Source organism: Balaenoptera borealis (genome assembly GCF_965194805.1).
Source record: "Balaenoptera borealis genome assembly, chromosome: 10".
Lineage (NCBI taxonomy): Eukaryota > Metazoa > Chordata > Mammalia > Artiodactyla > Balaenopteridae > Balaenoptera > Balaenoptera borealis.
The window spans coordinates 49,263,258-49,407,436 of NC_138874.1; positions in this window are offsets into that span (position 1 = coordinate 49,263,258).

Sequence of the window (144,179 nt, forward strand, 5' to 3'; positions counted from 1 at the left end):
AGAACCTGTGAAAGCCTTTGATTGCATGTTAAAGATGAAGCTCTGATTTCGGGGAGAATTTTCTTACCTGACTGAATGTCACCCTTCTGTGGGGATGAGATTCTGTGCTTTTCGTCTGTTGATGACCACTGACTGCAGATCATTAGAGGATCATGTCTAGAAAACATTCTTTATTTAATTTCTTAAAGAAGAAAGCATAGAAAGCATTTTTATCCACTTTCAAATTGAGGATCAAGGGGAATGACATCAGTGAAAATGTCAGAGTAGGGAGCTCTGGCTTGTGTCCATCCCCAGAAACACTGACATACGTGGTAAAACCTGTCAAAATGACCCTATCAACACCTGTAAGTTTTCTTTTCTTTTCACGCTGTAGATTTATCTTTCATTGAAACTTGACTTACTACAGGATGTGGAGAATAAACAGGGAAGTAGAAACTGTATTTCCTGATGAGAGAATCACTAAGTCACATTAGCTGTTCTGAACTCTGCCTTACTCACCGTGACTCTAATTAAAACAAACAAACAAACAAAACACTTTTTTTTTGGTAAGTCAGTTCTGACATTTCCTCGTTAAAGACAAGGTAACAGATACAGACTTAGATCTACCAGAATTGAGCAAACTTTTGATTGTACCTGTGTTGAACATATGAGCATGACCTGCTACAAATCTTCATTATACTTATTGCCACAACGGACAAATTCCCTTTTTCCACTCCTGATATGTTGCATGTAAGGAATGCATAGGTCACTAACCCCAGCTGGTCACAGGTAAACTCTGCCCTGCCACATGGATTACTGCATGTTTTCCTGCTGGAAGACCACACATTCTCGAGGATCATGCCTGCAGAGTATCTGGGCTCTTCTTTTTTTCTGGATAAAGGTTAGATAATCACCTAATTTTATGAGAAATATATAAATTGTATTTGCATATTCTTCAGGTTTTTATTTATCCATTCTCTTTCAAGTCCTAAGTGCAAATATTAAAGTGATTTCCAAGAGGGTGGTATATAAGACAGCTCCAAAATTAGCAATAAATCATAATACAATTGTGAATGCATTAATGTGTGATTAATATGTAGATACTTATGTAAATGCAAGTTTAGTAATGCTTTGTGGAGAGCTTCAGAATCTAGGTATTAAAAAAAAAAAAAAGAAGGAGTTCTTGAAACTCTCAGGGAATTATAGAGAAGTCTTTGTGTCTATAAATATCATTCTGAAATAATGCATATTCTCAGAAATAAACTAGGCATAACATTGTAGGAAAAAACTTCATGAAATGAAAGAGCATGTGAGATGGCCATACAAGAAAAAGAATATTCTCAGAGAATAATGAACGGTGTGGAGTTCAGCAGAGGGGTCATACACATTCAGAGAGCAAAACTTTGGAGAGCCTAATTGTGAGTTCCTCATATTTCATCTTTGGAGACACGGTAGTCATTTGAAATATGATGCTATAAGATGACGTTAACATACTTAAATACTTTCGTTTAGAAATGACCACTTAGAACCAGAGTAAATGAAAGAGAACACAACATTATGTTTATGTTGATTTTTAAAGACCTCAGGTGAGTGCTGATTATTTAAAAATGCATGATGTCTTTCACTGCAAAGTAAATGAGCTGTTACAGTGGAGGATTACTGGACTGAATGTCAATATTATGACATAGTATGAGTGTGTTTCGTGTTTGGTAATTGCAACCATTGTTGCTTTTGTTGTGGTCATCCATTTACAGTGCTTGGTGTCAGTTGATTTATCTCTTGTAAAAATAAAATACAGTCTGTGTGCGTGTGAAAAAAAAACATACATGATGTCTTGACTAAAGTTGTATGGAATTTGAGATCTGGAAAAAAGCATTTCTTTTCTGTAATGCTAGGATGATAATTGGACATTTTTGCAAGAAAGAGATTTCAGGATGCAAATCTCGTGTCTCTAAGGTGGGAAGTCAGTTCATGGTGGAACATTCTATTAAACTTGTGTGAGTGGAGAAATATTTCTTTGGAAGGAAGAGGTCACGAATCCCTTTTTAATAGTTAATGGTTTATAGCATACCGAATGAGCAAAATGGCTATTTCTGAACTTTAGAAAAAAATAATATAGTTTTTCTGCATTTATAACATGAGGCTGATGTAAAATATCAAAAATTCTTTATTTTGAAAAGCAATGTAATCAATTTGACATAATTCATATATATTGAACCTGTGGTACACACACACACAGTAAAACTTACATTCAGAAAATTGTTTGCACTTAAGAAATATTTTCAAGTGTAGTTGATTTACAATGTTGTGGGTTTTTTTAAATACATGTTTATTGGAGTATACTTACTTTATAACACTGTATTAGTTTCTGCTTTACAACAAAGTGAATCAGCTATATGTATACATATATTCCCCATATCCCCCCCCCCTTGAGCCTCCCTCCCACACTCCCTATCCCACCCCTCTGGGAGACATAAAGCACCGAGCTGATCTCCCTGTGCTATGCGGCAGCTTACCACTAGCTATTTTACATTTGGTAGTGTATATATGTCAGTGCTACTCTCTCACTACGTCCCTGTCTCCCCTTGCCCCTTGTGTCCTTAAGTCCGTTCTCTACATCTGTGTCTTTATTCCTGCCCTGTCACTAGGTTCGTCAGTACCATTTTTCTAGATTCCATATATATGTGTTAGCGTACGGTATTTGTTTTTTCTCTTTCTGACTTACTTCACTCTGTATGACAGACTCTAGGTCCAACCACCTCACTGCAAATAACTCAATTTTGTTCCTTTTTATGGCTGAGTAATACTCCATTGTATAGATGTGCCACATCTTCTTTATATATTCATCTGTCGATGGACATTTAGGTTGCTTCTATGTCCTGGCTATTGTAAATAGTGCTACAGTGAACATTGTGGTACATGTATCTTTTTGAATTATGGTTTTCTCCGGGTATATGCCCAGTAGTGGGATTGCTGGGTCGTATGGTAGTTCTATTTTTTAGCTTTTAAGGAATCTCCATACTGTTCTCCATAGTGGCTCTATCAGTTTACATTCCCACCAACAGTTCAGGAGGGTTCCCTTTTCTCCACACCCTCTGCAGCCTTTACACATTGTTGTATTAATTTCTGCTGTGCAGCAAAGTGATTCAGTTTTATATATATCTATCTATATATCTATCTATATCTATGTATCTATATCTATATATCTATATATATTCTTTTCCATTATGGTTTATCACAGGGTATTGAATATAGTTTCCTGTGCTCTACAGTAGGTCTTGGTGGGTTGTCCATCCTATGTAGAATAGTTTGCTTCTGCTATTCCAAAACTCCCAATCTTTCCTTCACTCTCTCCTTGGCAACCACAACTCTCTTTTCTATATCTGTGTGTTTGTTTCTGTTTCGCTGACATGCTCATTTGTGTCCTGTTTTCGATTCCACATGTAGGTGATATTATATGGTATTTGTCTTTCTCTCTCTGACTTACTTCACTTAGTATCATTATCTCTAGGTCCATCCATGTTGCTGCAAATGGCATTATTTCATTCTTTTTTATGTCTGAGTAATATCTTTTGTATACGTATACCACACCTTCTTTATACACTCATTTTTCAATGAACATTTAGGTTGTTTCCATGTCTTGGCTGTTATAAATAGTGCTGCTATGAACATAGGGTTTCATGTATCTTTTTGAATTATAGTTTTGTCTAGATATATGTCCACAAGTGGGATTGCTAGATCATATGGCAACTCTCTTTATAGTTTTTTTGAGGAACCTCCATACTGTTTTCCATAGTGGCTGCACCAACTTACATGGCCACCGACAGTGTAGAAGGGTTCCCTTTTCCCCATACCCCCTCCAGCATTTGTTAATTGTAGATTTTCTTTTTAATGATGGCCATTCTGATCAGTGTGAAGTGATACCTCATTGTAATTTGGATTTGCATTTATCTAATAATTAGTGATGATGAGCACCTTTTCATGTGCCTATTGGCTCTCTGTATGTCTTCTTTGGAGAAATGTTTATTTAGGTCTTCTACCCATTTTTCCATTGAGTTATTTGTTATTTTGTTATTGAGTTGTATGAGCTGTTTGTATGGTTTGGAAATTAAGCCCTTGTCAGTCTCATCATTTGCTAATATTTTCTCCCAGTCCATAGGTTGTATTTTCATTTTGATTATGGTTTCCTTTGCTGTGCAAAAGCTTATAAGTTTGATTAGTTCCTGTTTCTTTTTTGCTTTTACAGTAAGTCCCCTACATATGAACAAGTTCTGTTCCAAGAGTGCGTTTGTAAGTTCAATTTGTTTGTAAGTCCAACAAAGTTCGCCTAGGTACCCAACTTACACAGTCGGCTGTATGGTATTGTACCGTAATAGGTTTATAATACTTTTCACGCAAACAATACATAAAAAACAAGCACAAAAACAAAGAAAGCATTTTTAATCTTACAGTACAGTAACTTGAAAAGTACAGTAATACAGTACAACAGCTAGGATACTCGGGCTGGCATCGAAGGAACAGGCGAGCAGAGTTACTGATTGGAGGAGGGAGGGGAGGTGGGAGATGGTAGGGGTGAAGGATTATCAACAGTAGGAGACAGAGGGCAAGCTGCAATTTCACTCATACCTGCCGTTGATGGCAAAGGTTCTGGTTCCTTGCTGGATTTAATTCTATCTACCCTCTTGAAAGAATGATCCATTGATGTCTGGGTAGTAGCTCTTTTTTTCTCATCATAGATGACAAGGTAACACTGGATTGCAATCTGAATGGCTGCTGCCACCTTTGGGTCCCATTCTAGGTTCGGGTCCTGTGCCTCAAAAACTAACAGTGCTTCCTCAAATAACGAAGATTCCCTTGCCATTTTCTGTGTCGTGAATCTCTTCAGTTCTTCAGTTACTTTTTCTTCCTCCTGTCCCTCTTCATCCTTTCTCTGGGCCTCCAATTCCATCAGTAAGCTCCTCATGTTGCACAGCAAGGAGTTCAGCGAAATCGTCCTCTTGCAGATCTAGCTCCAGCTTCTCGCTGAGGGTCACTACGTTGCTGAAGACCTCTTCGGACTTCTGATCTACCTTCTCAAATCCACAAAAATCATGAACAAACTGTGGGCAAAGGTTCTTCCAAACCCCATTCATCGTGACCGCCATACCCTCACACCATGCAAAGTCAATGTTTTTTATGGTCTTGTAGATGTTATAGTCCTCCCAAAGCTGTCCCTAGGTTGTTCCTGATTTGTCACTTACCTTTACTGCCTGACAAAAAGTGTGACATAAATAATATTTCTTGAAAGTCGCTATAACGCCCTGGTCCATAGGTTGGATGAGCAATGTAGTATTTGGTGACAGATGCAGTACTTTGACGTTGGGATGAAAGTCATCCATGAATGGGGGGTGGCCCAGAGCATAGTCGAGCAGCAAAAGAATGTTTTGCTGGAACGTCCTTCTCCAAGCAATATTTCTCTACATCTGGGATAAAGTGGTGGCAAAACCAGTCCTGGAACGTGGCCTGTGTAATCCGGGATTTGGGGTTACGCTTCCACACAACAGGAAGAGAGCCCTTGGCTATGTTTTTAAGGGTTCTTGGGTTCTGTGAATGATAAACTAAGAGAGGTTTCAGCTTCAATTCACCGGAAGCATTGCCACCAAACAACAGTTAGCCTATCCTTTGCTGCTTTACAGCCCAGCATCAACTTTTCCTCCTTACTGACGTAACTTCGGTCTGGCATCCTCTTCCAGTACAGTTGTGTCTCATCCACATTAAAAACCTGGTTGGGTAAATACACACCATCATCAATAATTTCTCAAAGTGTTTCTGGAAGTTCCTGGACAGCTATCCTATCTGCACTTGCTGTCTCTCCACTTACTTTTACATTGTGAAGGCTGGCTCTAGCCTTGAACCGATGAAACCAGCCATGGCTGGCATTAAAAGATGTGCCCTCTGATTCTTTGCCATGTTTCTTCTTCAAGTCTTCATAAAGGCTTTTAGCTTTCTCTTGAATCAGCATTAAGTTGAGAAGGACTCAGCGCTGATGTTGATCCTGCATCCGCACACTGAGAAGTTTCTCCATCTCCTCCATCACTTTTCCATGCTTCTTGGATATTGTGTCAACATCGTCGGCACAGCAGACTTCACATGTTCCATGATCTTGTCCTTGTTCTTTAGATTCGTGCCAATGATTGAATGATTCATATTATAAGAATGAGCGATGTCTAACATCTTTTTGCCTCGCTCCACTCTCTCAATTACTTTCACTTTTGTTTCCGTCATTATCGCTTGGCGCTTCTTAACAGTACCAGCTACATCACCTCTGCTTTTACGCTTGCTTCCAGACATCTTGGGCTTGAAATAAAGGTACTGTACTACTGTACTCTATACAGTACTGCAAAGTACACAAAAGCACAACCACATATAGAGGAAGCACGCACGTGACAATGTATGCCAGACACGTGAACTAACTTACATGATTGGACACGCGAATGGACGTTTGCATCTTTGAAAGTTTGCAACTTGAAGGTTCGTATGTAGGTGACTTACTGTATTTGTACTGCCTAGGGAGAACTACCTAGGAAAATTTTGGTATGACTTATGTCAGAGAATGTTTTGCTTATGTTCTCTTCTAGGAGTTATATGGTGTCCTATCTTATATTTAAGCATATAAGCCGTTTTGAGTTTATTTTTGTGTATGGTGTGAGGGTATGTTCTGACTTCACTGATTTGCATACGGCTCTCCAACTTTCAAAACACCACTTGCTGAAGAGACTGTCTTTTCCCCATTGTATATTCTTGCCTCCTTTGTCAAAGATTAATTGACCATAGGTGTGAGGGTTTATTTCTTAGCTCTCTATTCTATTCCATTGATCCAGGTATCTCTTTCTGTGCCAATACAATGTGGCTTTGATTACTGTAACTTTGTAGTATTTTCTGAAGTTTAGGAGGGTTATGCCTCCTGCTTTGTTCTTTTTCCTGGGGATTGTGTTCACATTTCTGACTTTTTATGGTTCCAGATACATTTTAGGATTATTTGTTCTAGTTCTGGGGAAAATGTCATGGGTAATTTGATAGGGATCACATTAAATCTGTAGATTGCTTTGGGTAGTATAGCCATTTTAACAGTATGAATTCCTCCCATCCAAGAGCGTGGGATGTCTTTCCATTTCTTTGAATCATCTTCAGCTTCCTTTACTAATGTTTTGTAGTTCTCAGTATATAAGTCTTTCACCTCCTTGGTGAGGTTTATTCCTAAGCATTTTATTTTTTTGATGCCATTAATAAAAGGATTGCTTGTTTACATTTCCTTTCTGATATTTCATTGTTAGTGTAAAGAAATGCAACCAGGGACTTCCCTGGTGGCTCCGTGGTTGAGAATCCGCCTGCCAATACAGGGGACACGGGTTTGAGCCCTGATGCAGGAAGATCTCACATGCCGTGGAGCCACTAAACCTGTGTGCCACAACTACTTAGCCTGCACTCTAGAGCCAGTGAGCCACAAATACTGAGCCCATGTGCCACAACTACTTAAGCCTGCATGCCTAGAGCCCGTGCTCCACAATAAGAGAAGCCACTGCAATGAGAAGCCTGCACACCACAAGAAAGTCTAGTCCCCACTGGCCACAACTAGAGAAAGCCCGTGCACAGCAATGAAGACCCAATGCAGCCAAAATAAATTTAAAAAAAAAAGAAAGAAAAACCAGGAAATGCAACCAATTTATATATGTTAATCTTGTATCCTGCTACTTTGCTGAATTTGTTTATCAGTTCTAGTAGTGTTTGTGTGGGATTTTTAGGGTTTCCTTTATATATATTATCATGTCATCTGCATATAATGACAACTTTACCTCTTCCCTTCCAATTTGGTTAGATTTTATTTCTTTTTCTTGTCTGATTGTTGTGGTTAGGGCTTCCAATACTATGTTGAAGAGAAGACGTGGGAGTGGGCATCCTTGTCTTGTTCCAGATTTTAGCGGGAAGGCTTTCAGCTTATGAACGTTGAGTATTATATTGGCTGTGGGTTTGTCATAAATAGCTTTTATTATGTTGAGATATGTTTCCTCTGTACCCACGTTGGTAAGTGTTTTTACCATGAATGGATGTTGAAGCTTTTCAAATGCTTTTTCGCCATCTACTGAGATGGTCGTTTGTTTCTTGTTTTTCCTTTGTCGATGGGGTGTATCATGTTGATTGATTTGCATATGTTGAAACAGCTTTGTGAAACTGGGGTGAATCAAATTTGGTCATGGTGTATGATCCTCTTATGTGTTGTCGGATTCGGTTTTCTAATATTCAGTTGAGAATTTTTGCATCTATATTTATCAACGATATTGGCCTGCAGTTTTCTTTTTTGGTAGTGTCTTTCTCTGTGTTTTTTTTTAAAGTCTTTATTGAATTTGTTCCAATATTGCTTCTGTTTTATGTTTTGGTTTCTTGTTTGTGAGGCATGTGGGATCTTAGCTCCAAAACCAGGGATCGAACAGGCACCCCCTGCACTGGAAGGCGAAATCTTAACTGCTGGACCACCAGAAAAGTCCCCATCTGTTTTATTTGTTTTTTTTTTTTTTAAGTAAATTTCTTTCTTTCTTTATTTTTGGATGCATTGGGCATTCGTTGCTGTGCTCGGGCTCTCTCTAGTTGTGGTGAGCGGGGACTACTCTTCGTTGTGGTGTGCAGGCTGTTCATTGTGGTGGCTTCTTTTGTTGCAGATCATGGGCTCTAGGTGCGTGGGCTTCAGCAGTTGTGGCTATCAGGCTCAGTAGTTGTGGCTCGTGGGCTGTAGAGCGCAGGCTCAGTAGTTGTGGCACACAGGCTTAGTTGCTCCATGGCATGTGGGATCTTTCCAGACCAGGTCTCGAACCTATGTCCCCTGCAGTGGCAGACAGATTCTTAACCACTGTGCCACCAGGGAAGTCCCCCCTCCCCATCTGTTTTTGATATCAGCGTGATAGTGGCTTCATAGAATGTCTTTGGAAGTATTCCTTACTCTTCAATCTTTTCGAAGAGTTTGAGAAGAATCAGTGTAAGTTCTGCTTTTTATATTTGGTAGAATTTGCCTGTGAAACCATCTGATCCTGGACTTCTGTTGGTAGGGAGTTTTTTTAAATTACAGATTCTATTTTTTTAAAAATTCTATTTATTTATTTATTTATTTTGGCTGTGTTGGGTCTTCGTTTCTGTGCAAGGGCTTTCTCTAGTTGCAGCGAGCGGGGGCCACTCTTCATCACGGTGCGTGGGCCTCTCACTATCGTGACCTCTCTTGTTGTGGAGCACGGGCTCCAGACGCTCAGGCTCAGTAGTTGTGGCTCACGGGCCCAGTTGCTCCGCGGCATGTGGTATCTTCCTAGACCAGGGCTCGAACCCGTGTCCCCTGCATTGGCAGGCAGATTCTCAACCGCCGCGCCACCAGGGAAGCCCTCTATTTTGCTTTTAGTGATCAGTATGTTCAAGTTATCTATTTCTTCTTGATTCAGTTTTGTTCGGCTGTAAAAGAACAAAATATATTTTTAAGTTATGTTAGCAGCTAAATACTTACCATGTATTAGACCACAAAAGAGAGAAGAAAAAATATTAAAATATTTTTTCAAATACAACAAGTATTGAAATGTTTTAAAGAAATTGGTATAATAATACTAATTACAATAATGACAAATTGTTCTGAACTTAAAGACTACTTATATCTAAGATGCATATTATATGCTTATTGTTTTATTGTTTTTAAATACATGGAATGTTTTCTCCTTTCTAATGTAATTCTTTTATTTTACCTGTATATTGTGAAAAAAATTTAGTTGCACATAATATAAAAAATTACACTTTAATAGGAGATATTAATCCATTTACATTTACTATAGTACTGAAAATACTTAGGTTTAGCGTTCCATGTCATTGAGTGCTCTTTTTTATTTATTTATTTTTAAAAAAAGATTTAATTTGGGGGGGGGCATAAATTATTCATTTATTTATTTAATTTTAACATCTTTATTGGACTATAATTGCTTTACAATGGTGTGTTAGTCTCTGCTTTAGAACAAAGTGAATCAGCTATACATATCCATATATCCCCATATCTCCTCCCTGTTGCGTCTCCCTCCCGCCCTCCCTATCCCACCCCTCTAAGTGGTCATAAAGCACTGAGCTGATCTCCCTCTTCTATGCAGCTGTTTCCTACTAGCTAGCTATTTTACATTTGGTAGTATATATAAGTCCATGCCACTCTCTCACTTCGTCCCAGCTTACCCTTCCCCCTCCCCATGTCCTCAAGTCCATTCTCTATGTCTGCGTCTTTATTCCTGTCCTGTCCCTAGGTTCCTCCCAACCGTTTCTTTTCCTTTTCTTTTTAGATTCCACATATATGTGTTAGCATACAGTATTCGTTTTTCTCTTTCTGACTTACTTCACTCTGTATGACAGACTCTAGGTCCATCCATCTCACTACAAATAACTCAATTTCATTTCTTTTTATGGCTGAGTAATATTCCATTTTATATTGAAGATGTGCAACATCTTTTTTACCCATTCATCAGTTGATGGACACTTAGGTTGCTTCCATGTCCTGGCTATTGCAAATAGAGCTGCAATGAACATTGTGGAACATGACTCTTTTTGAATTATGGTTTTCTCCAGGTATATGCCCAGTAGTGGGATTGCTGTGTCATATGGTAGTTCTATTTTTAGTTTTTTAAGGAACCTCGATACCGTTCTCGATAGTGGCTCTATCAATTTACACTCCCACCAACGGTGCAAGAGGGTTCCCTTTTTTCCACACCTCTGCAGCATTTATTGTTTGTAGATTTTTTTGATGATGGCCATTCTTACCTGTGTGTGGTGATACCTCATTGTAATTTCGAGTTGCATTTCTCTAATGATCAGTGATGTTGAGCATTCTTTCATGTGTTTGTTGGCAATCTGTATATCTTCTTTGGAGAAATGTCTATTTAGGTCTTCTGCCCATTTATGGATTGGGTTGTTTGTTTGTTTGTTTGTTTTTGATATTGAGCTGCATGGGCTGCTTGTAAAGTTTGGAGATTAATCCATGGTCAGCTGCTTCGTTGGCAAATATTTTCTCCCATTCTGAGGGTGGCCTTTTCGTCTTGTTTACGTTTTCCTTTGCTGTGCAAAAGCTTTTAAGTCTCCTTAGGTCTCATTTGTTTATGTTTCTTTTTAATTTCCGTTTTCTAGGAGGTGGGTCAAAAAGGATCTTGCTGTGATTGATGTCATAGAGTGTTCTGCCTATGTTTTCCTCTAAGAGTTTGATAGTGTCTGGCCTTACATTGAGGTCTTTAATCCATTTTGAGTTTATTTTTGTGTATGGTGTTAGGGAGTCTTCTGATTTCATCCTTTTACCGGTAGCTGTCCAGTTTTCCCAGCACCACTTATTGAAGAGGCTGTGATTTCTCCATTGTATATTCTTGCCTCCTTTATCAAAAATAAGGTGACCATATGTGTATGGGTTTATGTCTGGGCTTTCTCTCCTGTTCCATTGCTCTATATTTCTGTTTTTGTGCCAGTACCATACTGTCTTGACTACTGTAGCTTTGTAGTATTGTCTGAAGTCAGGGAGCCTGATTCCTCCAGCTCTGTTTTTCTTCTCAAGATTGCTTTGGCTGTTCGGGGTCTTTTGTGTTTCCATACAAATTGTGAAATATTTTTGTTCTAGTTCTCTGAAAACTTCCATTGGTAGTTTGATAGGGATTGCATTGAATCTGTAGATTGCGTTGGGTAGTAGAGTCATTTTCACAATGTTGATTCTTCCAATCCAAGAACATGGTATATCTCTGTATCTGTTTGTGTCATCTTTGATTTCTTTCATCTGTGTCTTATAGTTTGTTGAGTAAACGTCTTTTGTCTCCTTAGGTAGGTTTATTCCTAGGTATTTTATTCTTTGTGTTGCAGTGGTAAATGGGAGTGTTTCCCTAATTTTTCTTTCAGAATTTTCATCTTTAGTGTATAGGAATGAAAGAGATATCTGTACATTAATTTTGTATCCTGCACCCTTACCAGTTCATTGATTAACTCTAGTAGGTTTCTGGTAGCATCTTTAGGATTCTCTATGTATAGTATCATGTCATCTGCAAACAGTGAGAGCTTAACTTCTTCTTTTCCGATTTGGATTCCTTTTATTTCTTTTTCTTCTCTGATTGCCGTAGCTAAAAATTCCAAAAGTGTGTGGAATAATAGTGGTGAGAGTGGGCAACCTTGTCTTGTTCCTGATCTTGGTGGAAATGTTTTCACTTTTTCACCATTGAGAACGATGCTGGCTGTGGGTTTGTCATATATGGCCTTTATTATGTTGAGGAAAGTTCCCTCTATGCCTACTTTCTGGAGGGTTTTTATGATAAATGGGTGTTTAATATTGTCGAAAGCATTTTCTGCATCTATTGAGACGACCATATGGTTTTTATCCTTCAGTTTTTTAATATGGTGTATCACATTGATTTGCATGTACTGAAGAATCCTTGCATCCCTGAGATAAACCCCACTTGATCATGGTGTATGATCCTTTTAAGGCGCTGTTGCATTCTGTTGGCTAGTATTGTGCAGTGGATTTTTGCAGCTATGTTCATCAGTGATATTGACCTGTAGTTTTCTTTCTTTGTGACATCTTTGTCTGGTTTTGGTGTCAGGGAGATGGTGGTCTCATAGAATAAGTTTGGGAGAGTTCCTCCCTCTGCTATATTTTGGAAGAGTTTGAGAAGGATAGGTGTTAACTCTTCTCTAAATGTTTGATAGAATTTGCCTGTGAAGCCATCTGGTCCTGGGCTTTTGTTTGTTGGAAGATTTTTAATCACAGTCTCAAGTTCAGTGCTTGGGATTGGTTTGTTTGTAGTTTCTATTTCTTCCTGGTTCAGTCTTGGAAGGTTGTGCTTTTCTAAGAATTTGTCCATTTCTTCCAGGTTGTCCATTTTATTGGCATATAGTTGCTTGCAGTAATCTCTCATGATCCTTTGTATGTCTGCAGTGTCAGTTGTTACTTCTCCTTTTTCATTTGTAATTCTGTTGATTTGAGTCGTCTCCCTTTTTTTCTTGATGAGTCTGGCTAATGGTTTATCAATTTTGTTTATCTTCTCAAAGAACCAGCTTTTAGTTTTTTTGATCTTTGCTGTTGTTTCCTTCATTTCTTTTTCATTTATTTCTGGTCTGATCTTTATGATGTCTTTCCTCTGCTGACTTTGTTTTTTTTTTTTCTTTCTTTCTCTAATTGCTTTAGGTGTAAGGTTAACTTGCTTATTTGAGATAGTTCTTGTTTCTTGAGGTAGGATTGTATTGCTATAAACTTCTCTCTTAGAACTGTTCTTGCTGCATCCCATAGGTTTTGGGTCTTCATGTGTTCATTGTCATTTGTTTCTAGGTATTTTTTAATTTCCTCTTTGATTTCTTCAGTGGTGTCTTGGTTATTAAGTAGTGTATTGTTGAGCGTCCATGTGTTTCTATTTTTTACAGATTTTTTTCCTGTAATTGATATCTAGTCTGATAGCATTGTGGTCGGAAAAGATACTTGATACGATTTCAATTTTCTTATATTTACCAAGGCTTGATTTGTGACCCAAGATATGATCTATCCTGGAGAATGTTCCAGGAGCACTTGAGAAAAAGTGTATTCTGTTGTTTTTGGATGGAATGTCCTATAAATATCAATTAAGTCCATCTTGTTTAATGTATCATTTAAAGCTTGTGTTTCCTTATTTATTTTCATTGTGGATGATCTGTTCATTGGTGAAAGAGGGGTGCTAAAGTCCCCTACTATGATTGTGTTACTGTCGATTTCCCCTTTTATGGCTGTTAGCATTTGCCTTATGTATTGAGGTGCTCCTATGTTGGGTGCCTAAATATATGCAATTGTTATATCTTCTTCTTGGATTGATCCCTTGATCATTATGTAGTGTCCTTCTTTGTCTCCTGTAATAGTCTTTATTTTAAAGTCTTTTTTGTCTGATATGAGAATTGCTACTCTAGCTTTCTTTTGATTTCCATTTGCATGGGATATCTTATTCCATCCCCTCACTTTCCATCTGTATGTGTCCCTATGTCTGAAGTGGGTCTCTTGTAGACCACATACATACCGGTCGTGTTTTCGGATCCATTCAGCCAGTCTATGTCTTTCGGTTGGAGCATTTAATCCATTTACATTTAAGGTAATTATTGATATGTATGTTCTTATTACCATTTTCTTAATTGTTTTGGGTTTCTTAGTGTAGGTCTTTTCCTTCTCTTGTGTTTCCTGCCTAGAGAAGTTCCTTTAGCATTTGTTGTAAAGCGGGTTTGGTGGTGCTGAATTCTCTTAGCTTTTGCTTGTCTGTAAAGGTTTTAATTTCTCTGTCGAATCTGAACGAGATCCTTGGTGGGTCGAGTAATCTTGGTTGTAGCTGTTCCCCTTTCATTACTTTAAATATGTCCTGCCAGTCCCTTCTGGCTTGCAGAGTTTCTGCTGAAAGTTCAGCTGTTAACCTTATGGGGATTCCCTTGTATGTTATTTGTTGTTTTTCCCTTGCTGCTTTTAATATTTTTTCTTTGTATTTAATTTTTGATAGTTTGACTAATATATGTTTTGGCATGTTTCTCCTTGGGTTTATCTTGTATGGGACTCCCTGCGCTTCCTGGACTTGATTAACGATTTCCTTTCCCATATTAGGGAAGTTTTCAACTATAATCTCTTTAAATATTTCCTCAGTGTCTTTCTTTTTCTCTTCTACTTCTGGGACCCCTATATTCGAATGTTGGTGCGTTTAATGTTTTCCCAGAGATGTCTCAGATTGTCCTCAATTCTTTTCATTCTTTTTTCTTTATTTTGCTTTGCAGTAGTTATTTCCACTATTTTATCTTCCAGGTCATTTATCCATTCTTCTGCCTCAGTTATTCTGCTATTGCTTCCTTCTAGAGAATTTTTAATTCCATTTATTGTGTTGTTCATCATTGTTTGTTTGCTCTTTAGTTCTTCTAGGTCCTTGTTAAAGGTTTCTTGTCTATTCTCCATTCCAGTTCCAAGATTTGGGATCATCTTTACTATCATTACTCTGAATTCTTTTTCAGGTAGACTGCCTATTTCCTCCACATTTGTTTGGTCTGGTGGGTTTTTACCTTGCTCCTTCATCTGCTGTGTGTTTCTGTGTCTTCTCATTTGGCTTTGGGGACTGTGTTTGGGGTCTCCTTTTCAGAGGCTGCAGATTCGTAGTTCCCGTTGTATTTGGTGTCTGCCCCCAGTGGCTAAGGTTGGTTCAGTGGGTTGTGTAGGCTTTCTGATGGAGGGGACTGGTGCCTGTGTTCTGGTGGGTGTGTCTGGATCTTGTCTTTCTGGTGGACAGATCCGCATCTGGTGGTGTGTTTTGGGGTGTCTGTGACCTTATTGTGATTTTCGGCAGCCTCTCTGCTAATGGGTGGGCCTGCATTCCTGTCTTGCTAGTTGTTTGGCATGGGATGTCCAGCACTGGATCTTGCTGGTCTCTGAGTGGAGCTGGGTCTTAGCGTTGAGACGGATATCTCTGGGAGAGCTTTCGCCATTTGATATTACAAGGTGCCAGAGGTCTCTGGTAGACCAATGTCCTGAACTCGGCTCTCCCACCTCAGAGGCACAGGCTTGACACCCGGCTGGAGCACCAAGACCCTGTCAGCCACACAGCTGGGGGTGAGAGCAAGAGGTAGCTTTGGTACATCTCAAAGACCACCAATGAGGTTCACTGACCATTTTCTCTCCAGAAGTGAAGAAAACAAAATTCAGACTTTGGCTAGTCAGCCACTTTGGTAGCCAGCCTCCAAGATGGACCTAATTATCCCCTAATTATCTCCCAGTCTCCATGTACCAGTGTGGCTCCTCGCACTTGAAAAGGGTTGACTGTTTAACTAATAAGAAATTGCAGAAATGACAAAGTGCAGCTTCCAAAGTTATAAAAGACATTGCAGCTTCTGCTTTGGTTTCTGCTAGATCACTCATCCTGGGGTAAGCCAGCTGCCATGTCATGAGGACACTCAAGCAGCCCTAAGGAGAGATCCATGTGGCAAGGAACTGAGGCCTCTTACCTACAGCCACGTGAGTGAGTCATCTCAGAAGTCAAAAGATTTAATTTTTTAAATTTTTGGTTGTGTTGGGTCTTCGTTGCTGCACAGGGTTTCTCCAGTTGTTACTAGAGAAGCAGGGGTTACTCATCGTTGTGGTGCACGGGCTTCTCCTTGCGGTGGTTTCTCTTGTTGTGGAGTATGGGTTCTAGGTGCATGGGCTTCAGTAGTTGTGTCATGCAGGCTCAATAGTTGTTGCTTGCAGGCTCTAGAGCACAGGCTCAGTACTTGTGGCACACGGGCTTAGTTGCTCTGCGGCATGTGGGATCTTCCCAGACCAGGGATGGAACCCCTGTTCCCTGCATTGGCAGGCAAATTCTTACCCACTGTGCCACCAGGGAAGTCCAGTGTGCTCTTTTTTAAACCTAGTCTGTTTTCATTATTTTCTATCTTAACGATTCTGTATTAAAGAAAAAAAAATAATACTCCTTTCTACCCCTCCTCTTTGAGGATTATATATGAAGAAGTATGTCTTATTTATTAACCTCAAATTTTCACCTTACTTTTAAGAAGTAATCACAATGTCAAGTATTTAATACTTTTCACTTCCACCTTGAAAAGCATGGATATTAAAGTGCTAATACAATTACCTTCCCTGGTCTATCTTTTTTAGTTTTTGTTATGTATAAAAAACAACGAAAAACATGCATGGTTTGTAAGGAAATGACAAATTTCAGAAAATTCAGCATCTGAATACACTCTAAACATAGCTTCTAGATAAAGACACAGAAAATTGCCAGATACTCAGAGGTCCCCTGGTCCCATTCTAGTGACTCCCCTTAAGGTTTAATATTGTTCTGGTACCTAACAAAAAGATAACTTTACCTGTATTTTGTATTTGATATAAATGTTATGGCACAGTAAAATCACTTTTGGATTGGGCTTTTTTATTTTATGTTGTTTGTGAATATGCCTATATGGTTGTCTGTTGCTGTGATCATGCATTGCCACTGTTGCATAGGATTCCATAATGTAAATATTTAACTATTAATTAATTTATTCCAATATGTATTACAATATGAGTGATTTTCAGTTTGTGTCTATTGAGAACAGCACTGGTATATAAATTCTAGAACTTGAGCTTTGGTGATGTGTGTATAAATTATTGTTCAGTATACACGTAGTAGTAAAATGTTCGAGTCATAGCTTTCTTGTGTTTATCTTTTTAGATATTTCTAAATATTTTCAAAACATTTGTATGATTTTTCATCTTCAGCAGCAGTGAATGAGATTCAAGGATTATACACATTCTTGTCAAACTTGATAATACCTGTCATTTTCATTTGAACTTTCTGGTTGGTGAGTGATAATTCCAGGTATCACGCTTTTGCATTTAATTGACTACTAAGAAGCCAAGCATCTATTGATATGTTTACTTAACATTCTGTACTCTCTTTTTTGAAATATCTTTTGGTATATTTCCCCCATTTTGCTATTCCATTATCTTCTTATTGAAGACTTCCTTTTTTTTTTTTTTTTAACATCTGAAGACTTCTTATTTAGGAGTTTTTAATACATGCTTGAGATGAGTTCTTCTCTCTTTCTGTCTCTCCTTCTCTTTCATTAGATGAGTGTCAGTTTTCAATGTTAATAACATCTAATTTGTTATTTTCCTCTTTATTTATTTAGTCTTATTTCTATTGATTTATGTAGTCTTCTTACCTGTAGCAGAGCACATTATTTATTCTAAACCACAAATATGTTTTCATTTCTTCAATAAATGTAATTATTAAGCTTTAAATTTAAGTTAACTTTCTAAAGTAAATATGTTGTATCATAGTGAGTATTAATTTTTCTATGACAGCTGAAAGGTTACATTTATTCAGAAAATGTTGTATCAGCTTTCTTTTCCTTTGCTCCTACTTCTCATTGATTCACAGTGGTAAACATCACTTCATCCATGGATCTGACTTTTCTCTGATTTCTCATGGTCATTCTCACTAACTCGTCTTGCCTCCTGAAATCTTTAGCAATCCCATTATTCCACAGAAGCAAAAACCTTCCTTGGTCCTTTTTCCTCAGAAGATTGATTATTCCCACATTTTAAATGGGAGATTGCAATAAGTTAGGAGAAAATGCCACAAGAGGGTCTCTCATTTTTTTTTCACATCCTGTATCAGCCTCTGCTTGCACTCTCTGTTCAAAGATATTTGTGCAACACATTGATGGAAGATGCCACTTGTTTCTCTCCTTGGGGAAAAGACAGATTAATTACCTAACAAATAAAATAAAGAGAGTGTCTTGCTCTTTTCAAATGTTGGACAGGATTGCTTGCATCCTAATTTAAATGTTTCAGGTGACTGAAGCTTAAGATTCCTAAGCTTTAATCCATACTTGCACCATGCACAGCACCCAACAGGAGAGCTTTACATAACCCCATGAGACACTTGTGTGCAAGTGGAACAGATAAAAATATAAAACTATTGCTGTCTTTTTGTGTCATAAAAATGATTTTTTGTCTCATTTAAAATATTTTTTTCTAAAATCCAAAAACGTGTCAGGCTAAAATATTGTTATTTCAAATATGGTAAAATCGAAGACCCTTCAAATTTCTTTCCAGTTTTGTTGATGATGGGATGCCGTCAGAGATATGACTTCATTAAACACAATAGGTAAGATTCCTTCATAGGCCTGATTGGGGAATATGAAAATAAACCCCCCAAAATCTGGACATTTTCTAGTTCTCAAATATTGGTTAAGATGGTAGAAAGGGCCCTTCCTTGTCCTATATGTTAATGCAGATCAATTGTGAGAGGTGGGGATAAAACAAGCAGCCTAAATATCCTTTATGTTTGTTGTACTACTAGTAGAAAGAGGAAGGGTCAACATGTCACCATGGTTGATATAGCAAATAAGCTGCTTGAAACTACACAGAAATGTACCTGCTTGTATTTTCTGTGCAGTTACCCTCTCTTTTGGTGTGCCCTGATACCTCCCTCAACTTATGTACCAACTCCAGCAGCATTAAGCAGAAATCCAAAGAAATCTATTCTTTGGAATTATGAGGAAGGGAAGAGTCAAACATTTTATAACATGCTCTATACAAGGATACACGTCACCATCCTTATCTATGTCATGCCATGCATGGAGGGTCAGTAGGTTCAGGGGATTCTGGAAGCACCAAGTTCTGTGGGGTTAATCACAGTTGCATTCATGGGCAGTAAAAGAGAAGGGCCTTATCTTGGTCACTTTCTCAATGCTAGTAGCTACAAAAAGAAGAGGATAGCAGACATCTTAGGGAGAAGAACCAACATTAAATGAAATGTCCGAATTACTCTAGGCAACCTCTCATGGTGGCCTCCCATAGCTCCTCAAATCCCTACATACTTGCACAAGGGATAGTGTAATATTACTGGAGTGTCTGACTGCAGATTAACATTATTTTTGTTGAAAAAAATAAAAATAGGTTCAAGTGATAGGGTTTGAAAAGGGTTCACAGTGTGAGGGAAACTATTGTAACAATGTGGACAGAACCCTTTGGATGGATTCATCATGTTTTTTTTTTTTTTTTTTTTTTTTTTTTTGCTGCTTCAGAATCTGTAGTAGCGATTGGTGTGTTCCATGATACATCCCCGCTTCTTATAAGTTTTAGATGGAATACCCCATTAGGAAGAAGTGCACGTAAGGAAGATTAGTGAGTCAAACTCCTCTGCCCTCTGTCAGCAGTGGGTGCAAAGGGATTTAGACCAAGTGCTTTCATCCTTTGATTTGCAAAGTTTTCACTATATGAATGATGTTTTGTTTGTTTGCAGGTCAGGAGCCTTGGTCTCAATATCCCTGTTTAAAAAGTGTTATCACGTGTCTGCCAGAATGAATTGCTGATGATACTGGGAAAAATTGAGAGTTATCCTTAACAATTAAGGGTTTTGTAGCAACATGGATGGACCTAGAGATTGTTATACTGAGTGAAGCAAGTCAGACACAGAAAGACAGATATCATATGATATTGCTTATATGAGGAATCTAAAAAAGAAAAAAAAAAGGTACAAATGAACTTATTTACACAACAGAAATAGAATCATGGATATAGAAAACAAACTTATGGTTACCAGGGGATAAGTGGGGAAGGGATAAATTGGGAGATTGGGACTGACTTATACACACTACTATATATAAAATAGATAAAGACCTGCTTTATAGCACAGGGAACTCTACTCAGTGGTCTGTACTGGCGTATACGGAAAAAGAATCTTATAAAAAAAAACAAGGGTTTTGGGATTATATAATAAATATAAATGTGCAAACCTTTAACATGAAAGGAAAAATCAGTTAACTCTGTGGTCCCTGTTATGGTGTAAATACTTTGTACCTCTAATTTAAAAATTTTGAAACCCAGCTCCCATGTTGATGGTATTAGGAGGTGGGGTTTTTGGGAGGTGATTAGGTTATGAGGCCAGAGACCTCAAACATGGGATTAGTGACCTAATAAATGTAGCACACAGAAGATCTTATGACCATTCCATGATTTCATTGCCGAGCGAGAAGACCCACATTATGAACCAGAAATTGGTCCCTCGCCAGACACTAAGTCAGCTGGCAACTTGTTCTTTTTTTAAAAAAAATTAATTAGATAATTAATTAATTAATTTTTTGGCTGTGTTGGGTCTTTGGTGCGGTGCGCGGGCTTCTCATTGAGTGGCTTCTCTTGTTGCGGAGCACGGGCTCTAGGCGTGTGGGTTTCAGTAGTTGTGGCTCACAGGCTCAGTAGTTGTGGCCTGTGGACTCTAGAGCACAGGCTCAGTATTTGTGGTGCACGGGCTTAGTTGTTCCATGGCATGTGGGCTCTTCCTGGACCAGGGCTCGAACCCTTGTCCCCTTTATTGATAGGCAGATTCTTAACCACTGCACCTCCAGGGAAGCCCCTGGTTACTTGCTCTTGAACCTTTCAGCCTCAGCAATTATGAGAAAACAAAAATATTCTGCTGTTTATAAAATACCAAGTCTCTCGTATTTTGTTCTAGCAGTCAAAGAGCTGGCTGAGGAGAAATATCTGTGAGCTTGAAGACATATCAGGAGAAACCTTTAAATCTCAAAAGAAAAGAGAAAATGGGCAGGAAAGAAATCAACAGAACAGAGTAATCAATAATTGTGGAACAATGAAAAATGCTGTGACCTATACATAATGGGTATAGCAGGAGGAGAATAAAGATAATAAAGAACAGAAAATATTTTTTAAAAATGACTGAGAATCTCCCCAAATGAATGTCTGACACTAAATCCACAACATCCAAACTTAGAAGAACATATGCATAGTAAAGAAAACTGACCAGTATCTCTCAGGAACATCAATGCAAAAATCCTCAACAAAATATTACCAAATCGAATCCAACAATATTTTGAGAGAATTTTATATCATGAATGAGAGGAAATAATCCCAGGTATGAAAGGCTGGTTCAACATTCTAGAATCAAATAATTATATCCATCATATCAACACCTTAAAGACAATCATTAGCATATCAATAGATTCAGAAGACCTTTGAAAAAATCTAACACCCATTCTTCATAAAAACTCTCAGTTAAAGAAGTAGACTGGAGCTTTCTCAAGTTGATAACAAAGATTTACAGGAAACTTTTATCTTACATCATGATTAATGGTCAAAACCATGAAGCTTTTCCACTAAGTTCAGGTAAAAGTAAGGATGTCCCCTTTCATGACTCCTTTTCCATATTTTACTCCAAGTCCTTGTTAATGCAATAAGGCACGAAAATAAATAAAACAAATACAGATTGGGTAGAAAAAAATGAAAGCAACCTAAATAAAATGTGGACCAATATACTTTATGGACACCTCACCAAAGAAAATAGACACTATGCATATAAGTATACAGAAGAATAATCCAGATTACATGCTGCCATGAAAAAGCAAATTAAAAATACAATTACATACCACTATGTAACACTTAGAATGGCTAAAATGTGAACAATGACAAGAACAAATTCTGTAGGAGATGTGGAACAATAGGAAATGTCATTTGTCATTGGTGGAAATGAAAAATAATACAGCTACTTTGGTAGTCTGATTGACACTTGCTAGAATATTGAGCATTCCCTTACTGTACAATCCGTCAAGTGTTCTCATGGATACTTATTGAAAGTAGTTTAAAACATACTTCCAGAGGAAAACCTGCATATGGATATTTATAGCACCTAATTCAATATTGTCAAAATGTGAATGAAACTAAGGTGTCCTCCAATAGGTGAATGAAATGATATAGTATTAATATATTCTGGGAATGGGATAATATTGAGCACTATAAAAGTAAGCTATCAAGCCATATAAAGAGATGGGAATTCTTTTTTTTTTCTTTTGAAATATAGGTGATTTTCTTTATTTTGAAATTTAAATTTTATTGGAGTATAGTTGATTTACAATGTTGTGCTCATTTCAGCTGCACAGCAAGTGATTCAGTTACACATATGCATATATTCATTCTTTTTCAGATTCTTTTCTGATAACGGTATTCCCAGAATACTGAGTAGAGCTCCCTGTGCTATACAGTAGGTCCTTGTTGCTTATCTGTTATATATAGTAGTATTCGTATGTTTACCCCAAGCTCCTGATTTATCCCTACCCCCCACCTCTCCCCTTTGGTAACCATAAGTTTGTTTTCCAAGTCTGTGAGTCTGCCTCTCTTTTGTAAGTTAGTTCATTTGTATCAATTTTTAGCTTCCACCTAGAAGTGATATCATCCAATACTTGTCTTACTCTGTCTGACTTACTTCACTTAGTACAATCATCTCTAGGTCCATCCATGTTACTGCAACTGGCATTATTTTCTTCTATTTTATGGCTGAGTCATATTCCATTATATGTATGTATCACATATTCTTTACCTATATTCATATGTTGATGGACATTTTGGTTGCTTCCATGTCTTCGCTATTGTAAAGCGTGTTGCAGTGAACATTGGGGAAGATGTGTCTTTTCGATTTATGCTTTCCTCCAGATATGCACACAGGAGTGAACTTGCTGGATCATCTGGTAGCTCTATTTTATTTTATTTTACTTCATTTCATTTCAATTTCATTTTTTTTGGAATAGAGTTGATTTACAATGTTGTGTTACTTTCTGCTGCACAGCACATTGAAGCAGTTATACATATATCCAATCCTTTTTGGATTCCTTTCCCATACAGGTCATTACAGAGTATTGAGTAGAGTTCCCTGTGCTATACAGTAAGCCCTTATTTGTTATCTCTTTTATATATAGTGGTGTGTATATGTCAATCCCAATTTCCAATTTATCCCTCCCACCTCCCCTTACTCTGGTAACCTCCATTCTGTGCTCCATAGTGGCTGTTACCAATTGGCATTGCCACCGATAGCATAGAATTGGTGGCGCAGTGGTTAAGAATCTGCCTGCCAGTTCAGGGGACACAGGTTCGAGCCCTGGCCCGGGAAGATCTCACATGCCACAGAACAAGTAAGCCCGTGCACCACAACTACTCAGTCTGCGCTCTAGAGCCCACGAGCCACAACTACTGAAGCCTGTGTGCCTACAGCTTGTGCTCCACAACAAGAGAAGCCACCACAAAGAGAAGGCTTCGTACCACAACGATGAGTAGCCCCCGCTTGCTGCAACTATAGAAAAGCCGCGGGCAGCAACGAAGAGCCAAAGCAGATTAAAAAAAAAATAAGTAGTAGGTTTCTCTTTTTTCCACACCCTCTGAAGCATTTCTTGTTTGTAGACATTGTGATGATGGCTATTCTGAGTGGTTCCAGGTGATACTTCTTTGTACATCTGATTTGCATTTGTCTAACATAAAGCAATGGTGAGTATCTTCAGATGTGCTTTTTTTTTTTTGAACAGTGTCAGTAAGATTTATCCCTTGAAAAAGGGTTATTGAAAGGTTGCCTTGTTTTGAAGTCTACTTCGATTACCTACCCCAAGACATTTTTTGAGGGCTGTTGTCATTTACAGCTCCCCAGGCATTGTGAATATGAAGTGCGTATAAGGTCCAGTTTTAGAATTGTTGTTATGGGAAACAGAAGGCGGCAGGATTTCTACTGTCCCTCTCTGGTTACTGACACAACCTTAGATGTAGGGCAAGTCCTGTTCTTGGGTATTAAATTAGAGTGGAATGTGCCTGACCAAACATGTAAGGGCTTCTGTCCCATTCCTTCTTCCCCCTTACCCTTCATCCCCCGAACAAGTATAAACCCCTGCAAAATCACCTGTTGAGGGTGCTGTCTTGTAGAGTGGGATGACCCTTACGAAGGAGTCAGGAGGTCGGAACCCAAACACCAGGATATGTTGAGAGCAGGTGATTTTCCAAATGTCATCCAGCCCAGAGAGTCCACCATCCTTTGGGTGTCAGAGGGTTGGTTTAGTAGTATGAGGGCACACTTAGATCTGGAGATAGTGATCCCATGCAGAGGGGACCAGGTACTACATGTTCAAGGGGGGCGAATTAGCTGGCATATCCTCCCGAGGTCCTCAGGCCCACAACAGTCCAGCCTTGGGACCAAATTGTGTCTGTGTCCAGGGATGTGACACTAGTACGTTCACTGCGACTAAACAAATTTAGTGATCATTTTTCTTTTCTTTAATTTAATTTTAAATTTATAATGGAGTATATAGTTGATTTATCATGTTGTGTTCATTTTTGTCATACACCAACATGATTCATTTATACAGAGATAACTATATATTCTTTTTAGAATTATTTTCCCATTGAGGTTACTAAAGGGTGTTGAGAAGAGCTCCAAGTGCTCTACAGCAGGTCCATGTTGATTACAAGTTTTCTCTCTGTAAATATGTATATACTAACTCCAACCTCATGATTTATGCCTCCAACACACCTTTCCAGTTTGGTAACCATAAGTTTGTGTTCTAAGTCTGGGACTCTGTTTCTGTGTTGTAAGATAGTACCTTTCTATCAATTTTTAGATTCCACCGATAAGTAATATCATATGATATTTTTCATTGCCTGATTTATGACACTTAGTATGAATGTATGTAGGTCCTTCTGAGTGGCCCTAAATGGCCTTATTTCATTCACTTCATGGCTGAGTAATATTCCATTGTACATATCTACCATAATTTCTTTATCCATTCTTCCTTCCAAGGACTTTTAGGTAGCTTCCGAGTAGAGGCTCTTGTAAACAGGGCTGCATACATTTTAGAGTGCCTGGGTCCTGTCAATTTACGTTTTTTCCAAGATACAGGCCCAGGAGTGGAAGCGCCATATGCTCTGAAGCTCTGGTTTTTAGATTTTTAAGGAATCACCACCCACTTCTCCAGAGTGGCTGTTAGCAATTTACATTCCCACCATCAGCTTGTCAGGGTTCCCTTTTCTCCACGCCCTGTCCTGCATTTCAGGTTTTACAGTTTGTGAGGTTGGCCATTCTGACTGGTGCGAAGTGATATCTCTTTGTAATATTAATTTACATTGCCCGCCTGTTTTGTTGGCCAAAAATGGAGTAAGGGTTTTTCCTGAATAGATTAAGGAATAACGCATACGGCCTTTTTGGCAAACTGCATCATTGGCGATGTTCAGCAGCTTTGCATGTGCTTTAATGACGAGTGCAAACTACCCCTTGAAATCCCTTTCCTGCAATTCTGCCTTGCTTACAAGGCCTTTACGAATACTTGGCTCAAGAAATGACTCCATTAGAGGTGTCAATTACAACCCTGCATGTTTGTGAATCGCAGTGCCCCTGAGCACCGGTTTTCAACTTGTTTAGGGAAGCAGACACAAAGGGGCAGGATTTCTACAGACCCATTCCAGTTACTGGGGCACCTGAAGGATAGGGAAATTCTTCTTCCAGGTAGGAAACTAGAGTAGCATATGCCTGTCCAAACATCTAAGGCTTGTGTCTCATTCCATCCCGCCATTCCCCTTCTTCACCGGAAAATTCCAAGCCGTGTAAAACCGGCTGTTGAGTGTGCTGCCTTCCCAAAGTGGGGAGACTCTAAGGAAAGGAGCTGGGGAACCCGAATACCAGGAGACGTGGAGATGAGGTGACTTTTCCAAACTCTTCCCGATCAGACGGTGTACCATCCTCTGGATGTGCCATGCATGTTTTAGCTGTAGGAAGGGTCCCCTGCACCTGGAGGTATGGGACCCATGGAATGGGGCCAGGCAGTATTACTCTAAAAGTGATGCATTTGCTGTCCCATCCTCACGAAACCTCTCAGACCAACGAGTGTAGAGCCTTAGATCCCATCCAGCTCTGTGTCTACATATGGTCAGTCCAGGTTGCATCACAGCCCTTGAACAAATTTTGTAAGAATTTCTCTCTCTCTCACTGTCTTTATTTTGTTCTTGTTATTTAATTTTATAATGGGGTATAGCTGATTTTCAATACTGTGTTTCTTCCTGCTCTACATCTATCCACTTGATTCACTTAAAGAGAGACATCAATAAATTCTTTTACAGATTCTTACCGGTCTTATATATCCTTTTCTGGTGACAACAGGGTGCTGAGTCCAGCTCTTTGAGCTATAGAGTAGGTCCTGTCGAATACCTATTTTGTTTATGGAACCGTATCTGTGCTAATTTCAACCTCCTGGTTTATGCATCACCCCGCCCCACCTTTCTCCTTTAGCAGCCATAAGTGTGTTTTCTAAATGTGCGACTCCGTTTCTGTTTTGTAATTGCGTTCATGTGAAGGCATTTTTAGATACTATCTATAAGTGATACCTTATGATAAGTCTCTTTTTATGTCTGACTTATGTCACTTAGAATGATCGTACCTCACTCTCCACGAGTTGCTGCCACTGGCCTTATTTCATTGATTTAAATGCTGAGTAATATTCCATTGTACATAAGTACCACATCTTCTTTATCCACTTTTTCCTTCCAAAGACATGTAAGTTGTACCCAAATCGAGGCATTTCTAAACAGAGCAGCCCTAAACTTTGGGGTGCCTGTGTCTTGTCGATTTTTTGGTTTTCCCAAGATATACGCCCATGAGAGGAAGTGCTGTATGCTCTGTAGCTCTCTTTTTTAGAAGTTTTAAGATACAGCATACACTTCTCAAGAGTGGCCGGTGGAAATTGACATCCCGCCGATCAGCATAACAAGGCTCCCTTTTCTCCATGGCCTGTCCTGCATTTCTGGGTTTTACACTTTGTCAGCAGGGGCCTTTTGACCAATGCGAAGTGAGACATTTTTGTAATGCTGATTTGCGTTGCCCGCTTGTTTAGTTGGCCAAAAAGAGCATCTGCGTTTTTTCCAATATTTATTCAGGAAAGAACGCAGACGCCCTTTTTGGCCAAGGGCATCATTGTCGAGGTTTTGCCGCTTTTCCTGTGCTTTAAAGGCGATTCGAATCTACCTCCTGAAATCTGTTTCCTGCAATTCTGCCTTGCTTTCAAATCCTCTTCGTTGCCTTCCCTCCATATAATTGTGGACGAGAGTTATCATTTCTAACTCTGCAGGTGTGTGAATTGCAGTGCCCCTGAGCTCCATTTTTCAACTCGGTTTCTTGGGAGCTGGCCGCAAAAGCGCAGGATTGCCTCAGGCCCTATTCTGGCTCCGGGCGGCAGGCTGAGCCTGTGGTTAATTCTTCTTCCTGATGGGAAAATAGAGTGACCTGTGCCTGTCCCAACACCTAGAGCTAGTCTCTCATTGGTTCCCCCTCTTCCCGTTCATCCTCAGGACAAATTGCAACCTGTACGGAACAGGAGGTTAAAGGTACTGATTCTCCAAGGAGGGAGATTGCTAGAAAAGCGGCTGGAATGGCGAACCGGAGCACAAGGAGATGAGAAATGAGGTGCGTTTTAGAAACCTTTCCCGATCACACGGAGTGCCATCTTCTGGGTTTCTTATGCATGTTTTCGATGTAGGAAGATGCCCTTGAACCTGGAGATTTGGGACCCATGGGATGGGTACCACGCCATATTAATTTAAAGGGTCTGCGTTTGCTCACCCAACCTCACCAAACCTCTCAGCCCCACGAGTGTCCACCCTTATGTCTCAATCAGCTGTGTGTCTAGATATGGTCAATCCAGGTGGGATCACAGCCCCTGAACGAATTTTGTAAGAATTTCTCTCTCTTTCACTGTCTTTGTTTCACGGATTTTTAAAAGTAATTGATTTTTATAATGGGGTTTAGCTGCTTTTCACTGCTGTGTTTATGCCGCTTTACACCCACTAGACTCACTTACAGAGAGATAGCAATACATAGGTTTTAAGATTCTTACTAGTCAGATATATTCTTGGGCGGTGAATAGGGGGTGTTGAGTCCAGTTCACTGAGCAAGGAGTAGGTCTTGTCTATTACATATTGGGTTTATGGAACGGAATCTGAGCTAATTTGAAACCCTTGTTTTTTGCATCACCCCACCTCACCTTTCCCGTTAAGCAGCCATAGTGTGTTTTCTAAACGTGTGACTCTGTTCTGTTTTGTAATTCAGTTCAAGGGTAGCGGTTTTTACATTCCCTCTATAAGTGATATCTTATGATAAGTGTCTTTTTCTGTGTGACTTATTTCACTTAGAATCGTCGTACCTAAATCCACTCATCATGCTGCTACTAGCCTTATGACGTTGATTTCATGGCTGAGTGATATTCCATTGTACATAAGAACCACAACTTCTTTATCCATTCTTCTCGTTCCTGGGATATTTAAGGTGTAACGAAGTGGAGGTTCTTGTCAACAGAGCAGCCCTAAGTTTTGGGGTGCCTGTGTCTTGCTGATTTATAGTTTTCTCAATTTATACGCCCATGAGTGGATGTGCCCTATGCTCTCTAAGCTGAGTTTTTTAGATGTTTCAGGACACACCGTACACTTCTCCAGAGTGGCTGTTGGCAATTTATATCCCGCCCATCAGCGTAGCAAGTCTCCCATTTCTCCATGGCCTGTCCTGCATTTCTGGTTTTGACACTTTATTCAGCATGGCCCTTTTGACCGATGGGAAGCGAGGCTTCTTTGTAGCGCTGATTTGCCTTTCCAGGTTGCTTGGTTGGCCAAAAAGGGCGTATGCGTTTTTTCCTGAATATATTCAGGAAAAATCGCATACGCCCTTTTTGGCCAAGGGCATCATTGTCGAGGTTTTGCCGCTTCTCCTGTGCTTTAAAGGCGATTCGAATCTACCTCCTGAAATCTGTTTCCTGCAATTCTGCCTTGCTTTCACATCCTCTTCGTTGCCTTCCCTCAATATATTTGTGGACGAGAGTTATCATTTCTTACTCTGCGGGTTTGTGAATTGCAGTGCCCCTGAGCTCCATTTTTCAACTCGCTTTCTTGGGAGCTGGCCGCAAAAGTGCAGGATTGCTTCAGGCCCTATTCTGGCTCTGGGCGGCAGGCTGAGCCTGTGGTTAATTCTTCTTCCTGATGGGAAAATAGAGTGACCTGTGCCTGTCCCAACACCTAGAGCTAGTCTCTCATTGGCTCCCCCTCTTCCCGTTCATCCTCAGGAGAAATTGCAACCTGTACGGAACAGGAGGTTAAAGGTGCTGATTCTCCAAGGAGGGAGATTGCTAGTAAAGCGGCTGGAATGGCGAACCGGAGTACAAGGAGATGAGAAATGAGGTGTGTTTTAGAAACCTTTCCCGATCACACGGTGTACCATCTTCTGGGTTTCTTATGCTTGTTTTCGATGTAGGAAGATGCCCTTGAACCTGGAGATTTGTGACCCATGGGATGGGTACCACGCCGTATTACTTTAAAGGGTCTGCGTTAGCTCACCCCACCTCCCCAAACCTCTTAGCCCCAAGAGTGTCCACCCTTATGTCTCAATCAGCTGTGGGTCTAGATATGGTCAATCCAGGTGGCATCACAGCCCCTGAACGAATTTTGTAAGCATTTCTCTCTCTTTCACTGTCTTTGTTTCACGGATTTTTAAAAGTAATTGATTTTTATAATGGGATTTAGCTGCTTTTCACTGCTGTGTTTATGCCGCTTTACACCCACTAGACTCACTTACAGAGAGATAGCAATACATAGGTTTTAAGATTCTTACTAGTCAGATATATTCTTGGGCGGTGAATAGGGGGTGTTGAGTCCAGTTCACTGAGCAAGGAGTAGGTCTTGTCTATTACATATTGGGTTTATGGAACGGTATCTGAGCTAATTTGAAACCCTTGTTTTTTGCATCACCCCACCTCACCTTTCCCGTTAAGCAGCCATAGTGTGTTTTCTAAACGTGTGACTCTGTTCTGTTTCGTAATTCAGTTCAAGGGTAGCGGTTTTTACATTCCCTCTATAAGTGATATCTTATGATAAGTGTCTTTTTCTGTGTGACTTATTTCACTTAGAATCGTCGTACCTAAATCCACTCATCATGCTGCTACTAGCCTTATGACGTTGATTTCATGGCTGAGTGATATTCCATTGTACATAAGGACCACAACTTCTTTATCCATTCTTCTCTTTCCTGGGATATTTAAGGTGTAACGAAGTGGAGGTTCTTGTCAACAGAGCAGCCCTAAGTTTTGGGGTGCCTGTGTCTTGCTGATTTTTAGTTTTCTCAATTTATACGCCCATGAGTGGAAGTGCCCTATGCTCTCTAAGCTGAGTTTTTTAGATGTTTCAGGACACACCGTACACTTCTCCAGAGTGGCTGTTGGCAATTTACAGCCCGCCCATCAGCGTAGCAAGTCTCCCATTTCTCCATGGCCTGTCCTGCATTTCTGGTTTTGACACTTTATTCAGCATGGCCCTTTTTGACCGATGGGAAGCGAGGCTTCTTTGTAGCGCTGATTTGCCTTTCCAGGTTGCTTGGTTGGCCAAAAACGGCGTATGCCTTTTTTCCTGAATATATTCAGGAAAAAAGGCATACGCCCTTTTTGGCCAAGGGCATCATTGTCGAGGTTTTGCCGCTTCTCCTGTGCTTTAAAGGCGATTCGAATCTACCTCCTGAAATCTGTTTCCTGCAATTCTGCCTTGCTTTCACATCCTCTTCGTTGCCTTCCCTCAATATATTTGTGGACGAGAGTTATCATTTCTTACTCTGCGGGTTTGTGAATTGCAGTGCCCCTGAGCTCCATTTTTCAACTCGCTTTCTTGGGAGCTGGCCGTAAAAGCGCAGGATTGCTTCAGGCCCTATTCTGGCTCTGGGCGGCAGGCTGAGCCTGTGGTTAATTCTTCTTCCTGATGGGAAAATAGAGTGACCTGTGCCTGTCCCAACACCTAGAGCTAGTCTCTCATTGGCTCCCCCTCTTCCCGTTCATCCTCAGGACAAATTGCAACCTGTATGGAACAGGAGGTTAAAGGTGCTGATTCTCCAAGGAGGGAGATTGCTAGTAAGGCGGCTGGAATGGCGAACAGGAGTACAAGGAGATGAGAAATGAGATGTGTTTTAGAAACCTTTCCCGATCACACGGTGTACCATGTTCTGGGTTGCTCGTGCATGTTTTCGACGTAGGAAGATGCCCTTGAACCTGGAGATTTGGGACCCATGGGATGGGTACCACGCCGTATTACTTTAAAGGGTCTGCGTTAGCTCACCCAACCTCACCAAACCTCTCAGCCCCAAGAGTGTCCACCCTTATGTCTCAATCAGCTGTGGGTCTAGATATGGTCAATCCAGGTGGCATCGCAGCCCCTGAACGAATTTTGTAAGAATTTATCTCTCTTTCACTGTCTTTGTTTGACGGGTTTTTAAAAGTAATTGATTTTTATAATGGGGTTTAGCTGCTTTGCACTGCTGTGTTTATGCCGCTTTACACCCACTTGACTCACTTACAGAGAGATATCAATACATAGGTTTTAAGATTCTTACTAGTCAGATATATTCTTGGGCGGTGAATAGGGGGCGTTGAGTCCAGTTCACTGAGCAAGGAGTAGGTCTTGTCTATTACATATTGGGTTTATGGAACAGTATCTGAGCTAATTTGAAACCCTTGTTTTATGCATCACCCCACCTCACCTTTCCCGTTAAGCAGCCATAGTGTGTTTTCTAAACGTGCGACTCTGTTCTGTTTTGTAATTCAGTTCAAGGGTAGCGGTTTTTACATTCTCTCTGTAAGTGATATCTTATGATAAGTGTCTTTTTCTGTGTGACTTATTTCACTTAGAATCGTCGTACCTAAATCCACTCATCATGCTGCTCCTAGCCTTATGACGTTGATTTCATGGCTGAGTGATATTCCATTGTACATAAGGACCACAACTTCTTTATCCATTCTTCTCTTTCCTGGGATGTTTAAGGTGTAACGAAGTGGAGGTTCTTGTCAACAGAGCAGCCCTAAACTTTGGGGTGCCTGTGTCTTGCTGGTTTTTAGTTTTCCCAATTTATACGCCCATGAGTGGAAGTGCCCTATGCTCTCTAAGCTGAGTTTTTTAGATGTTTCAGGACACACCGTACACTTCTCCAGAGTGGCTGTTGGCAATTTACAGCCCGCCCATCAGCGTAGCAAGGCTCCCATTTCTCCATGGCCTGTCCTGCATTTCTGGTTTTGACACTTTATTCAGCATGGCCCTTTTGACCGATGGGAAGCGAGACTTCTTTGTAGCGCTGATTTGCCTTTCCAGGTTGCTTGGTTGGCCAAAAAGGGCGTAGGCGTTTTTTCCTGAATATATTCAGGAAAAAAACGCCTACGCCCTTTTTGGCCAAGGGCATCATTGTCGAGGTTTTGCCGCTTTTCCTGTGCTTTAAAGGCGATTCGAATCTACCTCCTGAAATCTGTTTCCTGCAATTCTGCCTTGCTTTCAAATCCTCATCGTTGCCTTCCTTCCATATATTTGGGGACGAGAGTTATCATTTCTACCTCTGCAGGTTTGTGAATTGCAGTGCCCCTGAGCTCCATTTTTTAACTCGCTTTCTTGGGAGCTGGCCGCAAAAGCGCAGGATTGCTTCAGGCCCTATTCTGGCTCCGGGCGGCAGGCTGAGCCTGTGGTTAATTCTTCTTCCTGATGGGAAAATAGAGTGACTTGTGCCTGTCCCAACACCTAGAGCTAGTCTCTCATTGGTTCCCCCTCTTCCCGTTCATCCTCAGGACAAATTGCAACGTGTACGGAACAGGAGGATAAAGGTGCTGATTCTCCCAGGAGGGAGATTGCTAGTAAAGCGGCTGGAATGGCGAACCGGAGCACAAGGAGATGAGAAATGAGGTGCGTTTTAGAAACCTTTCCCGGTCACACGGTGTACCATCTTCTGGGTTTCTCGTGCATGTTTTCGATGTAGGAAGATGCCCTTGACCCTGGAGATTTGGGACCCATGGGATGGGTACCACGCCGTATTACTTTAAAGGGTCTGCGTTTGCTCACCCAACCTCACCAAACCTCTCAGCCCCAAGAGTGTCCACCCTTATGTCTCAGTCATCTGTGGGTCTAGATATGGTCAATCCAGGTGGCATCGCAGCCCCTGAACGAATTTTGTAAGAATTTCTCTCTCTTTCACTGTCTTTGTTTCACGGGTTTTTAAAAGTAATTGATTTTTATAATGGGGTTTAGCTGCTTTGCACTGCTGTGTTTATGCCGCTTTACACCTACTTGACTCACTTACAGAGAGGTATCAATACATAGGTTTTAAGATTCTTACTAGTCAGATATATTCTTGGGCGGTGAATAGGGGTTGTTGAGTCCAGTTCACTGAGCAAGGAGTAGGTCTTGTCTATTACATATTGGGTTTATGGAACGGTATCTGAGCTAATTTGAAACCCTTGGTTTATGCATCACCCCACCTCACCTTTCCCGTTAAGCAGCCATAGTGTGTTTTCTAAACGTGCGACTCTGTTCTGTTTTGTAATTCAGTTCAAGGGTAGCGGTTTTTACATTCCCTCTGTAAGTGATATCTTATGATAAGTGTCTTTTTCTGTGTGACTTATTTCACTTAGAATCGTCGTACCTAAATCCACTCATCATGCTGCTCCTAGCCTTATGACGTTGATTTCATGGCTGAGTGATATTCCATTGTACATAAGGACCACAACTTCTTTATCCATTCTTCTCTTTCCTGGGATGTTTAAGGTGTAACGAAGTGGAGGTTCTTGTCAACAGAGCAGCCCTAAACTTTGGGGTGCCTGTGTCTTGCTGGTTTTTAGTTTTCCCAATTTATACGCCCATGAGTGGAAGTGCCCTATGCTCTCTAAGCTGAGTTTTTTAGATGTTTCAGGACACACCGTACACTTCTCCAGAGTGGCTGTTGGCAATTTACAGCCCGCCCATCAGCGTAGCAAGGCTCCCATTTCTCCATGGCCTGTCCTGCATTTCTGGTTTTGACACTTTATTCAGCATGGCCCTTTTGACCGATGGGAAGCGAGACTTCTTTGTAGCGCTGATTTGCCTTTCCAGGTTGCTTGGTTGGCCAAAAAGGGCGTATGCGTTTTTTCCTGAATATATTCAGGAAAAAACGCATACGCCCTTTTTGGCCAAGGGCACCATTGTCAAGGTTTTGCCGCTTTTCCTGTGCTTTAAAGGCGATTCGAATCTACCTCCTGAAATCGGTTTCCTGCAATTCTGCCTTGCTTTCAAATCCTCTTCGTAGCCTTCCCTCCATATATTTGTGGACGAGAGTTATCATTTCTAACTCTGCAGGTTTGTGAATTGCAGTGCCCCTGAGCTCCATTTTTCAACTCGCTTTCTTGGGAGCTGGCCGCAAAAGCGCAGGATTGCTTCAGGCCCTATTCTGGCTCCGGGCGGCAGGCTGAGCCTGTGGTTAATTCTGCTACCTGATGGGAAAATAGAGTGACCTGTGCCTGTCCCAACACCTACAGCTAGTCTCTCATTGGTTCCCCCTCTTCCCGTTCATCCTCAGGACAAATTGCAACGTGTACGGAACAGGAGGTTAAAGGCGCTGATTCTCCAAAGAGGGAGATTGCTAGTAAAGCGGCTGGAATGGCGAACCGGAGCACAAGGAGATGAGAAATGAGGTGCGATTTAGAAACCTTTCCCGGTCACACGGTGTACCATCTTCTGGGTTTCTCGTGCATGTTTTCGATGTAGGAAGATGCCCTTGAACCTGGAGATTTGGGACCCATGGGATGGGTACCACGCCGTATTACTTCAAAGGGTCTGCGTTTGCTCACCCAACCTCACCAAACCTCTCAGCCCCAAGAGTGTCCACCCTTATGTCTCAGTCATCTGTGGGTCTAGATATGGTCAATCCAGGTGGCATCGCAGCCCCTGAACGAATTTTGTAAGAATTTCTCTCTCTTTCACTGTCTTTGTTTCACGGGTTTTTAAAAGTAATTGATTTTTATAATGGGGTTTAGCTGCTTTGCACTGCTGTGTTTATGCAGCTTTACACCTACTTGACTCACTTACAGAGAGATATCAATACATAGGTTTTAAGATTCTTACTAGTCAGATATATTCTTGGGCGGTGAATAGGGGTTGTTGAGTCCAGTTCACTGAGCAAGGAGTAGGTCTTGTCTATTACATATTGGGTTTATGGAACGGTATCTGAGCTAATTTGAAACCCTTGTTTTATGCATCACCCCACCTCACCTTTCCCGTTAAGCAGCCATAGTGTGTTTTCTAAACGTGTGACTCTGTTCTGTTTCGTAATTCAGTTCAAGGGTAGCGGTTTTTACATTCCCTCTATAAGTGATATCTTATGATAAGTGTCTTTTTCTGTGTGACTTATTTCACTTAGAATCGTCGTACCTAAATCCACTCATCATGCTGCTACTAGCCTTATGACGTTGATTTCATGGCTGAGTGATATTCCATTGTACATAAGAACCACAACTTCTTTATCCATTCTTCTCTTTCCTGGGATATTTAAGGTGTAACGAAGTGGAGGTTCTTGTCAACAGAGCAGCCCTAAGTTTTGGGGTGCCTGTGTCTTGCTGATTTTTAGTTTTCTCAATTTATACGCCCATGAGTGGAAGTGCCCTATGCTCTCTAAGCTGAGTTTTTTAGATGTTTCAGGACACACCGTACACTTCTCCAGAGTGGCTGTTGGCAATTTACAGCCCGCCCATCAGCGTAGCAAGTCTCCCATTTCTCCATGGCCTGTCCTGCATTTCTGGTTTTGACACTTTATTCAGCATGGCCCTTTTTGACCGATGGGAAGCGAGGCTTCTTTGTAGCGCTGATTTGCCTTTCCAGGTTGCTTGGTTGGCCAAAAACGGCGTATGCCTTTTTTCCTGAATATATTCAGGAAAAAAGGCATACGCCCTTTTTGGCCAAGGGCATCATTGTCGAGGTTTTGCCGCTTCTCCTGTGCTTTAAAGGCGATTCGAATCTACCTCCTGAAATCTGTTTCCTGCAATTCTGCCTTGCTTTCAAATCCTCTTCGTTGCCTTCCCTCAATATATTTGTGGACGAGAGTTATCATTTCTTACTCTGCGGGTTTGTGAATTGCAGTGCCCCTGAGCTCCATTTTTCAACTCGCTTTCTTGGGAGCTGGCCGTAAAAGCGCAGGATTGCTTCAGGCCCTATTCTGGCTCTGGGCGGCAGGCTGAGCCTGTGGTTAATTCTTCTTCCTGATGGGAAAATAGAGTGACCTGTGCCTGTCCCAACACCTAGAGCTAGTCTCTCATTGGCTCCCCCTCTTCCCGTTCATCCTCAGGACAAATTGCAACCTGTACGGAACAGGAGGTTAAAGGTGCTGATTCTCCAAGGAGGGAGATTGCTAGTAAGGCGGCTGGAATGGCGAACAGGAGTACAAGGAGATGAGAAATGAGATGTGTTTTAGAAACCTTTTCCGATCACACGGTGTACCATGTTCTGGGTTGCTCGTGCATGTTTTCGACGTAGGAAGATGCCCTTGAACCTGGAGATTTGGGACCCATGGGATGGGTACCACGCCGTATTACTTTAAAGGGTCTGCGTTAGCTCACCCAACCTCACCAAACCTCTCAGCCCCAAGAGTGTCCACCCTTATGTCTCAATCAGCTGTGGTTCTAGATATGGTCAATCCAGGTGGCATCGCAGCCCCTGAACGAATTTTGTAAGAATTTATCTCTCTTTCACTGTCTTTGTTTGACAGGTTTTTAAAAGTAACTGATTTTTATAATGGGGTTTAGCTGCTTTGCACTGCTGTGTTTATGCCGCTTTACACCCACTTGACTCACTTACAGAGAGATATCAATACATAGGTTTTAAGATTCTTACTAGTCAGATATATTCTTGGGCGGTGAATAGGGGGCGTTGAGTCCAGTTCACTGAGCAAGGAGTAGGTCTTGTCTATTACATATTGGGTTTATGGAACAGTATCTGAGCTAATTTGAAACCCTTGTTTTATGCATCACCCCACCTCACCTTTCCCGTTAAGCAGCCATAGTGTGTTTTCTAAACGTGCGACTCTGTTCTGTTTTGTAATTCAGTTCAAGGGTAGCGGTTTTTACATTCTCTCTGTAAGTGATATCTTATGATAAGTGTCTTTTTCTGTGTGACTTATTTCACTTAGAATCGTCGTACCTAAATCCACTCATCATGCTGCTCCTAGCCTTATGACGTTGATTTCATGGCTGAGTGATATTCCATTGTACATAAGGACCACAACTTCTTTATCCATTCTTCTCTTTCCTGGGATGTTTAAGGTGTAACGAAGTGGAGGTTCTTGTCAACAGAGCAGCCCTAAACTTTGGGGTGCCTGTGTCTTGCTGGTTTTTAGTTTTCCCAATTTATACGCCCATGAGTGGAAGTGCCCTATGCTCTCTAAGCTGAGTTTTTTAGATGTTTCAGGACACACCGTACACTTCTCCAGAGTGGCTGTTGGCAATTTACAGCCCGCCCATCAGCGTAGCAAGGCTCCCATTTCTCCATGGCCTGTCCTGCATTTCTGGTTTTGACACTTTATTCAGCATGGCCCTTTTGACCGATGGGAAGCGAGACTTCTTTGTAGCGCTGATTTGCCTTTCCAGGTTGCTTGGTTGGCCAAAAAGGGCGTAGGCGTTTTTTCCTGAATATATTCAGGAAAAAACGCCTACGCCCTTTTTGGCCAAGGGCATCATTGTCGAGGTTTTGCCGCTTTTCCTGTGCTTTAAAGGCGATTCGAATCTACCTCCTGAAATCTGTTTCCTGCAATTCTGCCTTGCTTTCAAATCCTCATCGTTGCCTTCCTTCCATATATTTGTGGACGAGAGTTATCATTTCTACCTCTGCAGGTTTGTGAATTGCAGTGCCCCTGAGCTCCATTTTTTAACTCGCTTTCTTGGGAGCTGGCCGCAAAAGCGCAGGATTGCTTCAGGCCCTATTCTGGCACCGGGCGGCAGGCTGAGCCTGTCGTTAATTCTTCTTCCTGATGGGAAAATAGAGTGACTTGTGCCTGTCCCAACACCTAGAGCTAGTCTCTCATTGGTTCCCCCTCTTCCCGTTCATCCTCAGGACAAATTGCAACGTGTACGGAACAGGAGGTTAAAGGTGCTGATTCTCCCAGGAGGGAGATTGCTAGTAAAGTGGCTGGAATGGCGAACCGGAGCACAAGGAGATGAGAAATGAGGTGCGATTTAGAAACCTTTCCCGGTCACACGGTGTACCATCTTCTGGGTTTCTCGTGCATGTTTTCGATGTAGGAAGATGCCCTTGAACCTGGAGATTTGGGACCCATGGGATGGGTACCACGCCGTATTACTTCAAAGGGTCTGCGTTTGCTCACCCAACCTCACCAAACCTCTCAGCCCCAAGAGTGTCCACCCTTATGTCTCAGTCATCTGTGGGTCTAGATATGGTCAATCCAGGTGGCATCGCAGCCCCTGAACGAATTTTGTAAGAATTTCTCTCTCTTTCACTGTCTTTGTTTCACGGGTTTTTAAAAGTAATTGATTTTTATAATGGGGTTTAGCTGCTTTGCACTGCTGTGTTTATGCAGCTTTACACCTACTTGACTCACTTACAGAGAGATATCAATACATAGGTTTTAAGATTCTTACTAGTCAGATATATTCTTGGGCGGTGAATAGGGGTTGTTGAGTCCAGTTCACTGAGCAAGGAGTAGGTCTTGTCTATTACATATTGGGTTTATGGAACGGTATCTGAGCTAATTTGAAACCCTTGTTTTATGCATCACCCCACCTCACCTTTCCCGTTAAGCAGCCATAGTGTGTTTTCTAAACGTGCGACTCTGTTCTGTTTTGTAATTCAGTTCAAGGGTAGCGGTTTTTACATTCCCTCTATAAGTGATATCTTATGATAAGTGTCTTTTTCTGTGTGACTTATTTCACCTAGAATCGTCGTACCTAAATCCACTCATCATGCTGCTACTAGCCTTATGACGTTGATTTCATGGCTGAGTGATATTCCATTGTACATAAGAACCACAACTTCTTTATCCATTCTTCTCTTTCCTGGGATATTTAAGGTGTAACGAAGTGGAGGTTCTTGTCAACAGAGCAGCCCTAAGTTTTGGGGTGCCTGTGTCTTGCTGATTTTTAGTTTTCTCAATTTATACGCCCATGAGTGGAAGTGCCCTATGCTCTCTAAGCTGAGTTTTTTAGATGTTTCAGGACACACCGTACACTTCTCCAGAGTGGCTGTTGGCAATTTACAGCCCGCCCATCAGCGTAGCAAGTCTCCCATTTCTCCATGGCCTGTCCTGCATTTCTGGTTTTGACACTTTATTCAGCATGGCCCTTTTTGACCGATGGGAAGCGAGGCTTCTTTGTAGCGCTGATTTGCCTTTCCAGGTTGCTTGGTTGGCCAAAAACGGCGTATGCCTTTTTTCCTGAATATATTCAGGAAAAAAGGCATACGCCCTTTTTGGCCAAGGGCATCATTGTCGAGGTTTTGCCGCTTCTCCTGTGCTTTAAAGGCGATTCGAATCTACCTCCTGAAATCTGTTTCCTGCAATTCTGCCTTGCTTTCAAATCCTCTTCGTTGCCTTCCCTCAATATATTTGTGGACGAGAGTTATCATTTCTTACTCTGCGGGTTTGTGAATTGCAGTGCCCCTGAGCTCCATTTTTCAACTCGCTTTCTTGGGAGCTGGCCGTAAAAGCGCAGGATTGCTTCAGGCCCTATTCTGGCTCTGGGCGGCAGGCTGAGCCTGTGGTTAATTCTTCTTCCTGATGGGAAAATAGAGTGACCTGTGCCTGTCCCAACACCTAGAGCTAGTCTCTCATTGGCTCCCCCTCTTCCCGTTCATCCTCAGGACAAATTGCAACCTGTACGGAACAGGAGGTTAAAGGTGCTGATTCTCCAAGGAGGGAGATTGCTAGTAAGGCGGCTGGAATGGCGAACAGGAGTACAAGGAGATGAGAAATGAGATGTGTTTTAGAAACCTTTTCCGATCACACGGTGTACCATGTTCTGGGTTGCTCGTGCATGTTTTCGACGTAGGAAGATGCCCTTGAACCTGGAGATTTGGGACCCATGGGATGGGTACCACGCCGTATTACTTTAAAGGGTCTGCGTTAGCTCACCCAACCTCACCAAACCTCTCAGCCCCAAGAGTGTCCACCCTTATGTCTCAATCAGCTGTGGTTCTAGATATGGTCAATCCAGGTGGCATCGCAGCCCCTGAACGAATTTTGTAAGAATTTATCTCTCTTTCACTGTCTTTGTTTGACAGGTTTTTAAAAGTAACTGATTTTTATAATGGGGTTTAGCTGCTTTGCACTGCTGTGTTTATGCCGCTTTACACCCACTTGACTCACTTACAGAGAGATATCAATACATAGGTTTTAAGATTCTTACTAGTCAGATATATTCTTGGGCGGTGAATAGGGGGCGTTGAGTCCAGTTCACTGAGCAAGGAGTAGGTCTTGTCTATTACATATTGGGTTTATGGAACAGTATCTGAGCTAATTTGAAACCCTTGTTTTATGCATCACCCCACCTCACCTTTCCCGTTAAGCAGCCATAGTGTGTTTTCTAAACGTGCGACTCTGTTCTGTTTTGTAATTCAGTTCAAGGGTAGCGGTTTTTACATTCTCTCTGTAAGTGATATCTTATGATAAGTGTCTTTTTCTGTGTGACTTATTTCACTTAGAATCGTCGTACCTAAATCCACTCATCATGCTGCTCCTAGCCTTATGACGTTGATTTCATGGCTGAGTGATATTCCATTGTACATAAGGACCACAACTTCTTTATCCATTCTTCTCTTTCCTGGGATGTTTAAGGTGTAACGAAGTGGAGGTTCTTGTCAACAGAGCAGCCCTAAACTTTGGGGTGCCTGTGTCTTGCTGGTTTTTAGTTTTCCCAATTTATACGCCCATGAGTGGAAGTGCCCTATGCTCTCTAAGCTGAGTTTTTTAGATGTTTCAGGACACACCGTACACTTCTCCAGAGTGGCTGTTGGCAATTTACAGCCCGCCCATCAGCGTAGCAAGGCTCCCATTTCTCCATGGCCTGTCCTGCATTTCTGGTTTTGACACTTTATTCAGCATGGCCCTTTTGACCGATGGGAAGCGAGACTTCTTTGTAGCGCTGATTTGCCTTTCCAGGTTGCTTGGTTGGCCAAAAAGGGCGTAGGCGTTTTTTCCTGAATATATTCAGGAAAAAACGCCTACGCCCTTTTTGGCCAAGGGCATCATTGTCGAGGTTTTGCCGCTTTTCCTGTGCTTTAAAGGCGATTCGAATCTACCTCCTGAAATCTGTTTCCTGCAATTCTGCCTTGCTTTCAAATCCTCATCGTTGCCTTCCTTCCATATATTTGTGGACGAGAGTTATCATTTCTACCTCTGCAGGTTTGTGAATTGCAGTGCCCCTGAGCTCCATTTTTTAACTCGCTTTCTTGGGAGCTGGCCGCAAAAGCGCAGGATTGCTTCAGGCCCTATTCTGGCTCCGGGCGGCAGGCTGAGCCTGTCGTTAATTCTTCTTCCTGATGGGAAAATAGAGTGACTTGTGCCTGTCCCAACACCTAGAGCTAGTCTCTCATTGGTTCCCCCTCTTCCCGTTCATCCTCAGGACAAATTGCAACGTGTACGGAACAGGAGGATAAAGGTGCTGATTCTCCCAGGAGGGAGATTGCTAGTAAAGCGGCTGGAATGGCGAACCGGAGCACAAGGAGATGAGAAATGAGGTGCGTTTTAGAAACCTTTCCCGGTCACACGGTGTACCATCTTCTGGGTTTCTCGTGCATGTTTTCGATGTAGGAAGATGCCCTTGACCCTGGAGATTTGGGACCCATGGGATGGGTACCACGCCGTATTACTTTAAAGGGTCTGCGTTTGCTCACCCAACCTCACCAAACCTCTCAGCCCCAAGAGTGTCCACCCTTATGTCTCAATCAGCTGTGGTTCTAGATATGGTCAATCCAGGTGGCATCGCAGCCCCTGAACGAATTTTGTAAGAATTTATCTCTCTTTCACTGTCTTTGTTTGACGGGTTTTTAAAAGTAATTGATTTTTATAATGGGGTTTAGCTGCTTTGCACTGCTGTGTTTATGCCGCTTTACACCCACTTGACTCACTTACAGAGAGATATCAATACATAGGTTTTAAGATTCTTACTAGTCAGATATATTCTTGGGCGGTGAATAGGGGGCGTTGAGTCCAGTTCACTGAGCAAGGAGTAGGTCTTGTCTATTACATATTGGGTTTATGGAACGGTATCTGAGCTAATTTGAAACCCTTGTTTTATGCATCACCCCACCTCACCTTTCCCGTTAAGCAGCCATAGTGTGTTTTCTAAACGTGCGACTCTGTTCTGTTTTGTAATTCAGTTCAAGGGTAGCGGTTTTTACATTCCCTCTATAAGTGATATCTTATGATAAGTGTCTTTTTCTGTGTGACTTATTTCACCTAGAATCGTCGTACCTAAATCCACTCATCATGCTGCTACTAGCCTTATGACGTTGATTTCATGGCTGAGTGATATTCCATTGTACATAAGAACCACAACTTCTTTATCCATTCTTCTCTTTCCTGGGATATTTAAGGTGTAACGAAGTGGAGGTTCTTGTCAACAGAGCAGCCCTAAGTTTTGGGGTGCCTGTGTCTTGCTGATTTTTAGTTTTCTCAATTTATACGCCCATGAGTGGAAGTGCCCTATGCTCTCTAAGCTGAGTTTTTTAGATGTTTCAGGACACACCGTACACTTCTCCAGAGTGGCTGTTGGCAATTTACAGCCCGCCCATCAGCGTAGCAAGTCTCCCATTTCTCCATGGCCTGTCCTGCATTTCTGGTTTTGACACTTTATTCAGCATGGCCCTTTTTGACCGATGGGAAGCGAGGCTTCTTTGTAGCGCTGATTTGCCTTTCCAGGTTGCTTGGTTGGCCAAAAACGGCGTATGCCTTTTTTCCTGAATATATTCAGGAAAAAAGGCATACGCCCTTTTTGGCCAAGGGCATCATTGTCGAGGTTTTGCCGCTTCTCCTGTGCTTTAAAGGCGATTCGAATCTACCTCCTGAAATCTGTTTCCTGCAATTCTGCCTTGCTTTCAAATCCTCTTCGTTGCCTTCCCTCAATATATTTGTGGACGAGAGTTATCATTTCTTACTCTGCGGGTTTGTGAATTGCAGTGCCCCTGAGCTCCATTTTTCAACTCGCTTTCTTGGGAGCTGGCCGTAAAAGCGCAGGATTGCTTCAGGCCCTATTCTGGCTCTGGGCGGCAGGCTGAGCCTGTGGTTAATTCTTCTTCCTGATGGGAAAATAGAGTGACCTGTGCCTGTCCCAACACCTAGAGCTAGTCTCTCATTGGCTCCCCCTCTTCCCGTTCATCCTCAGGACAAATTGCAACCTGTACGGAACAGGAGGTTAAAGGTGCTGATTCTCCAAGGAGGGAGATTGCTAGTAAGGCGGCTGGAATGGCGAACAGGAGTACAAGGAGATGAGAAATGAGATGTGTTTTAGAAACCTTTTCCGATCACACGGTGTACCATGTTCTGGGTTGCTCGTGCATGTTTTCGACGTAGGAAGATGCCCTTGAACCTGGAGATTTGGGACCCATGGGATGGGTACCACGCCGTATTACTTTAAAGGGTCTGCGTTAGCTCACCCAACCTCACCAAACCTCTCAGCCCCAAGAGTGTCCACCCTTATGTCTCAATCAGCTGTGGTTCTAGATATGGTCAATCCAGGTGGCATCGCAGCCCCTGAACGAATTTTGTAAGAATTTATCTCTCTTTCACTGTCTTTGTTTGACGGGTTTTTAAAAGTAACTGATTTTTATAATGGGGTTTAGCTGCTTTGCACTGCTGTGTTTATGCCGCTTTACACCCACTTGACTCACTTACAGAGAGATATCAATACATAGGTTTTAAGATTCTTACTAGTCAGATATATTCTTGGGCGGTGAATAGGGGGCGTTGAGTCCAGTTCACTGAGCAAGGAGTAGGTCTTGTCTATTACATATTGGGTTTATGGAACGGTATCTGAGCTAATTTGAAACCCTTGTTTTATGCATCACCCCACCTCACCTTTCCCGTTAAGCAGCCATAGTGTGTTTTCTAAACGTGCGACTCTGTTCTGTTTTGTAATTCAGTTCAAGGGTAGCGGTTTTTACATTCCCTCTATAAGTGATATCTTATGATAAGTGTCTTTTTCTGTGTGACTTATTTCACCTAGAATCGTCGTACCTAAATCCACTCATCATGCTGCTACTAGCCTTATGACGTTGATTTCATGGCTGAGTGATATTCCATTGTACATAAGAACCACAACTTCTTTATCCATTCTTCTCTTTCCTGGGATATTTAAGGTGTAACGAAGTGGAGGTTCTTGTCAACAGAGCAGCCCTAAGTTTTGGGGTGCCTGTGTCTTGCTGATTTTTAGTTTTCTCAATTTATACGCCCATGAGTGGAAGTGCCCTATGCTCTCTAAGCTGAGTTTTTTAGATGTTTCAGGACACACCGTACACTTCTCCAGAGTGGCTGTTGGCAATTTACAGCCCGCCCATCAGCGTAGCAAGTCTCCCATTTCTCCATGGCCTGTCCTGCATTTCTGGTTTTGACACTTTATTCAGCATGGCCCTTTTTGACCGATGGGAAGCGAGGCTTCTTTGTAGCGCTGATTTGCCTTTCCAGGTTGCTTGGTTGGCCAAAAACGGCGTATGCCTTTTTTCCTGAATATATTCAGGAAAAAAGGCATACGCCCTTTTTGGCCAAGGGCATCATTGTCGAGGTTTTGCCGCTTCTCCTGTGCTTTAAAGGCGATTCGAATCTACCTCCTGAAATCTGTTTCCTGCAATTCTGCCTTGCTTTCAAATCCTCTTCGTTGCCTTCCCTCAATATATTTGTGGACGAGAGTTATCATTTCTTACTCTGCGGGTTTGTGAATTGCAGTGCCCCTGAGCTCCATTTTTCAACTCGCTTTCTTGGGAGCTGGCCGTAAAAGCGCAGGATTGCTTCAGGCCCTATTCTGGCTCTGGGCGGCAGGCTGAGCCTGTGGTTAATTCTTCTTCCTGATGGGAAAATAGAGTGACCTGTGCCTGTCCCAACACCTAGAGCTAGTCTCTCATTGGCTCCCCCTCTTCCCGTTCATCCTCAGGACAAATTGCAACCTGTACGGAACAGGAGGTTAAAGGTGCTGATTCTCCAAGGAGGGAGATTGCTAGTAAGGCGGCTGGAATGGCGAACAGGAGTACAAGGAGATGAGAAATGAGATGTGTTTTAGAAACCTTTTCCGATCACACGGTGTACCATGTTCTGGGTTGCTCGTGCATGTTTTCGACGTAGGAAGATGCCCTTGAACCTGGAGATTTGGGACCCATGGGATGGGTACCACGCCGTATTACTTTAAAGGGTCTGCGTTAGCTCACCCAACCTCACCAAACCTCTCAGCCCCAAGAGTGTCCACCCTTATGTCTCAATCAGCTGTGGTTCTAGATATGGTCAATCCAGGTGGCATCGCAGCCCCTGAACGAATTTTGTAAGAATTTATCTCTCTTTCACTGTCTTTGTTTGACAGGTTTTTAAAAGTAACTGATTTTTATAATGGGGTTTAGCTGCTTTGCACTGCTGTGTTTATGCCGCTTTACACCCACTTGACTCACTTACAGAGAGATATCAATACATAGGTTTTAAGATTCTTACTAGTCAGATATATTCTTGGGCGGTGAATAGGGGGCGTTGAGTCCAGTTCACTGAGCAAGGAGTAGGTCTTGTCTATTACATATTGGGTTTATGGAACAGTATCTGAGCTAATTTGAAACCCTTGTTTTATGCATCACCCCACCTCACCTTTCCCGTTAAGCAGCCATAGTGTGTTTTCTAAACGTGCGACTCTGTTCTGTTTTGTAATTCAGTTCAAGGGTAGCGGTTTTTACATTCTCTCTGTAAGTGATATCTTATGATAAGTGTCTTTTTCTGTGTGACTTATTTCACTTAGAATCGTCGTACCTAAATCCACTCATCATGCTGCTCCTAGCCTTATGACGTTGATTTCATGGCTGAGTGATATTCCATTGTACATAAGGACCACAACTTCTTTATCCATTCTTCTCTTTCCTGGGATGTTTAAGGTGTAACGAAGTGGAGGTTCTTGTCAACAGAGCAGCCCTAAACTTTGGGGTGCCTGTGTCTTGCTGGTTTTTAGTTTTCCCAATTTATACACCCATGAGTGGAAGTGCCCTATGCTCTCTAAGCTGAGTTTTTTAGATGTTTCAGGACACACCGTACACTTCTCCAGAGTGGCTGTTGGCAATTTACAGCCCGCCCATCAGCGTAGCAAGGCTCCCATTTCTCCATGGCCTGTCCTGCATTTCTGGTTTTGACACTTTATTCAGCATGGCCCTTTTGACCGATGGGAAGCGAGACTTCTTTGTAGCGCTGATTTGCCTTTCCAGGTTGCTTGGTTGGCCAAAAAGGGCGTAGGCGTTTTTTCCTGAATATATTCAGGAAAAAACGCCTACGCCCTTTTTGGCCAAGGGCATCATTGTCGAGGTTTTGCCGCTTTTCCTGTGCTTTAAAGGCGATTCGAATCTACCTCCTGAAATCTGTTTCCTGCAATTCTGCCTTGCTTTCAAATCCTCATCGTTGCCTTCCTTCCATATATTTGTGGATGAGAGTTATCATTTCTACCTCTGCAGGTTTGTGAATTGCAGTGCCCCTGAGCTCCATTTTTTAACTCGCTTTCTTGGGAGCTGGCCGCAAAAGCGCAGGATTGCTTCAGGCCCTATTCTGGCTCCGGGCGGCAGGCTGAGCCTGTCGTTAATTCTTCTTCCTGATGGGAAAATAGAGTGACTTGTGCCTGTCCCAACACCTAGAGCTAGTCTCTCATTGGTTCCCCCTCTTCCCGTTCATCCTCAGGACAAATTGCAACGTGTACGGAACAGGAGGATAAAGGTGCTGATTCTCCCAGGAGGGAGATTGCTAGTAAAGCGGCTGGAATGGCGAACCGGAGCACAAGGAGATGAGAAATGAGGTGCGTTTTAGAAACCTTTCCCGGTCACACGGTGTACCATCTTCTGGGTTTCTCGTGCATGTTTTCGATGTAGGAAGATGCCCTTGACCCTGGAGATTTGGGACCCATGGGATGGGTACCACGCCGTATTACTTTAAAGGGTCTGCGTTTGCTCACCCAACCTCACCAAACCTCTCAGCCCCAAGAGTGTCCACCCTTATGTCTCAATCAGCTGTGGTTCTAGATATGGTCAATCCAGGTGGCATCGCAGCCCCTGAACGAATTTTGTAAGAATTTATCTCTCTTTCACTGTCTTTGTTTGACGGGTTTTTAAAAGTAATTGATTTTTATAATGGGGTTTAGCTGCTTTGCACTGCTGTGTTTATGCCGCTTTACACCCACTTGACTCACTTACAGAGAGATATCAATACATAGGTTTTAAGATTCTTACTAGTCAGATATATTCTTGGGCGGTGAATAGGGGGCGTTGAGTCCAGTTCACTGAGCAAGGAGTAGGTCTTGTCTATTACATATTGGGTTTATGGAACGGTATCTGAGCTAATTTGAAACCCTTGTTTTATGCATCACCCCACCTCACCTTTCCCGTTAAGCAGCCATAGTGTGTTTTCTAAACGTGCGACTCTGTTCTGTTTTGTAATTCAGTTCAAGGGTAGCGGTTTTTACATTCTCTCTGTAAGTGATATCTTATGATAAGTGTCTTTTTCTGTGTGACTTATTTCACTTAGAATCGTCGTACCTAAATCCACTCATCATGCTGCTCCTAGCCTTATGACGTTGATTTCATGGCTGAGTGATATTCCATTGTACATAAGGACCACAACTTCTTTATCCATTCTTCTCTTTCCTGGGATGTTTAAGGTGTAACGAAGTGGAGGTTCTTGTCAACAGAGCAGCCCTAAACTTTGGGGTGCCTGTGTCTTGCTGGTTTTTAGTTTTCCCAATTTATACGCCCATGAGTGGAAGTGCCCTATGCTCTCTAAGCTGAGTTTTTTAGATGTTTCAGGACACACCGTACACTTCTCCAGAGTGGCTGTTGGCAATTTACAGCCCGCCCATCAGCGTAGCAAGGCTCCCATTTCTCCATGGCCTGTCCTGCATTTCTGGTTTTGACACTTTATTCAGCATGGCCCTTTTGACCGATGGGAAGCGAGACTTCTTTGTAGCGCTGATTTGCCTTTCCAGGTTGCTTGGTTGGCCAAAAAGGGCGTAGGCGTTTTTTCCTGAATATATTCAGGAAAAATCGCCTACGCCCTTTTTGGCCAAGGGCATCATTGTCGAGGTTTTGCCGCTTTTCCTGTGCTTTAAAGGCGATTCGAATCTACCTCCTGAAATCGGTTTCCTGCAATTCTGCCTTGCTTTCAAATCCTCATCGTTGCCTTCCTTCCATATATTTGTGGACGAGAGTTATCATTTCTACCTCTGCAGGTTTGTGAATTGCAGTGCCCCTGAGCTCCATTTTTTAACTCGCTTTCTTGGGAGCTGGCCGCAAAAGCGCAGGATTGCTTCAGGCCCTATTCTGGCTCCGGGCGGCAGGCTGAGCCTGTCGTTAATTCTTCTTCCTGATGGGAAAATAGAGTGACTTGTGCCTGTCCCAACACCTAGAGCTAGTCTCTCATTGGTTCCCCCTCTTCCCGTTCATCCTCAGGACAAATTGCAACGTGTACGGAACAGGAGGATAAAGGTGCTGATTCTCCCAGGAGGGAGATTGCTAGTAAAGCGGCTGGAATGGCGAACCGGAGCACAAGGAGATGAGAAATGAGGTGCGTTTTAGAAACCTTTCCCGGTCACACGGTGTACCATCTTCTGGGTTTCTCGTGCATGTTTTCGATGTAGGAAGATGCCCTTGACCCTGGAGATTTGGGACCCATGGGATGGGTACCACGCCGTATTACTTTAAAGGGTCTGCGTTTGCTCACCCAACCTCACCAAACCTCTCAGCCCCAAGAGTGTCCACCCTTATGTCTCAGTCATCTGTGGGTCTAGATATGGTCAATCCAGGTGGCATCGCAGCCCCTGAACGAATTTTGTAAGAATTTCTCTCTCTTTCACTGTCTTTGTTTCACGGGTTTTTAAAAGTAATTGATTTTTATAATAGGGTTTAGCTGCTTTGCACTGCTGTGTTTATGCCGCTTTTCACCCACTTGACTCACTTACAGAGAGATATCAATACATAGGTTTTAAGATTCTTACTAGTCAGATATATTCTTGGGCAGTGAATAGGGGTTGTTGAGTCCAGTTCACTGAGCAAGGAGTAGGTCTTGTCTATTACATATTGGGTATATGGAACGGTATCTGAGCTAATTTGAAACCCTTGTTTTATGCATCACCCCACCTCACCTTTCCCGTTAAGCAGCCATAGTGTGTTTTCTAAACGTGCGACTCTGTTCTGTTTTGTAATTCAGTTCAAGGGTAGCGGTTTTTACATTCCCTCTGTAAGTGATATCTTATGATAAGTGTCTTTTTTTGTGTGACTTATTTCACTTAGAATCGTCGTACCTAAATCCACTCATCATGCTGCTCCTAGCCTTATGACGTTGATTTCATGGCTGAGTGATATTCCATTGTACATAAGAACCACAACTTCTTTATCCATTCTTCTCTTTCCTGGGATATTTAAGGTGTAACGAAGTGGAGGTTCTTGTCAACAGAGCAGCCCTAAGTTTTGGGGTGCCTGTGTCTTGCTGATTTTTAGTTTTCTCAATTTATACGCCCATGAGTGGAAGTGCCCTATGCTCTCTAAGCTGAGTTTTTTAGATGTTTCAGGACACACCGTACACTTCTCCAGAGTGGCTGTTGGCAATTTACAGCCCGCCCATCAGCGTAGCAAGTCTCCCATTTCTCCATGGCCTGTCCTGCATTTCTGGTTTTGACACTTTATTCAGCATGGCCCTTTTTGACCGATGGGAAGCGAGGCTTCTTTGTAGCGCTGATTTGCCTTTCCAGGTTGCTTGGTTGGCCAAAAACGGCGTATGCCTTTTTTCCTGAATATATTCAGGAAAAAAGGCATACGCCCTTTTTGGCCAAGGGCATCATTGTCGAGGTTTTGCCGCTTCTCCTGTGCTTTAAAGGCGATTCGAATCTACCTCCTGAAATCTGTTTCCTGCAATTCTGCCTTGCTTTCAAATCCTCTTCGTTGCCTTCCCTCAATATATTTGTGGACGAGAGTTATCATTTCTTACTCTGCGGGTTTGTGAATTGCAGTGCCCCTGAGCTCCATTTTTCAACTCGCTTTCTTGGGAGCTGGCCGTAAAAGCGCAGGATTGCTTCAGGCCCTATTCTGGCTCTGGGCGGCAGGCTGAGCCTGTGGTTAATTCTTCTTCCTGATGGGAAAATAGAGTGACCTGTGCCTGTCCCAACACCTAGAGCTAGTCTCTCATTGGCTCCCCCTCTTCCCGTTCATCCTCAGGACAAATTGCAACCTGTACGGAACAGGAGGTTAAAGGTGCTGATTCTCCAAGGAGGGAGATTGCTAGTAAGGCGGCTGGAATGGCGAACAGGAGTACAAGGAGATGAGAAATGAGATGTGTTTTAGAAACCTTTTCCGATCACACGGTGTACCATGTTCTGGGTTGCTCGTGCATGTTTTCGACGTAGGAAGATGCCCTTGAACCTGGAGATTTGGGACCCATGGGATGGGTACCACGCCGTATTACTTTAAAGGGTCTGCGTTAGCTCACCCAACCTCACCAAACCTCTCAGCCCCAAGAGTGTCCACCCTTATGTCTCAATCAGCTGTGGTTCTAGATATGGTCAATCCAGGTGGCATTGCAGCCCCTGAACGAATTTTGTAAGAATTTATCTCTCTTTCACTGTCTTTGTTTGACAGGTTTTTAAAAGTAACTGATTTTTATAATGGGGTTTAGCTGCTTTGCACTGCTGTGTTTATGCCGCTTTACACCCACTTGACTCACTTACAGAGAGATATCAATACATAGGTTTTAAGATTCTTACTAGTCAGATATATTCTTGGGCGGTGAATAGGGGGCGTTGAGTCCAGTTCACTGAGCAAGGAGTAGGTCTTGTCTATTACATATTGGGTTTATGGAACAGTATCTGAGCTAATTTGAAACCCTTGTTTTATGCATCACCCCACCTCACCTTTCCCGTTAAGCAGCCATAGTGTGTTTTCTAAACGTGCGACTCTGTTCTGTTTTGTAATTCAGTTCAAGGGTAGCGGTTTTTACATTCTCTCTGTAAGTGATATCTTATGATAAGTGTCTTTTTCTGTGTGACTTATTTCACTTAGAATCGTCGTACCTAAATCCACTCATCATGCTGCTCCTAGCCTTATGACGTTGATTTCATGGCTGAGTGATATTCCATTGTACATAAGGACCACAACTTCTTTATCCATTCTTCTCTTTCCTGGGATGTTTAAGGTGTAACGAAGTGGAGGTTCTTGTCAACAGAGCAGCCCTAAACTTTGGGGTGCCTGTGTCTTGCTGGTTTTTAGTTTTCCCAATTTATACGCCCATGAGTGGAAGTGCCCTATGCTCTCTAAGCTGAGTTTTTTAGATGTTTCAGGACACACCGTACACTTCTCCAGAGTGGCTGTTGGCAATTTACAGCCCGCCCATCAGCGTAGCAAGGCTCCCATTTCTCCATGGCCTGTCCTGCATTTCTGGTTTTGACACTTTATTCAGCATGGCCCTTTTGACCGATGGGAAGCGAGACTTCTTTGTAGCGCTGATTTGCCTTTCCAGGTTGCTTGGTTGGCCAAAAAGGGCGTAGGCGTTTTTTCCTGAATATATTCAGGAAAAAACGCCTACGCCCTTTTTGGCCAAGGGCATCATTGTCGAGGTTTTGCCGCTTTTCCTGTGCTTTAAAGGCGATTCGAATCTACCTCCTGAAATCTGTTTCCTGCAATTCTGCCTTGCTTTCAAATCCTCATCGTTGCCTTCCTTCCATATATTTGTGGACGAGAGTTATCATTTCTACCTCTGCAGGTTTGTGAATTGCAGTGCCCCTGAGCTCCATTTTTTAACTCGCTTTCTTGGGAGCTGGCCGCAAAAGCGCAGGATTGCTTCAGGCCCTATTCTGGCTCCGGGCGGCAGGCTGAGCCTGTCGTTAATTCTTCTTCCTGATGGGAAATTAGAGTGACTTGTGCCTGTCCCAACACCTAGAGCTAGTCTCTCATTGGTTCCCCCTCTTCCCGTTCATCCTCAGGACAAATTGCAACGTGTACGGAACAGGAGGATAAAGGTGCTGATTCTCCCAGGAGGGAGATTGCTAGTAAAGCGGCTGGAATGGCGAACCGGAGCACAAGGAGATGAGAAATGAGGTGCGTTTTAGAAACCTTTCCCGGTCACACGGTGTACCATCTTCTGGGTTTCTCGTGCATGTTTTCGATGTAGGAAGATGCCCTTGACCCTGGAGATTTGGGACCCATGGGATGGGTACCACGCCGTATTACTTTAAAGGGTCTGCGTTTGCTCACCCAACCTCACCAAACCTCTCAGCCCCAAGAGTGTCCACCCTTATGTCTCAATCAGCTGTGGTTCTAGATATGGTCAATCCAGGTGGCATCGCAGCCCCTGAACGAATTTTGTAAGAATTTATCTCTCTTTCACTGTCTTTGTTTGACGGGTTTTTAAAAGTAATTGATTTTTATAATGGGGTTTAGCTGCTTTGCACTGCTGTGTTTATGCCGCTTTACACCCACTTGACTCACTTACAGAGAGATATCAATACATAGGTTTTAAGATTCTTACTAGTCAGATATATTCTTGGGCGGTGAATAGGGGGCGTTGAGTCCAGTTCACTGAGCAAGGAGTAGGTCTTGTCTATTACATATTGGGTTTATGGAACGGTATCTGAGCTAATTTGAAACCCTTGTTTTATGCATCACCCCACCTCACCTTTCCCGTTAAGCAGCCATAGTGTGTTTTCTAAACGTGCGACTCTGTTCTGTTTTGTAATTCAGTTCAAGGGTAGCGGTTTTTACATTCTCTCTGTAAGTGATATCTTATGATAAGTGTCTTTTTCTGTGTGACTTATTTCACTTAGAATCGTCGTACCTAAATCCACTCATCATGCTGCTCCTAGCCTTATGACGTTGATTTCATGGCTGAGTGATATTCCATTGTACATAAGGACCACAACTTCTTTATCCATTCTTCTCTTTCCTGGGATGTTTAAGGTGTAACGAAGTGGAGGTTCTTGTCAACAGAGCAGCCCTAAACTTTGGGGTGCCTGTGTCTTGCTGGTTTTTAGTTTTCCCAATTTATACGCCCATGAGTGGAAGTGCCCTATGCTCTCTAAGCTGAGTTTTTTAGATGTTTCAGGACACACCGTACACTTCTCCAGAGTGGCTGTTGGCAATTTACAGCCCGCCCATCAGCGTAGCAAGGCTCCCATTTCTCCATGGCCTGTCCTGCATTTCTGGTTTTGACACTTTATTCAGCATGGCCCTTTTGACCGATGGGAAGCGAGACTTCTTTGTAGCGCTGATTTGCCTTTCCAGGTTGCTTGGTTGGCCAAAAAGGGCGTAGGCGTTTTTTCCTGAATATATTCAGGAAAAATCGCCTACGCCCTTTTTGGCCAAGGGCATCATTGTCGAGGTTTTGCCGCTTTTCCTGTGCTTTAAAGGCGATTCGAATCTACCTCCTGAAATCTGTTTCCTGCAATTCTGCCTTGCTTTCAAATCCTCATCGTTGCCTTCCTTCCATATATTTGTGGACGAGAGTTATCATTTCTACCTCTGCAGGTTTGTGAATTGCAGTTCCCCTGAGCTCCATTTTTTAACTCGCTTTCTTGGGAGCTGGCCGCAAAAGCGCAGGATTGCTTCAGGCCCTATTCTGGCTCCGGGCGGCAGGCTGAGCCTGTCGTTAATTCTTCTTCCTGATGGGAAAATAGAGTGACTTGTGCCTGTCCCAACACCTAGAGCTAGTCTCTCATTGGTTCCCCCTCTTCCCGTTCATCCTCAGGACAAATTGCAACGTGTACGGAACAGGAGGATAAAGGTGCTGATTCTCCCAGGAGGGAGATTGCTAGTAAAGCGGCTGGAATGGCGAACCGGAGCACAAGGAGATGAGAAATGAGGTGCGTTTTAGAAACCTTTCCCGGTCACACGGTGTACCATCTTCTGGGTTTCTCGTGCATGTTTTCGATGTAGGAAGATGCCCTTGACCCTGGAGATTTGGGACCCATGGGATGGGTACCACGCCGTATTACTTTAAAGGGTCTGCGTTTGCTCACCCAACCTCACCAAACCTCTCAGCCCCAAGAGTGTCCACCCTTATGTCTCAGTCATCTGTGGGTCTAGATATGGTCAATCCAGGTGGCATCGCAGCCCCTGAACGAATTTTGTAAGAATTTCTCTCTCTTTCACTGTCTTTGTTTCACGGGTTTTTAAAAGTAATTGATTTTTATAATAGGGTTTAGCTGCTTTGCACTGCTGTGTTTATGCCGCTTTTCACCCACTTGACTCACTTACAGAGAGATATCAATACATAGGTTTTAAGATTCTTACTAGTCAGATATATTCTTGGGCAGTGAATAGGGGTTGTTGAGTCCAGTTCACTGAGCAAGGAGTAGGTCTTGTCTATTACATATTGGGTATATGGAACGGTATCTGAGCTAATTTGAAACCCTTGTTTTATGCATCACCCCACCTCACCTTTCCCGTTAAGCAGCCATAGTGTGTTTTCTAAACGTGCGACTCTGTTCTGTTTTGTAATTCAGTTCAAGGGTAGCGGTTTTTACATTCCCTCTGTAAGTGATATCTTATGATAAGTGTCTTTTTTTGTGTGACTTATTTCACTTAGAATCGTCGTACCTAAATCCACTCATCATGCTGCTCCTAGCCTTATGACGTTGATTTCATGGCTGAGTGATATTCCATTGTACATAAGGACCACAACTTCTTTATCCATTCTTCTCTTTCCTGGGATGTTTAAGGTGTAACGAAGTGGAGGTTCTTGTCAACAGAGCAGCCCTAAACTTTGGGGTGCCTGTGTCTTGCTGATTTTTTTTTTTCCCAATTTATACGCCCATGAGTGGAAGTGCCCTATGCTCTCTAAGCTGAGTTTTTTAGATGTTTCAGGACACACCGTACACTTCTCCAGAGTGGCTGTTGGCAATTTACAGCCCACCCATCAGCGTAGCAAGGCTCCCATTTCTCCATGGCCTGTCCTGCATTTCTGGTTTTGACACTTTATTCAGCATGGCCCTTTTGACCGATGGGAAGCGAGACTTCTTTGTAGCGCTGATTTGCCTTTCCAGGTTGCTTGGTTGGCCAAAAAGGGCGTATGCGTTTTTTCCTGAATATATTCAGGAAAAAACGCATACGCCCTTTTTGGCCAAGGGCATCATTGTCGAGGTTTTGCCGCTTCTCCTGTGCTTTAAAGGCGATTCGAATCTACCTCCTGAAATCTGTTTCCTGCAATTCTGCCTTGCTTTCAAATCCTCTTCGTTGCCTTCCCTCAATATATTTGTGGACGAGAGTTATCATTTCTTACTCTGCGGGTTTGTGAATTGCAGTGCCCCTGAGCTCCATTTTTCAACTCGCTTTCTTGGGAGCTGGCCGTAAAAGCGCAGGATTGTTTCAGGCCCTATTCTGGCTCCGGGCGGCAGGCTGAGCCTGTGGTTAATTCTGCTACCTGATGGGAAAATAGAGTGACCTGTGCCTGTCCCATAACCTAGAGCTAGTCTCTCATTGGTTCCCCCTCTTCCCGTTCATCCTCAGGACAAATTGCAACGTGTACGGAACAGGAGGTTTAAGACGCTGATTCTCCAAGGAGGGAGATTGCTAGTAAAGCGGCTGGAATGGCGAACCGGAGCACAAGGAGATGAGAAATGAGGTGCGATTTAGAAACCTTTCCCGGTCACACGGTGTACCATCTTCTGGGTTTCTCGTGCATGTTTTCGATGTAGGAAGATGCCCTTGAACCTGGAGATTTGGGACCCATGGGATGGGTACCACGCCGTATTACTTTAAAGGGTCTGCGTTTGCTCACCCAACCTCACCAAACCTCTCAGCCCCAAGAGTGTCCACCCTTATGTCTCAGTCATCTGTGGGTCTAGATATGGTCAATCCAGGTGGCATCGCAGCCCCTGAACGAATTTTGTAAGAATTTCTCTCTCTTTCACTGTCTTTGTTTCACGGGTTTTTAAAAGTAATTGATTTTTATAATGGGGTTTAGCTGCTTTGCACTGCTGTGTTTATGCCGCTTTACACCTACTTGACTCACTTACAGAGAGATATCAATACATAGGTTTTAAGATTCTTACTAGTCAGATATATTCTTGGGCGGTGAATAGGGGTTGTTGAGTCCAGTTCACTGAGCAAGGAGTAGGTCTTGTCTATTACATATTGGGTATATGGAACGGTATCTGAGCTAATTTGAAACCCTTGTTTTATGCATCACCCCACCTCACCTTTCCCGTTAAGCAGCCATAGTGTGTTTTCTAAACGTGCGACTCTGTTCTGTTTTGTAATTCAGTTCAAGGGTAGCGGTTTTTACATTCCCTCTGTAAGTGATATCTTATGATAAGGGTCTTTTTTTGTGTGACTTATTTCACTTAGAATCGTCGTACCTAAATCCACTCATCATGCTGCTCCTAGCCTTATGACGTTGATTTCATGGCTGAGTGATATTCCATTGTACATAAGGACCACAACTTCTTTATCCATTCTTCTCTTTCCTGGGATGTTTAAGGTGTAACGAAGTGGAGGTTCTTGTCAACAGAGCAGCCCTAAACTTTGGGGTGCCTGTGTCTTGCTGATTTTTAGTTTTCCCAATTTATACGCCCATGAGTGGAAGTGCCCTATGCTCTCTAAGCTGAGTTTTTTAGATGTTTCAGGACACACCGTACACTTCTCCAGAGTGGCTGTTGGCAATTTACAGCCCACCCATCAGCGTAGCAAGGCTCCCATTTCTCCATGGCCTGTCCTGCATTTCTGGTTTTGACACTTTATTCAGCATGGCCCTTTTGACCGATGGGAAGCGAGACTTCTTTGTAGCGCTGATTTGCCTTTCCAGGTTGCTTGGTTGGCCAAAAAGGGCGTATGCGTTTTTTCCTGAATATATTCAGGAAAAAACGCATACGCCCTTTTTGGCCAAGGGCATCATTGTCGAGGTTTTGCCGCTTTTCCTGTGCTTTAAAGGCGATTCGAATCTACCTCCTGAAATCGGTTTCCTGCAATTCTGCCTTGCTTTCAAATCCTCTTCGTAGCCTTCCCTCCATATATTTGTGGACGAGAGTTATCATTTCTAACTCTGCAGGTTTGTGAATTGCAGTGCCCCTGAGCTCCATTTTTCAACTCGCTTTCTTGGGAGCTGGCCGCAAAAGCGCAGGATTGTTTCAGGCCCTATTCTGGCTCCGGGCGGCAGGCTGAGCCTGTGGTTAATTCTGCTACCTGATGGGAAAATAGAGTGACCTGTGCCTGTCCCATCACCTAGAGCTAGTCTCTCATTGGTTTCCCCTCTTCCCGTTCATCCTCAGGACAAATTGCAACGTGTACGGAACAGGAGGTTTAAGACGCTGATTCTCCAAGGAGGGAGATTTCTAGTAAAGCGGCTGGAATGGCGAACCGGAGCACAAGGAGATGAGAAATGAGGTGCGATTTAGAAACCTTTCCCGGTCACACGGTGTACCATCTTCTGGGTTTCTCGTGCATGTTTTCGATGTAGGAAGATACCCTTGAACCTGGAGATTTGGGACCCATGGGATGGGTACCACGCCGTATTACTTTAAAGGGTCTGCGTTTGCTCACCCAACCTCACCAAACCTCTCAGCCCCAAGAGTGTCCACCCTTATGTCTCAGTCATCTGTGGGTCTAGATATGGTCAATCCAGGTGGCATCGCAGCCCCTGAACGAATTTTGTAAGAATTTCTCTCTCTTTCACTGTCTTTGTTTCACGGGTTTTTAAAAGTAATTGATTTTTATAATGGGGTTTAGCTGCTTTGCACTGCTGTGTTTATGCAGCTTTACACCTACTTGACTCACTTACAGAGAGATATCAATACATAGGTTTTAAGATTCTTACTAGTCAGATATATTCTTGCGCGGTGAATAGGGGTTGTTGAGTCCAGTTCACTGAGCAAGGAGTAGGTCTTGTCTATTACATATTGGGTATATGGAACGGTATCTGAGCTAATTTGAAACCCTTGTTTTATGCATCACCCCACCTCACCTTTCCCGTTAAGCAGCCATAGTGTGTTTTCTAAACGTGCGACTCTGTTCTCTTTTGTAATTCAGTTCAAGGGTAGCGGTTTTTACATTCCCTCTATAAGTGATATCTTATGATAAGTGTCTTTTTCTGTGTGACTTATTTCACTTAGAATCGTCGTACCTAAATCCACTCATCATGCTGCTCCTAGCCTTATGACGTTGATTTCATGGCTGAGTGATATTCCATTGTACATAAGGACCACAACTTCTTTATCCATTCTTCTCTTTCCTGGGATGTTTAAGGTGTAACGAAGTGGAGGTTCTTGTCAACAGAGCAGCCCTAAACTTTGGGGTGCCTGTGTCTTGCTGGTTTTTAGTTTTCCCAATTTATACGCCCATGAGTGGAAGTGCCCTATGCTCTCTAAGCTGAGTTTTTTAGATGTTTCAGGACACACCGTACACTTCTCCAGAGTGGCTGTTGGCAATTTACAGCCCGCCCATCAGCGTAGCAAGGCTCCCATTTCTCCATGGCCTGTCCTGCATTTCTGGTTTTGACACTTTATTCAGCATGGCCCTTTTGACCGATGGGAAGCGAGACTTCTTTGTAGCGCTGATTTGCCTTTCCAGGTTGCTTGGTTGGCCAAAAAGGGCGTAGGCGTTTTTTCCTGAATATATTCAGGAAAAATCGCCTACGCCCTTTTTGGCCAAGGGCATCATTGTCGAGGTTTTGCCGCTTTTCCTGTGCTTTAAAGGCGATTCGAATCTACCTCCTGAAATCTGTTTCCTGCAATTCTGCCTTGCTTTCAAATCCTCATCGTTGCCTTCCTTCCATATATTTGTGGACGAGAGTTATCATTTCTACCTCTGCAGGTTTGTGAATTGCAGTTCCCCTGAGCTCCATTTTTTAACTCGCTTTCTTGGGAGCTGGCCGCAAAAGCGCAGGATTGCTTCAGGCCCTATTCTGGCTCCGGGCGGCAGGCTGAGCCTGTCGTTAATTCTTCTTCCTGATGGGAAAATAGAGTGACTTGTGCCTGTCCCAACACCTAGAGCTAGTCTCTCATTGGTTCCCCCTCTTCCCGTTCATCCTCAGGACAAATTGCAACGTGTACGGAACAGGAGGATAAAGGTGCTGATTCTCCCAGGAGGGAGATTGCTAGTAAAGCGGCTGGAATGGCGAACCGGAGCACAAGGAGATGAGAAATGAGGTGCGTTTTAGAAACCTTTCCCGGTCACACGGTGTACCATCTTCTGGGTTTCTCGTGCATGTTTTCGATGTAGGAAGATGCCCTTGACCCTGGAGATTTGGGACCCATGGGATGGGTACCACGCCGTATTACTTTAAAGGGTCTGCGTTTGCTCACCCAACCTCACCAAACCTCTCAGCCCCAAGAGTGTCCACCCTTATGTCTCAGTCATCTGTGGGTCTAGATATGGTCAATCCAGGTGGCATCGCAGCCCCTGAACGAATTTTGTAAGAATTTCTCTCTCTTTCACTGTCTTTGTTTCACGGGTTTTTAAAAGTAATTGATTTTTATAATAGGGTTTAGCTGCTTTGCACTGCTGTGTTTATGCCGCTTTTCACCCACTTGACTCACTTACAGAGAGATATCAATACATAGGTTTTAAGATTCTTACTAGTCAGATATATTCTTGGGCAGTGAATAGGGGTTGTTGAGTCCAGTTCACTGAGCAAGGAGTAGGTCTTGTCTATTACATATTGGGTATATGGAACGGTATCTGAGCTAATTTGAAACCCTTGTTTTATGCATCACCCCACCTCACCTTTCCCGTTAAGCAGCCATAGTGTGTTTTCTAAACGTGCGACTCTGTTCTGTTTTGTAATTCAGTTCAAGGGTAGCGGTTTTTACATTCCCTCTGTAAGTGATATCTTATGATAAGTGTCTTTTTTTGTGTGACTTATTTCACTTAGAATCGTCGTACCTAAATCCACTCATCATGCTGCTCCTAGCCTTATGACGTTGATTTCATGGCTGAGTGATATTCCATTGTACATAAGGACCACAACTTCTTTATCCATTCTTCTCTTTCCTGGGATGTTTAAGGTGTAACGAAGTGGAGGTTCTTGTCAACAGAGCAGCCCTAAACTTTGGGGTGCCTGTGTCTTGCTGATTTTTATTTTTCCCAATTTATACGCCCATGAGTGGAAGTGCCCTATGCTCTCTAAGCTGAGTTTTTTAGATGTTTCAGGACACACCGTACACTTCTCCAGAGTGGCTGTTGGCAATTTACAGCCCACCCATCAGCGTAGCAAGGCTCCCATTTCTCCATGGCCTGTCCTGCATTTCTGGTTTTGACACTTTATTCAGCATGGCCCTTTTGACCGATGGGAAGCGAGACTTCTTTGTAGCGCTGATTTGCCTTTCCAGGTTGCTTGGTTGGCCAAAAAGGGCGTATGCGTTTTTTCCTGAATATATTCAGGAAAAAACGCATACGCCCTTTTTGGCCAAGGGCATCATTGTCGAGGTTTTGCCGCTTCTCCTGTGCTTTAAAGGCGATTCGAATCTACCTCCTGAAATCTGTTTCCTGCAATTCTGCCTTGCTTTCAAATCCTCTTCGTTGCCTTCCCTCAATATATTTGTGGACGAGAGTTATCATTTCTTACTCTGCGGGTTTGTGAATTGCAGTGCCCCTGAGCTCCATTTTTCAACTCGCTTTCTTGGGAGCTGGCCGTAAAAGCGCAGGATTGTTTCAGGCCCTATTCTGGCTCCGGGCGGCAGGCTGAGCCTGTGGTTAATTCTGCTACCTGATGGGAAAATAGAGTGACCTGTGCCTGTCCCATAACCTAGAGCTAGTCTCTCATTGGTTCCCCCTCTTCCCGTTCATCCTCAGGACAAATTGCAACGTGTACAGAACAGGAGGTTTAAGACGCTGATTCTCCAAGGAGGGAGATTGCTAGTAAAGCGGCTGGAATGGCGAACCGGAGCACAAGGAGATGAGAAATGAGGTGCGATTTAGAAACCTTTCCCGGTCACACGGTGTACCATCTTCTGGGTTTCTCGTGCATGTTTTCGATGTAGGAAGATGCCCTTGAACCTGGAGATTTGGGACCCATGGGATGGGTACCACGCCGTATTACTTTAAAGGGTCTGCGTTTGCTCACCCAACCTCACCAAACCTCTCAGCCCCAAGAGTGTCCACCCTTATGTCTCAGTCATCTGTGGGTCTAGATATGGTCAATCCAGGTGGCATCGCAGCCCCTGAACGAATTTTGTAAGAATTTCTCTCTCTTTCACTGTCTTTGTTTCACGGGTTTTTAAAAGTAATTGATTTTTATAATAGGGTTTAGCTGCTTTGCACTGCTGTGTTTATGCCGCTTTTCACCCACTTGACTCACTTACAGATAGATATCAATACATAGGTTTTAAGATTCTTACTAGTCAGATATATTCTTGGGCAGTGAATAGGGGTTGTTGAGTCCAGTTCACTGAGCAAGGAGTAGGTCTTGTCTATTACATATTGGGTATATGGAACGGTATCTGAGCTAATTTGAAACCCTTGTTTTATGCATCACCCCACCTCACCTTTCCCGTTAAGCAGCCATAGTGTGTTTTCTAAACGTGCGACTCTGTTCTGTTTTGTAATTCAGTTCAAGGGTAGCGGTTTTTACATTCCCTCTGTAAGTGATATCTTATGATAAGTGTCTTTTTTTGTGTGACTTATTTCACTTAGAATCGTCGTACCTAAATCCACTCATCATGCTGCTCCTAGCCTTATGACGTTGATTTCATGGCTGAGTGATATTCCATTGTACATAAGGACCACAACTTCTTTATCCATTCTTCTCTTTCCTGGGATGTTTAAGGTGTAACGAAGTGGAGGTTCTTGTCAACAGAGCAGCCCTAAACTTTGGGGTGCCTGTGTCTTGCTGATTTTTAGTTTTCCCAATTTATACGCCCATGAGTGGAAGTGCCCTATGCTCTCTAAGCTGAGTTTTTTAGATGTTTCAGGACACACCGTACACTTCTCCAGAGTGGCTGTTGGCAATTTACAGCCCACCCATCAGCGTAGCAAGGCTCCCATTTCTCCATGGCCTGTCCTGCATTTCTGGTTTTGACACTTTATTCAGCATGGCCCTTTTGACCGATGGGAAGCGAGACTTCTTTGTAGCGCTGATTTGCCTTTCCAGGTTGCTTGGTTGGCCAAAAAGGGCGTATGCGTTTTTTCCTGAATATATTCAGGAAAAAACGCATACGCCCTTTTTGGCCAAGGGCATCATTGTCGAGGTTTTGCCGCTTCTCCTGTGCTTTAAAGGCGATTCGAATCTACCTCCTGAAATCTGTTTCCTGCAATTCTGCCTTGCTTTCAAATCCTCTTCGTTGCCTTCCCTCAATATATTTGTGGACGAGAGTTATCATTTCTTACTCTGCGGGTTTGTGAATTGCAGTGCCCCTGAGCTCCATTTTTCAACTCGCTTTCTTGGGAGCTGGCCGTAAAAGCGCAGGATTGTTTCAGGCCCTATTCTGGCTCCGGGCGGCAGGCTGAGCCTGTGGTTAATTCTGCTACCTGATGGGAAAATAGAGTGACCTGTGCCTGTCCCATAACCTAGAGCTAGTCTCTCATTGGTTCCCCCTCTTCCCGTTCATCCTCAGGACAAATTGCAACGTGTACGGAACAGGAGGTTTAAGACGCTGATTCTCCAAGGAGGGAGATTGCTAGTAAAGCGGCTGGAATGGCGAACCGGAGCACAAGGAGATGAGAAATGAGGTGCGATTTAGAAACCTTTCCCGGTCACACGGTGTACCATCTTCTGGGTTTCTCGTGCATGTTTTCGATGTAGGAAGATGCCCTTGAACCTGGAGATTTGGGACCCATGGGATGGGTACCACGCCGTATTACTTTAAAGGGTCTGCGTTTGCTCACCCAACCTCACCAAACCTCTCAGCCCCAAGAGTGTCCACCCTTATGTCTCAGTCATCTGTGGGTCTAGATATGGTCAATCCAGGTGGCATCGCAGCCCCTGAACGAATTTTGTAAGAATTTCTCTCTCTTTCACTGTCTTTGTTTCACGGGTTTTTAAAAGTAATTGATTTTTATAATGGGGTTTAGCTGCTTTGCACTGCTGTGTTTATGCCGCTTTACACCTACTTGACTCACTTACAGAGAGATATCAATACATAGGTTTTAAGATTCTTACTAGTCAGATATATTCTTGGGCGGTGAATAGGGGTTGTTGAGTCCAGTTCACTGAGCAAGGAGTAGGTCTTGTCTATTACATATTGGGTATATGGAACGGTATCTGAGCTAATTTGAAACCCTTGTTTTATGCATCACCCCACCTCACCTTTCCCGTTAAGCAGCCATAGTGTGTTTTCTAAACGTGCGACTCTGTTCTGTTTTGTAATTCAGTTCAAGGGTAGCGGTTTTTACATTCCCTCTGTAAGTGATATCTTATGATAAGGGTCTTTTTTTGTGTGACTTATTTCACTTAGAATCGTCGTACCTAAATCCACTCATCATGCTGCTCCTAGCCTTATGACGTTGATTTCATGGCTGAGTGATATTCCATTGTACATAAGGACCACAACTTCTTTATCCATTCTTCTCTTTCCTGGGATGTTTAAGGTGTAACGAAGTGGAGGTTCTTGTCAACAGAGCAGCCCTAAACTTTGGGGTGCCTGTGTCTTGCTGATTTTTAGTTTTCCCAATTTATACGCCCATGAGTGGAAGTGCCCTATGCTCTCTAAGCTGAGTTTTTTAGATGTTTCAGGACACACCGTACACTTCTCCAGAGTGGCTGTTGGCAATTTACAGCCCACCCATCAGCGTAGCAAGGCTCCCATTTCTCCATGGCCTGTCCTGCATTTCTGGTTTTGACACTTTATTCAGCATGGCCCTTTTGACCGATGGGAAGCGAGACTTCTTTGTAGCGCTGATTTGCCTTTCCAGGTTGCTTGGTTGGCCAAAAAGGGCGTATGCCTTTTTTCCTGAATATATTCAGGAAAAAACGCATACGCCCTTTTTGGCCAAGGGCATCATTGTCGAGGTTTTGCCGCTTTTCCTGTGCTTTAAAGGCGATTCGAATCTACCTCCTGAAATCTGTTTCCTGCAATTCTGCCTTGCTTTCAAATCCTCTTCGTAGCCTTCCCTCCATATATTTGTGGACGAGAGTTATCATTTCTAACTCTGCAGGTTTGTGAATTGCAGTGCCCCTGAGCTCCATTTTTCAACTCGCTTTCTTGGGAGCTGGCCGCAAAAGCGCAGGATTGTTTCAGGCCCTATTCTGGCTCCGGGCGGCAGGCTGAGCCTGTGGTTAATTCTGCTACCTGATGGGAAAATAGAGTGACCTGTGCCTGTCCCATCACCTAGAGCTAGTCTCTCATTGGTTTCCCCTCTTCCCGTTCATCCTCAGGACAAATTGCAACGTGTACGGAACAGGAGGTTTAAGACGCTGATTCTCCAAGGAGGGAGATTTCTAGTAAAGCGGCTGGAATGGCGAACCGGAGCACAAGGAGATGAGAAATGAGGTGCGATTTAGAAACCTTTCCCGGTCACACGGTGTACCATCTTCTGGGTTTCTCGTGCATGTTTTCGATGTAGGAAGATACCCTTGAACCTGGAGATTTGGGACCCATGGGATGGGTACCACGCCGTATTACTTTAAAGGGTCTGCGTTTGCTCACCCAACCTCACCAAACCTCTCAGCCCCAAGAGTGTCCACCCTTATGTCTCAGTCATCTGTGGGTCTAGATATGGTCAATCCAGGTGGCATCGCAGCCCCTGAACGAATTTTGTAAGAATTTCTCTCTCTTTCACTGTCTTTGTTTCACGGGTTTTTAAAAGTAATTGATTTTTATAATGGGGTTTAGCTGCTTTGCACTGCTGTGTTTATGCAGCTTTACACCTACTTGACTCACTTACAGAGAGATATCAATACATAGGTTTTAAGATTCTTACTAGTCAGATATATTCTTGCGCGGTGAATAGGGGTTGTTGAGTCCAGTTCACTGAGCAAGGAGTAGGTCTTGTCTATTACATATTGGGTATATGGAACGGTATCTGAGCTAATTTGAAACCCTTGTTTTATGCATCACCCCACCTCACCTTTCCCGTTAAGCAGCCATAGTGTGTTTTCTAAACGTGCGACTCTGTTCTCTTTTGTAATTCAGTTCAAGGGTAGCGGTTTTTACATTCCCTCTATAAGTGATATCTTATGATAAGTGTCTTTTTCTGTGTGACTTATTTCACTTAGAATCGTCGTACCTAAATCCACTCATCATGCTGCTCCTAGCCTTATGACGTTGATTTCATGGCTGAGTGATATTCCATTGTACATAAGGACCACAACTTCTTTATCCATTCTTCTCTTTCCTGGGATGTTTAAGGTGTAACGAAGTGGAGGTTCTTGTCAACAGAGCAGCCCTAAACTTTGGGGTGCCTGTGTCTTGCTGGTTTTTAGTTTTCCCAATTTATACGCCCATGAGTGGAAGTGCCCTATGCTCTCTAAGCTGAGTTTTTTAGATGTTTCAGGACACACCGTACACTTCTCCAGAGTGGCTGTTGGCAATTTACAGCCCGCCCATCAGCGTAGCAAGGCTCCCATTTCTCCATGGCCTGTCCTGCATTTCTGGTTTTGACACTTTATTCAGCATGGCCCTTTTGACCGATGGGAAGCGAGACTTCTTTGTAGCGCTGATTTGCCTTTCCAGGTTGCTTGGTTGGCCAAAAAGGGCGTAGGCGTTTTTTCCTGAATATATTCAGGAAAAATCGCCTACGCCCTTTTTGGCCAAGGGCATCATTGTCGAGGTTTTGCCGCTTTTCCTGTGCTTTAAAGGCGATTCGAATCTACCTCCTGAAATCTGTTTCCTGCAATTCTGCCTTGCTTTCAAATCCTCATCGTTGCCTTCCTTCCATATATTTGTGGACGAGAGTTATCATTTCTACCTCTGCAGGTTTGTGAATTGCAGTTCCCCTGAGCTCCATTTTTTAACTCGCTTTCTTGGGAGCTGGCCGCAAAAGCGCAGGATTGCTTCAGGCCCTATTCTGGCTCCGGGCGGCAGGCTGAGCCTGTCGTTAATTCTTCTTCCTGATGGGAAAATAGAGTGACTTGTGCCTGTCCCAACACCTAGAGCTAGTCTCTCATTGGTTCCCCCTCTTCCCGTTCATCCTCAGGACAAATTGCAACGTGTACGGAACAGGAGGATAAAGGTGCTGATTCTCCCAGGAGGGAGATTGCTAGTAAAGCGGCTGGAATGGCGAACCGGAGCACAAGGAGATGAGAAATGAGGTGCGTTTTAGAAACCTTTCCCGGTCACACGGTGTACCATCTTCTGGGTTTCTCGTGCATGTTTTCGATGTAGGAAGATGCCCTTGACCCTGGAGATTTGGGACCCATGGGATGGGTACCACGCCGTATTACTTTAAAGGGTCTGCGTTTGCTCACCCAACCTCACCAAACCTCTCAGCCCCAAGAGTGTCCACCCTTATGTCTCAGTCATCTGTGGGTCTAGATATGGTCAATCCAGGTGGCATCGCAGCCCCTGAACGAATTTTGTAAGAATTTCTCTCTCTTTCACTGTCTTTGTTTCACGGGTTTTTAAAAGTAATTGATTTTTATAATAGGGTTTAGCTGCTTTGCACTGCTGTGTTTATGCCGCTTTTCACCCACTTGACTCACTTACAGAGAGATATCAATACATAGGTTTTAAGATTCTTACTAGTCAGATATATTCTTGGGCAGTGAATAGGGGTTGTTGAGTCCAGTTCACTGAGCAAGGAGTAGGTCTTGTCTATTACATATTGGGTATATGGAACGGTATCTGAGCTAATTTGAAACCCTTGTTTTATGCATCACCCCACCTCACCTTTCCCGTTAAGCAGCCATAGTGTGTTTTCTAAACGTGCGACTCTGTTCTGTTTTGTAATTCAGTTCAAGGGTAGCGGTTTTTACATTCCCTCTGTAAGTGATATCTTATGATAAGTGTCTTTTTTTGTGTGACTTATTTCACTTAGAATCGTCGTACCTAAATCCACTCATCATGCTGCTCCTAGCCTTATGACGTTGATTTCATGGCTGAGTGATATTCCATTGTACATAAGGACCACAACTTCTTTATCCATTCTTCTCTTTCCTGGGATGTTTAAGGTGTAACGAAGTGGAGGTTCTTGTCAACAGAGCAGCCCTAAACTTTGGGGTGCCTGTGTCTTGCTGATTTTTATTTTTCCCAATTTATACGCCCATGAGTGGAAGTGCCCTATGCTCTCTAAGCTGAGTTTTTTAGATGTTTCAGGACACACCGTACACTTCTCCAGAGTGGCTGTTGGCAATTTACAGCCCACCCATCAGCGTAGCAAGGCTCCCATTTCTCCATGGCCTGTCCTGCATTTCTGGTTTTGACACTTTATTCAGCATGGCCCTTTTGACCGATGGGAAGCGAGACTTCTTTGTAGCGCTGATTTGCCTTTCCAGGTTGCTTGGTTGGCCAAAAAGGGCGTATGCGTTTTTTCCTGAATATATTCAGGAAAAAACGCATACGCCCTTTTTGGCCAAGGGCATCATTGTCGAGGTTTTGCCGCTTCTCCTGTGCTTTAAAGGCGATTCGAATCTACCTCCTGAAATCTGTTTCCTGCAATTCTGCCTTGCTTTCAAATCCTCTTCGTTGCCTTCCCTCAATATATTTGTGGACGAGAGTTATCATTTCTTACTCTGCGGGTTTGTGAATTGCAGTGCCCCTGAGCTCCATTTTTCAACTCGCTTTCTTGGGAGCTGGCCGTAAAAGCGCAGGATTGTTTCAGGCCCTATTCTGGCTCCGGGCGGCAGGCTGAGCCTGTGGTTAATTCTGCTACCTGATGGGAAAATAGAGTGACCTGTGCCTGTCCCATAACCTAGAGCTAGTCTCTCATTGGTTCCCCCTCTTCCCGTTCATCCTCAGGACAAATTGCAACGTGTACAGAACAGGAGGTTTAAGACGCTGATTCTCCAAGGAGGGAGATTGCTAGTAAAGCGGCTGGAATGGCGAACCGGAGCACAAGGAGATGAGAAATGAGGTGCGATTTAGAAACCTTTCCCGGTCACACGGTGTACCATCTTCTGGGTTTCTCGTGCATGTTTTCGATGTAGGAAGATGCCCTTGAACCTGGAGATTTGGGACCCATGGGATGGGTACCACGCCGTATTACTTTAAAGGGTCTGCGTTTGCTCACCCAACCTCACCAAACCTCTCAGCCCCAAGAGTGTCCACCCTTATGTCTCAGTCATCTGTGGGTCTAGATATGGTCAATCCAGGTGGCATCGCAGCCCCTGAACGAATTTTGTAAGAATTTCTCTCTCTTTCACTGTCTTTGTTTCACGGGTTTTTAAAAGTAATTGATTTTTATAATGGGGTTTAGCTGCTTTGCACTGCTGTGTTTATGCCGCTTTACACCTACTTGACTCACTTACAGAGAGATATCAATACATAGGTTTTAAGATTCTTACTAGTCAGATATATTCTTGGGCGGTGAATAGGGGTTGTTGAGTCCAGTTCACTGAGCAAGGAGTAGGTCTTGTCTATTACATATTGGGTATATGGAACGGTATCTGAGCTAATTTGAAACCCTTGTTTTATGCATCACCCCACCTCACCTTTCCCGTTAAGCAGCCATAGTGTGTTTTCTAAACGTGCGACTCTGTTCTGTTTTGTAATTCAGTTCAAGGGTAGCGGTTTTTACATTCCCTCTGTAAGTGATATCTTATGATAAGGGTCTTTTTTTGTGTGACTTATTTCACTTAGAATCGTCGTACCTAAATCCACTCATCATGCTGCTCCTAGCCTTATGACGTTGATTTCATGGCTGAGTGATATTCCATTGTACATAAGGACCACAACTTCTTTATCCATTCTTCTCTTTCCTGGGATGTTTAAGGTGTAACGAAGTGGAGGTTCTTGTCAACAGAGCAGCCCTAAACTTTGGGGTGCCTGTGTCTTGCTGATTTTTAGTTTTCCCAATTTATACGCCCATGAGTGGAAGTGCCCTATGCTCTCTAAGCTGAGTTTTTTAGATGTTTCAGGACACACCGTACACTTCTCCAGAGTGGCTGTTGGCAATTTACAGCCCACCCATCAGCGTAGCAAGGCTCCCATTTCTCCATGGCCTGTCCTGCATTTCTGGTTTTGACACTTTATTCAGCATGGCCCTTTTGACCGATGGGAAGCGAGACTTCTTTGTAGCGCTGATTTGCCTTTCCAGGTTGCTTGGTTGGCCAAAAAGGGCGTATGCCTTTTTTCCTGAATATATTCAGGAAAAAACGCATACGCCCTTTTTGGCCAAGGGCATCATTGTCGAGGTTTTGCCGCTTTTCCTGTGCTTTAAAGGCGATTCGAATCTACCTCCTGAAATCTGTTTCCTGCAATTCTGCCTTGCTTTCAAATCCTCTTCGTAGCCTTCCCTCCATATATTTGTGGACGAGAGTTATCATTTCTAACTCTGCAGGTTTGTGAATTGCAGTGCCCCTGAGCTCCATTTTTCAACTCGCTTTCTTGGGAGCTGGCCGCAAAAGCGCAGGATTGTTTCAGGCCCTATTCTGGCTCCGGGCGGCAGGCTGAGCCTGTGGTTAATTCTGCTACCTGATGGGAAAATAGAGTGACCTGTGCCTGTCCCATCACCTAGAGCTAGTCTCTCATTGGTTCCCCCTCTTCCCGTTCATCCTCAGGACAAATTGCAACGTGTACGGAACAGGAGGTTTAAGACGCTGATTCTCCAAGGAGGGAGATTTCTAGTAAAGCGGCTGGAATGGCGAACCGGAGCACAAGGAGATGAGAAATGAGGTGCGATTTAGAAACCTTTCCCGGTCACACGGTGTACCATCTTCTGGGTTTCTCGTGCATGTTTTCGATGTAGGAAGATACCCTTGAACCTGGAGATTTGGGACCCATGGGATGGGTACCACGCCGTATTACTTTAAAGGGTCTGCGTTTGCTCACCCAACCTCACCAAACCTCTCAGCCCCAAGAGTGTCCACCCTTATGTCTCAGTCATCTGTGGGTCTAGATATGGTCAATCCAGGTGGCATCGCAGCCCCTGAACGAATTTTGTAAGAATTTCTCTCTCTTTCACTGTCTTTGTTTCACGGGTTTTTAAAAGTAATTGATTTTTATAATGGGGTTTAGCTGCTTTGCACTGCTGTGTTTATGCAGCTTTACACCTACCTGACTCACTTACAGAGAGATATCAATACATAGGTTTTAAGATTCTTACTAGTCAGATATATTCTTGCGCGGTGAATAGGGGTTGTTGAGTCCAGTTCACTGAGCAAGGAGTAGGTCTTGTCTATTACATATTGGGTATATGGAACGGTATCTGAGCTAATTTGAAACCCTTGTTTTATGCATCACCCCACCTCACCTTTCCCGTTAAGCAGCCATAGTGTGTTTTCTAAACGTGCGACTCTGTTCTGTTTTGTAATTCAGTTCAAGGGTAGCGGTTTTTACATTCCCTCTGTAAGTGATATCTTATGATAAGGGTCTTTTTTTGTGTGACTTATTTCACTTAGAATCGTCGTACCTAAATCCACTCATCATGCTGCTCCTAGCCTTATGACGTTGATTTCATGGCTGAGTGATATTCCATTGTACATAAGGACCACAACTTCTTTATCCATTCTTCTCTTTCCTGGGATGTTTAAGGTGTAACGAAGTGGAGGTTCTTGTCAACAGAGCAGCCCTAAACTTTGGGGTGCCTGTGTCTTGCTGGTTTTTAGTTTTCCCAATTTATACGCCCATGAGTGGAAGTGCCCTATGCTCTCTAAGCTGAGTTTTTTAGATGTTTCAGGACACACCGTACACTTCTCGAGAGTGGCTGTTGGCAATTTACAGCCCGCCCATCAGCGTAGCAAGGCTCCCATTTCTCCATGGCCTGTCCTGCATTTCTGGTTTTGACACTTTATTCAGCATGGCCCTTTTGACCGATGGGAAGCGAGACTTCTTTGTAGCGCTGATTTGCCTTTCCAGGTTGCTTGGTTGGCCAAAAAGGGCGTAGGCGTTTTTTCCTGAATATATTCAGGAAAAATCGCCTACGCCCTTTTTGGCCAAGGGCATCATTGTCGAGGTTTTGCCGCTTTTCCTGTGCTTTAAAGGCGATTCGAATCTACCTCCTGAAATCTGTTTCCTGCAATTCTTCCTTGCTTTCAAATCCTCATCGTTGCCTTCCTTCCATATATTTGTGGACGAGAGTTATCATTTCTACCTCTGCAGGTTTGTGAATTGCAGTGCCCCTGAGCTCCATTTTTTAACTCGCTTTCTTGGGAGCTGGCCGCAAAAGCGCAGGATTGCTTCAGGCCCTATTCTGGCTCCGGGCGGCAGGCTGAGCCTGTCGTTAATTCTTCTTCCTGATGGGAAAATAGAGTGACTTGTGCCTGTCCCAACACCTAGAGCTAGTCTCTCATTGGTTCCCCCTCTTCCCGTTCATCCTCAGGACAAATTGCAACGTGTACGGAACAGGAGGATAAAGGTGCTGATTCTCCCAGGAGGGAGATTGCTAGTAAAGCGGCTGGAATGGCGAACCGGAGCACAAGGAGATGAGAAATGAGGTGCGTTTTAGAAACCTTTCCCGGTCACACGGTGTACCATCTTCTGGGTTTCTCGTGCATGTTTTCGATGTAGGAAGATGCCCTTGAACCTGGAGATTTGGGACCCATGGGATGGGTACCACGCCGTATTACTTTAAAGGGTCTGCGTTTGCTCACCCAACCTCACCAAACCTCTCAGCCCCAAGAGTGTCCACCCTTATGTCTCAGTCATCTGTGGGTCTAGATATGGTCAATCCAGGTGGCATCGCAGCCCCTGAACGAATTTTGTAAGAATTTCTCTCTCTTTCACTGTCTTTGTTTCACGGGTTTTTAAAAGTAATTGATTTTTATAATGGGGTTTAGCTGCTTTGCACTGCTGTGTTTATGCCGCTTTACACCTACTTGACTCACTTACAGAGAGATATCAATACATAGGTTTTAAGATTCTTACTAGTCAGATATATTCTTGGGCAGTGAATAGGGGTTGTTGAGTCCAGTTCACTGAGCAAGGAGTAGGTCTTGTCTATTACATATTGGGTATATGGAACGGTATCTGAGCTAATTTGAAACCCTTGTTTTATGCATCACCCCACCTCACCTTTCCCGTTAAGCAGCCATAGTGTGTTTTCTAAACGTGCGACTCTGTTCTGTTTTGTAATTCAGTTCAAGGGTAGCGGTTTTTACATTCCCTCTGTAAGTGATATCTTATGATAAGTGTCTTTTTTTGTTTGACTTATTTCACTTAGAATCGTCGTACCTAAATCCACTCATCATGCTGCTCCTAGCCTTATGACGTTGATTTCATGGCTGAGTGATATTCCATTGTACATAAGGACCACAACTTCTTTATCCATTCTTCTCTTTCCTGGGATGTTTAAGGTGTAACGAAGTGGAGGTTCTTGTCAACAGAGCAGCCCTAAACTTTGGGGTGCCTGTGTCTTGCTGATTTTTAGTTTTCCCAATTTATACGCCCATGAGTGGAAGTGCCCTATGCTCTCTAAGCTGAGTTTTTTAGATGTTTCAGGACACACCGTACACTTCTCCAGAGTGGCTGTTGGCAATTTACAGCCCGCCCATCAGCGTAGCAAGGCTCCCATTTCTCCATGGCCTGTCCTGCATTTCTGGTTTTGACACTTTATTCAGCATGGCCCTTTTGACCGATGGGAAGCGAGACTTCTTTGTAGCGCTGATTTGCCTTTCCAGGTTGCTTGGTTGGCCAAAAAGGGCGTAGGCGTTTTTTCCTGAATATATTCAGGAAAAAACGCATACGCCCTTTTTGGCCAAGGGCATCATTGTCGAGGTTTTGCCGCTTTTCCTGTGCTTTAAAGGCGATTCGAATCTACCTCCTGAAATCTGTTTCCTGCAATTCTGCCTTGCTTTCAAATCCTCTTCGTAGCCTTCCCTCCATATATTTGTGGACGAGAGTTATCATTTCTAACTCTGCAGGTTTGTGAATTGCAGTGCCCCTGAGCTCCATTTTTCAACTCGCTTTCTTGGGAGCTGGCCGCAAAAGCGCAGGATTGTTTCAGGCCCTATTCTGGCTCCGGGCGGCAGGCTGAGCCTGTGGTTAATTCTGCTACCTGATGGGAAAATAGAGTGACCTGTGCCTGTCCCATAACCTAGAGCTAGTCTCTCATTGGTTCCCCCTCTTCCCGTTCATCCTCAGGACAAATTGCAACGTGTACGGAACAGGAGGTTTAAGACGCTGATTCTCCAAGGAGGGAGATTGCTAGTAAAGCGGCTGGAATGGCGAACCGGAGCACAAGGAGATGAGAAATGAGGTGCGATTTAGAAACCGTTCCCGGTCACACGGTGTACCATCTTCTGGGTTGCTCGTGCATGTTTTCGACGTAGGAAGATGCCCTTGAACCTGGAGATTTGGGACCCATGGGATGGGTACCACGCCGTATTACTTTAAAGGGTCTGCGTTTGCTCACCCAACCTCACCAAACCTCTCAGCCCCAAGAGTGTCCACCCTTATGTCTCAGTCATCTGTGGGTCTAGATATGGTCAATCCAGGTGGCATCGCAGCCCCTGAACGAATTTTGTAAGAATTTCTCTCTCTTTCACTGTCTTTGTTTCACGGGTTTTTAAAAGTAATTGATTTTTATAATGGGGTTTAGCTGCTTTGCACTGCTGTGTTTATGCAGCTTTACACCTACTTGACTCACTTACAGAGAGATATCAATACATAGGTTTTAAGATTCTTACTAGTCAGATATATTCTTGCGCGGTGAATAGGGGTTGTTGAGTCCAGTTCACTGAGCAAGGAGTAGGTCTTGTCTATTACATATTGGGTATATGGAACGGTATCTGAGCTAATTTGAAACCCTTGTTTTATGCATCACCCCACCTCACCTTTCCCGTTAAGCAGCCATAGTGTGTTTTCTAAACGTGCGACTCTGTTCTGTTTTGTAATTCAGTTCAAGGGTAGCGGTTTTTACATTCCCTCTGTAAGTGATATCTTATGATAAGGGTCTTTTTTTGTGTGACTTATTTCACTTAGAATCGTCGTACCTAAATCCACTCATCATGCTGCTCCTAGCCTTATGACGTTGATTTCATGGCTGAGTGATATTCCATTGTACATAAGGACCACAACTTCTTTATCCATTCTTCTCTTTCCTGGGATGTTTCAGGTGTAACGAAGTGGAGGTTCTTGTCAACAGAGCAGCCCTAAACTTTGGGGTGCCTGTGTCTTGCTGATTTTTAGTTTTCCCAATTTATACGCCCATGAGTGGAAGTGCCCTATGCTCTCTAAGCTGAGTTTTTTAGATGTTTCAGGACACACCGTACACTTCTCCAGAGTGGCTGTTGGCAATTTACAGCCCGCCCATCAGCGTAGCAAGGCTCCCATTTCTCCATGGCCTGTCCTGCATTTCTGGTTTTGACACTTTATTCAGCATGGCCCTTTTGACCGATGGGAAGCGAGACTTCTTTGTAGCGCTGATTTGCCTTTCCAGGTTGCTTGGTTGGCCAAAAAGGGCGTATGCGTTTTTTCCTGAATATATTCAGGAAAAAACGCATATGCCCTTTTTGGCCAAGGGCATCATTGTCGAGGTTTTGCCGCTTTTCCTGTGCTTTAAAGGCGATTCGAATCTACCTCCTGAAATCTGTTTCCTGCAATTCTGCCTTGCTTTCAAATCCTCTTCGTAGCCTTCCCTCCATATATTTGTGGACGAGAGTTATCATTTCTAACTCTGCAGGTTTGTGAATTGCAGTGCCCCTGAGCTCCATTTTTCAACTCGCTTTCTTGGGAGCTGGCCGCAAAAGCGCAGGATTGTTTCAGGCCCTATTCTGGCTCCGGGCGGCAGGCTGAGCCTGTCGTTAATTCTGCTACCTGATGGGAAAATAGAGTGACCTGTGCCTGTCCCATCACCTAGAGCTAGTCTCTCATTGGTTCCCCCTCTTCCCGTTCATCCTCAGGACAAATTGCAACGTGTACGGAACAGGAGGTTTAAGGCGCTGATTCTCCAAGGAGGGAGATTGCTAGTAAAGCGCCTGGAATGGCGAACCGGAGCACAAGGAGATGAGAAATGAGGTGCGATTTAGAAACCTTTCCCGGTCACACGGTGTACCATCTTCTGGGTTTCTCGTGCATGTTTTCGACGTAGGAAGATGCCCTTGACCCTGGAGATTTGGGACCCATGGGATGGGTACCACGCCGTATTACTTTAAAGGGTCTGCGTTTGCTCACCCAACCTCACCAAACCTCTCAGCCCCAAGAGTGTCCACCCTTATGTCTCAGTCATCTGTGGGTCTAGATATGGTCAATCCAGGTGGCATCGCAGCCCCTGAACGAATTTTGTAAGAATTTCTCTCTCTTTCACTGTCTTTGTTTCACGGGTTTTTAAAAGTAATTGATTTTTATAATAGGGTTTAGCTGCTTTGCACTGCTGTGTTTATGCCGCTTTTCACCCACTTGACTCACTTACAGAGAGATATCAATACATAGGTTTTAAGATTCTTACTAGTCAGATATATTCTTGGGCGGTGAATAGGGGGCGTTGAGTCCAGTTCACTGAGCAAGGAGTAGGTCTTGTCTATTACATATTGGGTTTATGGAACGGTATCTGAGCTAATTTGAAACCCTTGTTTTATGCATCACCCCACCTCACCTTTCCCGTTAAGCAGCCATAGTGTGTTTTCTAAACGTGCGACTCTGTTCTGTTTTGTAATTCAGTTCAAGGGTAGCGGTTTTTACATTCCCTCTGTAAGTGATATCTTATGATAAGTGTCTTTTTCTGTGTGACTTATTTCACTTAGAATCGTCGTACCTAAATCCACTCATCATGCTGCTCCTAGCCTTATGACGTTGATTTCATGGCTGAGTGATATTCCATTGTACATAAGGACCACAACTTCTTTATCCATTCTTCTCTTTCCTGGGATGTTTAAGGTGTAACGAAGTGGAGGTTCTTGTCAACAGAGCAGCCCTAAACTTTGGGGTGCCTGTGTCTTGCTGATTTTTAGTTTTCCCAATTTATACGCCCATGAGTGGAAGTGCCCTATGCTCTCTAAGCTGAGTTTTTTAGATGTTTCAGGACACACCGTACACTTCTCCAGAGTGGCTGTTGGCAATTTACAGCCCACCCATCAGCGTAGCAAGGCTCCCATTTCTCCATGGCCTGTCCTGCATTTCTGGTTTTGACACTTTATTCAGCATGGCCCTTTTGACCGATGGGAAGCAATACTTCTTTGTAGCGCTGATTTGCCTTTCCAGGTTGCTTGGTTGGCCAAAAAGGGCGTTTGCGTTTTTTCCTGAATATATTCAGGAAAAAACGCATACGCCCTTTTTGGCCAAGGGCATCATTGTCGAGGTTTTGCCGCTTTTCCTGTGCTTTAAAGGCGATTCGAATCTACCTCCTGAAATCGGTTTCCTGCAATTCTGCCTTGCTTTCAAATCCTCTTCGTAGCCTTCCCTCCATATATTTGTGGACGAGAGTTATCATTTCTAACTCTGCAGGTTTGTGAATTGCAGTGCCCCTGAGCTCCATTTTTCAACTCGCTTTCTTGGGAGCTGGCCGCAAAAGCGCAGGATTGCTTCAGGCCCTATTCTGGCTCCGGGCGGCAGGCTGAGCCTGTGGTTAATTCTGCTACCTGATGGGAAAATAGAGTGACCTGTGCCTGTCCCAACACCTAGAGCTAGTCTCTCATTGGTTCCCCCTCTTCCCGTTCATCCTCAGGACAAATTGCAACGTGTACGGAACAGGAGGTTAAAGGTGCTGATTCTCCAAGGAGGGAGATTGCTAGTAAAGCGGCTGGAATGGCGAACCGGAGCACAAGGAGATGAGAAATGAGGTGCGTTTTAGAAACCTTTCCCGGTCACACGGTGTACCATCTTCTGGGTCGCTCGTGCATGTTTTCGACGTAGGAAGATGCCCTTGAACCTGGAGATTTGGGACCCATGGGATGGGTACCACGCCGTATTACTTTAAAGGGTCTGCGTTTGCTCACCCAACCTCACCAAACCTCTCAGCCCCAAGAGTGTCCACCCTTATGTCTCAGTCATCTGTGGGTCTAGATATGGTCAATCCAGGTGGCATCGCAGCCCCTGAACGAATTTTGTAAGAATTTCTCTCTCTTTAACTGTCTTTGTTTCACGGGTTTTTAAAAGTAATTGATTTTTATAATGGGGTTTAGCTGCTTTGCACTGCTGTGTTTATGCTGCTTTACACCTACTTGACTCACTTACAGAGAGATATCACTACATAGGTTTTAAGATTCTTACTAGTCAGATATATTCTTGGGCGGTGAATAGGGGTTGTTGAGTCCAGTTCACTGAGCAAGGAGTAGGTCTTGTCTATTACATATTGGGTATATGGAACGGTATCTGAGCTAATTTGAAACCCTTGTTTTATGCATCACCCCACCTCACCTTTCCCGTTAAGCAGCCATAGTGTGTTTTCTAAACGTGCGACTCTGTTCTGTTTTGTAATTCAGTTCAAGGGTAGCGGTTTTTACATTCCCTCTGTAAGTGATATCTTATGATAAGTGTCTTTTTCTGTGTGACTTATTTCACTTAGAATCGTCGTACCTAAATCCACTCATCATGCTGCTCCTAGCCTTATGACGTTGATTTCATGGCTGAGTGATATTCCATTGTACATAAGGACCACAACTTCTTTATCCATTCTTCTCTTTCCTGGGATGTTTCAGGTGTAACGAAGTGGAGGTTCTTGTCAACAGAGCAGCCCTAAACTTTGGGGTGCCTGTGTCTTGCTGATTTTTAGTTTTCCCAATTTATACGCCCATGAGTGGAAGTGCCCTATGCTCTCTAAGCTGAGTTTTTTAGATGTTTCAGGACACACCGTACACTTCTCCAGAGTGGCTGTTGGCAATTTACAGCCCGCCCATCAGCGTAGCAAGGCTCCCATTTCTCCATGGCCTGTCCTGCATTTCTGGTTTTGACACTTTATTCAGCATGGCCCTTTTGACCGATGGGAAGCGAGACTTCTTTGTAGCGCTGATTTGCCTTTCCAGGTTGCTTGGTTGGCCAAAAAGGGCGTATGCGTTTTTTCCTGAATATATTCAGGAAAAAACGCATATGCCCTTTTTGGCCAAGGGCATCATTGTCGAGGTTTTGCCGCTTTTCCTGTGCTTTAAAGGCGATTCGAATCTACCTCCTGAAATCTGTTTCCTGCAATTCTGCCTTGCTTTCAAATCCTCTTCGTAGCCTTCCCTCCATATATTTGTGGACGAGAGTTATCATTTCTAACTCTGCAGGTTTGTGAATTGCAGTGCCCCTGAGCTCCATTTTTCAACTCGCTTTCTTGGGAGCTGGCCGCAAAAGCGCAGGATTGTTTCAGGCCCTATTCTGGCTCCGGGCGGCAGGCTGAGCCTGTCGTTAATTCTGCTACCTGATGGGAAAATAGAGTGACCTGTGCCTGTCCCATCACCTAGAGCTAGTCTCTCATTGGTTCCCCCTCTTCCCGTTCATCCTCAGGACAAATTGCAACGTGTACGGAACAGGAGGTTTAAGGCGCTGATTCTCCAAGGAGGGAGATTGCTAGTAAAGCGCCTGGAATGGCGAACCGGAGCACAAGGAGATGAGAAATGAGGTGCGATTTAGAAACCTTTCCCGGTCACACGGTGTACCATCTTCTGGGTTTCTCGTGCATGTTTTCGACGTAGGAAGATGCCCTTGACCCTGGAGATTTGGGACCCATGGGATGGGTACCACGCCGTATTACTTTAAAGGGTCTGCGTTTGCTCACCCAACCTCACCAAACCTCTCAGCCCCAAGAGTGTCCACCCTTATGTCTCAGTCATCTGTGGGTCTAGATATGGTCAATCCAGGTGGCATCGCAGCCCCTGAACGAATTTTGTAAGAATTTCTCTCTCTTTCACTGTCTTTGTTTCACGGGTTTTTAAAAGTAATTGATTTTTATAATAGGGTTTAGCTGCTTTGCACTGCTGTGTTTATGCCGCTTTTCACCCACTTGACTCACTTACAGAGAGATATCAATACATAGGTTTTAAGATTCTTACTAGTCAGATATATTCTTGGGCGGTGAATAGGGGGCGTTGAGTCCAGTTCACTGAGCAAGGAGTAGGTCTTGTCTATTACATATTGGGTTTATGGAACGGTATCTGAGCTAATTTGAAACCCTTGTTTTATGCATCACCCCACCTCACCTTTCCCGTTAAGCAGCCATAGTGTGTTTTCTAAACGTGCGACTCTGTTCTGTTTTGTAATTCAGTTCAAGGGTAGCGGTTTTTACATTCCCTCTGTAAGTGATATCTTATGATAAGTGTCTTTTTCTGTGTGACTTATTTCACTTAGAATCGTCGTACCTAAATCCACTCATCATGCTGCTCCTAGCCTTATGACGTTGATTTCATGGCTGAGTGATATTCCATTGTACATAAGGACCACAACTTCTTTATCCATTCTTCTCTTTCCTGGGATGTTTAAGGTGTAACGAAGTGGAGGTTCTTGTCAACAGAGCAGCCCTAAACTTTGGGGTGCCTGTGTCTTGCTGATTTTTAGTTTTCCCAATTTATACGCCCATGAGTGGAAGTGCCCTATGCTCTCTAAGCTGAGTTTTTTAGATGTTTCAGGACACACCGTACACTTCTCCAGAGTGGCTGTTGGCAATTTACAGCCCACCCATCAGCGTAGCAAGGCTCCCATTTCTCCATGGCCTGTCCTGCATTTCTGGTTTTGACACTTTATTCAGCATGGCCCTTTTGACCGATGGGAAGCAATACTTCTTTGTAGCGCTGATTTGCCTTTCCAGGTTGCTTGGTTGGCCAAAAAGGGCGTTTGCGTTTTTTCCTGAATATATTCAGGAAAAAACGCATACGCCCTTTTTGGCCAAGGGCATCATTGTCGAGGTTTTGCCGCTTTTCCTGTGCTTTAAAGGCGATTCGAATCTACCTCCTGAAATCGGTTTCCTGCAATTCTGCCTTGCTTTCAAATCCTCTTCGTAGCCTTCCCTCCATATATTTGTGGACGAGAGTTATCATTTCTAACTCTGCAGGTTTGTGAATTGCAGTGCCCCTGAGCTCCATTTTTCAACTCGCTTTCTTGGGAGCTGGCCGCAAAAGCGCAGGATTGCTTCAGGCCCTATTCTGGCTCCGGGCGGCAGGCTGAGCCTGTGGTTAATTCTGCTACCTGATGGGAAAATAGAGTGACCTGTGCCTGTCCCAACACCTAGAGCTAGTCTCTCATTGGTTCCCCCTCTTCCCGTTCATCCTCAGGACAAATTGCAACGTGTACGGAACAGGAGGTTAAAGGTGCTGATTCTCCAAGGAGGGAGATTGCTAGTAAAGCGGCTGGAATGGCGAACCGGAGCACAAGGAGATGAGAAATGAGGTGCGTTTTAGAAACCTTTCCCGGTCACACGGTGTACCATCTTCTGGGTTGCTTGTGCATGTTTTCGACGTAGGAAGATGCCCTTGAACCTGGAGATTTGGGACCCATGGGATGGGTACCACGCCGTATTACTTTAAAGGGTCTGCGTTTGCTCACCCAACCTCACCAAACCTCTCAGCCCCAAGAGTGTCCACCCTTATGTCTCAGTCATCTGTGGGTCTAGATATGGTCAATCCAGGTGGCATCGCAGCCCCTGAACGAATTTTGTAAGAATTTCTCTCTCTTTAACTGTCTTTGTTTCACGGGTTTTTAAAAGTAATTGATTTTTATAATGGGGTTTAGCTGCTTTGCACTGCTGTGTTTATGCTGCTTTACACCTACTTGACTCACTTACAGAGAGATATCACTACATAGGTTTTAAGATTCTTACTAGTCAGATATATTCTTGGGCGGTGAATAGGGGTTGTTGAGTCCAGTTCACTGAGCAAGGAATAGGTCTTGTCTATTACATATTGGGTATATGGAACGGTATCTGAGCTAATTTGAAACCCTTGTTTTATGCATCACCCCACCTCACCTTTCCCGTTAAGCAGCCATAGTGTGTTTTCTAAACGTGCGACTCTGTTCTGTTTTGTAATTCAGTTCAAGGGTAGCGGTTTTTACATTCCCTCTGTAAGTGATATCTTATGATAAGTGTCTTTTTCTGTGTGACTTATTTCACTTAGAATCGTCGTACCTAAATCCACTCATCATGCTGCTCCTAGCCTTATGACGTTGATTTCATGGCTGAGTGATATTCCATTGTACATAAGGACCACAACTTCTTTATCCATTCTTCTCTTTCCTGGGATGTTTAAGGTGTAACGAAGTGGAGGTTCTTGTCAACAGAGCAGCCCTAAACTTTGGGGTGCCTGTGTCTTGCTGATTTTTAGTTTTCCCAATTTATACGCCCATGAGTGGAAGTGCCCTATGCTCTCTAAGCTGAGTTTTTTAGATGTTTCAGGACACACCGTACACTTCTCCAGAGTGGCTGTTGGCAATTTACAGCCCGCCCATCAGCGTAGCAAGGCTCCCATTTCTCCATGGCCTGTCCTGCATTTCTGGTTTTGACACTTTATTCAGCATGGCCCTTTTGACCGATGGGAAGCGAGACTTCTTTGTAGCGCTGATTTGCCTTTCCAGGTTGCTTGGTTGGCCAAAAAGGGCGTATGCGTTTTTTCCTGAATATATTCAGGAAAAAACGCATACGCCCTTTTTGGCCAAGGGCATCATTGTCGAGGTTTTGCCGCTTTTCCTGTGCTTTAAAGGCGATTCGAATCTACCTCCTGAAATCGGTTTCCTGCAATTCTGCCTTGCTTTCAAATCCTCTTCGTAGCCTTCCCTCCATATATTTGTGGACGAGAGTTATCATTTCTAACTCTGCAGGTTTGTGAATTGCAGTGCCCCTGAGCTCCATTTTTCAACTCGCTTTCTTGGGAGCTGGCCGCAAAAGCGCAGGATTGCTTCAGGCCCTATTCTGGCTCCGGGCGGCAGGCTGAGCCTGTGGTTAATTCTGCTACCTGATGGGAAAATAGAGTGACCTGTGCCTGTCCCAACACCTAGAGCTAGTCTCTCAATGGTTCCCCCTCTTCCCGTTCATCCTCAGGAGAAATTACAACGTGTACGGAACAGGAGGTTAAAGGTGCTGATTCTCCAAGGAGGGAGATTGCTAGTAAAGCGGCTGGAATGGCGAACCGGAGCACAAGGAGATGAGAAATGAGGTGCGTTTTAGAAACCTTTCCCGGTCACACGGTGTACCATCTTCTGGGTTTCTCGTGCATGTTTTCGACGTAGGAAGATGCCCTTGACCCTGGAGATTTGGGACCCATGGGATGGGTACCACGCCGTATTACTTTAAAGGGTCTGCGTTTGCTCACCCAACCTCACCAAACCTCTCAGCCCCAAGAGTGTCCACCCTTATGTCTCAGTCATCTGTGGGTCTAGATATGGTCAATCCAGCTGGCATCGCAGCACCTGAACGAATTTTGTAAGAATTTCTCTCTCTTTCACTGTCTTTGTTTCACGGGTTTTTAAAAGTAATTGATTTTTATAATGGGGTTTAGCTGCTTTGCACTGCTGTGTTTATGCCGCTTTACACCTACTTGACTCACTTACAGAGAGATATCAATACATAGGTTTTAAGATTCTTACTAGTCAGATATATTCTTGGGCGGTGAATAGGGGTTGTTGAGTCCAGTTCACTGAGCAAGGAGTAGGTCTTGTCTATTACATATTGGGTTTATGGAACGGTATCTGAGCTAATTTGAAACCCTTGTTTTATGCATCACCCCACCTCACCTTTCCCGTTAAGCAGCCATAGTGTGTTTTCTAAACGTGCGACTCTGTTCTGTTTTGTAATTCAGTTCAAGGGTAGCGGTTTTTACATTCCCTCTGTAAGTGATATCTTATGATAAGTGTCTTTTTCTGTGTGACTTATTTCACTTAGAATCGTCGTACCTAAATCCACTCATCATGCTGCTCCTAGCCTTATGACGTTGATTTCATGGCTGAGTGATATTCCATTGTACATAAGGACCACAACTTCTTTATCCATTCTTCTCTTTCCTGGGATGTTTAAGGTGTAACGAAGTGGAGGTTCTTGTCAACAGAGCAGCCCTAAACTTTGGGGTGCCTGTGTCTTGCTGATGTTTAGTTTTCCCAATTTATACGCCCATGAGTGAAAGTGCCCTATGCTCTCTAAGCTGAGTTTTTTAGATGTTTCAGGACACACCGTACACTTCTCCAGAGTGGCTGTTGGCAATTTACAGCCCGCCCATCAGCGTAGCAAGGCTCCCATTTCTCCATGGCCTGTCCTGCATTTCTGGTTTTGACACTTTATTCAGCATGGCCCTTTTGACCGATGGGAAGCGAGACTTCTTTGTAGCGCTGATTTGCCTTTCCAGGTTGCTTGGTTGGCCAAAAAGGGCGTATGCGTTTTTTCCTGAATATATTCAGGAAAAAACGCATACGCCCTTTTTGACCAAGGGCATCATTGTCGAGGTTTTGCCGCTTTTCCTGTGCTTTAAAGGCGATTCGAATCTACCTCCTGAAATCTGTTTCCTGCAATTCTGCCTTGCTTTCAAATCCTCTTCGTAGCCTTCCCTCCATATATTTGTGGACGAGAGTTATCATTTCTAACTCTGCAGGTTTGTGAATTGCAGTGCCCCTGAGCTCCATTTTTCAACTCGCTTTCTTGGGAGCTGGCCGCAAAAGCGCAGGATTGTTTCAGGCCCTATTCTGGCTCCGGGCGGCAGGCTGAGCCTGTGGTTAATTCTGCTACCTGATGGGAAAATAGAGTGACCTGTGCCTGTCCCAACACCTAGAGCTAGTCTCTCATTGGTTCCCCCTCTTCCCGTTCATCCTCAGGACAAATTGCAACGTGTACGGAACAGGAGGTTAAAGGCGCTGATTCTCCAAGGAGGGAGATTGCTAGTAAAGCGGCTGGAATGGCGAACCGGAGCACAAGGAGATGAGAAATGAGGTGCGATTTAGAAACCTTTCCCGGTCACACGGTGTACCATCTTCTGGGTTTCTCGTGCATGTTTTCGACGTAGGAAGATGCCCTTGACCCTGGAGATTTGGGACCCATGGGATGGGTACCACGCCGTATTACTTTAAAGGGTCTGCGTTTGCTCACCCAACCTCACCAAAACTCTCAGCCCCAAGAGTGTCCACCCTTATGTCTCAGTCATCTGTGGGTCTAGATATGGTCAATCCAGGTGGCATCGCAGCCCCTGAACGAATTTTGTAAGAATTTCTCTCTCTTTCACTGTCTTTGTTTCACGGGTTTTTAAAAGTAATTGATTTTTATAATAGGGTTTAGCTGCTTTGCACTGCTGTGTTTATGCCGCTTTTCACCCACTTGACTCACTTACAGAGAGATATCACTACATAGGTTTTAAGATTCTTACTAGTCAGATATATTCTTGGGCGGTGAATAGGGGTTGTTGAGTCCAGTTCACTGAGCAAGGAGTAGGTCTTGTCTATTACATATTGGGTTTATGGAACGGTATCTGAGCTAATTTGAAACCCTTGTTTTATGCATCACCCCACCTCACCTTTCCCGTTAAGCAGCCATAGTGTGTTTTCTAAACGTGCGACTCTGTTCTGTTTTGTAATTCAGTTCAAGGGTAGCGGTTTTTACATTCCCTCTGTAAGTGATATCTTATGATAAGTGTCTTTTTCTGTGTGACTTATTTCACTTAGAATCGTCGTACCTAAATCCACTCATCATGCTGCTCCTAGCCTTATGACGTTGATTTCATGGCTGAGTGATATTCCATTGTACATAAGGACCACAACTTCTTTATCCATTCTTCTCTTTCCTGGGATGTTTAAGGTGTAACGAAGTGGAGGTTCTTGTCAACAGAGCAGCCCTAAACTTTGGGGTGCCTGTGTCTTGCTGATTTTTAGTTTTCCCAATTTATACGCCCATGAGTGGAAGTGCCCTATGCTCTCTAAGCTGAGTTTTTTAGATGTTTCAGGACACACCGTACACTTCTCCAGAGTGGCTGTTGGCAATTTACAGCCCGCCCATCAGCGTAGCAAGGCTCCCATTTCTCCATGGCCTGTCCTGCATTTCTGGTTTTGACACTTTATTCAGCATGGCCCTTTTGACCGATGGGAAGCGAGACTTCTTTGTAGCGCTGATTTGCCTTTCCAGGTTGCTTGGTTGGCCAAAAAGGGCGTATGCGTTTTTTCCTGAATATATTCAGGAAAAAACGCATACGCCCTTTTTGGCCAAGGGCATCATTGTCGAGGTTTTGCCGCTTTTCCTGTGCTTTAAAGGCGATTCGAATCTACCTCCTGAAATCGGTTTCCTGCAATTCTGCCTTGCTTTCAAATCCTCTTCGTAGCCTTCCCTCCATATATTTGTGGACGAGAGTTATCATTTCTAACTCTGCAGGTTTGTGAATTGCAGTGCCCCTGAGCTCCATTTTTCAACTCGCTTTCTTGGGAGCTGGCCGCAAAAGCGCAGGATTGCTTCAGGCCCTATTCTGGCTCCGGGCGGCAGGCTGAGCCTGTGGTTAATTCTGCTTCCTGATGGGAAAATAGAGTGACCTGTACCTGTCCAAACACCTAGAGCTAGTCTCTCATTGGTTCCCCCTCTTCCCATTCATCCTCAGGACAAATTGCAACGTGTACGGAACAGGAGGTTAAAGGTGCTGATTCTCCAAGGAGGGAGATTGCTAGTAAAGCGGCTGGAATGGCGAACCGGAGCACAAGGAGATGAGAAATGAGGTGCGTTTTAGAAACCTTTCCCGGTCACACGGTGTACCATCTTCTGGGTTGCTCGTGCATGTTTTCGACGTAGGAAGATGCCCTTGACCCTGGAGATTTGGGACCCATGGGATGGGTACCACGCCGTATTACTTTAAAGGGTCTGCGTTAGCTCACCCAACCTCACCAAACCTCTCAGCCCCAAGAGTGTCCACCCTTATGTCTCAATCAGCTGTGGGTCTAGATATGGTCAATCCAGGTGGCATCGCAGCCCCTGAACGAATTTTGTAAGAATTTCTCTCTCTTTCACTGTCTTTGTTTCACGGGTTTTTAAAAGTAATTGATTTTTATAATAGGGTTTAGCTGCTTTGCACTGCTGTGTTTATGCCGCTTTACACCCACTTGACTCACTTACAGAGAGATATCACTACATAGGTTTTAAGATTCTTACTAGTCAGATATATTCTTGGGCGGTGAATGGGGGTTGTTGAGTCCAGTTCACTGAGCAAGGAGTAGGTCTTGTCTATTACATATTGGGTTTATGGAACGGTATCTGAGCTAATTTGAAACCCTTGTTTTATGCATCACCCCACCTCACCTTTCCCGTTAAGCAGCCATAGTGTGTTTTCTAAACGTGCGACTCTGTTCTGTTTTGTAATTCAGTTCAAGGGTAGCGGTTTTTACATTCCCTCTGTAAGTGATATCTTATGATAAGTGTCTTTTTCTGTGTGACTTATTTCACTTAGAATCGTCGTACCTAAATCCACTCATCATGCTGCTCCTAGCCTTATGACGTTGATTTCATGGCTGAGTGATATTCCATTGTACATAAGGACCACAACTTCTTTATCCATTCTTCTCTTTCCTGGGATGTTTAAGGTGTAACGAAGTGGAGGTTCTTGTCAACAGAGCAGCCCTAAACTTTGGGGTGCCTGTGTCTTGCTGATTTTTAGTTTTCCCAATTTATACGCCCATGAGTGGAAGTGCCCTATGCTCTCTAAGCTGAGTTTTTTAGATGTTTCAGGACACACCGTACACTTCTCCAGAGTGGCTGTTGGCAATTTACAGCCCGCCCATCAGCGTAGCAAGGCTCCCATTTCTCCATGGCCTGTCCTGCATTTCTGGTTTTGACACTTTATTCAGCATGGCCCTTTTGACCGATGGGAAGCGAGACTTCTTTGTAGCGCTGATTTGCCTTTCCAGGTTGCTTGGTTGGCCAAAAAGGGCGTATGCGTTTTTTCCTGAATATATTCAGGAAAAAACGCATACGCCCTTTTTGGCCAAGGGCATCATTGTCGAGGTTTTGCCGCTTTTCCTGTGCTTTAAAGGCGATTCGAATCTACCTCCTGAAATCGGTTTCCTGCAATTCTGCCTTGCTTTCAAATCCTCTTCGTAGCCTTCCCTCCATATATTTGTGGACGAGAGTTATCATTTCTAACTCTGCAGGTTTGTGAATTGCAGTTCCCCTGAGCTCCATTTTTCAACTCGCTTTCTTGGGAGCTGGCCGCAAAAGCGCAGGATTGCTTCAGGCCCTATTCTGGCTCCGGGCGGCAGGCTGAGCCTGTGGTTAATTCTGCTTCCTGATGGGAAAATAGAGTGACCTGTGCCTGTCCCAACACCTAGAGCTAGTCTCTCATTGGTTCCTCCTCTTCCCGTTCATCCTCAGGACAAATTGCAACGTGTTCGGAACAGGAGGTTAAAGGTGCTGATTCTCCAAGGAGGGAGATTGCTAGTAAAGCGGCTGGAATGGCGAACCGGAGCACAAGGAGATGAGAAATGAGGTGCGTTTTAGAAACCTTTCCCGGTCACATGGTGTACCATCTTCTGGGTTTCTCGTGCATGTTTTCGACGTAGGACGATGCCCTTGAACCTGGAGATTTGGGACCCATGGGATGGGTACCACGCCGTATTACTTTACAGGGTCTGCGTTAGCTCACCCAACCTCACCAAACCTCTCAGCCCCAAGAGTGTCCTCCCTTATGTCTCAATCAGCTGTGGGTCTAGATATGGTCAATCCAGGTGGCATCGCAGCCCCTGAACGAATTTTGTAAGAATTTCTCTCTCTTTCACTGTCTTTGTTTCACGGGTTTTTAAAAGTAATTGATTTTTATAATAGGGTTTAGCTGCTTTGCACTGCTGTGTTTATGCCGCTTTACACCCACTTGACTCACTTACAGAGAGATATCAATACATAGGTTTTAAGATTCTTACTAGTCAGATATATTCTTGGGCGGTGAATAGGGGGCGTTGAGTCCAGTTCACTGAGCAAGGAGTAGGTCTGGTCTATTACATATTGGGTTTATGGAACGGTATCTGAGCTAATTTGAAACCCTTGTTTTATGCATCACCCCACCTCACCTTTCCCGTTAAGCAGCCATAGTGCGTTTTCTAAACGTGCGACTCTGTTCTGTTTTGTAATTCAGTTCAAGGGTAGCGGTTTTTACATTCCCTCTGTAAGTGATATCTTATGATAAGTGTCTTTTTCTGTGTGACTTATTTCACTTAGAATCGTCGTACCTAAATCCACTCATCATGCTGCTCCTAGCCTTATGACGTTGATTTCATGGCTGAGTGATATTCCATTGTACATAAGGACCACAACTTCTTTATCCATTCTTCTCTTTCCTGGGATGTTTAAGGTGTAACGAAGTGGAGGTTCTTGTCAACAGAGCAGCCCTAAACTTTGGGGTGCCTGTGTCTTGCTGATTTTTAGTTTTCCCAATTTATACGCCCATGAGTGGAAGTGCCCTATGCTCTCTAAGCTGAGTTTTTTAGATGTTTCAGGACACACCGTACACTTCTCCAGAGTGGCTGTTGGCAATTTACAGCCCGCCCATCAGCGTAGCAAGGCTCCCATTTCTCCATGGCCTGTCCTGCATTTCTGGTTTTGACACTTTATTCAGCATGGCCCTTTTGACCGATGGGAAGCGAGACTTCTTTGTAGCGCTGATTTGCCTTTCCAGGTTGCTTGGTTGGCCAAAAAGGGCGTATGCGTTTTTTCCTGAATATATTCAGGAAAAAACGCATACGCCCTTTTTGGCCAAGGGCATCATTGTCGAGGTTTTGCCGCTTTTCCTGTGCTTTAAAGGCGATTCGAATCTACCTCCTGAAATCGGTTTCCTGCAATTCTGCCTTGCTTTCAAATCCTCTTCATTGCCTTCCCTCCATATATTTGTGGACGAGAGTTATCATTTCTAACTCTGCAGGTTTGTGAATTGCAGTGCCCCTGAGCTCCATTTTTCAACTCGCTTTCTTGGGAGCTGGCCGCAAAAGCGCAGGATTGCTTCAGGCCCTATTCTGGCTCCGGGCGGCAGGCTGAGCCTGTGGTTAATTCTGCTTCCTGATGGGAAAATAGAGTGACCTGTGCCTGTCCCAACACCTAGAGCTAGTCTCTCATTGGTTCCCCCTCTTCCCGTTCATCCTCAGGACAAATTGCAACGTGTTCGGAACAGGAGGTTAAAGGTGCTGATTCTCCCAGGAGGGAGATTGCTAGTAAAGCGGCTGGAATGGCGAACCGGAGCACAAGGAGATGAGAAATGAGGTGCGTTTTAGAAACCTTTCCCGGTCACATGGTGTACCATCTTCTGGGTTTCTCGTGCATGTTTTCGACGTAGGACGATGCCCTTGAACCTGGAGATTTGGGACCCATGGGATGGGTACCACGCCGTATTACTTTACAGGGTCTGCGTTAGCTCACCCAACCTCACCAAACCTCTCAGCCCCAAGAGTGTCCTCCCTTATGTCTCAATCAGCTGTGGGTCTAGATATGGTCAATCCAGGTGGCATCGCAGCCCCTGAACGAATTTTGTAAGAATTTCTCTCTCTTTCACTGTCTTTGTTTCACGGGTTTTTAAAAGTAATTGATTTTTATAATAGGGTTTAGCTGCTTTGCACTGCTGTGTTTATGCCGCTTTACACCCACTTGACTCACTTACAGAGAGATATCAATACATAGGTTTTAAGATTCTTACTAGTCAGATATATTCTTGGGCGGTGAATAGGGGGCGTTGAGTCCAGTTCACTGAGCAAGGAGTAGGTCTGGTCTATTACATATTGGGTTTATGGAACGGTATCTGAGCTAATTTGAAACCCTTGTTTTATGCATCACCCCACCTCACCTTTCCCGTTAAGCAGCCATAGTGTGTTTTCTAAACGTGCGACTCTGTTCTGTTTTGTAATTCAGTTCAAAGGTAGCGGTTTTTACATTCTCTCTGTAAGTGATATCTTATGATAAGTGTCTTTTTCTGTGTGACTTATTTCACTTAGAATCGTCGTACCTAAATCCACTCATCATGCTGCTCCTAGCCTTATGACGTTGATTTCATGGCTGAGTGATATTCCATTGTACATAAGGACCACAACTTCTTTATCCATTCTTCTCTTTCCTGGGATGTTTAAGGTGTAACGAAGTGGAGGTTCTTGTCAACAGAGCAGCCCTAAACTTTGGGGTGCCTGTGTCTTGCTGATTTTTAGTTTTCCCAATTTATACGCCCATGAGTGGAAGTGCCCTATGCTCTCTAAGCTGAGTTTTTTAGATGTTTCAGGACACACCGTACACTTCTCCAGAGTGGCTGTTGGCAATTTACAGCCCGCCCATCAGCGTAGCAAGGCTCCCATTTCTCCATGGCCTGTCCTGCATTTCTGGTTTTGACACTTTATTCAGCATGGCCCTTTTGACCGATGGGAAGCGAGACTTCTTTGTAGCACTGATTTGCCTTTCCAGGTTGCTTGGTTGGCCAAAAAGGGCGTATGCGTTTTTTCCTGAATATATTCAGGAAAAAACGCATACGCCCTTTTTGGCCAAGGGCTTCATTGTCGAGGTTTTGCCGCTTTTCCTGTGCTTTAAAGGCGATTCGAATCTACCTCCTGAAATCTGTTTCCTGCAATTCTGCCTTGCTTTCAAATCCTCTTCGTTGCCTTCCCTCCATATATTTGTGGACGAGAGTTATCATTTCTAACTCTGCAGGTTTGTGAATTGCAGTGCCCCTGAGCTCCATTTTTCAACTCGCTTTCTTGGGAGCTGGCCGCAAAAGCGCAGGATTGCTTCAGGCCCTATTCTGGCTCCGGGCGGCAGGCTGAGCCTGTGGTTAATTCTGCTTCCTGATGGGAAAATAGAGTGACCTGTGCCTGTCCCAACACCTAGAGCTAGTCTCTCATTGGTTCCCCCTCTTCCCGTTCATCCTCAGGACAAATTGCAACGTGTTCGGAACAGGAGGTTAAAGGTGCTGATTCTCCAAGGAGGGAGATTGCTAGTAAAGCGGCTGGAATGGCGAACCGGAGCACAAGGAGATGAGAAATGAGGTGCGTTTTAGAAACCTTTCCCGATCACACGGTGTACCATCTTCTGGGTTTCTCGTGCATGTTTTCGACGTAGGACGATGTCCTTGAACCTGGAGATTTGGGACCCATGGGATGGGTACCACGCCGTATTACTTTACAGGGTCTGCGTTAGCTCACCCAACCTCACCAAACCTCTCAGCCCCAAGAGTGTCCTCCCTTATGTCTCAATCAGCTGTGGGTCTAGATATGGTCAATCCAGGTGGCATCGCAGCCCCTGAACGAATTTTGTAAGAATTTCTCTCTCTTTCACTGTCTTTGTTTCACGGGTTTTTAAAAGTAATTGATTTTTATAATAGGGTTTTGCTGCTTTGCACTGCTGTGTTTATGCCGCTTTACACCCACTTGACTCACTTACAGAGAGATATCAATACATAGGTTTTAAGATTCTTACTAGTCAGATATATTCTTGGGCGGTGAATAGGGGGCGTTGAGTCCAGTTCACTGAGCAAGGAGTAGGTCTGGTCTATTACATATTGGGTTTATGGAACGGTGTCTGAGCTAATTTGAAACCCTTGTTTTATGCATCACCCCACCTCACCTTTCCCGTTAAGCAGCCATAGTGTGTTTTCTAAACGTGCGACTCTGTTCTGTTTTGTAATTCAGTTCAAGGGTAGCGGTTTTTACATTCCCTCTGTAAGTGATATCTTATGATAAGTGTCTTTTTCTGTGTGACTTATTTCACTTAGAATCGTCGTACCTAAATCCACTCATCATGCTGCTCCTAGCCTTATGACGTTGATTTCATGGCTGAGTGATATTCCATTGTACATAAGGACCACAACTTCTTTATCCATTCTTCTCTTTCCTGGGATGTTTAAGGTGTAACGAAGTGGAGGTTCTTGTCAACAGAGCAGCCCTAAACTTTGGGGTGCCTGTGTCTTGCTGATTTTTAGTTTTCCCAATTTATACGCCCATGAGTGGAAGTGCCCTATGCTCTCTAAGCTGAGTTTTTTAGATGTTTCAGGACACACCGTACACTTCTCCAGAGTGGCTGTTGGCAATTTACAGCCCGCCCATCAGCGTAGCAAGGCTCCCATTTCTCCATGGCCTGTCCTGCATTTCTGGTTTTGACACTTTATTCAGCATGGCCCTTTTGACCGATGGGAAGCGAGACTTCTTTGTAGCGCTGATTTGCCTTTCCAGGTTGCTTGGTTGGCCAAAAAGGGCGTATGCGTTTTTTCCTGAATATATTCAGGAAAAAACGCATACGCCCTTTTTGGCCAAGGGCATCATTGTCGAGGTTTTGCCGCTTTTCCTGTGCTTTAAAGGCGATTCGAATCTACCTCCTGAAATCGGTTTCCTGCAATTCTGCCTTGCTTTCAAATCCTCTTCGTTGCCTTCCCTCCATATATTTGTGGACGAGAGTTATCATTTCTAACTCTGCAGGTTTGTGAATTGCAGTGCCCCTGAGCTCCATTTTTCAACTCGCTTTCTTGGGAGCTGGCCGCAAAAGCGCAGGATTGCTTCAGGCCCTATTCTGGCTCCGGGCGGCAGGCTGAGCCTGTGGTTAATTCTGCTTCCTGATGGGAAAATAGAGTGACCTCTGCCTGTCCCAACACCTAGAGCTAGTCTCTCATTGGTTCCCCCTCTTCCCGTTCATCCTCAGGACAAATTGCAACGTGTTCGGAACAGGAGGTTAAAGGTGCTGATTCTCCAAGGAGGGAGATTGCTAGTAAAGCGGCTGGAATGGCGAACCGGAGCACAAGGAGATGAGAAATGAGGTGCGTTTTAGAAACCTTTCCCGGTCACACGGTGTACCATCTTCTGGGTTTCTCGTGCATGTTTTCGACGTAGGACGATGCCCTTGAACCTGGAGATTTGGGACCCATGGGATGGGTACCACTCCGTATTACTTTAAAGGGTCTGCGTTAGCTCACCCAACCTCACCAAACCTCTCAGCCCCAAGAGTGTCCTCCCTTATGTCTCAATCAGCTGTGGGTCTAGATATGGTCAATCCAGGTGGCATCGCAGCCCCTGAACGAATTTTGTAAGAATTTCTCTCTCTTTCACTGTCTTTGTTTCACGGGTTTTTAAAAGTAATTGATTTTTATAATAGGGTTTAGCTGCTTTGCACTGCTGTGTTTATGCCGCTTTACACCCACTTGACTCACTTACAGAGAGATATCAATACATAGGTTTTAAGATTCTTACTAGTCAGATATATTCTTGGGCGGTGAATAGGGGTTGTTGAGTCCAGTTCACTGAGCAAGGAGTAGGTCTTGTCTATTACATATTGGGTTTATGGAACGGTATCTGAGCTAATTTGAAACCCTTGTTTTATGCATCACCCCACCTCACCTTTCCCGTTAAGCAGCCATAGTGTGTTTTCTAAACGTGCGACTCTGTTCTGTTTTGTAATTCAGTTCAAGGGTAGCGGTTTTTACATTCCCTCTGTAAGTGATATCTTATGATAAGTGTCTTTTTCTGTGTGACTTATTTCACTTAGAATCGTCGTACCTAAATCCACTCATCATGCTGCTCCTAGCCTTATGACGTTGATTTCATGGCTGAGTGATATTCCATTGTACATAAGGACCACAACTTCTTTATCCATTCTTCTCTTTCCTGGGATGTTTAAGGTGTAACGAAGTGGAGGTTCTTGTCAACAGAGCAGCCCTAAACTTTGGGGTGCCTGTGTCTTGCTGATTTTTAGTTTTCCCAATTTATACGCCCATGAGTGGAAGTGCCCTATGCTCTCTAAGCTGAGTTTTTTAGATGTTTCAGGACACACCGTACACTTCTCCAGAGTGGCTGTTGGCAATTTACAGCCCGCCCATCAGCGTAGCAAGGCTCCCATTTCTCCATGGCCTGTCCTGCATTTCTGGTTTTGACACTTTATTCAGCATGGCCCTTTTGACCGATGGGAAGCGAGACTTCTTTGTAGCGCTGATTTGCCTTTCCAGGTTGCTTGGTTGGCCAAAAAGGGCGTATGCGTTTTTTCCTGAATATATTCAGGAAAAAACGCATACGCCCTTTTTGGCCAAGGGCATCATTGTCGAGGTTTTGCCGCTTTTCCTGTGCTTTAAAGGCGATTCGAATCTACCTCCTGAAATCGGTTTCCTGCAATTCTGCCTTGCTTTCAAATCCGCTTCGTAGCCTTCCTTCCATATATTTGTGGACGAGAGTTATCATTTCTAACTCTGCAGGTTTGTGAATTGCAGTGCCCCTGAGCTCCATTTTTCAATTCGCTTTCTTGGGAGCTGGCCGCAAAAGCGCAGGATTGCTTCAGGCCCTATTCTGGCTCCGGGCGGCAGGCTGAGCCTGTGGTTAATTCTGCTACCTGATGGGAAAATAGAGTGACCTGTGCCTGTCCCAACACCTAGAGCTAGTCTGTCAATGGTTCCCCCTCTTCCCGTTCATCCTCAGGACAAATTGCAACGTGTACGGAACAGGAGGTTAAAGGTGCTGATTCTCCAAGGAGGGAGATTGCTAGTAAAGCGGCTGGAATGGCGAACCGGAGCACAAGGAGATGAGAAATGAGGTGCGTTTTAGAAACCTTTCCCGGTCACACGGTGTACCATCTTCTGGGTTTCTCGTGCGTGTTTTCGACGTAGGAAGATGCCCTTGACCCTGGAGATTTGGGACCCATGGGATGGGTACCACGCCGTATTACTTTACAGGGTCTGCGTTAGCTCACCCAACCTCACCAAACCTCTCAGCCCCAAGAGTGTCCACCCTTATGTCTCAGTCATCTGTGGGTCTAGATATGGTCAATCCAGCTGGCATCGCAGCCCCTGAACGAATTTTGTAAGAATTTCTCTCTCTTTCACTGTCTTTGTTTCACGGGTTTTTAAAAGTAATTGATTTTTATAATGGGGTTTAGCTGCTTTGCACTGCTGTGTTTATGCCGCTTTACACCTACTTGACTCACTTACAGAGAGATATCACTACATAGGTTTTAAGATTCTTACTAGTCAGATATATTCTTGGGCGGTGAATAGGGGTTGTTGAGTCCAGTTCACTGAGCAAGGAGTAGGTCTTGTCTATTACATATTGGGTTTATGGAACGGTATCTGAGCTAATTTGAAACCCTTGTTTTATGCATCACCCCACCTCACCTTTCCCGTTAAGCAGCCATAGTGTGTTTTCTAAACGTGCGACTCTGTTCTGTTTTGTAATTCAGTTCAAGGGTAGCGGTTTTTACATTCCCTCTGTAAGTGATATCTTATGATAAGTGTCTTTTTCTGTGTGACTTATTTCACTTAGAATCGTCGTACCTAAATCCACTCATCATGCTGCTCCTAGCCTTATGACGTTGATTTCATGGCTGAGTGATATTCCATTGTACATAAGGACCACAACTTCTTTATCCATTCTTCTCTTTCCTGGGATGTTTAAGGTGTAACGAAGTGGAGGTTCTTGTCAACAGAGCAGCCCTAAACTTTGGGGTGCCTGTGTCTTGCTGATTTTTAGTTTTCCCAATTTATACGCCCATGAGTGGAAGTGCCCTATGCTCTCTAAGCTGAGTTTTTTAGATGTTTCAGGACACACCGTACACTTCTCCAGAGTGGCTGTTGGCAATTTACAGCCCGCCCATCAGCGTAGCAAGGCTCCCATTTCTCCATGGCCTGTCCTGCATTTCTGGTTTTGACACTTTATTCAGCATGGCCCTTTTGACCGATGGGAAGCGAGACTTCTTTGTAGCGCTGATTTGCCTTTCCAGGTTGCTTGGTTGGCCAAAAAGGGCGTATGCGTTTTTTCCTGAATATATTCAGGAAAAAACGCATACGCCCTTTTTGGCCAAGGGCATCATTGTCGAGGTTTTGCCGCTTTTCCTGTGCTTTAAAGGCGATTCGAATCTACCTCCTGAAATCGGTTTCCTGCAATTCTGCCTTGCTTTCAAATCCTCTTCGTTGCCTTCCCTCCATATATTTGTGGACGAGAGTTATCATTTCTAACTCTGCAGGTTTGTGAATTGCAGTGCCCCTGAGCTCCATTTTTCAACTCGCTTTCTTGGGAGCTGGCCGCAAAAGCGCAGGATTGCTTCAGGCCCTATTCTGGCTCCGGGCGGCAGGCTGAGCCTGTGGTTAATTCTGCTTCCTGATGGGAAAATAGAGTGACCTGTGCCTGTCCCAACACCTAGAGCTAGTCTCTCATTGGTTCCCCCTCTTCCCGTTCATCCTCAGGACAAATTGCAACGTGTACGGAACAGGAGGTTAAAGGTGCTGATTCTCCAAGGAGGGAGATTGCTAGTAAAGCGGCTGGAATGGCGAACCGGAGCACAAGGAGATGAGAAATGAGGTACGTTTTAGAAACCTTTCCCGGTCACACGGTGTGCCATCTTCTGGGTTTCTCGTGCATGTTTTCGACGTAGGACGATGCCCTTGAACCTGGAGATTTGGGACCCATGGGATGGGTACCACGCCGTATTACTTTACAGGGTCTGCGTTAGCTCACCCAACCTCACCAAACCTCTCAGCCCCAAGAGTGTCCTCCCTTATGTCTCAATCAGCTGTGGGTCTAGATATGGTCAATCCAGGTGGCATTGCAGCCCCTGAACGAATTTTGTAAGAATTTCTCTCTCTTTCACTGTCTTTGTTTCACGGGTTTTTAAAAGTAATTGATTTTTATAACAGGGTTTAGCTGCTTTGCACTGCTGTGTTTATGCCGCTTTACACCCACTTGACTCACTTACAGAGAGATATCAATACATAGGTTTTAAGATTCTTACTAGTCAGATATATTCCTGGGCGGAGAATAGGGGTTGTTGAGTCCAGTTCACTGAGCAAGGAGTAGGTCTTGTCTATTACATATTGGGTTTATGGAACGGTATCTGAGCTAATTTGAAACCCTTGTTTTATGCATCACCCCACCTCACCTTTCCCGTTAAGCAGCCATAGTGTGTTTTCTAAACGTGCGACTCTGTTCTGTTTTGTAATTCAGTTCAAGGGTAGCGGTTTTTACATTCTCTCTGTAAGTGATATCTTATGATAAGTGTCTTTTTCTGTGTGACTTATTTCACTTAGAATCGTCGTACCTAAATCCACTCATCATGCTGCTCCTAGCCTTATGACGTTGATTTCATGGCTGAGTGATATTCCATTGTACATAAGGACCACAACTTCTTTATCCATTCTTCTCTTTCCTGGGATGTTTAAGGTGTAACGAAGTGGAGGTTCTTGTCAACAGAGCAGCCCTAAACTTTGGGGTGCCTGTGTCTTGCTGATTTTTAGTTTTCCCAATTTATACGCCCATGAGTGGAAGTGCCCTATGCTCTCTAAGCTGAGTTTTTTAGATGTTTCAGGACACACCGTACACTTCTCCAGAGTGGCTGTTGGCAATTTACAGCCCGCCCATCAGCGTAGCAAGGCTCCCATTTCTCCATGGCCTGTCCTGCATTTCTGGTTTTGACACTTTATCCAGCATGGCCCTTTTGACCGATGGGAAGCGAGACTTCTTTGTAGCGCTGATTTGCCTTTCCAGGTTGCTTGGTTGGCCAAAAAGGGCGTATGCGTTTTTTCCTGAATATATTCAGGAAAAAACGCATACGCCCTTTTTGGCCAAGGGCATCATTGTCGAGGTTTTGCCGCTTTTCCTGTGCTTTAAAGGCGATTCGAATCTACCTCCTGAAATCGGTTTCCTGCAATTCTGCCTTGCTTTCAAATCCTCTTCGTTGCCTTCCCTCCATATATTTGTGGACGAGAGTTATCATTTCTAACTCTGCAGGTTTGTGAATTGCAGTGCCCCTGAGCTCCATTTTTCAACTCGCTTTCTTGGGAGCTGGCCGCAAAAGCGCAGGATTGCTTCAGGCCCTATTCTGGCTCCGGGCGGCAGGCTGAGCCTGTGGTTAATTCTGCTTCCTGATGGGAAAATAGAGTGACCTCTGCCTGTCCCAACACCTAGAGCTAGTCTCTCATTGGTTCCCCCTCTTCCCGTTCATCCTCAGGACAAATTGCAACGTGTTCGGAACAGGAGGTTAAAGGTGCTGATTCTCCAAGGAGGGAGATTGCTAGTAAAGCGGCTGGAATGGCGAACCGGAGCACAAGGAGATGAGAAATGAGGTGCGTTTTAGAAACCTTTCCCGGTCACACGGTGTACCATCTTCTGGGTTTCTCGTGCATGTTTTCGACGTAGGACGATGCCCTTGAACCTGGAGATTTGGGACCCATGGGATGGGTACCACGCCGTATTACTTTAAAGGGTCTGCGTTAGCTCACCCAACCTCACCAAACCTCTCAGCCCCAAGAGTGTCCTCCCTTATGTCTCAATCAGCTGTGGGTCTAGATATGGTCAATCCAGCTGGCATCGCAGCCCCTGAACGAATTTTGTAAGAATTTCTCTCTCTTTCACTGTCTTTGTTTCACGGGTTTTTAAAAGTAATTGATTTTTATAATAGGGTTTAGCTGCTTTGCACTGCTGTGTTTATGCCGCTTTACACCCACTTGACTCACTTACAGAGAGATATCAATACATAGGTTTTAAGATTCTTACTAGTCAGATATATTCTTGGGCGGTGAATAGGGGGCGTTGAGTCCAGTTCACTGAGCAAGGAGTATGTCTGGTCTATTACATATTGGGTTTATGGAACGGTATCTGAGCTAATTTGAAACCCTTGTTTTATGCATCACCCCACCTCACCTTTCCCGTTAAGCAGCCATAGTGTGTTTTCTAAACGTGCGACTCTGTTCTGTTTTGTAATTCAGTTCAAAGGTAGCGGTTTTTACATTCTCTCTGTAAGTGATATCTTATGATAAGTGTCTTTTTCTGTGTGACTTATTTCACTTAGAATCGTCGTACCTAAATCCACTCATCATGCTGCTCCTAGCCTTATGACGTTGATTTCATGGCTGAGTGATATTCCATTGTACATAAGGACCACAACTTCTTTATCCATTCTTCTCTTTCCTGGGATGTTTAAGGTGTAACGAAGTGGAGGTTCTTGTCAACAGAGCAGCCCTAAACTTTGGGGTGCCTGTGTCTTGCTGATTTTTAGTTTTCCCAATTTATACGCCCATGAGTGGAAGTGCCCTATGCTCTCTAAGCTGAGTTTTTTAGATGTTTCAGGACACACCGTACACTTCTCCAGAGTGGCTGTTGGCAATTTACAGCCCGCCCATCAGCGTAGCAAGGCTCCCATTTCTCCATGGCCTGTCCTGCATTTCTGGTTTTGACACTTTATTCAGCATGGCCCTTTTGACCGATGGGAAGCGAGACTTCTTTGTAGCGCTGATTTGCCTTTCCAGGTTGCTTGGTTGGCCAAAAAGGGCGTATGCGTTTTTTCCTGAATATATTCAGGAAAAAACGCATACGCCCTTTTTGGCCAAGGGCATCATTGTCGAGGTTTTGCCGCTTTTCCTGTGCTTTAAAGGCGATTCGAATCTACCTCCTGAAATCGGTTTCCTGCAATTCTGCCTTGCTTTCAAATCCTCTTCGTTGCCTTCCCTCCATATATTTGTGGACGAGAGTTATCATTTCTAACTCTGCAGGTTTGTGAATTGCAGTGCCCCTGAGCTCCATTTTTCAACTCGCTTTCTTGGGAGCTGGCCGCAAAAGCGCAGGATTGCTTCAGGCCCTATCTGGCTCTGGGCGGCAGGCTGAGCCTGTGGTTAATTCTGCTTCCTGATGGGAAAATAGAGTGACCTGTGCCTGTCCCAACACCTAGAGCTAGTCTCTCATTGGTTCCCCCTCTTCCCGTTCATCCTCAGGACAAATTGCAACGTGTTCGGAACAGGAGGTTAAAGGTGCTGATTCTCCAAGGAGGGAGATTGCTAGTAAAGCGGCTGGAATGGCGAACCGGAGCACAAGGAGATGAGAAATGAGGTGCGTTTTAGAAACCTTTCCCGGTCACACGGTGTACCATCTTCTGGGTTTCTCGTGCATGTTTTCGACGTAGGACGATGCCCTTGAACCTGGAGATTTGGGACCCATGGGATGGGTACCACGCCGTATTACTTTACAGGGTCTGCGTTAGCTCACCCAACCTCACCAAACCTCTCAGCCCCAAGAGTGTCCTCCCTTATGTCTCAATCAGCTGTGGGTCTAGATATGGTCAATCCAGGTGGCATCGCAGCCCCTGAACGAATTTTGTAAGAATTTCTCTCTCTTTCACTGTCTTTGTTTCACGGGTTTTTAAAAGTAATTGATTTTTATAATAGGGTTTAGCTGCTTTGCACTGCTGTGTTTATGCCGCTTTACACCCACTTGACTCACTTACAGAGAGATATCAATACATAGGTTTTAAGATTCTTACTAGTCAGATATATTCTTGGGCGGTGAATAGGTGGCGTTGAGTCCAGTTCACTGAGCAAGGAGTTTGTCTGGTGTATTACATATTGGGTTTATGGAACGGTATCTGAGCTAATTTGAAACCCTTGTTTTATGCATCACCCCACCTCACCTTTCCCGTTAAGCAGCCATAGTGTGTTTTCTAAACGTGCGACTCTGTTCTGTTTTGTAATTCAGTTCAAAGGTAGCGGTTTTTACATTCTCTCTGTAAGTGATATCTTATGATAAGTGTCTTTTTCTGTGTGACTTATTTCACTTAGAATCGTCGTACCTAAATCCACTCATCATGCTGCTCCTAGCCTTATGACGTTGATTTCATGGCTGAGTGATATTCCATTGTACATAAGGACCACAACTTCTTTATCCATTCTTCTCTTTCCTGGGATGTTTAAGGTGTAACGAAGTGGAGGTTCTTGTCAACAGAGCAGCCCTAAACTTTGGGGTGCCTGTGTCTTGCTGATTTTTAGTTTTCCCAATTTATACGCCCATGAGTGGAAGTGCCCTATGCTCTCTAAGCTGAGTTTTTTAGATGTTTCAGGACACACCGTACACTTCTCCAGAGTGGCTGTTGGCAATTTACAGCCCGCCCATCAGCGTAGCAAGGCTCCCATTTCTCCATGGCCTGTCCTGCATTTCTGGTTTTGACACTTTATTCAGCATGGCCCTTTTGACCGATGGGAAGCGAGACTTCTTTGTAGCGCTGATTTGCCTTTCCAGGTTGCTTGGTTGGCCAAAAAGGGCGTATGCGTTTTTTCCTGAATATATTCAGGAAAAAACGCATACGCCCTTTTTGGCCAAGGGCATCATTGTCGAGGTTTTGCCGCTTTTCCTGTGCTTTAAAGGCGATTCGAATCTACCTCCTGAAATCGGTTTCCTGCAATTCTGCCTTGCTTTCAAATCCTCTTCGTTGCCTTCCCTCCATATATTTGTGGACGAGAGTTATCATTTCTAACTCTGCAGGTTTGTGAATTGCAGTGCCCCTGAGCTCCATTTTTCAACTCGCTTTCTTGGGAGCTGGCCGCAAAAGCGCAGGATTGCTTCAGGCCCTATTCTGGCTCCGGGCGGCAGGCTGAGCCTGTGGTTAATTCTGCTTCCTGATGGGAAAATAGAGTGACCTCTGCCTGTCCCAACACCTAGAGCTAGTCTCTCATTGGTTCCCCCTCTTCCCGTTCATCCTCAGGACAAATTGCAACGTGTTCGGAACAGGAGGTTAAAGGTGCTGATTCTCCAAGGAGGGAGATTGCTAGTAAAGCGGCTGGAATGGCGAACCGGAGCACAAGGAGATGAGAAATGAGGTGCGTTTTAGAAACCTTTCCCGGTCACACGGTGTACCATCTTCTGGGTTTCTCGTGCATGTTTTCGACGTAGGACGATGCCCTTGAACCTGGAGATTTGGGACCCATGGGATGGGTACCACGCCGTATTACTTTACAGGGTCTGCGTTAGCTCACCCAACCTCACCAAACCTCTCAGCCCCAAGAGTGTCCTCCCTTATGTCTCAATCAGCTGTGGGTCTAGATATGGTCAATCCAGGTGGCATCGCAGCCCCTGAACGAATTTTGTAAGAATTTCTCTCTCTTTCACTGTCTTTGTTTCACGGGTTTTTAAAAGTAATTGATTTTTATAATAGGGTTTTGCTGCTTTGCACTGCTGTGTTTATGCCGCTTTACACCCACTTGACTCACTTACAGAGAGATATCAATACATAGGTTTTAAGATTCTTACTAGTCAGATATATTCTTGGGCGGTGAATAGGGGGCGTTGAGTCCAGTTCACTGAGCAAGGAGTAGGTCTGGTCTATTACATATTGGGTTTATGGAACGGTGTCTGAGCTAATTTGAAACCCTTGTTTTATGCATCACCCCACCTCACCTTTCCCGTTAAGCAGCCATAGTGTGTTTTCTAAACGTGCGACTCTGTTCTGTTTTGTAATTCAGTTCAAGGGTAGCGGTTTTTACATTCCCTCTGTAAGTGATATCTTATGATAAGTGTCTTTTTCTGTGTGACTTATTTCACTTAGAATCGTCGTACCTAAATCCACTCATCATGCTGCTCCTAGCCTTATGACGTTGATTTCATGGCTGAGTGATATTCCATTGTACATAAGGACCACAACTTCTTTATCCATTCTTCTCTTTCCTGGGATGTTTAAGGTGTAACGAAGTGGAGGTTCTTGTCAACAGAGCAGCCCTAAACTTTGGGGTGCCTGTGTCTTGCTCATTTTTAGTTTTCCCAATTTATACGCCCATGAGTGGAAGTGCCCTATGCTCTCTAAGCTGAGTTTTTTAGATGTTTCAGGACACACCGTACACTTCTCCAGAGTGGCTGTTGGCAATTTACAGCCCGCCCATCAGCGTAGCAAGGCTCCCATTTCTCCATGGCCTGTCCTGCATTTCTGGTTTTGACACTTTATTCAGCATGGCCCTTTTGACCGATGGGAAGCGAGACTTCTTTGTAGCGCTGATTTGCCTTTCCAGGTTGCTTGGTTGGCCAAAAAGGGCGTATGCGTTTTTTCCTGAATATATTCAGGAAAAAACGCATACGCCCTTTTTGGCCAAGGGCATCATTGTCGAGGTTTTGCCGCTTTTCCTGTGCTTTAAAGGCGATTCGAATCTACCTCCTGAAATCGGTTTCCTGCAATTCTGCCTTGCTTTCAAATCCTCTTCGTTGCCTTCCCTCCATATATTTGTGGACGAGAGTTATCATTTCTAACTCTGCAGGTTTGTGAATTGCAGTGCCCCTGAGCTCCATTTTTCAACTCGCTTTCTTGGGAGCTGGCCGCAAAAGCGCAGGATTGCTTCAGGCCCTATTCTGGCTCCGGGCGGCAGGCTGAGCCTGTGGTTAATTCTGCTTCCTGATGGGAAAATAGAGTGACCTCTGCCTGTCCCAACACCTAGAGCTAGTCTCTCATTGGTTCCCCCTCTTCCCGTTCATCCTCAGGACAAATTGCAACGTGTTCGGAACAGGAGGTTAAAGGTGCTGATTCTCCAAGGAGGGAGATTGCTAGTAAAGCGGCTGGAATGGCGAACCGGAGCACAAGGAGATGAGAAATGAGGTGCGTTTTAGAAACCTTTCCCGGTCACACGGTGTACCATCTTCTGGGTTTCTCGTGCATGTTTTCGACGTAGGACGATGCCCTTGAACCTGGAGATTTGGGACCCATGGGATGGGTACCACGCCGTATTACTTTAAAGGGTCTGCGTTAGCTCACCCAACCTCACCAAACCTCTCAGCCCCAAGAGTGTCCTCCCTTATGTCTCAATCAGCTGTGGGTCTAGATATGGTCAATCCAGGTGGCATCGCAGCCCCTGAACGAATTTTGTAAGAATTTCTCTCTCTTTCACTGTCTTTGTTTCACGGTTTTTTAAAAGTAATTGATTTTTATAATAGGGTTTAGCTGCTTTGCACTGCTGTGTTTATGCCGCTTTACACCCACTTGACTCACTTACAGAGAGATATCAATACATATGTTTTAAGATTCTTACTAGTCAGATATATTCTTGGGCGGTGAATAGGGGTTGTTGAGTCCAGTTCACTGAGCAAGGAGTAGGTCTTGTCTATTACATATTGGGTTTATGGAACGGTATCTGAGCTAATTTGAAACCCTTGTTTTATGCATCACCCCACCTCACCTTTCCCGTTAAGCAGCCATAGTGTGTTTTCTAAACGTGCGACTCTGTTCTGTTTTGTAATTCAGTTCAAGGGTAGCGGTTTTTACATTCCCTCTGTAAGTGATATCTTATGATAAGTGTCTTTTTCTGTGTGACTTATTTCACTTAGAATCGTCGTACCTAAATCCACTCATCATGCTGCTCCTAGCCTTATGACGTTGATTTCATGGCTGAGTGATATTCCATTGTACATAAGGACCACAACTTCTTTATCCATTCTTCTCTTTCCTGGGATGTTTAAGGTGTAACGAAGTGGAGGTTCTTGTCAACAGAGCAGCCCTAAACTTTGGGGTGCCTGTGTCTTGCTGATTTTTAGTTTTCCCAATTTATACGCCCATGAGTGGAAGTGCCCTATGCTCTCTAAGCTGAGTTTTTTAGATGTTTCAGGACACACCGTACACTTCTCCAGAGTGGCTGTTGGCAATTTACAGCCCGCCCATCAGCGTAGCAAGGCTCCCATTTCTCCATGGCCTGTCCTGCATTTCTGGTTTTGACACTTTATTCAGCATGGCCCTTTTGACCGATGGGAAGCGAGACTTCTTTGTAGCGCTGATTTGCCTTTCCAGGTTGCTTGGTTGGCCAAAAAGGGCGTATGCGTTTTTTCCTGAATATATTCAGGAAAAAACGCATACGCCCTTTTTGGCCAAGGGCATCATTGTCGAGGTTTTGCCGCTTTTCCTGTGCTTTAAAGGCGATTCGAATCTACCTCCTGAAATCGGTTTCCTGCAATTCTGCCTTGCTTTCAAATCCGCTTCGTAGCCTTCCCTCCATATATTTGTGGACGAGAGTTATCATTTCTAACTCTGCAGGTTTGTGAATTGCAGTGCCCCTGAGCTCCATTTTTCAATTCGCTTTCTCGGGAGCTGGCCGCAAAAGCGCAGGATTGCTTCAGGCCCTATTCTGGCTCCGGGCGGCAGGCTGAGCCTGTGGTTAATTCTGCTTCCTGATGGGAAAATAGAGTGACCTGTGCCTGTCCCAACACCTAGAGCTAGTCTGTCAATGGTTCCCCCTCTTCCCGTTCATCCTCAGGACAAATTGCAACGTGTACGGAACAGGAGGTTAAAGGTGCTGATTCTCCAAGGAGGGAGATTGCTAGTAAAGCGGCTGGAATGGCGAACCGGAGCACAAGGAGATGAGAAATGAGGTGCGTTTTAGAAACCTTTCCCGGTCATACGGTGTACCATCTTCTGGGTTTCTCGTGCGTGTTTTCGACGTAGGAAGATGCCCTTGACCCTGGAGATTTGGGACCCATGGGATGGGTACCACGCCGTATTACTTTACAGGGTCTGCGTTTGCTCACCCAACCTCACCAAACCTCTCAGCCCCAAGAGTGTCCACCCTTATGTCTCAATCAGCTGTGGGTCTAGATATGGTCAATCCAGCTGGCATCGCAGACCCTGAACGAATTTTGTAAGAATTTCTCTCTCTTTCACTGTCTTTGTTTCACGGGTTTTTAAAAGTAATTGATTTTTATAATGGGGTTTAGCTGCTTTGCACTGCTGTGTTTATGCCGCTTTACACCTACTTGACTCACTTACAGAGAGATATCACTACATAGGTTTTAAGATTCTTACTAGTCAGATATATTCTTGGGCGGTGAATAGGGGTTGTTGAGTCCAGTTCACTGAGCAAGGAGTAGGTCTTGTCTATTACATATTGGGTTTATGGAACGGTATCTGAGCTAATTTGAAACCCTTGTTTTATGCATCACCCCACCTCACCTTTCCCGTTAAGCAGCCATAGTGTGTTTTCTAAACGTGCGACTCTGTTCTGTTTTGTAATTCAGTTCAAGGGTAGCGGTTTTTACATTCCCTCTGTAAGTGATATCTTATGATAAGTGTCTTTTTCTGTGTGACTTATTTCACTTAGAATCGTCGTACCTAAATCCACTCATCATGCTGCTCCTAGCCTTATGACGTTGATTTCATGGCTGAGTGATATTCCATTGTACATAAGGACCACAACTTCTTTATCCATTCTTCTCTTTCCTGGGATGTTTAAGGTGTAACGAAGTGGAGGTTCTTGTCAACAGAGCAGCCCTAAACTTTGGGGTGCCTGTGTCTTGCTGATTTTTAGTTTTCCCAATTTATACGCCCATGAGTGGAAGTGCCCTATGCTCTCTAAGCTGAGTTTTTTAGATGTTTCAGGACACACCGTACACTTCTCCAGAGTGGCTGTTGGCAATTTACAGCCCGCCCATCAGCGTAGCAAGGCTCCCATTTCTCCATGGCCTGTCCTGCATTTCTGGTTTTGACACTTTATTCAGCATGGCCCTTTTGACCGATGGGAAGCGAGACTTCTTTGTAGCGCTGATTTGCCTTTCCAGGTTGCTTGGTTGGCCAAAAAGGGCGTATGCGTTTTTTCCTGAATATATTCAGGAAAAAACGCATACGCCCTTTTTGGCCAAGGGCATCATTGTCGAGGTTTTGCCGCTTTTCCTGTGCTTTAAAGGCGATTCGAATCTACCTCCTGAAATCGGTTTCCTGCAATTCTGCCTTGCTTTCAAATCCTCTTCGTAGCCTTCCCTCCATATATTTGTGGACGAGAGTTATCATTTCTAACTCTGCAGGTTTGTGAATTGCAGTGCCCCTGAGCTCCATTTTTCAACTCGCTTTCTTGGGAGCTGGCCGCAAAAGCGCAGGATTGCTTCAGGCCCTATTCTGGCTCCGGGCGGCAGGCTGAGCCTGTGGTTAATTCTGCTTCCTGATGGGAAAATAGAGTGACCTGTGCCTGTCCCAACACCTAGAGCTAGTCTCTCATTGGTTCCCCCTCTTCCCGTTCATCCTCAGGACAAATTGCAACGTGTACGGAACAGGAGGTTAAAGGTGCTGATTCTCCAAGGAGGGAGATTGCTAGTAAAGCGGCTGGAATGGCGAACCGGAGCACAAGGAGATGAGAAATGAGGTGCGTTTTAGAAACCTTTCCCGGTCACACGGTGTACCATCTTCTGGGTTTCTCGTGCATGTTTTCGACGTAGGAAGATGCCCTTGAACCTGGAGATTTGGGACCCATGGGATGGGTACCACGCCATATTACTCTAAAGGGTCTGCGTTAGCTCACCCAACCTCACCAAACCTCTCAGCCCCAAGAGTGTCCACCCTTATGTCTCAATCAGCTGTGGGTCTAGATATGGTCAATCCAGGTGGCATCGCAGCCCTTGAACGAATTTTGTAAGAATTTCTCTCTCTTTCACTGTCTTTGTTTCACGGGTTTTTAAAAGTAATTGATTTTTATAATAGGGTTTAGCTGCTTTGCACTGCTGTGTTTATGCCGCTTTACACCCACTTGACTCACTTACAGAGAGATATCAATACATAGGTTTTAAGATTCTTATTAGTCAGATATATTCCTGGGCGGTGAATAGGGGTTGTTGAGTCCAGTTCACTGAGCAAGGAGTAGGTCTTGTCTATTACATATTGGGTTTATGGAACGGTATCTGAGCTAATTTGAAACCCTTGTTTTATGCATCACCCCACCTCACCTTTCCCGTTAAGCAGCCATAGTGTGTTTTCTAAACGTGCGACTCTGTTCTGTTTTGTAATTCAGTTCAAGGGTAGCGGTTTTTACATTCTCTCTGTAAGTGATATCTTATGATAAGTGTCTTTTTCTGTGTGACTTATTTCACTTAGAATCGTCGTACCTAAATCCACTCATCATGCTGCTCCTAGCCTTATGACGTTGATTTCATGGCTGAGTGATATTCCATTGTACATAAGGACCACAACTTCTTTATCCATTCTTCTCTTTCCTGGGATGTTTAAGGTGTAACGAAGTGGAGGTTCTTGTCAACAGAGCAGCCCTAAACTTTGGGGTGCCTGTGTCTTGCTGATTTTTAGTTTTCCCAATTTATACGCCCATGAGTGGAAGTGCCCTATGCTCTCTAAGCTGAGTTTTTTAGATGTTTCAGGACACACCGTACACTTCTCCAGAGTGGCTGTTGGCAATTTACAGCCCGCCCATCAGCGTAGCAAGGCTCCCATTTCTCCATGGCCTGTCCTGCATTTCTGGTTTTGACACTTTATTCAGCATGGCCCTTTTGACCGATGGGAAGCGAGACTTCTTTGTAGCGCTGATTTGCCTTTCCAGGTTGCTTGGTTGGCCAAAAAGGGCGTATGCGTTTTTTCCTGAATATATTCAGGAAAAAACGCATACGCCCTTTTTGGCCAAGGGCATCATTGTCGAGGTTTTGCCGCTTTTCCTGTGCTTTAAAGGCGATTCGAATCTACCTCCTGAAATCGGTTTCCTGCAATTCTGCCTTGCTTTCAAATCCTCTTCGTTGCCTTCCCTCCATATATTTGTGGACAAGAGTTATCATTTCTAGCTCTGCAGGTTTGTGAATTGCAGTGCCCCTGAGCTCCATTTTTCAACTCGCTTTCTTGGGAGCTGGCCGCAAAAGCGCAGGATTGCTTCAGGCCCTATTCTGGCTCCGGGCGGCAGGCTGAGCCTGTGGTTAATTCTGCTTCCTGATGGGAAAATAGAGTGACCTGTGCCTGTCCCAACACCTAGAGCTAGTCTCTCATTGGTTCCCCCTCTTCCCGTTCATCCTCAGGACAAATTGCAACGTGTTCGGAACAGGAGGTTAAAGGTGCTGATTCTCCAAGGAGGGAGATTGCTAGTAAAGCGGCTGGAATGGCGAACCGGAGCACAAGGAGATGAGAAATGAGGTACGTTTTAGAAACCTTTCCCGGTCACACGGTGTGCCATCTTCTGGGTTTCTCGTGCATGTTTTCGACGTAGGACGATGCCCTTGAACCTGGAGATTTGGGACCCATGGGATGGGTACCACGCCGTATTACTTTACAGGGTCTGCGTTAGCTCACCCAACCTCACCAAACCTCTCAGCCCCAAGAGTGTCCTCCCTTATGTCTCAATCAGCTGTGGGTCTAGATATGGTCAATCCAGGTGGCATCGCAGCCCCTGAACGAATTTTGTAAGAATTTCTCTCTCTTTCACTGTCTTTGTTTCACGGGTTTTTAAAAGTAATTGATTTTTATAACAGGGTTTAGCTGCTTTGCACTGCTGTGTTTATGCCGCTTTACACCCACTTGACTCACTTACAGAGAGATATCAATACATAGGTTTTAAGATTCTTACTAGTCAGATATATTCCTGGGCGGAGAATAGGGGTTGTTGAGTCCAGTTCACTGAGCAAGGAGTAGGTCTTGTCTATTACATATTGGGTTTATGGAATGGTATCTGAGCTAATTTGAAACCCTTGTTTTATGCATCACCCCACCTCACCTTTCCCGTTAAGCAGCCATAGTGTGTTTTCTAAACGTGCGACTCTGTTCTGTTTTGTAATTCAGTTCAAGGGTAGCGGTTTTTACATTCTCTCTGTAAGTGATATCTTATGATAAGTGTCTTTTTCTGTGTGACTTATTTCACTTAGAATCGTCGTACCTAAATCCACTCATCATGCTGCTCCTAGCCTTATGACGTTGATTTCATGGCTGAGTGATATTCCATTGTACATAAGGACCACAACTTCTTTATCCATTCTTCTCTTTCCTGGGATGTTTAAGGTGTAACGAAGTGGAGGTTCTTGTCAACAGAGCAGCCCTAAACTTTGGGGTGCCTGTGTCTTGCTGATTTTTAGTTTTCCCAATTTATACGCCCATGAGTGGAAGTGCCCTATGCTCTCTAAGCTGAGTTTTTTAGATGTTTCAGGACACACCGTACACTTCTCCAGAGTGGCTGTTGGCAATTTACAGCCCGCCCATCAGCGTAGCAAGGCTCCCATTTCTCCATGGCCTGTCCTGCATTTCTGGTTTTGACACTTTATTCAGCATGGCCCTTTTGACCGATGGGAAGCGAGACTTCTTTGTAGCGCTGATTTGCCTTTCCAGGTTGCTTGGTTGGCCAAAAAGGGCGTATGCGTTTTTTCCTGAATATATTCAGGAAAAAACGCATACGCCCTTTTTGGCCAAGGGCATCATTGTCGAGGTTTTGCCGCTTTTCCTGTGCTTTAAAGGCGATTCGAATCTACCTCCTGAAATCGGTTTCCTGCAATTCTGCCTTGCTTTCAAATCCTCTTCGTTGCCTTCCCTCCATATATTTGTGGACGAGAGTTATCATTTCTAACTCTGCAGGTTTGTGAATTGCAGTGCCCCTGAGCTCCATTTTTCAACTCGCTTTCTTGGGAGCTGGCCGCAAAAGCGCAGGATTGCTTCAGGCCCTATTCTGGCTCCGGGCGGCAGGCTGAGCCTGTGGTTAATTCTGCTTCCTGATGGGAAAATAGAGTGACCTGTGCCTGTCCCAACACCTAGAGCTAGTCTCTCATTGGTTCCCCCTCTTCCCGTTCATCCTCAGGACAAATTGCAACGTGTTCGGAACAGGAGGTTAAAGGTGCTGATTCTCCAAGGAGGGAGATTGCTAGTAAAGCGGCTGGAATGGCGAACCGGAGCACAAGGAGATGAGAAATGAGGTGCGTTTTAGAAACCTTTCCCGGTCACACGGTGTACCATTTTCTGGGTTTCTCGTGCATGTTTTCGACGTAGGACGATGCCCTTGAACCTGGAGATTTGGGACCCATGGGATGGGTACCACGCCGTATTACTTTACAGGGTCTGCGTTAGCTCACCCAACCTCACCAAACCTCTCAGCCCCAAGAGTGTCCTCCCTTATGTCTCAATCAGCTGTGGGTCTAGATATGGTCAATCCAGGTGGCATCGCAGCCCCTGAACGAATTTTGTAAGAATTTCTCTCTCTTTCACTGTCTTTGTTTCACGGGTTTTTAAAAGTAATTGATTTTTATAACAGGGTTTAGCTGCTTTGCACTGCTGTGTTTATGCCGCTTTACACCCACTTGACTCACTTACAGAGAGATATCAATACATAGGTTTTAAGATTCTTACTAGTCAGATATATTCCTGGGCGGAGAATAGGGGTTGTTGAGTCCAGTTCACTGAGCAAGGAGTAGGTCTTGTCTATTACATATTGGGTTTATGGAACGGTATCTGAGCTAATTTGAAACCCTTGTTTTATGCATCACCCCACCTCACCTTTCCCGTTAAGCAGCCATAGTGTGTTTTCTAAACGTGCGACTCTGTTCTGTTTTGTAATTCAGTTCAAGGGTAGCGGTTTTTACATTCTCTCTGTAAGTGATATCTTATGATAAGTGTCTTTTTCTGTGTGACTTATTTCACTTAGAATCGTCGTACCTAAATCCACTCATCATGCTGCTCCTAGCCTTATGACGTTGATTTCATGGCTGAGTGATATTCCATTGTACATAAGGACCACAACTTCTTTATCCATTCTTCTCTTTCCTGGGATGTTTAAGGTGTAACGAAGTGGAGGTTCTTGTCAACAGAGCAGCCCTAAACTTTGGGGTGCCTGTGTCTTGCTGATTTTTAGTTTTCCCAATTTATACGCCCATGAGTGGAAGTGCCCTATGCTCTCTAAGCTGAGTTTTTTAGATGTTTCAGGACACACCGTACACTTCTCCAGAGTGGCTGTTGGCAATTTACAGCCCGCCCATCAGCGTAGCAAGGCTCCCATTTCTCCATGGCCTGTCCTGCATTTCTGGTTTTGACACTTTATTCAGCATGGCCCTTTTGACCGATGGGAAGCGAGACTTCTTTGTAGCGCTGATTTGCCTTTCCAGGTTGCTTGGTTGGCCAAAAAGGGCGTATGCGTTTTTTCCTGAATATATTCAGGAAAAAACGCATACGCCCTTTTTGGCCAAGGGCATCATTGTCGAGGTTTTGCCGCTTTTCCTGTGCTTTAAAGGCGATTCGAATCTACCTCCTGAAATCGGTTTCCTGCAATTCTGCCTTGCTTTCAAATCCTCTTCGTTGCCTTCCCTCCATATATTTGTGGACGAGAGTTATCATTTCTAACTCTGCATGTTTGTGAATTGCAGTGCCCCTGAGCTCCATTTTTCAACTCGCTTTCTTGGGAGCTGGCCGCAAAAGCGCAGGATTGCTTCAGGCCCTATTCTGGCTCCGGGCGGCAGGCTGAGCCTGTGGTTAATTCTGCTTCCTGATGGGAAAATAGAGTGACCTGTGCCTGTCCCAACACCTAGAGCTAGTCTCTCATTGGTTCCCCCTCTTCCCGTTCATCCTCAGGACAAATTGCAACGTGTTCGGAACAGGAGGTTAAAGGTGCTGATTCTCCAAGGAGGGAGATTGCTAGTAAAGCGGCTGGAATGGCGAACCGGAGCACAAGGAGATGAGAAATGAGGTGCGTTTTAGAAACCTTTCCCGGTCACACGGTGTACCATCTTCTGGGTTTCTCGTGCATGTTTTCGACGTAGGACGATGCCCTTGAACCTGGAGATTTGGGACCCATGGGATGGGTACCACGCCGTATTACTTTACAGGGTCTGCGTTAGCTCACCCAACCTCACCAAACCTCTCAGCCCCAAGAGTGTCCTCCCTTATGTCTCAATCAGCTGTGGGTCTAGATATGGTCAATCCAGGTGGCATCGCAGCCCCTGAACGAATTTTGTAAGAATTTCTCTCTCTTTCACTGTCTTTGTTTCACGGGTTTTTAAAAGTAATTGATTTTTATAATAGGGTTTAGCTGCTTTGCACTGCTGTGTTTATGCCGCTTTACACCCACTTGACTCACTTACAGAGAGATATCAATACATAGGTTTTAAGATTCTTACTAGTCAGATATATTCTTGGGCGGTGAATAGGGGGCGTTGAGTCCAGTTCACTGAGCAAGGAGTATGTCTGGTCTATTACATATTGGGTTTATGGAACGGTATCTGAGCTAATTTGAAACCCTTGTTTTATGCATCACCCCACCTCACCTTTCCCGTTAAGCAGCCATAGTGTGTTTTCTAAACGTGCGACTCTGTTCTGTTTTGTAATTCAGTTCAAGGGTAGCGGTTTTTACATTCTCTCTGTAAGTGATATCTTATGATAAGTGTCTTTTTCTGTGTGACTTATTTCACTTAGAATCGTCGTACCTAAATCCACTCATCATGCTGCTCCTAGCCTTATGACGTTGATTTCATGGCTGAGTGATATTCCATTGTACATAAGGACCACAACTTCTTTATCCATTCTTCTCTTTCCTGGGATGTTTAAGGTGTAACGAAGTGGAGGTTCTTGTCAACAGAGCAGCCCTAAACTTTGGGGTGCCTGTGTCTTGCTGATTTTTAGTTTTCCCAATTTATACGCCCATGAGTGGAAGTGCCCTATGCTCTCTAAGCTGAGTTTTTTAGATGTTTCAGGACACACCGTACACTTCTCCAGAGTGGCTGTTGGCAATTTACAGCCCGCCCATCAGCGTAGCAAGGCTCCCATTTCTCCATGGCCTGTCCTGCATTTCTGGTTTTGACACTTTATTCAGCATGGCCCTTTTGACCGATGGGAAGCGAGACTTCTTTGTAGCGCTGATTTGCCTTTCCAGGTTGCTTGGTTGGCCAAAAAGGGCGTATGCGTTTTTTCCTGAATATATTCAGGAAAAAACGCATACGCCCTTTTTGGCCAAGGGCATCATTGTCGAGGTTTTGCCGCTTTTCCTGTGCTTTAAAGGCGATTCGAATCTACCTCCTGAAATCGGTTTCCTGCAATTCTGCCTTGCTTTCAAATCCTCTTCGTTGCCTTCCCTCCATATATTTGTGGACAAGAGTTATCATTTCTAACTCTGCAGGTTTGTGAATTGCAGTGCCCCTGAGCTCCATTTTTCAACTCGCTTTCTTGGGAGCTGGCCGCAAAAGCGCAGGATTGCTTCAGGCCCTATTCTGGCTCCGGGCGGCAGGCTGAGCCTGTGGTTAATTCTGCTTCCTGATGGGAAAATAGAGTGACCTCTGCCTGTCCCAACACCTAGAGCTAGTCTCTCATTGGTTCCCCCTCTTCCCGTTCATCCTCAGGACAAATTGCAACGTGTTCGGAACAGGAGGTTAAAGGTGCTGATTCTCCAAGGAGGGAGATTGCTAGTAAAGCGGCTGGAATGGCGAACCGGAGCACAAGGAGATGAGAAATGAGGTACGTTTTAGAAACCTTTCCCGGTCACACGGTGTGCCATCTTCTGGGTTTCTCGTGCATGTTTTCGACGTAGGACGATGCCCTTGAACCTGGAGATTTGGGACCCATGGGATGGGTACCACGCCGTATTACTTTACAGAGTCTGCGTTAGCTCACCCAACCTCACCAAACCTCTCAGCCCCAAGAGTGTCCTCCCTTATGTCTCAATCAGCTGTGGGTCTAGATATGGTCAATCCAGGTGGCATCGCAGCCCCTGAACGAATTTTGTAAGAATTTCTCTCTCTTTCACTGTCTTTGTTTCACGGGTTTTTAAAAGTAATTGATTTTTATAACAGGGTTTAGCTGCTTTGCACTGCTGTGTTTATGCCGCTTTACACCCACTTGACTCACTTACAGAGAGATATCAATACATAGGTTTTAAGATTCTTACTAGTCAGATATATTCCTGGGCGGAGAATAGGGGTTGTTGAGTCCAGTTCACTGAGCAAGGAGTAGGTCTTGTCTATTACATATTGGGTTTATGGAACGGTATCTGAGCTAATTTGAAACCCTTGTTTTATGCATCACCCCACCTCACCTTTCCCGTTAAGCAGCCATAGTGTGTTTTCTAAACGTGCGACTCTGTTCTGTTTTGTAATTCAGTTCAAGGGTAGCGGTTTTTACATTCTCTCTGTAAGTGATATCTTATGATAAGTGTCTTTTTCTGTGTGACTTATTTCACTTAGAATCGTCGTACCTAAATCCACTCATCATGCTGCTCCTAGCCTTATGACGTTGATTTCATGGCTGAGTGATATTCCATTGTACATAAGGACCACAACTTCTTTATCCATTCTTCTCTTTCCTGGGATGTTTAAGGTGTAACGAAGTGGAGGTTCTTGTCAACAGAGCAGCCCTAAACTTTGGGGTGCCTGTGTCTTGCTGATTTTTAGTTTTCCCAATTTATACGCCCATGAGTGGAAGTGCCCTATGCTCTCTAAGCTGAGTTTTTTAGATGTTTCAGGACACACCGTACACTTCTCCAGAGTGGCTGTTGGCAATTTACAGCCCGCCCATCAGCGTAGCAAGGCTCCCATTTCTCCATGGCCTGTCCTGCATTTCTGGTTTTGACACTTTATTCAGCATGGCCCTTTTGACCGATGGGAAGCGAGACTTCTTTGTAGCGCTGATTTGCCTTTCCAGGTTGCTTGGTTGGCCAAAAAGGGCGTATGCGTTTTTTCCTGAATATATTCAGGAAAAAACGCATACGCCCTTTTTGGCCAAGGGCATCATTGTCGAGGTTTTGCCGCTTTTCCTGTGCTTTAAAGGCGATTCGAATCTACCTCCTGAAATCGGTTTCCTGCAATTCTGCCTTGCTTTCAAATCCTCTTCGTTGCCTTCCCTCCATATATTTGTGGACGAGAGTTATCATTTCTAACTCTGCAGGTTTGTGAATTGCAGTGCCCCTGAGCTCCATTTTTCAACTCGCTTTCTTGGGAGCTGGCCGCAAAAGCGCAGGATTGCTTCAGGCCCTATTCTGGCTCCGGGCGGCAGGCTGAGCCTGTGGTTAATTCTGCTTCCTGATGGGAAAATAGAGTGACCTGTGCCTGTCCCAACACCTAGAGCTAGTCTCTCATTGGTTCCCCCTCTTCCCGTTCATCCTCAGGACAAATTGCAACGTGTTCGGAACAGGAGGTTAAAGGTGCTGATTCTCCAAGGAGGGAGATTGCTAGTAAAGCGGCTGGAATGGCGAACCGGAGCACAAGGAGATGAGAAATGAGGTGCGTTTTAGAAACCTTTCCCGGTCACACGGTGTACCATCTTCTGGGTTTCTCGTGCATGTTTTCGACGTAGGACGATGCCCTTGAACCTGGAGATTTGGGACCCATGGGATGGGTACCACGCCGTATTACTTTACAGGGTCTGCGTTAGCTCACCCAACCTCACCAAACCTCTCAGCCCCAAGAGTGTCCTCCCTTATGTCTCAATCAGCTGTGGGTCTAGATATGGTCAATCCAGGTGGCATCGCAGCCCCTGAACGAATTTTGTAAGAATTTCTCTCTCTTTCACTGTCTTTGTTTCACGGGTTTTTAAAAGTAATTGATTTTTATAACAGGGTTTAGCTGCTTTGCACTGCTGTGTTTATGCCGCTTTACACCCACTTGACTCACTTACAGAGAGATATCAATACATAGGTTTTAAGATTCTTACTAGTCAGATATATTCCTGGGCGGAGAATAGGGGTTGTTGAGTCCAGTTCACTGAGCAAGGAGTAGGTCTTGTCTATTACATATTGGGTTTATGGAACGGTATCTGAGCTAATTTGAAACCCTTGTTTTATGCATCACCCCACCTCACCTTTCCCGTTAAGCAGCCATAGTGTGTTTTCTAAACGTGCGACTCTGTTCTGTTTTGTAATTCAGTTCAAGGGTAGCGGTTTTTACATTCTCTCTGTAAGTGATATCTTATGATAAGTGTCTTTTTCTGTGTGACTTATTTCACTTAGAATCGTCGTACCTAAATCCACTCATCATGCTGCTCCTAGCCTTATGACGTTGATTTCATGGCTGAGTGATATTCCATTGTACATAAGGACCACAACTTCTTTATCCATTCTTCTCTTTCCTGGGATGTTTAAGGTGTAACGAAGTGGAGGTTCTTGTCAACAGAGCAGCCCTAAACTTTGGGGTGCCTGTGTCTTGCTGATTTTTAGTTTTCCCAATTTATACGCCCATGAGTGGAAGTGCCCTATGCTCTCTAAGCTGAGTTTTTTAGATGTTTCAGGACACACCGTACACTTCTCCAGAGTGGCTGTTGGCAATTTACAGCCCGCCCATCAGCGTAGCAAGGCTCCCATTTCTCCATGGCCTGTCCTGCATTTCTGGTTTTGACACTTTATTCAGCATGGCCCTTTTGACCGATGGGAAGCGAGACTTCTTTGTAGCGCTGATTTGCCTTTCCAGGTTGCTTGGTTGGCCAAAAAGGGCGTATGCGTTTTTTCCTGAATATATTCAGGTAAAAACGCATACGCCCTTTTTGGCCAAGGGCATCATTGTCGAGGTTTTGCCGCTTTTCCTGTGCTTTAAAGGCGATTCGAATCTACCTCCTGAAATCGGTTTCCTGCAATTCTGCCTTGCTTTCAAATCCTCTTCGTTGCCTTCCCTCCATATATTTGTGGACGAGAGTTATCATTTCTAACTCTGCAGGTTTGTGAATTGCAGTGCCCCTGAGCTCCATTTTTCAACTCGCTTTCTTGGGAGCTGGCCGCAAAAGCGCAGGATTGCTTCAGGCCCTATTCTGGCTCCGGGCGGCAGGCTGAGCCTGTGGTTAATTCTGCTTCCTGATGGGAAAATAGAGTGACCTGTGCCTGTCCCAACACCTAGAGCTAGTCTCTCATTGGTTCCCCCTCTTCCCGTTCATCCTCAGGACAAATTGCAACGTGTTCGGAACAGGAGGTTAAAGGTGCTGATTCTCCAAGGAGGGAGATTGCTAGTAAAGCGGCTGGAATGGCGAACCGGAGCACAAGGAGATGAGAAATGAGGTGCGTTTTAGAAACCTTTCCCGGTCACACGGTGTACCATCTTCTGGGTTTCTCGTGCATGTTTTCGACGTAGGACGATGCCCTTGAACCTGGAGATTTGGGACCCATGGGATGGGTACCACGCCGTATTACTTTACAGGGTCTGCGTTAGCTCACCCAACCTCACCAAACCTCTCAGCCCCAAGAGTGTCCTCCCTTATGTCTCAATCAGCTGTGGGTCTAGATATGGTCAATCCAGGTGGCATCGCAGCCCCTGAACGAATTTTGTAAGAATTTCTCTCTCTTTCACTGTCTTTGTTTCACGGGTTTTTAAAAGTAATTGATTTTTATAATAGGGTTTAGCTGCTTTGCACTGCTGTGTTTATGCCGCTTTACACCCACTTGACTCACTTACAGAGAGATATCAATACATAGGTTTTAAGATTCTTACTAGTCAGATATATTCTTGGGCGGTGAATAGGGGGCGTTGAGTCCAGTTCACTGAGCAAGGAGTAGGTCTGGTCTATTACATATTGGGTTTATGGAACGGTATCTGAGCTAATTTGAAACCCTTGTTTTATGCATCACCCCACCTCACCTTTCCCGTTAAGCAGCCATAGTGTGTTTTCTAAACGTGCGACTCTGTTCTGTTTTGTAATTCAGTTCAAAGGTAGCGGTTTTTACATTCTCTCTGTAAGTGATATCTTATGATAAGTGTCTTTTTCTGTGTGACTTATTTCACTTAGAATCGTCGTACCTAAATCCACTCATCATGCTGCTCCTAGCCTTATGACGTTGATTTCATGGCTGAGTGATATTCCATTGTACATAAGGACCACAACTTCTTTATCCATTCTTCTCTTTCCTGGGATGTTTAAGGTGTAACGAAGTGGAGGTTCTTGTCAACAGAGCAGCCCTAAACTTTGGGGTGCCTGTGTCTTGCTGATTTTTAGTTTTCCCAATTTATACGCCCATGAGTGGAAGTGCCCTATGCTCTCTAAGCTGAGTTTTTTAGATGTTTCAGGACACACCGTACACTTCTCCAGAGTGGCTGTTGGCAATTTACAGCCCGCCCATCAGCGTAGCAAGGCTCCCATTTCTCCATGGCCTGTCCTGCATTTCTGGTTTTGACACTTTATTCAGCATGGCCCTTTTGACCGATGGGAAGCGAGACTTCTTTGTAGCGCTGATTTGCCTTTCCAGGTTGCTTGGTTGGCCAAAAAGGGCGTATGCGTTTTTTCCTGAATATATTCAGGAAAAAACGCATACGCCCTTTTTGGCCAAGGGCATCATTGTCGAGGTTTTGCCGCTTTTCCTGTGCTTTAAAGGCGATTCGAATCTACCTCCTGAAATCGGTTTCCTGCAATTCTGCCTTGCTTTCAAATCCTCTTCGTTGCCTTCCCTCCATATATTTGTGGACGAGAGTTATCATTTCTAACTCTGCAGGTTTGTGAATTGCAGTGCCCCTGAGCTCCATTTTTCAACTCGCTTTCTTGGGAGCTGGCCGCAAAAGCGCAGGATTGCTTCAGGCCCTATCTGGCTCTGGGCGGCAGGCTGAGCCTGTGGTTAATTCTGCTTCCTGATGGGAAAATAGAGTGACCTGTGCCTGTCCCAACACCTAGAGCTAGTCTCTCATTGGTTCCCCCTCTTCCCGTTCATCCTCAGGACAAATTGCAACGTGTTCGGAACAGGAGGTTAAAGGTGCTGATTCTCCAAGGAGGGAGATTGCTAGTAAAGCGGCTGGAATGGCGAACCGGAGCACAAGGAGATGAGAAATGAGGTGCGTTTTAGAAACCTTTCCCGGTCACACGGTGTACCATCTTCTGGGTTTCTCGTGCATGTTTTCGACGTAGGACGATGCCCTTGAACCTGGAGATTTGGGACCCATGGGATGGGTACCACGCCGTATTACTTTACAGGGTCTGTGTTAGCTCACCCAACCTCACCAAACCTCTCAGCCCCAAGAGTGTCCTCCCTTATGTCTCAATCAGCTGTGGGTCTAGATATGGTCAATCCAGGTGGCATCGCAGCCCCTGAACGAATTTTGTAAGAATTTCTCTCTCTTTCACTGTCTTTGTTTCACGGGTTTTTAAAAGTAATTGATTTTTATAATAGGGTTTAGCTGCTTTGCACTGCTGTGTTTATGCCGCTTTACACCCACTTGACTCACTTACAGAGAGATATCAATACATAGGTTTTAAGATTTTTACTAGTCAGATATATTCTTGGGCAGTGAATAGGGGGCGTTGAGTCCAGTTCACTGAGCAAGGAGTAGCTCTGGTCTATTACATATTGGGTTTATGGAACGGTATCTGAGCTAATTTGAAACCCTTGTTTTATGCATCACCCCACCTCACCTTTCCCGTTAAGCAGCCATAGTGTGTTTTCTAAACGTGCGACTCTGTTCTGTTTTGTAATTCAGTTCAAGGGTAGCGGTTTTTACATTCCCTCTGTAAGTGATATCTTATGATAAGTGTCTTTTTCTGTGTGACTTATTTCACTTAGAATCGTCGTACCTAAATCCACTCATCATGCTGCTCCTAGCCTTATGACGTTGATTTCATGGCTGAGTGATATTCCATTGTACATAAGGACCACAACTTCTTTATCCATTCTTCTCTTTCCTGGGATGTTTAAGGTGTAACGAAGTGGAGGTTCTTGTCAACAGAGCAGCCCTAAACTTTGGGGTGCCTGTGTCTTGCTGATTTTTAGTTTTCCCAATTTATACGCCCATGAGTGGAAGTGCCCTATGCTCTCTAAGCTGAGTTTTTTAGATGTTTCAGGACACACCGTACACTTCTCCAGAGTGGCTGTTGGCAATTTACAGCCCGCCCATCAGCGTAGCAAGGCTCCCATTTCTCCATGGCCTGTCCTGCATTTCTGGTTTTGACACTTTATTCAGCATGGCCCTTTTGACCGATGGGAAGCGAGACTTCTTTGTAGCGCTGATTTGCCTTTCCAGGTTGCTTGGTTGGCCAAAAAGGGCGTATGCGTTTTTTCCTGAATATATTCAGGAAAAAACGCATACGCCCTTTTTGGCCAAGGGCATCATTGTCGAGGTTTTGCCGCTTTTCCTGTGCTTTAAAGGCGATTCGAATCTACCTCCTGAAATCGGTTTCCTGCAATTCTGCCTTGCTTTCAAATCCTCTTCGTTGCCTTCCCTCCATATATTTGTGGACAAGAGTTATCATTTCTAACTCTGCAGGTTTGTGAATTGCAGTGCCCCTGAGCTCCATTTTTCAACTCGCTTTCTTGGGAGCTGGCCGCAAAAGCGCAGGATTGCTTCAGGCCCTATTCTGGCTCCGGGCGGCAGGCTGAGCCTGTGGTTAATTCTGCTTCCTGATGGGAAAATAGAGTGACCTCTGCCTGTCCCAACACCTAGAGCTAGTCTCTCATTGGTTCCCCCTCTTCCCGTTCATCCTCAGGACAAATTGCAACGTGTTCGGAACAGGAGGTTAAAGGTGCTGATTCTCCAAGGAGGGAGATTGCTAGTAAAGCGGCTGGAATGGCGAACCGGAGCACAAGGAGATGAGAAATGAGGTACGTTTTAGAAACCTTTCCCGGTCACACGGTGTGCCATCTTCTGGGTTTCTCGTGCATGTTTTCGACGTAGGACGATGCCCTTGAACCTGGAGATTTGGGACCCATGGGATGGGTACCACGCCGTATTACTTTACAGGGTCTGCGTTAGCTCACCCAACCTCACCAAACCTCTCAGCCCCAAGAGTGTCCTCCCTTATGTCTCAATCAGCTGTGGGTCTAGATATGGTCAATCCAGGTGGCATCGCAGCCCCTGAACGAATTTTGTAAGAATTTCTCTCTCTTTCACTGTCTTTGTTTCACGGGTTTTTAAAAGTAATTGATTTTTATAACAGGGTTTAGCTGCTTTGCACTGCTGTGTTTATGCCGCTTTACACCCACTTGACTCACTTACAGAGAGATATCAATACATAGGTTTTAAGATTCTTACTAGTCAGATATATTCCTGGGCGGAGAATAGGGGTTGTTGAGTCCAGTTCACTGAGCAAGGAGTAGGTCTTGTCTATTACATATTGGGTTTATGGAACGGTATCTGAGCTAATTTGAAACCCTTGTTTTATGCATCACCCCACCTCACCTTTCCCGTTAAGCAGCCATAGTGTGTTTTCTAAACGTGCGACTCTGTTCTGTTTTGTAATTCAGTTCAAGGGTAGCGGTTTTTACATTCTCTCTGTAAGTGATATCTTATGATAAGTGTCTTTTTCTGTGTGACTTATTTCACTTAGAATCGTCGTACCTAAATCCACTCATCATGCTGCTCCTAGCCTTATGACGTTGATTTCATGGCTGAGTGATATTCCATTGTACATAAGGACCACAACTTCTTTATCCATTCTTCTCTTTCCTGGGATGTTTAAGGTGTAACGAAGTGGAGGTTCTTGTCAACAGAGCAGCCCTAAACTTTGGGGTGCCTGTGTCTTGCTGATTTTTAGTTTTCCCAATTTATACGCCCATGAGTGGAAGTGCCCTATGCTCTCTAAGCTGAGTTTTTTAGATGTTTCAGGACACACCGTACACTTCTCCAGAGTGGCTGTTGGCAATTTACAGCCCGCCCATCAGCGTAGCAAGGCTCCCATTTCTCCATGGCCTGTCCTGCATTTCTGGTTTTGACACTTTATTCAGCATGGCCCTTTTGACCGATGGGAAGCGAGACTTCTTTGTAGCGCTGATTTGCCTTTCCAGGTTGCTTGGTTGGCCAAAAAGGGCGTATGCGTTTTTTCCTGAATATATTCAGGAAAAAACGCATACGCCCTTTTTGGCCAAGGGCATCATTGTCGAGGTTTTGCCGCTTTTCCTGTGCTTTAAAGGCGATTCGAATCTACCTCCTGAAATCGGTTTCCTGCAATTCTGCCTTGCTTTCAAATCCTCTTCGTTGCCTTCCCTCCATATATTTGTGGACGAGAGTTATCATTTCTAACTCTGCAGGTTTGTGAATTGCAGTGCCCCTGAGCTCCATTTTTCAACTCGCTTTCTTGGGAGCTGGCCGCAAAAGCGCAGGATTGCTTCAGGCCCTATTCTGGCTCCGGGCGGCAGGCTGAGCCTGTGGTTAATTCTGCTTCCTGATGGGAAAATAGAGTGACCTGTGCCTGTCCCAACACCTAGAGCTAGTCTCTCATTGGTTCCCCCTCTTCCCGTTCATCCTCAGGACAAATTGCAACGTGTTCGGAACAGGAGGTTAAAGGTGCTGATTCTCCAAGGAGGGAGATTGCTAGTAAAGCGGCTGGAATGGCGAACCGGAGCACAAGGAGATGAGAAATGAGGTGCGTTTTAGAAACCTTTCCCGGTCACACGGTGTACCATCTTCTGGGTTTCTCGTGCATGTTTTCGACGTAGGACGATGCCCTTGAACCTGGAGATTTGGGACCCATGGGATGGGTACCACGCCGTATTACTTTACAGGGTCTGTGTTAGCTCACCCAACCTCACCAAACCTCTCAGCCCCAAGAGTGTCCTCCCTTATGTCTCAATCAGCTGTGGGTCTAGATATGGTCAATCCAGGTGGCATCGCAGCCCCTGAACGAATTTTGTAAGAATTTCTCTCTCTTTCACTGTCTTTGTTTCACGGGTTTTTAAAAGTAATTGATTTTTATAATAGGGTTTAGCTGCTTTGCACTGCTGTGTTTATGCCGCTTTACACCCACTTGACTCACTTACAGAGAGATATCAATACATAGGTTTTAAGATTTTTACTAGTCAGATATATTCTTGGGCAGTGAATAGGGGGCGTTGAGTCCAGTTCACTGAGCAAGGAGTAGCTCTGGTCTATTACATATTGGGTTTATGGAACGGTATCTGAGCTAATTTGAAACCCTTGTTTTATGCATCACCCCACCTCACCTTTCCCGTTAAGCAGCCATAGTGTGTTTTCTAAACGTGCGACTCTGTTCTGTTTTGTAATTCAGTTCAAGGGTAGCGGTTTTTACATTCCCTCTGTAAGTGATATCTTATGATAAGTGTCTTTTTCTGTGTGACTTATTTCACTTAGAATCGTCGTACCTAAATCCACTCATCATGCTGCTCCTAGCCTTATGACGTTGATTTCATGGCTGAGTGATATTCCATTGTACATAAGGACCACAACTTCTTTATCCATTCTTCTCTTTCCTGGGATGTTTAAGGTGTAACGAAGTGGAGGTTCTTGTCAACAGAGCAGCCCTAAACTTTGGGGTGCCTGTGTCTTGCTGATTTTTAGTTTTCCCAATTTATACGCCCATGAGTGGAAGTGCCCTATGCTCTCTAAGCTGAGTTTTTTAGATGTTTCAGGACACACCGTACACTTCTCCAGAGTGGCTGTTGGCAATTTACAGCCCGCCCATCAGCGTAGCAAGGCTCCCATTTCTCCATGGCCTGTCCTGCATTTCTGGTTTTGACACTTTATTCAGCATGGCCCTTTTGACCGATGGGAAGCGAGACTTCTTTGTAGCGCTGATTTGCCTTTCCAGGTTGCTTGGTTGGCCAAAAAGGGCGTATGCGTTTTTTCCTGAATATATTCAGGAAAAAACGCATACGCCCTTTTTGGCCAAGGGCATCATTGTCGAGGTTTTGCCGCTTTTCCTGTGCTTTAAAGGCGATTCGAATCTACCTCCTGAAATCGGTTTCCTGCAATTCTGCCTTGCTTTCAAATCCTCTTCGTTGCCTTCCCTCCATATATTTGTGGACAAGAGTTATCATTTCTAACTCTGCAGGTTTGTGAATTGCAGTGCCCCTGAGCTCCATTTTTCAACTCGCTTTCTTGGGAGCTGGCCGCAAAAGCGCAGGATTGCTTCAGGCCCTATTCTGGCTCCGGGCGGCAGGCTGAGCCTGTGGTTAATTCTGCTTCCTGATGGGAAAATAGAGTGACCTCTGCCTGTCCCAACACCTAGAGCTAGTCTCTCATTGGTTCCCCCTCTTCCCGTTCATCCTCAGGACAAATTGCAACGTGTTCGGAACAGGAGGTTAAAGGTGCTGATTCTCCAAGGAGGGAGATTGCTAGTAAAGCGGCTGGAATGGCGAACCGGAGCACAAGGAGATGAGAAATGAGGTACGTTTTAGAAACCTTTCCCGGTCACACGGTGTGCCATCTTCTGGGTTTCTCGTGCATGTTTTCGACGTAGGACGATGCCCTTGAACCTGGAGATTTGGGACCCATGGGATGGGTACCACGCCGTATTACTTTACAGGGTCTGCGTTAGCTCACCCAACCTCACCAAACCTCTCAGCCCCAAGAGTGTCCTCCCTTATGTCTCAATCAGCTGTGGGTCTAGATATGGTCAATCCAGGTGGCATCGCAGCCCCTGAACGAATTTTGTAAGAATTTCTCTCTCTTTCACTGTCTTTGTTTCACGGGTTTTTAAAAGTAATTGATTTTTATAACAGGGTTTAGCTGCTTTGCACTGCTGTGTTTATGCCGCTTTACACCCACTTGACTCACTTACAGAGAGATATCAATACATAGGTTTTAAGATTCTTACTAGTCAGATATATTCCTGGGCGGAGAATAGGGGTTGTTGAGTCCAGTTCACTGAGCAAGGAGTAGGTCTTGTCTATTACATATTGGGTTTATGGAACGGTATCTGAGCTAATTTGAAACCCTTGTTTTATGCATCACCCCACCTCACCTTTCCCGTTAAGCAGCCATAGTGTGTTTTCTAAACGTGCGACTCTGTTCTGTTTTGTAATTCAGTTCAAGGGTAGCGGTTTTTACATTCTCTCTGTAAGTGATATCTTATGATAAGTGTCTTTTTCTGTGTGACTTATTTCACTTAGAATCGTCGTACCTAAATCCACTCATCATGCTGCTCCTAGCCTTATGACGTTGATTTCATGGCTGAGTGATATTCCATTGTACATAAGGACCACAACTTCTTTATCCATTCTTCTCTTTCCTGGGATGTTTAAGGTGTAACGAAGTGGAGGTTCTTGTCAACAGAGCAGCCCTAAACTTTGGGGTGCCTGTGTCTTGCTGATTTTTAGTTTTCCCAATTTATACGCCCATGAGTGGAAGTGCCCTATGCTCTCTAAGCTGAGTTTTTTAGATGTTTCAGGACACACCGTACACTTCTCCAGAGTGGCTGTTGGCAATTTACAGCCCGCCCATCAGCGTAGCAAGGCTCCCATTTCTCCATGGCCTGTCCTGCATTTCTGGTTTTGACACTTTATTCAGCATGGCCCTTTTGACCGATGGGAAGCGAGACTTCTTTGTAGCGCTGATTTGCCTTTCCAGGTTGCTTGGTTGGCCAAAAAGGGCGTATGCGTTTTTTCCTGAATATATTCAGGAAAAAACGCATACGCCCTTTTTGGCCAAGGGCATCATTGTCGAGGTTTTGCCGCTTTTCCTGTGCTTTAAAGGCGATTCGAATCTACCTCCTGAAATCGGTTTCCTGCAATTCTGCCTTGCTTTCAAATCCTCTTCGTTGCCTTCCCTCCATATATTTGTGGACGAGAGTTATCATTTCTAACTCTGCAGGTTTGTGAATTGCAGTGCCCCTGAGCTCCATTTTTCAACTCGCTTTCTTGGGAGCTGGCCGCAAAAGCGCAGGATTGCTTCAGGCCCTATTCTGGCTCCGGGCGGCAGGCTGAGCCTGTGGTTAATTCTGCTTCCTGATGGGAAAATAGAGTGACCTGTGCCTGTCCCAACACCTAGAGCTAGTCTCTCATTGGTTCCCCCTCTTCCCGTTCATCCTCAGGACAAATTGCAACGTGTTCGGAACAGGAGGTTAAAGGTGCTGATTCTCCAAGGAGGGAGATTGCTAGTAAAGCGGCTGGAATGGCGAACCGGAGCACAAGGAGATGAGAAATGAGGTGCGTTTTAGAAACCTTTCCCGGTCACACGGTGTACCATCTTCTGGGTTTCTCGTGCATGTTTTCGACGTAGGACGATGCCCTTGAACCTGGAGATTTGGGACCCATGGGATGGGTACCACGCCGTATTACTTTACAGGGTCTGCGTTAGCTCACCCAACCTCACCAAACCTCTCAGCCCCAAGAGTGTCCTCCCTTATGTCTCAATCAGCTGTGGGTCTAGATATGGTCAATCCAGGTGGCATCGCAGCCCCTGAACGAATTTTGGAAGAATTTCTCTCTCTTTCACTGTCTTTGTTTCACGGGTTTTTAAAAGTAATTGATTTTTATAACAGGGTTTAGCTGCTTTGCACTGCTGTGTTTATGCCGCTTTACACCCACTTGACTCACTTACAGAGAGATATCAATACATAGGTTTTAAGATTCTTACTAGTCAGATATATTCCTGGGCGGAGAATAGGGGTTGTTGAGTCCAGTTCACTGAGCAAGGAGTAGGTCTTGTCTATTACATATTGGGTTTATGGAACGGTATCTGAGCTAATTTGAAACCCTTGTTTTATGCATCACCCCACCTCACCTTTCCCGTTAAGCAGCCATAGTGTGTTTTCTAAACGTGCGACTCTGTTCTGTTTTGTAATTCAGTTCAAGGGTAGCGGTTTTTACATTCTCTCTGTAAGTGATATCTTATGATAAGTGTCTTTTTCTGTGTGACTTATTTCACTTAGAATCGTCGTACCTAAATCCACTCATCATGCTGCTCCTAGCCTTATGACGTTGATTTCATGGCTGAGTGATATTCCATTGTACATAAGGACCACAACTTCTTTATCCATTCTTCTCTTTCCTGGGATGTTTAAGGTGTAACGAAGTGGAGGTTCTTGTCAACAGAGCAGCCCTAAACTTTGGGGTGCCTGTGTCTTGCTGATTTTTAGTTTTCCCAATTTATACGCCCATGAGTGGAAGTGCCCTATGCTCTCTAAGCTGAGTTTTTTAGATGTTTCAGGACACACCGTACACTTCTCCAGAGTGGCTGTTGGCAATTTACAGCCCGCCCATCAGCGTAGCAAGGCTCCCATTTCTCCATGGCCTGTCCTGCATTTCTGGTTTTGACACTTTATTCAGCATGGCCCTTTTGACCGATGGGAAGCGAGACTTCTTTGTAGCGCTGATTTGCCTTTCCAGGTTGCTTGGTTGGCCAAAAAGGGCGTATGCGTTTTTTCCTGAATATATTCAGGAAAAAACGCATACGCCCTTTTTGGCCAAGGGCATCATTGTCGAGGTTTTGCCGCTTTTCCTGTGCTTTAAAGGCGATTCGAATCTACCTCCTGAAATCGGTTTCCTGCAATTCTGCCTTGCTTTCAAATCCTCTTCGTTGCCTTCCCTCCATATATTTGTGGACGAGAGTTATCATTTCTAACTCTGCAGGTTTGTGAATTGCAGTGCCCCTGAGCTCCATTTTTCAACTCGCTTTCTTGGGAGCTGGCCGCAAAAGCGCAGGATTGCTTCAGGCCCTATTCTGGCTCCGGGCGGCAGGCTGAGCCTGTGGTTAATTCTGCTTCCTGAATGGAAAATAGAGTGACCTGTGCCTGTCCCAACACCTAGAGCTAGTCTCTCATTGGTTCCCCCTCTTCCCGTTCATCCTCAGGACAAATTGCAACATGTTCGGAACAGGAGGTTAAAGGTGCTGATTCTCCAAGGAGGGAGATTGCTAGTAAAGCGGCTGGAATGGCGAACCGGAGCACAAGGAGATGAGAAATGAGGTGCGTTTTAGAAACCTTTCCCGGTCACACGGTGTACCATCTTCTGGGTTTCTCGTGCATGTTTTCGACGTAGGACGATGCCCTTGAACCTGGAGATTTGGGACCCATGGGATGGGTACCACGCCGTATTACTTTACAGGGTCTGCGTTAGCTCACCCAACCTCACCAAACCTCTCAGCCCCAAGAGTGTCCTCCCTTATGTCTCAATCAGCTGTGGGTCTAGATATGGTCAATCCAGGTGGCATCGCAGCCCCTGAACGAATTTTGTAAGAATTTCTCTCTCTTTCACTGTCTTTGTTTCACGGGTTTTTAAAAGTAATTGATTTTTATAATAGGGTTTAGCTGCTTTGCACTGCTGTGTTTATGCCGCTTTACACCCACTTGACTCACTTACAGAGAGATATCAATACATAGGTTTTAAGATTCTTACTAGTCAGATATATTCTTGGGCGGTGAATAGGGGGCGTTGAGTCCAGTTCACTGAGCAAGGAGTATGTCTGGTCTATTACATATTGGGTTTATGGAACGGTATCTGAGCTAATTTGAAACCCTTGTTTTATGCATCACCCCACCTCACCTTTCCCGTTAAGCAGCCATAGTGTGTTTTCTAAACGTGCGACTCTGTTCTGTTTTGTAATTCAGTTCAAAGGTAGCGGTTTTTACATTCTCTCTGTAAGTGATATCTTATGATAAGTGTCTTTTTCTGTGTGACTTATTTCACTTAGAATCGTCGTACCTAAATCCACTCATCATGCTGCTCCTAGCCTTATGACGTTGATTTCATGGCTGAGTGATATTCCATTGTACATAAGGACCACAACTTCTTTATCCATTCTTCTCTTTCCTGGGATGTTTAAGGTGTAACGAAGTGGAGGTTCTTGTCAACAGAGCAGCCCTAAACTTTGGGGTGCCTGTGTCTTGCTGATTTTTAGTTTTCCCAATTTATACGCCCATGAGTGGAAGTGCCCTATGCTCTCTAAGCTGAGTTTTTTAGATGTTTCAGGACACACCGTACACTTCTCCAGAGTGGCTGTTGGCAATTTACAGCCCGCCCATCAGCGTAGCAAGGCTCCCATTTCTCCATGGCCTGTCCTGCATTTCTGGTTTTGACACTTTATTCAGCATGGCCCTTTTGACCGATGGGAAGCGAGACTTCTTTGTAGCGCTGATTTGCCTTTCCAGGTTGCTTGGTTGGCCAAAAAGGGCGTATGCGTTTTTTCCTGAATATATTCAGGAAAAAACGCATACGCCCTTTTTGGCCAAGGGCATCATTGTCGAGGTTTTGCCGCTTTTCCTGTGCTTTAAAGGCGATTCGAATCTACCTCCTGAAATCGGTTTCCTGCAATTCTGCCTTGCTTTCAAATCCTCTTCGTTGCCTTCCCTCCATATATTTGTGGACGAGAGTTATCATTTCTAACTCTGCAGGTTTGTGAATTGCAGTGCCCCTGAGCTCCATTTTTCAACTCGCTTTCTTGGGAGCTGGCCGCAAAAGCGCAGGATTGCTTCAGGCCCTATCTGGCTCTGGGCGGCAGGCTGAGCCTGTGGTTAATTCTGCTTCCTGATGGGAAAATAGAGTGACCTGTGCCTGTCCCAACACCTAGAGCTAGTCTCTCATTGGTTCCCCCTCTTCCCGTTCATCCTCAGGACAAATTGCAACGTGTTCGGAACAGGAGGTTAAAGGTGCTGATTCTCCAAGGAGGGAGATTGCTAGTAAAGCAGCTGGAATGGCGAACCGGAGCACAAGGAGATGAGAAATGAGGTGCGTTTTAGAAACCTTTCCCGGTCACACGGTGTACCATCTTCTGGGTTTCTCGTGCATGTTTTCGACGTAGGACGATGCCCTTGAACCTGGAGATTTGGGACCCATGGGATGGGTACCACGCCGTATTACTTTACAGGGTCTGTGTTAGCTCACCCAACCTCACCAAACCTCTCAGCCCCAAGAGTGTCCTCCCTTATGTCTCAATCAGCTGTGGGTCTAGATATGGTCAATCCAGGTGGCATCGCAGCCCCTGAACGAATTTTGTAAGAATTTCTCTCTCTTTCACTGTCTTTGTTTCACGGGTTTTTAAAAGTAATTGATTTTTATAATAGGGTTTAGCTGCTTTGCACTGCTGTGTTTATGCCGCTTTACACCCACTTGACTCACTTACAGAGAGATATCAATACATAGGTTTTAAGATTTTTACTAGTCAGATATATTCTTGGGCAGTGAATAGGGGGCGTTGAGTCCAGTTCACTGAGCAAGGAGTAGCTCTGGTCTATTACATATTGGGTTTATGGAACGGTATCTGAGCTAATTTGAAACCCTTGTTTTATGCATCACCCCACCTCACCTTTCCCGTTAAGCAGCCATAGTGTGTTTTCTAAACGTGCGACTCTGTTCTGTTTTGTAATTCAGTTCAAGGGTAGCGGTTTTTACATTCCCTCTGTAAGTGATATCTTATGATAAGTGTCTTTTTCTGTGTGACTTATTTCACTTAGAATCGTCGTACCTAAATCCACTCATCATGCTGCTCCTAGCCTTATGACGTTGATTTCATGGCTGAGTGATATTCCATTGTACATAAGGACCACAACTTCTTTATCCATTCTTCTCTTTCCTGGGATGTTTAAGGTGTAACGAAGTGGAGGTTCTTGTCAACAGAGCAGCCCTAAACTTTGGGGTGCCTGTGTCTTGCTGATTTTTAGTTTTCCCAATTTATACGCCCATGAGTGGAAGTGCCCTATGCTCTCTAAGCTGAGTTTTTTAGATGTTTCAGGACACACCGTACACTTCTCCAGAGTGGCTGTTGGCAATTTACAGCCCGCCCATCAGCGTAGCAAGGCTCCCATTTCTCCATGGCCTGTCCTGCATTTCTGGTTTTGACACTTTATTCAGCATGGCCCTTTTGACCGATGGGAAGCGAGACTTCTTTGTAGCGCTGATTTGCCTTTCCAGGTTGCTTGGTTGGCCAAAAAGGGCGTATGCGTTTTTTCCTGAATATATTCAGGAAAAAACGCATACGCCCTTTTTGGCCAAGGGCATCATTGTCGAGGTTTTGCCGCTTTTCCTGTGCTTTAAAGGCGATTCGAATCTACCTCCTGAAATCGGTTTCCTGCAATTCTGCCTTGCTTTCAAATCCTCTTCGTTGCCTTCCCTCCATATATTTGTGGACGAGAGTTATCATTTCTAACTCTGCAGGTTTGTGAATTGCAGTGCCCCTGAGCTCCATTTTTCAACTCGCTTTCTTGGGAGCTGGCCGCAAAAGCGCAGGATTGCTTCAGGCCCTATTCTGGCTCCGGGCGGCAGGCTGAGCCTGTGGTTAATTCTGCTTCCTGATGGGAAAATAGAGTGACCTCTGCCTGTCCCAACACCTAGAGCTAGTCTCTCATTGGTTCCCCCTCTTCCCGTTCATCCTCAGGACAAATTGCAACGTGTTCGGGACAGGAGGTTAAAGGTGCTGATTCTCCAAGGAGGGAGATTGCTAGTAAAGCGGCTGGAATGGCGAACCGGAGCACAAGGAGATGAGAAATGAGGTGCGTTTTAGAAACCTTTCCCGGTCACACGGTGTACCATCTTCTGGGTTTCTCGTGCATGTTTTCGACGTAGGACGATGCCCTTGAACCTGGAGATTTGGGACCCATGGGATGGGTACCACGCCGTATTACTTTACAGGGTCTGCGTTAGCTCACCCAACCTCACCAAACCTCTCAGCCCCAAGAGTGTCCTCCCTTATGTCTCAATCAGCTGTGGGTCTAGATATGGTCAATCCAGGTGGCATCGCAGCCCCTGAACGAATTTTGTAAGAATTTCTCTCTCTTTCACTGTCTTTGTTTCACGGGTTTTTAAAAGTAATTGATTTTTATAATAGGGTTTAGCTGCTTTGCACTGCTGTGTTTATGCCGCTTTACACCCACTTGACTCACTTACAGAGAGATATCAATACATAGGTTTTAAGATTCTTACTAGTCAGATATATTCTTGGGCGGTGAATAGGGGGCGTTGAGTCCAGTTCACTGAGCAAGGAGTAGGTCTGGTCTATTACATATTGGGTTTATGGAACGGTATCTGAGCTAATTTGAAACCCTTGTTTTATGCATCACCCCACCTCACCTTTCCCGTTAAGCAGCCATAGTGTGTTTTCTAAACGTGCGACTCTGTTCTGTTTTGTAATTCAGTTCAAAGGTAGCGGTTTTTACATTCTCTCTGTAAGTGATATCTTATGATAAGTGTCTTTTTCTGTGTGACTTATTTCACTTAGAATCGTCGTACCTAAATCCACTCATCATGCTGCTCCTAGCCTTATGACATTGATTTCATGGCTGAGTGATATTCCATTGTACATAAGGACCACAACTTCTTTATCCATTCTTCTCTTTCCTGGGATGTTTAAGGTGTAACGAAGTGGAGGTTCTTGTCAACAGAGCAGCCCTAAACTTTGGGGTGCCTGTGTCTTGCTGATTTTTAGTTTTCCCAATTTATACGCCCATGAGTGGAAGTGCCCTATGCTCTCTAAGCTGAGTTTTTTAGATGTTTCAGGACACACCGTACACTTCTCCAGAGTGGCTGTTGGCAATTTACAGCCCGCCCATCAGCGTAGCAAGGCTCCCATTTCTCCATGGCCTGTCCTGCATTTCTGGTTTTGACACTTTATTCAGCATGGCCCTTTTGACCGATGGGAAGCGAGACTTCTTTGTAGCGCTGATTTGCCTTTCCAGGTTGCTTGGTTGGCCAAAAAGGGCGTATGCGTTTTTTCCTGAATATATTCAGGAAAAAACGCATACGCCCTTTTTGGCCAAGGGCATCATTGTCGAGGTTTTGCCGCTTTTCCTGTGCTTTAAAGGCGATTCGAATCTACCTCCTGAAATCGGTTTCCTGCAATTCTGCCTTGCTTTCAAATCCTCTTCGTTGCCTTCCCTCCATATATTTGTGGACGAGAGTTATCATTTCTAACTCTGCAGGTTTGTGAATTGCAGTGCCCCTGAGCTCCATTTTTCAACTCGCTTTCTTGGGAGCTGGCCGCAAAAGCGCAGGATTGCTTCAGGCCCTATTCTGGCTCCGGGCGGCAGGCTGAGCCTGTGGTTAATTCTGCTTCCTGAGGGGAAAATAGAGTGACCTGTGCCTGTCCCAACACCTAGAGCTAGTCTCTCATTGGTTCCCCCTCTTCCCGTTCATCCTCAGGACAAATTGCAACGTGTTCGGAACAGGAGGTTAAAGGTGCTGATTCTCCAAGGAGGGAGATTGCTAGTAAAGCGGCTGGAATGGCGAACCGGAGCACAAGGAGATGAGAAATGAGGTGCGTTTTAGAAACCTTTCCCGGTCACACGGTGTACCATCTTCTGGGTTTCTCGTGCATGTTTTCGACGTAGGACGATGCCCTTGACCCTGGAGATTTGGGACCCATGGGATGGGTACCACGCCGTATTACTTTACAGGGTCTGCGTTAGCTCACCCAACCTCACCAAACCTCTCAGCCCCAAGAGTGTCCTCCCTTATGTCTCAATCAGCTGTGGGTCTAGATATGGTCAATCCAGGTGGCATCGCAGCCCCTGAACGAATTTTGTAAGAATTTCTCTCTCTTTCACTGTCTTTGTTTCACGGGTTTTTAAAAGTAATTGATTTTTATAATAGGGTTTAGCTGCTTTGCACTGCTGTGTTTATGCCGCTTTACACCCACTTGACTCACTTACAGAGAGATATCAATACATAGGTTTTAAGATTCTTACTAGTCAGATATATTCCTGGGCGGTGAATAGGGGTTGTTGAGTCCAGTTCACTGAGCAAGGAGTAGGTCTTGTCTATTACATATTGGGTTTATGGAACGGTATCTGAGCTAATTTGAAACCCTTGTTTTATGCATCACCCCACCTCACCTTTCCCGTTAAGCAGCCATAGTGTGTTTTCTAAACGTGCGACTCTGTTCTGTTTTGTAATTCAGTTCAAGGGTAGCGGTTTTTACATTCTCTCTGTAAGTGATATCTTATGATAAGTGTCTTTTTCTGTGTGACTTATTTCACTTAGAATCGTCGTACCTAAATCCACTCATCATGCTGCTCCTAGCCTTATGACGTTGATTTCATGGCTGAGTGATATTCCATTGTACATAAGGACCACAACTTCTTTATCCATTCTTCTCTTTCCTGGGATGTTTCAGGTGTAACGAAGTGGAGGTTCTTGTCAACAGAGCAGCCCTAAACTTTGGGGTGCCTGTGTCTTGCTGATTTTTAGTTTTCCCAATTTATACGCCCATGAGTGGAAGTGCCCTATGCTCTCTAAGCTGAGTTTTTTCGATGTTTCAGGACACACCGTACACTTCTCCAGAGTGGCTGTTGGCAATTTAAAGCCCGCCCATCAGCGTAGCAAGGCTCCCATTTCTCCATGGCCTGTCCTGCATTTCTGGTTTTGACACTTTATTCAGCATGGCCCTTTTGACCGATGGGAAGCGAGACTTCTTTGTAGCGCTGATTTGCCTTTCCAGGTTGCTTGGTTGGCCAAAAAGGGCGTATGCGTTTTTTCCTGAATATATTCAGGAAAAAACGCATACGCCCTTTTTGGCCAAGGGCATCATTGTCGAGGTTTTGCCGCTTTTCCTGTGCTTTAAAGGCGATTCGAATCTACCTCCTGAAATCTGTTTCCTGCAATTCTGCCTTGCTTTCAAATCCTCTTCGTAGCCTTCCCTCCATATATTTGTGGACGAGAGTTATCATTTCTAACTCTGCAGGTTTGTGAATTGCAGTGCCCCTGAGCTCCATTTTTCAACTCGCTTTCTTGGGAGCTGGCCGCAAAAGCGCAGGATTGCTTCAGGCCCTATTCTGGCTCCGGGCGGCAGGCTGAGCCTGTGGTTAATTCTGCTACCTGATGGGAAAATAGAGTGACCTGTGCCTGTCCCAACACCTAGAGCTAGTCTCTCATTGGTTCCCCCTCTTCCCGTTCATCCTCAGGACAAATTGCAACGTGTACGGAACAGGAGGTTAAAGGCGCTGATTCTCCAAGGAGGGAGATTGCTAGTAAAGCGGCTGGAATGGCGAACCGGAGCACAAGGAGATGAGAAATGAGGTGCGTTTTAGAAACCTTTCCCGGTCACACGGTGTACCATCTTCTGGGTTTCTCGTGCATGTTTTCGACGTAGGAAGATGCCCTTGACCCTGGAGATTTGGGACCCATGGGATGGGTACCAAGCCATATTACTTTACAGGGTCTGCGTTAGCTCACCCAACCTCACCAAACCTCTCAGCCCCAAGAGTGTCCACCCTTATGTTTCAATCAGCTGTGGGTCTAGATATGGTCAATCCAGGTGGCATCGCAGCCCCTGAACGAATTTTGTAAGAATTTCTCTCTCTTTCACTGTCTTTGTTTCACGGGTTTTTAAAAGTAATTGATTTTTATAATAGGGTTTAGCTGCTTTGCACTGCTGTGTTTATGCCGCTTTTCACCCACTTGACTCACTTACAGATAGATATCAATACATAGGTTTTAAGATTCTTACTAGTCAGATATATTCTTGGGCGGTGAATAGGGGGCGTTGAGTCCAGTTCACTGAGCAAGGAGTAGGTCTGGTCTATTACATATTGGGTTTATGGAACGGTATCTGAGCTAATTTGAAACCCTTGTTTTATGCATCACCCCACCTCACCTTTCCCGTTAAGCAGCCATAGTGTGTTTTCTAAACGTGCGACTCTGTTCTGTTTTGTAATTCAGTTCAAGGGTAGCGGTTTTTACATTCTCTCTGTAAGTGATATCTTATGATAAGTGTCTTTTTCTGTGTGACTTATTTCACTTAGAATCGTCGTACCTAAATCCACTCATCATGCTGCTCCTAGCCTTATGACGTTGATTTCATGGCTGAGTGATATTCCATTGTACATAAGGACCACAACTTCTTTATCCATTCTTCTCTTTCCTGGGATGTTTAAGGTGTAACGAAGTGGAGGTTCTTGTCAACAGAGCAGCCCTAAACTTTGGGGTGCCTGTGTCTTGCTGATTTTTAGTTTTCCCAATTTATACGCCCATGAGTGGAAGTGCCCTATGCTCTCTAAGCTGAGTTTTTTACATGTTTCAGGACACACCGTACACTTCTCCAGAGTGGCTGTTGGCAATTTACAGCCCGCCCATCAGCGTAGCAAGGCTCCCATTTCTCCATGGCCTGTCCTGCATTTCTGGTTTTGACACTTTATTCAGCATGGCCCTTTTGACCGATGGGAAGCGAGACTTCTTTGTAGCGCTGATTTGCCTTTCCAGGTTGCTTGGTTGGCCAAAAAGGGCGTATGCGTTTTTTCCTGAATATATTCAGGAAAAAACGCATACGCCCTTTTTGGCCAAGGGCATCATTGTCGAGGTTTTGCCGCTTTTCCTGTGCTTTAAAGGCGATTCGAATCTACCTCCTGAAATCGGTTTCCTGCAATTCTGCCTTGCTTTCAAATCCTCTTCGTAGCCTTCCCTCCATATATTTGTGGACGAGAGTTATCATTTCTAACTCTGCAGGTTTGTGAATTGCAGTGCCCCTGAGCTCCATTTTTCAACTCGCTTTCTTGGGAGCTGGCCGCAAAAGCGCAGGATTGCTTCAGGCCCTATTCTGGCTCCGGGCGGCAGGCTGAGCCTGTGGTTAATTCTGCTACCTGATGGGAAAATAGAGTGACCTGTGCCTGTCCCAACACCTAGAGCTAGTCTCTCATTGGTTCCCCCTCTTCACGTTCATCCTCAGGACAAATTGCAACGTGTACGGAACAGGAGGTTAAAGGCGCTGATTCTCCAAGGAGGGAGATTGCTAGTAAAGCGGCTGGAATGGCGAACCGGAGCACAAGGAGATGAGAAATGAGGTGCGTTTTAGAAACCTTTCCCGGTCACACGGTGTACCATCTTCTGGGTTTCTCGTGCATGTTTTCGACGTAGGAAGATGCCCTTGACCCTGGAGATTTGGGACCCATGGGATGGGTACCACGCCGTATTACTTTACAGGGTCTGCGTTAGCTCACCCAACCTCACCAAACCTCTCAGCCCCAAGAGTGTCCACCCTTATGTCTCAATCAGCTGTGGGTCTAGATATGGTCAATCCAGGTGGCATCGCAGCCCCTGAACGAATTTTGTAAGAATTTCTCTCTCTTTCACTGTCTTTGTTTCATGGGTTTTTAAAAGTAATTGATTTTTATAATAGGGTTTAGCTGCTTTGCACTGCTGTGTTTATGCCGCTTTTCACCCACTTGACTCACTTACAGATAGATATCAATACATAGGTTTTAAGATTCTTACTAGTCAGATATATTCTTGGGCGGTGAATAGGGGGCGTTGAGTCCAGTTCACTGAGCAAGGAGTAGGTCTTGTCTATTACATATTGGGTTTATGGAACGGTATCTGAGCTAATTTGAAACCCTTGTTTTATGCATCACCCCACCTCACCTTTCCCGTTAAGCAGCCATAGTGTGTTTTCTAAACGTGCGACTCTGTTCTGTTTTGTAATTCAGTTCAAGGGTAGCGGTTTTTACATTCTCTCTGTAAGTGATATCTTATGATAAGTGTCTTTTTCTGTGTGACTTATTTCACTTAGAATCGTCGTACCTAAATCCACTCATCATGCTGCTCCTAGCCTTATGACGTTGATTTCATGGCTGAGTGATATTCCATTGTACATAAGGACCACAACTTCTTTATCCATTCTTCTCTTTCCTGGGATGTTTAAGGTGTAACGAAGTGGAGGTTCTTGTCAACAGAGCAGCCCTAAACTTTGGGGTGCCTGTGTCTTGCTGATTTTTAGTTTTCCCAATTTATACGCCCATGAGTGGAAGTGCCCTATGCTCTCTAAGCTGAGTTTTTTAGATGTTTCAGGACACACCGTACACTTCTCCAGAGTGGCTGTTGGCAATTTACAGCCCGCCCATCAGTGTAGCAAGGCTCCCATTTCTCCATGGCCTGTCCTGCATTTCTGGTTTTGACACTTTATTCAGCATGGCCCTTTTGACCGATGGGAAGCGAGACTTCTTTGTAGCGCTGATTTGCCTTTCCAGGTTGCTTGGTTGGCCAAAAAGGGCGTATGCGTTTTTTCCTGAATATATTCAGGAAAAAACGCATACGCCCTTTTTGGCCAAGGGCATCATTTTCGAGGTTTTGCCGCTTTTCCTGTGCTTTAAAGGCGATTCGAATCTACCTCCTTAAATCTGTTTCCTGCAATTCTACCTTGCTTTCAAATCCTCTTCGTAGCCTTCCCTCCATATATTTGTGGACGAGAGTTATCATTTCTAACTCTGCAGGTTTGTGAATTGCAGTGCCCCTGAGCTCCATTTTTCAACTCGCTTTCTTGGGAGCTGGCCGCAAAAGCGCAGGATTGCTTCAGGCCCTATTCTGGCTCCGGGCGGCAGGCTAAGCCTGTGGTTAATTCTTCTTCCTGATGGGAAAATAGAGTGACCTGTGCCTGTCCCAACACCTAGAGCTAGTCTCTCATTGGTTCCCCCTCTTCCCGTTCATCCTCAGGACAAATTGCAACGTGTACGGAACAGGAGGTTAAAGGTGCTGATTCTCCAAGGAGGGAGATTGCTAGTAAAGCGGCTGGAATGGCGAACCGGAGCACAAGGAGATGAGAAATGAGGTGCGTTTTAGAAACCTTTCCCGGTCACACGGTGTACCATCTTCTGGGTTTCTCATGCATGTTTTCGATGTAGGAAGATGCCCTTGAACCTGGAGATTTGGGACCCATGGGATGGGTACCACGCCGTATTACTTTACAGGGTCTGCGTTAGCTCACCCAACCTCACCAAACCTCTCAGCCCCAAGAGTGTCCACCCTTATGTCTCAATCAGCTGTGGGTCTAGATATGGTCAATCCAGGTGGCATCGCAGCCCCTGAACGAATTTTGTAAGAATTTCTCTCTCTTTCACTGTCTTTGTTTCACGGGTTTTTAAAAGTAATTGATTTTTATAATAGGGTTTAGCTGCTTTGCACTGCTGTGTTTATGCCGCTTTTCACCCACTTGACTCACTTACAGAGAGATATCAATACATAGGTTTTAAGATTCTTACTAGTCAGATATATTCTTGGGCGGTGAATAGGGGGCGTTGAGTCCAGTTCACTGAGCAAGGAGTAGGTCTGGTCTATTACATATTGGGTTTATGGAACGGTATCTGAGCTAATTTGAAACCCTTGTTTTATGCATCACCCCACCTCACCTTTCCCGTTAAGCAGCCATAGTGTGTTTTCTAAACGTGCGACTCTGTTCTGTTTTGTAATTCAGTTCAAGGGTAGCGGTTTTTACATTCTCTCTGTAAGTGATATCTTATGATAAGTGTCTTTTTCTGTGTGACTTATTTCACTTAGAATCGTCGTACCTAAATCCACTCATCATGCTGCTCCTAGCCTTATGACGTTGATTTCATGGCTGAGTGATATTCCATTGTACATAAGGACCACAACTTCTTTATCCATTCTTCTCTTTCCTGGGATGTTTAAGGTGTAACGAAGTGGAGGTTCTTGTCAACAGAGCAGCCCTAAACTTTGGGGTGCCTGTGTCTTGCTGATTTTTAGTTTTCCCAATTTATACGCCCATGAGTGGAAGTGCCCTATGCTCTCTGAGCTGAGTTTTTTAGATGTTTCAGGACACACCGTACACTTCTCCAGAGTGGCTGTTGGCAATTTACAGCCCGCCCATCAGCGTAGCAAGGCTCCCATTTCTCCATGGCCTGTCCTGCATTTCTGGTTTTGACACATTATACAGCATGGCCCTTTTGACCGATGGGAAGCGAGACTTCTTTGTAGCGCTGATTTGCCTTTCCAGGTTGCTTGGTTGGCCAAAAAGGGCGTATGCGTTTTTTCCTGAATATATTCAGGAAAAAACGCATACGCCCTTTTTGGCCAAGGGCATCATTGTCGAGGTTTTGCCGCTTTTCCTGTGCTTTAAAGGCGATTCGAATCTACCTCCTGAAATCGGTTTCCTGCAATTCTGCCTTGCTTTCAAATCCTCTTCGTTGCCTTCCCTCCATATATTTGTGGACGAGAGTTATCATTTCTAACTCTGCAGGTTTGTGAATTGCAGTGCCCCTGAGCTCCATTTTTCAACTCGCTTTCTTGGGAGCTGGCCGCAAAAGCGCAGGATTGCTTCAGGCCCTATTCTGGCTCCGGGCGGCAGGCTGAGCCTGTGGTTAATTCTGCTTCCTGAGGGGAAAATAGAGTGACCTGTGCCTGTCCCAACACCTAGAGCTAGTCTCTCATTGGTTCCCCCTCTTCCCGTTCATCCTCAGGACAAATTGCAACGTGTTCGGAACAGGAGGTTAAAGGTGCTGATTCTCCAAGGAGGGAGATTGCTAGTAAAGCGGCTGGAATGGCGAACCGGAGCACAAGGAGATGAGAAATGAGGTGCGTTTTAGAAACCTTTCCCGGTCACACGGTGTACCATCTTCTGGGTTTCTCGTGCATGTTTTCGACGTAGGACGATGCCCTTGAACCTGGAGATTTGGGACCCATGGGATGGGTACCACGCCGTATTACTTTACAGGGTCTGCGTTAGCTCACCCAACCTCACCAAACCTCTCAGCCCCAAGAGTGTCCTCCCTTATGTCTCAATCAGCTGTGGGTCTAGATATGGTCAATCCAGGTGGCATCGCAGCCCCTGAACGAATTTTGTAAGAATTTCTCTCTCTTTCACTGTCTTTGTTTCACGGGTTTTTAAAAGTAATTGATTTTTATAATAGGGTTTAGCTGCTTTGCACTGCTGTGTTTATGCCGCTTTACACCCACTTGACTCACTTACAGAGAGATATCAATACATAGGTTTTAAGATTCTTACTAGTCAGATATATTCTTGGGCGGTGAATAGGGGGCGTTGAGTCCAGTTCACTGAGCAAGGAGTAGGTCTGGTCTATTACATATTGGGTTTATGGAACGGTATCTGAGCTAATTTGAAACCCTTGTTTTATGCATCACCCCACCTCACCTTTCCCGTTAAGCAGCCATAGTGTGTTTTCTAAACGTGCGACTCTGTTCTGTTTTGTAATTCAGTTCAAGGGTAGCGGTTTTTACATTCCCTCTGTAAGTGATATCTTATGATAAGTGTCTTTTTCTGTGTGACTTATTTCACTTAGAATCGTCGTACCTAAATCCACTCATCATGCTGCTCCTAGCCTTATGACGTTGATTTCATGGCTGAGTGATATTCCATTGTACATAAGGACCACAACTTCTTTATCCATTCTTCTATTTCCTGGGATGTTTCAGGTGTAACGAAGTGGAGGTTCTTGTCAACAGAGCAGCCCTAAACTTTGGGGTGCCTGTGTCTTGCTGATTTTTAGTTTTCCCAATTTATACGCCCATGAGTGGAAGTGCCCTATGCTCTCTAAGCTGAGTTTTTTCGATGTTTCAGGACACACCGTACACTTCTCCAGAGTGGCTGTTGGCAATTTAAAGCCCGCCCATCAGCGTAGCAAGGCTCCCATTTCTCCATGGCCTGTCCTGCATTTCTGGTTTTGACACTTTATTCAGCATGGCCCTTTTGACCGATGGGAAGCGAGACTTCTTTGTAGCGCTGATTTGCCTTTCCAGGTTGCTTGGTTGGCCAAAAAGGGCGTATGCGTTTTTTCCTGAATATATTCAGGAAAAAACGCATACGCCCTTTTTGGCCAAGGGCATCATTGTCGAGGTTTTGCCGCTTTTCCTGTGCTTTAAAGGCGATTCGAATCTACCTCCTGAAATCTGTTTCCTGCAATTCTGCCTTGCTTTCAAATCCTCTTCGTAGCCTTCCCTCCATATATTTGTGGACGAGAGTTATCATTTCTAACTCTGCAGGTTTGTGAATTGCAGTGCCCCTGAGCTCCATTTTTCAACTCGCTTTCTTGGGAGCTGGCCGCAAAAGCGCAGGATTGCTTCAGGCCCTATTCTGGCTCCGGGCGGCAGGCTGAGCCTGTGGTTAATTCTGCTACCTGATGGGAAAATAGAGTGACCTGTGCCTGTCCCAACACCTAGAGCTAGTCTCTCATTGGTTCCCCCTCTTCCCGTTCATCCTCAGGACAAATTGCAACGTGTACGGAACAGGAGGTTAAAGGCGCTGATTCTCCAAGGAGGGAGATTGCTAGTAAAGCGGCTGGAATGGCGAACCGGAGCACAAGGAGATGAGAAATGAGGTGCGTTTTAGAAACCTTTCCCGGTCACACGGTGTACCATCTTCTGGGTTTCTCGTGCATGTTTTCGACGTAGGAAGATGCCCTTGACCCTGGAGATTTGGGACCCATGGGATGGGTACCAAGCCATATTACTTTACAGGGTCTGCGTTAGCTCACCCAACCTCACCAAACCTCTCAGCCCCAAGAGTGTCCACCCTTATGTTTCAATCAGCTGTGGGTCTAGATATGGTCAATCCAGGTGGCATCGCAGCCCCTGAACGAATTTTGTAAGAATTTCTCTCTCTTTCACTGTCTTTGTTTCACGGGTTTTTAAAAGTAATTGATTTTTATAATAGGGTTTAGCTGCTTTGCACTGCTGTGTTTATGCCGCTTTTCACCCACTTGACTCACTTACAGATAGATATCAATACATAGGTTTTAAGATTCTTACTAGTCAGATATATTCTTGGGCGGTGAATAGGGGGCGTTGAGTCCAGTTCACTGAGCAAGGAGTAGGTCTGGTCTATTACATATTGGGTTTATGGAACGGTATCTGAGCTAATTTGAAACCCTTGTTTTATGCATCACCCCACCTCACCTTTCCCGTTAAGCAGCCATAGTGTGTTTTCTAAACGTGCGACTCTGTTCTGTTTTGTAATTCAGTTCAAGGGTAGCGGTTTTTACATTCTCTCTGTAAGTGATATCTTATGATAAGTGTCTTTTTCTGTGTGACTTATTTCACTTAGAATCGTCGTACCTAAATCCACTCATCATGCTGCTCCTAGCCTTATGACGTTGATTTCATGGCTGAGTGATATTCCATTGTACATAAGGACCACAACTTCTTTATCCATTCTTCTCTTTCCTGGGATGTTTAAGGTGTAACGAAGTGGAGGTTCTTGTCAACAGAGCAGCCCTAAACTTTGGGGTGCCTGTGTCTTGCTGATTTTTAGTTTTCCCAATTTATACGCCCATGAGTGGAAGTGCCCTATGCTCTCTAAGCTGAGTTTTTTACATGTTTCAGGACACACCGTACACTTCTCCAGAGTGGCTGTTGGCAATTTACAGCCCGCCCATCAGCGTAGCAAGGCTCCCATTTCTCCATGGCCTGTCCTGCATTTCTGGTTTTGACACTTTATTCAGCATGGCCCTTTTGACCGATGGGAAGCGAGACTTCTTTGTAGCGCTGATTTGCCTTTCCAGGTTGCTTGGTTGGCCAAAAAGGGCGTATGCGTTTTTTCCTGAATATATTCAGGAAAAAACGCATACGCCCTTTTTGGCCAAGGGCATCATTTTCGAGGTTTTGCCGCTTTTCCTGTGCTTTAAAGGCGATTCGAATCTACCTCCTGAAATCGGTTTCCTGCAATTCTGCCTTGCTTTCAAATCCTCTTCGTAGCCTTCCCTCCATATATTTGTGGACGAGAGTTATCATTTCTAACTCTGCAGGTTTGTGAATTGCAGTGCCCCTGAGCTCCATTTTTCAACTCGCTTTCTTGGGAGCTGGCCGCAAAAGCGCAGGATTGCTTCAGGCCCTATTCTGGCTCCGGGCGGCAGGCTGAGCCTGTGGTTAATTCTGCTACCTGATGGGAAAATAGAGTGACCTGTGCCTGTCCCAACACCTAGAGCTAGTCTCTCATTGGTTCCCCCTCTTCACGTTCATCCTCAGGACAAATTGCAACGTGTACGGAACAGGAGGTTAAAGGCGCTGATTCTCCAAGGAGGGAGATTGCTAGTAAAGCGGCTGGAATGGCGAACCGGAGCACAAGGAGATGAGAAATGAGGTGCGTTTTAGAAACCTTTCCCGGTCACACGGTGTACCATCTTCTGGGTTTCTCGTGCATGTTTTCGACGTAGGAAGATGCCTTTGACCCTGGAGATTTGGGACCCATGGGATGGGTACCACGCCGTATTACTTTACAGGGTCTGCGTTAGCTCACCCAACCTCACCAAACCTCTCAGCCCCAAGAGTGTCCACCCTTATGTCTCAATCAGCTGTGGGTCTAGATATGGTCAATCCAGGTGGCATCGCAGCCCCTGAACGAATTTTGTAAGAATTTCT